Source organism: Nycticebus coucang, chromosome 3, assembly GCF_027406575.1.
Source record: "Nycticebus coucang isolate mNycCou1 chromosome 3, mNycCou1.pri, whole genome shotgun sequence".
Classification (NCBI taxonomy): Eukaryota; Metazoa; Chordata; class Mammalia; order Primates; family Lorisidae; genus Nycticebus; species Nycticebus coucang.
Genome location: NC_069782.1, coordinates 159593507 through 159735926, shown reverse-complemented (window position 1 = coordinate 159735926; position 142420 = coordinate 159593507). Strand labels below are relative to the sequence as shown.

The window sequence follows — 142420 nt, the reverse complement described above, 5'->3', positions numbered from 1 at the left end:
TCCCAAGTAGCTGGGACTACAGGCACTCACCACAATGCCCAGCTGTTTTGTGGTTGCAGCCTCATTTTTGTTTGGCGGGCCCAGGCTGGATTTGAACCCACCAGCTCAGGTGTATGTGGCTCGAGCCACAGACGCTAAGCCCATTCATTCATTTCTTTTTTTTTTTGCAGTTTTTGGCCGGGGCTGGGTTTGAACCCGCCACCTCCAGCATACAGGGCTGCTGCCCTACTCCTTTGAGCCACAGGCTCCGCCCTCATTCATTTGTTAATATACTCATTAACTTTGAAAAGTCCTGGCCAAAATGTAATATATACCCCTGGACAAAGGAACCACGTGGGAAACTTCTGATTGGGTCTTTCCTTTTGCCAGAAGCTCTAGTGCTTTTTACTCCTTCTGTATTCCTTTCTGTCTAATAAAATCCTATCTTACCACTGATCTGTGGTCTGTGAGTTCGTTCTTTGAATCCCTGAGACCAAGGACCTACTGAAGAAGAAATTCCAGTTAACAGTGGGGTGGCCCTCTAGACAGGAGAGGACAGTACAGGGGTGGCCCCCTAGACAGAAGTGAACAAAGTCAATGGCCCCCTGGACAGGACAGGGGTGGCCCCCTGCACAGGAGGGGACAGGAGGAGGTTGGTGGCTCCCAGGATAGTAGGGGACAGGAGTGGCCCCTGGACAGGAGATTGGTGGGCCCCCAGATGGGACGGGGCAGGAGCGGTAGGGTAGCCCCCCTCTACAGGGCAGTGCAGCAGGGCCCTCAGGTGACACAGGAGACGTCTCACAGCCTGAAACCACACAGGGGAGCAGGGCCAACCCAGGCGAGGCGCCATCTTCTCTAATCTTCATCTCCATGGAGTGGGCTGGCCCAGCAATGTGGTTCTGCCTCCCCTCCTTCCTTTATCCCCTCAGGACTTGGCTCTCTGTGCACCCCCAGCCCTCACCCACAGGGATGCAGCTGAAGGGAGGCGACAAAGGCCTAAGGCTCAGGGAGAGGCAGCAGGTGTCTGAGGCAGCCTCTCCCAGGTGGTGAGGAGGTGGGGGGGGGGGGTTCTGGTGGGGTTTGGTGGCTGGACAGGAGACTGGTCCCTGTCCCTCTGCAGGGCTGAAGCAGCAAAGCCTGGGGACAAGACGGCCCAAGAGCACCAGATGGGGTCAGAGGGCACCTGCAGCTCTGCAGACCCAGGCCAGCTCCTTCCCTAGGACAGACCACAGCTAAGTGCACAGGCCGCTCAGGATTCAGAGACTGAGATGAATTTGTCACAGACCTTGGCTACAGGTAATGAGAGGAGGGTGGGGTCTAGGAGAACAGGCCTGCTCAAGGAGACCACAAGGACACACCTGCAGGGTCCTCTCCATGGTGACTCAGCTCTTGGGGATTTGTAGACTTAACTTCCTGGAACTTGGAAATTTCTACTTCTGTAAAATCCTATAGTTCTGTGGGGTCTGGAATAGCATCTCCCACTTGATTCAAATTGGCCCATGAGAAAGGTACCTGTGGGTGGAACTTTTTGACTGGAAATAAAAAGGGAAAGACCAAGCCAGTCGGGGAACACAGCCGTTTCGAATTCTATGCCCTGAGCTCCCAGCTGGTGAATAAAGCCCTTCCTCTTATAAACGTGGTGTTTGGGTGCTCTTTCTCTCCGTTGGGCCTCGTCTTCCTGCAACAGTGCGACTTCTCCTCACGCCCTGGAGAGGGTCAAGGAGGGCCGGGCTGTGGGTGGGAAACGCAGGGAGTGGGTGAAGATGGGGGAAGCTCAGCCTGGGCCTTCTTGCCTAGCTCGTGGGGCCCCTCTTTCTCTGAGGTGTTCCTATTAGAGCCCAGCAGGCAGGGAGATGAGCAGGGGTGTGGTCTGAAGGCCTGAGCAGGGCCATCGGGCAAGGTGCTGTGGCTGCGTCCTTCGTGCTAGCTGGGATGGGGGGCCTTGCAGAGGGATGCAGGGAGCGTGTCCCCCATCTGCCCTCTGCTCATACTTAGGAAAAAGGATAGGTCATGTCTAAGGGTTGACTGCCCGCAGTGGCCATCCTAGCAGGCTGGAAATGGCTTAGACCACGGGCAAGAACATGTGTTCCCAGGGAGGGAAGCAGGAACTGCACCTTATCTTAAGTGGGGCGGCTAAATATACACATTCGGCCGGCTGCAGGAGGGGCTGAGAGTATTTATGAAGAGAACAGCTGTGCTTTCTCTCTCTCTGTCAGGGCTGGGAACTCAGTTTTAGGGTTTCTCTGGGGTCCCTTAGGCAGAGAGGGTTCTGTTCAGTTGGGGGGTGAGGATTTTATTTTTAGTCTACTTCTGAGCAAACGAGAGGTGGCTCCCTGCAGCCATGCCGACCCCCACCAGATCCCAGGCCTGGAGCAGCACTTGTCTATCCCACTGCACCTGAGTTGCAGGCAGCCTCCCTCCCATCTCATCTGCTAAGTTCTGGGAACTGAAATAAAATCTTAAGCCCCCCAGTTGACTGAATGGACCCTGTCTTGGCCAAGGGGAACCCAGTAATACCTAAGGCTGAGCTGCTAACCTGAGTAGCTGGGGTCAAACATGCCATCTGTCTCCCCCTCCCTTCTCTGACTCATCACCAGGCTGAGAACGTGCAAGACAAGCGTAAGCCACACCTGCAGGTCATCCATGTACTGGACAGGCACTAGGAGTCTGTGTGTGTCCAGTGGCTCGTCCCTGATTTGCAGACCTCTTATCTTAAAACTTTTCCACTCAGCACGGTGCTCATGCGTATAATCTTAGCATGGTGGGAGGCCCAGGCTGGAGGACCCCTTAAGAGCTCAGGAGTTCAAGACCAGTCTGAGCAAGAATGAGATCCCGTCTCTACTAAAAATAGAAAACATAGCTGGGTGTTGTGGCAGGTGCCTGCAGTTCCAGCTACTTGGGAGGCTGAGGCAGGAGCATTGCTTGAGCCCAGGAGTTTGGGGTTGCTGTGAGCAACCCCACAGTTGCTGTGATGATGCCATGGTGAAAGAAAATATTACCATGAGAATGTGACCACTTCTCACTCCCTACCTTAGGAATGTGACCTTTTGTAACTGTTCCAGGAGATAGCCCCAGGAGCTGCAGCAAATGTTTACTATTAAGCAAATATTTGACTGTTAGTCTTGTCTTAAGACAGTTGAATAGTGAACTAGAGTTCTTCTTATCTAGTTAGAGTCCCAGCTGTGTGTATTCTCTCTTACTTTATTAGAGCCCCTGGCATGTCTGCTATTCCCGCCTACTTTGTAGTTTTTGCCTTTATAAGCTTGTAAAAAACTGCTGTGCGGGGCTTGACTTCTCGGCTCCTAAAAGAGTTGTGAGTCAAGTCCCAGTATACTGGAATAAAAATCCTCTTGCGTCTTTGCATCAAGCGACGTCTCTTGCGGTTGATTGGGGTGGTCAGAGCTCCGGGCTGAGTGGGGGGTTCTGCCCCAAGTCTTTCAATGGCACTCTACCCAGGGTGACAGAGTGACTTTGTTTCAAAAGAACCAAAAAACAAAAAAAACGAAAACTTAAAACTTTCCCAGCCTTTAGACAAAGCTCCATTTATTTAACCAATTATAAATCAAAGAACCTTTAACCAACCGTAGGCTTGAGAGCCCCGCTCTGAGATTCCAAACTGGCGTGCGCCTCTATGGGTTTCTGGCTTTACCTGTAATTCCTGTCTCTGTGACATATGACAGCAAACTGTGACCCACCACCTTGAGCATATTGTCTCCTGAAGCCGTGTGCTCTGGTTATCACACACATTTGGCTCAGAGTAAACCTCTTCAGCTTATTTTGTAGAATCTGGGCTTTTTCTGTTAATGGCTGGCTCCTTCCCTATACTCAAAACTTGGCAGAGGGCAGGGGCACCGTTTTAGTCCCTCCAGACTCCTTGTGGCACATGGCTGCTCCACAGTAAGCTGGAGCCCTCCCTGCAAAGCCCATCCATCTGCCCTCTCCAGGGCTCCCCAAAGGCACTCCAAACACACAGTCCCTAGCTCCAGGGAGGGCGTGGCCCTGGGCCTTCCAGGGAGGGGCAGAGCAATTGTAGGGCTGCCTGGCTGCTGCTGAGACCAAGGCTGCATCCTGCCTTGGAGCTCCAGTGCCCTGTCCTCTCTGGCAGCAGCCCCTGGTGTGACAGAGCAGCCCCCTCTGGCATTGTCTGGGTCACCTGGGCCGTACCACTGTCCCCAGCCCCACAGGCCAACCACTGATTCTGTCTTTTCTGATGATGACATGAGCTGAGGTACAACCTTAGAGCTACAAAGTCCAATTTTCAAATCCTGGGCTTATGGGTGGCATCTGTGACTCAGTGCGTAGGGCGCCGGCCCCGTATACTGAGGGTGGCGGGTTTGAACCCAACCCTGGCCTGCTAAAACAGCAGTGGCAACTGCAACAAAAATAGCCAGGCACTGTGGCCGGCGCCTGAAGTCCCAGCTACTTGGGAGGCTGAGGCAAGAGAATTGCTTAAGCGCAAGAGTTGGAGGTTACTCTGAGCTGTAATGCCATAGCACTCTATCGAGGACGACAGAGTGAGACTCTGTCTCAAAAAAAAAAAAAAAAAGAAAAAAAATTTCTGGGCTTGTGTGGCACAGGGGCTTTTTGAGCCTCGGCCCCCTCCTCTGTGTAAGGTGAGACATCCAAGCCTCCCTCCCTGGTTATACTGAGGGCTGGAGGCAGCAGCACAGGCTGGAAGCTTCAGCCAGGGGTGTCACCCCCAGCGCTGAACAGTCTGCAGCCCTGAGCACACGGCCCATCATTTCACACACCTGTTGGCCATTTGTGTGTCTTCTTTTGATGTCTATTCAGATCTTTGCCCATTTAATCAGATTATTTGATTTTTTTCCTAGTGAGCTGTTGGGGCTCCCGTCTTTCACTTACCAATCCCTGGTCAGGTGGGCAGTGCAGGCCCGTCCTCCCTGCGCTCTCTACTTTATTGACTGTCTCCTCTGCCGCGCAGGAGCTTGGCAGCTTGAGGTGATTCCGTATGTCCAGTGATGCTTTGGCCACCTGTGCTCTGGGGTGTTACACAGACCAGTGTCCTGGAGCACTTGCCAATGTTTTCTTTTAGTTTCAGTTTCAGGTATTAGATTCAAATCTTTAATCCATTTTGATTTGGTTTTCGTATTTGGTCAGAGATAAGGGTCTAGTTTCATTCTTCTGTGGTCACCCTCATTTAAAGATGGGGACTGGGACACAGAGGTGGCGAGCGGCTCTCCAGGGCCACGCAGCTCATTGGCAGAACTGAGCCCAAGCCCCACAGGCCCTGCCCCTGGTCTCTGCAGATTCCCCAGGGCCTCCTTGGACAGTGGGGAGGCCTCGGCCCTCTTCCCTACCCCATGCCAGCCCCACCCACCGTACCACCACTTGCCAACAAAAGTGGAGTCCTGCTTAGACAGAGATGGGGGCCCCAGGACAGGCAAGCATTTGCTGGGCAGCTTGATCCCACGTCGCTGTCAAATGAAATGTATAGGTGGCCACTGGATAGGCTGGAGCTCCTTCCTGCACTGGGCCTGGCTGAGTCACCAAACCGGAGTCACTCAGGCTACCTGCAAGTCCCTGCCTGTGGAACTCCCCCTCCAGCTTGCAAATGTGTGTGTTCAGCCACCCAGAGTGGTGACTGCTCTCACCCACTCGCAGTCTGCAAGTGCACAGACCAGCGTGTAACAAACCTCGCGAAAGTGAAACTCAGCAGAACTCAGCACAAAGGATTTGCTGGCTGCAGCTGCAAGGCTGTCCCTGGGTGTGCGTGTTTCACAGGACCGTGCCTCCTGAGAGGTGGGGGTCAACCAGGCATCTCCCTGCAGGGTGCCCACTGCACCCTGGCCACACTCTCACAAGGCGTCTCCCCGCAGGGTGCCACTGCACCCCGGCCACACTCTCACAAGGCGTCTCCCTGCAGGGTGCCCACTGCACCCCAGCCACACCCTGACAAGGCGTCTCCCTGCAGGGTGCCCACTGCACCTCGGCCACACTCTGACAAGGCGTCTCCCTGCAGGGTGCCCACTGCACCCCAGCTACACTTGACAAGGCGTCTCCCTGCAGGGTGCCCACTGCACCCCAGCCACACTCTGACAAAGCGTCTCCCTGCAGGGTGCCCACTGCACCCAGCCACACTCTCACAAGGCGTCTCCCTGCAGGGTGCCCAGCGCACCCAGCCACACTCTCACAAGGCGTCTCCCTGCAGAGTGCCTACTGCACCCCAGCCACGCCCTAACAAGGCGTCTCCCTGCAGGGTGCCCACTGCACCCGGCCACACTCTGACAAGGCATCTCCCTGCAGGGTGCCCACTGCACCCCGGCCACACTCTCACAAGGCATCTCCCTGCAGGGTGCTCACTGCACCCAGCCACACTCTGACAAGGCATCTCCCTACAGGGTGCCCACTGCACCTGGACACACCATCACAAGGTGTCTCCCTGCAGGGTGCCCACTGCACCCCAGCCACACTCTGACAAGGCGTCTCCCTGCAGGGTGCCCACTGCACCCCAGCCACACTCTGACAAGGCGTCTCCCTGCAGGGTGCCCACTGCACCCCAGCCACACTCTGACAAGGCGTCTCCCTGCAGGGTGCCCACTGCACCCAGCTACACTCTGACAAGGTGTCTCCCTGCAGGGTGCTCACTGCACCTGGACACACCATCACAAGGTGTCTCCCTGCAGGGTGCCCCCTGCACCCGGCCACACACTGACAAACTGTGGTGTGGGACATCATGGAAAGTGTGCACAGACCTTGCTTTGTTCATCTGCTTTCCTTTGTGTATTTACTGTATAGCCCAAGATGACTCTTTTTTTTTTTTTTCAGTTTTTGGCTGGGGCTGGGTTTGAACCCGCCACCTCCAGCATATAGGGCCGGTGCCCTACCCCTTTGAGCCACAGGTGCCGCCCCCAAGATGACTCTTATTCTTCTAATGTGTGGCAGAGACAAAGCAAGCCTGGACACCTCACCTGAGCAGTATGCAACCAGGGCCATCTGCAGACACCAAGGGCCTCTGTTGTGTGGGAACTTGGCTCACATGTGACGTCGGGGCTGTAAGTCCCAATGCCCATGATGAGGCTGCCAGTGCCCCCAACTCAGCCCCTGGCTCCTTCTCACTTTGGCTTTTGGCATCATGAGTTTTGGGGGCCCAAGGTTTAACTTTTCCTTTCCACTCCTTATTGAAAATGTTATCAATTAAATAAATTGTGAATTTAACAAAGACAATTCTTTGTTTTCTAGGTAATTCATTTTGTCTTAATTTTCGTTAATTTTTTTTTTTTTTTTTTTGTGGTTTTTGGCCGAGGCTGGGTTTGAACCCGCCACCTCCGGCATATGGGACTGGCGCCCTACTCCTTGAGCCACAGGTGTCGCCCAATTTTCGTTAATTTTAAACAAATGTAAATATATTTATTTTGTTTTGGTCGCTGTAGTTTTCTTTTAAGCCCCTTTCTTTGGCAAGATCTTTTTTTGGGATTTTTGTTTGTTTTTTGAGAGAGTCTGACTTTGTTCCCGGGCTAGACAGCTGTAGCATCAGCCTAGCTCATAGCAACCTTAAACTCCTGGGCTCAAGTGATGCTCTTATCTCAGCCTCCCGAGCAGCTCAGACTACAGGTACCCATCACGCCAGGCTATTTTTTCTATTTTTAGTAGAGATAGGGCCTCAGTCTTGCTCAGGCTGGTCTTGAATTCCTGAGTTCAAGGGATCCTCCTGCCTCAGCCTCTCAGAGTGGTGAGATTACAGGCGTGAGCCACCACGATAGCTTTTTTTTTTTTTTAAAGTACCCAGTTTATTTTCTACCTTTCCTTAAGATACATTTAATGCTATGCATTTTCATAAATAGGATTTAGTATATTATTTTTAACAATAGTGGTACACACCTGTAATCCCAGCTACCTAGCAAGTTGAGGCTGGACAATCACTTGATGGGAGTTTGGAGACCAACCTAGGCCTCACAGTGAGACCCTGTCTCTAAAAAATAAATACATTTTATTTATTATTTTTGAGACAGGGTCTCACCTTATCATCCTCAATAGAGTACTGTGGTGTCATAGCTCACAAAACTTCAAACTCCAGGGCTCAAATGATTCTCTTGCCTCAGCCTCCCACATAGCTGGGACTACAGGCACCTGCCACCACACCCAGCTATTTTTAGAGATGGGGTCTCATTCAGGCTGGTCTCAAACTCCTGAGCTCAGGCAAACTACCCACCTCTGCCTTCAAGAGTGCTAGGATTACAGGCATGAGCCACACTACCCTGCCTCAAATTTTATTGTTTTAGAACTGTGTTAGATTTACAGAAAAATTATGGGCTCGGTGCCTGCTGTTCAGCGGTTAGGGCACCAGACACATACACTGGGGCTGGCGGGTTCGAACCCAGCCTGGGCCTGCCAGAAAACAATGACAACTATAACAAAAAAATAGCTGGGTGTTGTAGTAGGCACCTATAGTCCCAGCTACTTGGGAAGCTAAGCCAAGAATTGCTTAAGCCCAAGAATTGAAGGTTGCTGTGAGCTGTGACATCACAGCACTCTACCAAGGACGACATAGGGAGACTGTCTCAAAAACAAAAACCAAAAAATAATTATGAAAATACTACAGGTCTCTTACACCCTGCATCCAGTGCCCCGTTAGTAACCACCTTCCACTCCCATTATAATTAACCAATATTGATACATTATTAGGTAAAGCCCCTTTTTCCCAGATTTCCATGGTTTTTCCTTATTGTCTCTTTCAAGTTCCAATATGCCAACCTTCCAGGCTTCCATGTGACTTTTTGTTTTGGGAGACAAAGTGTTGCTCTGTCACCCGGGCTAGAGTGCTGCGGTGTCTAGCCTCAAATCCCTGGCCTCCCAGAGTGCTGGGACAACAGGTGCCTGCCACCATGCCTGGCCCCCACCGGACAGGGGGTCTCACCTGTCCTCAGCTCCTCCTGGCTGAGAGTTTCTGTTTGAGGGATTGTGAGGGCACCGGCAGGTGGCTTACAGGTACCCCTGTGGCTCTGTCAGGTGTTTTCCTCAGGATCAGGCTGGAATTATGAACAAAGGGCCCTTTAATCCCATCTCGTCCAGGGTCCGCGTGTCAGCATGACCCTCCCTAAGGGTGGTGGCCATGGGCCCCCACCGTGGTGTCTGTCAGTGACCCTCCCTCTCACACTGTCCACTGCCTGGCCCCACTGAGGAGCTGTGTCCCCTCCTCGAGGGAGAAGCACTTATGCAAATTATCTGGACTTTTTCTGCACTGGAAGTTCGTCTTCTTTCCCATTTATTTACTCACCTGATTATATGTAATATGATGGACTCATGAAAAGTAGATATTGGGTCATAATCCAATACTATTTTATTTGTTGTTCAAATTGAGAGCCTCTCACCTAGCACCTGAGGACACCTCAAGCATTAGGGATTTAATTTATATTTTTGATAAAAATAATATATGCACATGACAAAAAAATCCAAAAATATAGGTGATAAAGTGAAAACTGAAAACGTCTCACCTCACTACGAAGAGGCCACCACTTCCAGCCATTTCCATTTTAGCGCATCAGGCAGTGGCCACACAGCTTTGAAAAACAGACACTGATTTTATTTTCTGCAGGTTTAGACAGTATCAGCTGATACCCTAATGCAAAATGTCAAGTTTGGCTCATTTTCCCACCTACCTATCCTTATTTTTGATATTCAAATTAAAACATTTTCCTATTTAGTCCTTTCAAAACACAGTATCCCCAAATATCTATTTCTTGTACAAACCTGCTCTTGAGGGGAGGACAGTGCCCTGGTGTCCTGGCCCGCTTCATCCTTGCTCCTGCCACGCTGGGCGGTCAGTGCCCTCCTCCCCCGACCCCCGGTGCCGGGAGGCAAAGGCTCATCTCCATTCAATGTCCCCAGCACAGTGGTCTCAGCCCAGGGTGCCCCTGGGTACACAGAAGACTTTTCAGGGGTGGAAGCACGGCTCAGATAGACTCAAGAAGATCTGAGAACAGAGTCTTCTTCTCCTGCTTTCCACAGAACAGGCCTCTCACCTCACAGCACCCTGGGACCTGTGGCCCTGGACCCCAGACCTCCAGAAGTGCTCAAGTGTGGTCTTGCAGAGTACCATTTTGAACAAACGATGGTAGGTACTGGTGACAAATCCTTCCACAAGTCAGGGAAATTCTCCCTTCTCAGGTTTCAAATTTGTAGAAACAGTTACTTCACTGTCAGCTGGTTTAACACTGACATTTTGTGCTGAGATTCCTATGCGATTTTTGGCATATTACAGGGGCCCAGGGAATTAAGTGTCACAGCTACTAAACTCCATACACAGGGCTCCCTCCATTCTCAGCTGTTTATGGAAATGAGGTTTCTCAGGATTTATATCTATAAAAAGGAAAACTATGAATAGAATGATGTGATGCTGAGCCTCATCTCATTTTTTTTTTTTGAGACAGAGTCTGACTCTGTCGCCCTGGGTAGAGTGCCACGGCGTCCTTGCTCACAGCAACCTCAAACTCCTGGGTTCAAGCAATCCTCTTGCCTCAGCCTCCTGAGTAGCTGGGACTATAGGTACCTGCCAACACACCTGGCTATTTTTAGAGACAAGGCCTCACTCTTGCTCAGGCTGGTCTCGAACTCCTGAGCTCAGGTGAACCACCTGCCTCGGCCTCCCAGAGTGCTGGGATTACAGGTGTGAGCTGCCATGCCCGGCCTCAACTCCTTCTTAATAATTACTGACCAACATCTGAGATATTTGTTATTTTGCAGAATTATGAAATGTTAGTTATCAGAATGCTAGGTCTATGAAAAAGATCTTAGGGTCCCCAGAAATATTTTATTTAAATGTATATGCACAGGCATTTGACAGCAATAACACACTGATCAATAAGACTTCCTCAAATGAAAGCTATTATGATAAATTATATAAAGTAAAATTTGAAATGTGGGTTAAGAAGAAAAACAAAAGATGTAAAATTTCCTGTTAAAGGACAACTATTAATGTATATTTTAACTGAATGATGGCAACATCAAATTACTTTGGTGCTTAGCAGCCATTGCATACATTTAAAAGTGTTACCAAAAGTCTGATTAAATGTTAATAATTACAATATGTGAGAAATAACATCATTTGCAACCAGTTACATTTATGATAAAAAAAATTTATATGTCTACTTAAAATATGGAAGAAAGACAGCCGGACATGGTGGCTCACCCCTATAATCCTAGCACTCTGGGAGGTTGAGGCAGGTAGACTGCCTGAGCTCAGGAGTTTAAGACCAGCCTCAGAAAGAGCGAGATCCTGTCTCTACTACAATTAGCCAGGAATTGTGGCAGTGCCTGTACTCCCAGCTGCTCACAAGGCTGAGGTAGGATTGCTTGAGCCCAGGAGTTTGAGGTTGCTCTGAGCTAGGATGTCTTGACACTCTACCCAGGGTGACAGAGTGAGACTTTGTCCAGAAAAACAAAAAAAAGTATGGAAGAAGGATTTTTCAAAATTCTTCCAGGGAAAACAGTAGCAAAAAGGCTTGATGAGCACTGCTTTTAAAAACAGTAAGTTTTTTCAAGGTAGGAGAGAGAGGAGTGAGCCAATTGTTTCTTTCCCGGGTTCCCTGACTCTGACCCGAGGCTCTCCTGGGCAGGCTGACCTCACCTCTGCTATAAACTTCCCCTGGACACTAAGCCTATTTGAAGGTTGTAGAGTCCTCCCAGTGCAGGGAGGTTCCAGAAGGTCATGGGAGGTGCCAAGGGCTCTAAACGTGGAGGAGAAATGAGGACTCAAGTAGAAACATTCGCATTTAGACATTTCTGGGTAAGTGCCTGTGGAGCCCTCTGAGGGATTACAAAACCTACGTTTTAGTGAGCTTAGCAGGCTGCAGGATGCGACAGTACACAAAAATCAATAATGTGAGTGACAGCTGCCCAATAGAGACCCTCAGAGCTAGCACAGCTTGCGGCTTAAATGCTGCTGCTGCGGTCTGAGGAATGTCAACTGCTCAACATGGAGACCGAGGTCGATAAACTGGAGCAGATGTTCCAGAAAGCTGACTCTGGTCTGGATTACATTCAGTACAGGCTGGAGTATGAAATCAAGACTAATCATCCTGATTCAGGAGAGAAAAGTCCAGTTACACTGTTACAGGAAATGTCAGCGATAAAGTCTTGCTATCAAACTTTGTACGCATGCTTCAAAATAGTTGCTGTTGAGCAGAAAGAGACTAAGAGCCACATTTGTGCTACTGTGAGTAAGACTCTGAACTACAAAAGCAAACAGACCTGGAGCTGTCACCACTGACTGAAGAAGAGAAAACTGCAGCAGAGCAATTAAAATCTCACATGCCAGACTTGTGAAGAAATGGACTTCAAGGCGGCACCTGTGGCTCAAAGGAGTAGGGCGCTGGCCCCATATGCCAGAGGTGACGGGTTCAAATCCAGCCCCGGCCAGAAACTGAAAAAAAAAAAAAGTAAACAAGAATTAGGTATCAGTGAAAAGGATGAAAAAAAAATCAATTCTATTTCTATATTCTAGCAATGAACAAATATGTAACATTTAACAATAGTGTTTATAATAGGGTCAGGTGCAGTGGTTCACCCTATAATCCCGATACTTTGGAGGTCAACGTAGGAGGACTGGTGGAAGCCAGGAGCTCTAGACCAGCCTGGGAAACACAATGAGACCTCATCTCTCCATTTTTTTTTTTTGTAGAGACAGAATCTCACTGTACTGCCCTTGGGTAGAGTGCTGTGGCGTCACACGGCTCACAGCAACCTCTAACTCTTGGGCTTACGCGATTCTCTTGCCTCAGCCTCCCGAGCAGCTGGGACTACAGGCGCGCACCACAATGCCCGGCTATTTTTTTTTGTTGTTGCAGTTTGGCTGGGGCTGGGCTTGAACCTGCCACCCTCGGCATATGGGGCCGGCGCCCTACTCACTGAGCCACAGGCGCTGCCCCATTTTTTTTTTTAATTAACCAGATGTGGTGGTCCACCTGTAGTCTTAGCTACTTGGAAAGCTCAGAGGGGAGGATCATTCCAGAAAGGACTTGTTTTTTTTTTTTTTAATTTTATCAAGACAGAGTCTCACTTTATCACCCTCAGTAGAGTGATGTTGGCATCATAGCTCACAGCAACCTCAAGCTCTTGGGCTCAAGCGATTCTCTTGCCTCAGCCTCCCAAGTAGCTGGGACTACAGGTGCCCACCACAACACTTGGCTATTTTTTTTTTTTGAGACAAAGTCTTACTTTGTCATACCAGGTAGAGAGCTGTGATTTCATAGCTCACAGCAACCTCAAACTCCTGGGTTCAATCCTTTTGCTTCAGCATCCCAAGTAGCTGGACTACAGGTACCTACCGCAACACCCAGCTAGTTTTTCTATTTTTTAGAGACAGGATCTCGCTCTTGCTCAAACTCCTGAGCTCAGAGATGCACCCGCGTCCGCCTCCCAGAGTGCTTGAACTACAGGCATAAGCCACTGTGCCTGGCCTTCCATAAAGGACTTGTATCTAGAATAAACAAAGTACTCCTAGAACTAAATCATAAGACAACCCAATTAAAAAATAAACAACAGGGCAGCACCTGAGGCTGAAGGAGTAGGGTGCCGGCCCCATATGCTGGAGGTGGCAGGTTCATACTGGCCCCGGCCAAAAAAATAAAAATAAAAAAAATAAACAACAGGGCTTGGTGCCTATAGCTCAGGGGCTAGGGTGCCAACCACATACACCAGAGTTGGCAGGTTTGAACCCAGCCTGGGCCTGTCAAAAACAATGACAACTACATCCGAAAAATAGTTGGGCATTGTGACAAGTGCCTGTAGTCCCAGCTACTTGGGAGGCTGAAGCAAAAGAATCGCTTAAGCCCAAGAGTTTGAGGTTGCTGTGAGCTGTGACGCCACGGCACTCTACCAAGGGCGACATAGTGAGACTCTGTCTCCAAAAAAAAAAAAAGACAAAAGAAAAAAAAATTTTTTAAAACAGACAAAAGATTTGAACGAGTATTTCACCAACAAAGATACACAGGTGAGTATATGAAAAGATGTCAACAATAGGGAAATGTGGATTATCTTTTAATCACAAGATAAGAGCACGCACGTCTTTGGGACACTAAAAAGAAAAGGGCCGAGGGGACCAGTGAGGAGGGGCTGGGCCTCTGTGGCTGCTGGTGGGGTGCAAAGTAGCACCAGCACTTGGAAGACACACTGGCAGTCTCCAACAAAGCCAAACAGACTGCCACGGTGCCTCTCAGAGAAAGGAAAGGCCAGGTACAAAGACTTGAATCCCACAAAGGCATGAATGTATTCATGATCTAAGTATATATGACTTAATTTAAAAAAGTAGATAAAAAGTAAATAGAAAAAAATGCATCTGTGGGTATAAAATACTTCATAAGTCATGAAAACTATGTAAAAGAATCTAAATAAAAGTACTTCTCACAAAAATACAAAGACTTGCAGGTCAGCGCTCACAGCATCGTGTGAGAGGCAGAAGCTGGAAACAGCCCCCATGTCCATCAGCAGGTGAGCAGCGGAACTGTGGGAGGGCCACACAGTGGAACGCACTTCTCAGCAATACAAAATTTTTTTGGTCAGAGATGAGGTCATTCTCTGTCACGCAGGCTGGTCTTGAACTCAGGGCTCAAGAGATCCTCCTGTCATGGAGACCACAAAGGGGTTTCAACCTACATCTAGGGGTGTGTGGCACAGAGTGACCAACTTCTGGAACAAAGAGGAATGCCAAGGAAGAAAGGGAATTTTCACAGGAAGATGTCTAGTGAGGAGAAAGGGCAGCCTCAGACCCACCCTCTGACTCAGGGAGAATACCAGCAAGCTTTTTAGGGCAAGGCTGGTGCCTCGGGCAGGTAGTGTTGAAATTAAGTACATGCACTGGGGCAGGCAGCCGGGCCTGGTTAGAGGTCAGCAGGTCTGCCCAGGGCCTTCAGGACCTCGCTTGTCTTGCAGAAATTCTGAGGAGACATGTCGGAAAGGTCAAGTAGCTAGTGAATAGTTTCCAAGTTCTGGTGACCTTGCCCACCTGGCCTGAGAACCTCAGACACAGAGGGAGATTATAAAAAACACTCAGGGTCACTGGAACTCGTTCACAGAGACGTGACACTCTGGCCTCAGCCTCCCGAGTAGCTGCCATCATAGGCACAAGCCACCATGCCAGGCAAGTGTCCTCACATCTTAAGAAATATAGTTAAGCTTATATACTTTCTATCAAGATATTTAACACATTTTTATACATATCAGTATCTGTGACCTTCTCTTCCTGAATAAAAACATACTGCAATGCACAAGTTCGCCGTCTCTCATGCAGCATCTGATTAAAATCCTCTGAATTTTGCTTCGAGGTTATAATTTTTATTTTATTCCATTTTAAGAATTAGTAGTCGCCCTACGCTTCTCAGCCTCATTTGCTACACGTACTTTGAAGTAGCAAGTGCTAAGGGGGCATCATGAGGGCCTGCAGACAAGTGTGGGGGTCCCCTCATTGCCACTGCTCATGAGGAAGCCAGCACATGGAGACAGCTGGCCCACCGTGGAGAGCTTAACATTGCAGGTGCCACCAGGAGGTGGTAGGAAGCTCTCACAGCTGTCTCCCTGAGAATTTGGGGGCCAAGGTTCTTAAAGATAAATTTGGGGAGCAAAGGGCTGGGGAACTGATCCGTTGATTGCCTGGGATGAACCCACAGGGGTGACTCCTGAGCTGAGTCAGTTCCCAGATAAAGACCATCTGGGTTGGTTCCTGGGCACTGGGCACTAGTCTGGGCGGGTCAGCAGTTCCGGCAGAACACAGGATCTGGAAGATGTCTCAGACCAGCCTTGTTTACTGAAGGTGATATTATCCTTGGGAGCCATGAAGAAAGAATCTTCATGACCATCAGCCCTGCTGGGGGTCAGGGGTCCGGGCTCCCCCGACCCAGTTGATCTGGTTTGATTACTTGGCTGAGGTAGAAAGTTCAACTGAGGCATGGTGGTTAATGGAAAGTAAAAAAGAACGGAAATGAAATAAAACTGGAGCAGCACAGGCAGTGTGGGTAGAGAGCCCAGTAACCAGCATAAGTCTGTGTAACAGAGAGCTTTTCATTTAGGAAGAACAAAGAGAAAGTGAAGGAGAGAAGCTGAGTGTGGAGATGGTGGGGGGTGTAAACTCTCTCCCTTTGAAATGGGCTGCAGGTCTCTCATTGGCCGCTGGGCACCTCCAGGTGGTGCTGCCTTTCCCTGCTGGTCACCGATGGTCTCTTTCTATTGGCATTGGTTACCTAGGTTACCTCATACCCATGTTCTGATGGGCCCTGCAGGCCTGGTTTTCCTCCTGTTCCCTTGAAGCCCCTTCTCAAGCTCTGACTTCTGTGTGGTGAGGAACCACAGGAAAGCAAGGAGGGGACAGTGGCTGGCTATGCGTGTGTTCTAACTATGCCCAAACCTTTGCCAAGTGCAGGCCCCACCAGTTCCCTGTGGCCTCTATCAATTTTACCAAGTGTAGCTTCTCTGTCCTCCAGAAGCCTGAAGTCACTCCTTCCAGAATTCTCTTTTCTTGGAGGGTTTGGAGGTGAGGGGCTGTGGGGACCTTTCTCTTCTTTGCGTGAAAGGCAAAGAAACCACATGACCTGATACCATCTCTACCCCCTTTCTCAGCAGAACAGCAGATGCAGGAGACACAAGAGCCCCGCCCCCTTCCCTTCACTGTCCCTGGGGTGCAGGAGCCTCCTCTGCTCAGACCTTCCTCACCTTGCACTCTGACTCTCAGGCTGTACCTCTGTTCACATCTGCTCCAATCTGCTCCAACCAGCGTTTCTTAAGAAAGGGCAGGATCCACGGCAGTTTGGAACAGCCCATGTGTGATGTCCCCAGGCTCTCACCACAGAGGTTTCTTTACACCAGTGGTTCTCAACCTTCTTAATGCTGCGGCCCTTTAATACAGATCCTGTGTATTAAAGGTTGAGAACTGCTGCTTTACAGGGTATCAGCGCACAGGCCTGTCAGTCTGCTCTCAGTCCAAAATAGAAGTAACTTCCTGCTTCTTCTGGCTGCACCTGCTCTCCCCACTGTTTCCAAATAATGGACACTTAAATTAGGCACTTTGGGGGTTCCTACACCCCATTTCCTATCTCACAGCTATACCTGGTGGAAATCCCAGCCTCCAAGAAGAATGGCATCTCCAGAGACCCCGCCCTGAAAACCTCGTCCAAGCCAAGAACATCTGGCAGTTACAGGACCAAGGACAGAACCCTCCAAACAGTGGGCCCACCTAGGCTGCACTCCAAGGCTGTAGGTGGAAGCTGGCTCTTCCCCAGCCACCTGCTGTGCAAAGGCAGACCTGTCTCCATTGTCGCTGTAATAAAAACAATCTAAAATGTCTTTTTAAAAAATCCATATAAGAGATGTCAGTGGTGATGAGAATGGGTGAGTGAACCCTAAATTTAAGGGCTGAGATTTCTTCCTGAGGTGCACAGGCTGCTGGGTGCTGGGTAGACAGCACAGAACAGGCCCCAAACAGGAAATGGCCTGAAGACTGGGAAGTGACCTCAGGAGTCACAGTGCAAAAGTGTGAGGGGAGCAGGGTCAAGTCCAAAGTCCTCAGCCTCTGACAAGGACTTGCTAGTGTGTTGGGGTGGGACACCCACACTTCGGCCCAGGGTCTTCCCTATGCCATTCCCTGGGGCTTTCCTAAAAACAGAGGGGAGGTACATTCGACAACTGACTCAGGGGCCACACAAATCTGTGCCTGATTATCTCGAACAGTTTGAAAAAAATCTTTAAACAACATTGTGGAATGGTAGAACGTAGCCCCCAAGATCATCAGAACAACTCCTTATAAATTCCACTTTCCTCAGTGGCTTAAATGAGAACCTGGTTACCTAACTGGATGAATATACAAACCCAGGAATTGGACAGCCTGGTAGATTAAATTTCTGGAACTACTTAGGAAAAAGGAAAAACGAAGGCTTTAAGGATTATGAATTTGCAACAGAAACAACTGACCAGGCCAGGCGCCTGTAGCACCGTACTTACAACGCCAGCCACACCGAAGGTGGCGGGTTCAAACCCAGCCGGGGGCCAGTTAAACAACTGCAACAAAAAAATAGCCAGGTGTTGTGGTGGGCGCCTGTAGTCCCAGCTACTTGGGAGGCTGAGGCAAGAGAATCGCCTAAGCCCAAGAGTTTCAGGTTGCTGTGAGCTATGACACCATAGCATTCTACCGAGGGCGACATAGTTGAGACTCTGTCTCAAAAAAGAAAGAAAGAAACAGCTGACCAGCTGACGTGTTGCCGAATACAGGTTCAGCTGCCATCACCTGAGCATCCCCCAGGATCAAACATGGGCGGTGAGTGCTGGTGAAGACCAGACAGGTGCAGTCCTTTAATGATCACAGAGACAGCTGTTTCCACTGTAAGAAGCCTGGCCATTTCAAAGACTAGAAAACTGGAACAACAGAGGGCCCAACAAGAAGGCAGGCCTTCACCAGATGAACAGGGCAGGCGAGGCTTTCCCATTGCTCCTGACTAACGTCTTAGGAGAAATGGAAATTTTCCAAATGGAGAATGCATGCCCTCACAGGCTCTGGAGCTATTCCTTCTGTCCTTGTCCCACTGCATTACTGTCCCCTTCCTCTGGAGTGAGACTGTACAGAGTCAACGTCAGAACCCCAGGGAGACCCACTCCAGGGCCTTCGACCTTCCCGCTTACTCCCTTGGCTCCCACACATGTCTTAGGCTAAGATTTTCAAGGAACTTCACCAGGCATACATTTCCTTCTGCCAAAAGGGGCAAATGTATTCAAATTTGCAATGGAAGGAGCAAACAGAACAATGCAGGATGAGAATGAAGCTATTAAAATTATAAAAATACACGCCTGTAGTCCCAGCTACTCGGGAGGCTGAGGCAAGAGAATCGCTTAAGCCCAGGAGTTGGAGGTTGCTGTGAGCTGTGATGCCACGGCACTCTACCGAGGGCCATAAAGTAAGACTCTGTCTCTACAAAAAAAAAATAAAATAAAAATACAGATTCAATAATTTGTTTCTAAACCATGACAAATGACATTGATGGCTTACTATAAGCTTTGCTGGACCACTTATGGTGCCAACCTTCCACTGACCTGGATAAGATATATTCAGCCACCCCCATTAAAGTGTTAGGAAACCTGATTAAACCTTTACCCGATATCAGATAATATCCCCATCAGCAAATGAAGGAATCAGACTCATAATAAAAGATTATATAGAAAGGGTCTAATTATTCCTTGCACCAGCCCGTGTGATACCCCAATCCTTTCTGTAAGAAGCTGAATGGAAAAGGCTGGCATTATGTCCAAGATTTGAGAACTGCCAACAACATATCATGACTCCAAGACATCAGGTGACATCAAACCTCCATGCTCCTCTGGCTGCAGTATCCACAGAGAGTGAGATATTCTTGTGGCTGATTTTTTTGTAGAGACGGAGTCTCACTTTGTCACCCTCAGTAGAGTGCCATGGCGTCACGCTGCTCACAACAACCTCCAAGTCCTGGGCTTAGACGATTCACTTGCCTCAGCCTCCTGAGTAGCTGGGACTACAGGCACCTGCCACAACGCCTGGCTATTTTTTTTTTTGTTGTTATTGCAGTTTGCCCAGGGTCGGGTTTGAACCCACTACCCTTGGTATATGGGGCAAGCACCCTACTGACTGAGCCAGAGACGCCGCCCCTTGTGGCTGATTCGTGTAGTGCTTTCTTTAGTATCCCTATGGCCCAAAGAGTCAATACCTGTCTTCCTCAGTGGGATGACTGCCAGGATCCTGGGCTGTCAAGGCAAAGCAGATTCCACTGCAGAGCAGAAGTGCTGTGCTCCAGAGCCACTCTGATTTAGACTGCAGATTAGATGAGCAAGGAGGCGCATGCGTGGAGACAGGTATCTCCCATGAGTAGAAAACTCATTTTGGAAAATTTAGGAGAGAAGCCACTTGGCCATGAACAAGTCTCTAAAAAAAAAAAAAAAAAAAAAATCCAGTTTTACTTTTTTTCATGACACTCAATTAGCTCCCTAATAGTTTCCTTTGTTTGTTCTGACATGCAAATTCTTTCTGATAATTCTTACATGTATTATAGTTTATTTTGGGGGGAGGGGTGCTAAGTTGCCCAAATTGGCCTTGAACTCTTGGGCTCAAATGATTTTCTCACCTTTGCCCCGAGAAGTTGAGACTAAGGTGTGTGAGCCACTGCAAACAGCTGTTTCTGCTATTCAAATTACCAGAGCTGTGTGTCTCTGTTTTACTTCTGGAAAAACTAAAATCATGTTATTCCTGACTAAAGATGATTCAACAAATGATAGCTGCTATATCAGTCAACGCCTTGTTGTCACTCTGATGTCATCCCAACTAGGGGTTGGGGCGCTCCTCTGCCCTGTCTCTCTGGTGGTGGGAGAAGCCTTCTCGACAACAGGGATACCTGGACACTCAGATTTTGATCATCTATGCTTCTGAGATTTCTTTCTTTTTTTTTTTTTATTGTTGGGGATTCATTGAGGGTACAATAAGCCAGGTTACACTGATTGCAATTGTTAGGTAAAGTCCCTCTTGCAATCATGTCTTGCCCCCATAAAGTGTGACACACACCAAGGCCCCACCCCCCTCCCTCTGTCCCTCGAGATTTCTAACCAAAAGAGGGAAATGGGAAAGAACAAACGTGAGCTGAAGAACGCAGCCCCCTCTGAAACAGCAGCCCGATAGCGAGGCTGGAACACGGGCGGCTGTGTCGTGTCCCATCTGCGGGCAGGTGTCCGCACCTGGCGCCAGCGGACTCCTTCCAGCTGTGCAGGGCCTCGGCCTCTTCCTCTAGGCCGCGGGACCTCTCGGTCGCCAGGTGGACAGGACCCGGCCTTCAGCACCCACCGCCCACGGCACACGCGCCCCAAAACACGCGCGGCCGAAGCCCGCCCTCTCCCCGCCCCGGGCCCGCCCCGCGTCCGCGCCCGCGCCGCACGTGCCGCACGCGCCCCGCGTCCCCGCGCACGCGCAGGCCCCGCCCCGCGGCCAATGGGAGTCCCCGCCCCCCACCCCCCACCCCCCACCCCCCACCCCCTGCCTACTGCCTCCGCCCGGCCGGACCGCGCTCAGTCCCCGGCGCAGCGCCGCAGCGTCGCTCCTCTCGCTTGGTCTCCCGCCGCCGCTCCTGCCGCCCCCGCCGCCCCCCTCGCTTGCGACCGGCTGTCGCCGAGGCGCAGCCCGCAGCCTGGTGCGGACCCCGCCCGCCGCAGCTGCCCCCGGCGCCATGTCCCAGAGCGGAGCCCCCGGGCTGCAGGAGGAAAGCCTGCAGGGTGAGGCCGCGGAGGCCCGCGCGGGACGCTGGGGGGATGCGGCGAAGGAGGGAGGCTGTGAGAGGAGCTTGGAGGGGGGAGAAGCCCAGGTAGGGGGAGGTTGGAAGGGGGAAGGCGGGAGTGGGGTGGAGAAGAGGGCGGCCGAGGCAGGGCAGGTTCAGAGGGGTCCGGGGGCAGGCCGAGGGGACCCCGGACCAGGTCGGATTGGACCGCCAAGCCCACGGTCCAGCGCCGCGCGGCCTGGGCTTCCCGCGTCGTGAGCCGGGCCACCTCCCGGAGTCCGCGTTCTTCTCTCCCGGTTGTGGCTCAGACCCACGTTGGTCTTAGCAGAGCCTACAGGGTGCCGGAGAGGGATCTTAGGTGTTTTGAGTCATTAATATTTACAGTGGTTTCCTAAAGGCAGAAGGGAGGCTGGAGGGGCTGAAACCCAACAGGCTGTTTTTCCAGCGTGAGACAAACAGCTTTAAAAAAAATACAGTACAAGATGTTCATTTTCCACAACAGATCGTTCCAAAACAAGGCTTTAAATTGATCCGTGGCTTACAGAAATGCAGGTGAAAGGACAGGGTGGCCTCCAGCAGGGTCCTCACTGACTCCTTGGTGCCCCTGAGCAGACTCTCACCGGGATGCATCGCAGAAAGGTGAGCTCAGAGGGGCAGGGACTCGTTCCCGCGCCGCTGAGCAGGAGGCGGCCTGGAGACCCTGCCGTGGTCCCTTTGCATCGGTGAAGCTGGCACTCAAGCCTGCAGGGAGATCCCCGCTCCGGAGTTGGCGGAGGAACCTGGTGGCAGCTGACCTTCGTGTTCTCTGAAGCAAGAGTTCACTTAGCAGGCTGAGCTTGTAAACAAGCTTTGGAGAGGGCTGATTAAACCTTCGAGAGCAAATTTCTGATCTTCATTAAAGGTTTTTAAAAACTTTATAGCAGACAACTGTAGTGAGCTGATTTTATTACTCAAAAGATTTTACTAGGTAGGACTTAATTAAGCTAATACAGGGTATGATATATATTTTTTAAAAAGTACAACCCCATTTAAGAAAATTCTGTACTTCAGGTTTTTCTCTTGATATTTAAACACTGATTCCTTCTTTGAAATAGATTAAGGGAAGTTAATCTGACCTCTTTCGTCTCGGCTTGTTTTATAAACCCTGCTGCTTTACTTCTCATGTCAGGCTGCTTCTCTGGAAGAGTTGAGTGCTCCTGAGGGCTTCAGCCACCTTTTCATTCCTTAATTTATACACCAGGCTGCTGAGTCACTGGTAGTGCAAGATGGCCAGCTTGAGATTTAGGAGATTTTTGTTTTTCTGTTTTGTTTATTTTATAAAAAGATGGTCGCACATGGAGGGGACACCCATGCTAGGGACTCTTTGGGCTGTTCTCTGAGTACGTGCAGCAGGGCACTTGCCACTGTCAGCCCAGCACGTAGGAGGGGTCACTTGTCACGTGGGGCCCCACAGCTGTCCTGCCAATGCAAGTGCAGGCTTGGATTCGTGGCTGAGGCAGCACTTATCCTCTCTGCCTTGTTCTGATTTGATTGCCTCTTGTTTACTTCTGAATAGAACAGGGCCTGCGGAAGCCCTGGTAGCTAGACTCACAGATGGAGTGCCAGACCTCGCCTTTGCTTGTACCCTCTGGGACCAAATGCTTTCCCCAAGGAGTTCCCTTTTATCCCTGATGCATTCTGAAGGTGGAGTGTTCTTTTCTCCTTAGCTGTGTTGCTACTGAGGTGCAGGGGGAGATCCCACATTGTGATGACGTGTGGAAGTGTGCCTGACTTCCCTGAGGGACCCACTTCAGCCCTAGCATGGCAGGGCGGTAGAGTGCCTGCCCGTTCACGCCGAGATTAAGTCCCCTCTTCACTCGCTGCGCTGCTGTTCTCTGCCGCTGCTCAGGTGGTTTTCTGGTGGTAGACAGTCTACGCCATGGGCATGGTCATATGAGGAGTAAAACATCACTCTCAGTATTTCTTTTGGAGGAGACTTGTAGCATTATGCACGTTTACGATGTGAAGGGTCTGAGACATTCAGATTCTGGCCCGACACCTGCATTTTACAAACGGTCACAGTGAGGTTCTGAGGTTAAGTGGAAGATCAGGTCAGCAGCAACAGCTGAGGGGAAATCAGGAACTCTGCATGAAGTGCTACTGTGCTACCTGGAGCCCCAACGACTGGGGATGCATTAGACAGGCCAGGGTCCCGGGTGCTGTGCCACAGCCTGGCAAAAGAAGGCTCCAGGGAAGCAGAGTCCTGTGAGTCCTGTTAGGAGTCAGTGGCCTGTTACCTGCCCAGCTGATGTGGAGTCTCAGACTCCACCTGCTAGTCACTTTTCTTGCTCCTCTCCCAGGTGACCTGAGGAGCTTTTTAATGTAAAAACAGTAGTTTCTTAAAGCCTGGCGAGGAATTTCTTTGTGTGACCTTGGGGCGCAGGTTCCATGGGGGCTTTCTTCTGGGGTACTGCTCATCTCCGCATCCCACTCACCCCTCGCCCTTCTCAGGCTGTTGGTGGGGTGAGCCTCACCACTCCAAATCAGCCTTTTGGGAGCGGGTGGGGGCTGACTTCTGGAGAACATGAAAAAGCACCCCTGGTGATTCTCCCTTCCCAGCCCAGGTAGAGATCTGCACCCCAGACTGGGGTGTTTGGGGACACCCATGTTTACTGTCCATTGGGCTCTGCTGGCTGCAGTCAGCTAAACAGTTTGGGGAGGGCATGAGGCTGGGGAATCCCCTAGAGTCTGTTAATGGAGATGGGAGCTGCTGGTTCAATCTAGAGTAGCTTGGCGGTCAGATGAATTCTTTATTTTTATTTATTTGAGACAGAGTCTCAAGCTGTGCCATGGTGTCACAGCTCACAGGAACCTCAAACTCTTGGGTTTAAGCGATTGTCTTGCCTCAGCCTCCCAAGTAGCTGGGACTACAGGTGCCTGCCATAACATCTGGCTATTTTTTGATTGTAGTTGTCATTGTTGTTTGGCAGGCACAGGCTGGATTCGAACCTGCCAGCTCCAGTGTATGTGGCCAGTGCCCTAGCTTCTTGAACTACAGGTGCCAAGTCCAGACGATTTTTTTTTTTTTTTGGAGACAGAGTCTCATTTTGTCGCTCTCAATAGAGTGCTATCACGTCACAGCTCACAGCAACCTCCAGCTCTTGGGCTTAGCCAATTCTCTTGCCTCAGCCTCCCGAGTAGCTGGGACTACAGGCGCCTGCCACAACGCCCAGCTATTTTTTTGTTGCAGTTTGGCCAGGGCCGGTTTTGAACCTGCTACCCTCAGTATATGGGCTGGTGCCCTACTCATTGACCGCAGGCGCCACCCTACCCAGATGAATTTTTTATTTATTTTATTTATTTATTTTTTCGAGATAGTGCCTCAAGCTGTCGCCCTGGGTAGAGTGCTGTGGCATCACAGCTCATACCAACCTCCAACTCCTGGGCCAGGTGATTCTCCTGCCTCCACCTCCCAAGTAGCTGGGATTACAGGTGCCTGCCACAACGCCCGACTATTTTTTGGTTGCAGCCGTCATTGTTGTTTGGCGGGCCCAGGCTGGATTCAAACCCACCAGCTCAGGTGTATGTGGCTGGCGCCTTAGCTGCTTGAGCCACAGATGCTAAGCCCAGATGAATTTTTTAAAAAACAAAATGACCAGCACTCTGGGAGGCCAGGCAGGTAGATTGCCTGAGCTTACAGGTTGGAGACCAGCCTGAGCCAGAGTGAGACCCCCTGCCTCTAACAATAGCCAGGCGTTGTGGCGGGTGCATGTAGTCCCAGCTATTTGGGAGGCTAAGGCAAGAGAATTGCTTGAGCCCGAAGGTTAGAAGTTGCTGGGAACTATGAGGCCACAGCACTCTACTATGGGTGACAAAGTGAGACTCTGTCTCAAAAAAAAAAATATATATATATATATAAAGAGGACAAATGGAAACTAAAGTGGAGTAGAACTTGAAAGTGGCGGATTGCGTTTGATCTCTGAGGCAGTCTGTGGGCTTTCCAATGTCTCATCTCCTGTCTCTGGAGTGGGGTTAAGGCCTACTTGCTGTGTGCCTGGTTAGATGTAAATTGTAGGGAATGAGACATAAAAAATTAGGGATGGGGGCTTTTCCTTGGATCAGCAACATCACCAGCTTTCCAGGCGCTGTACTGAAGTCATTTCAAATAAACGTGTGATTATGAGGAAGTTATCTAAGGTTCTTAAGTGCCGTTAGCCACCATCTCTCTTGTGTGAGTAGGTGAACAGCCTGGTGGGGGCGGCATAAGTGATTCGCAGCACGGTCTGCATACTTTCCTACCCACCTGTCGCAGGTTAATAATAAAACTCTTGTCCCTTAGTAAATCATTCCTGGAGTACAGCTTGCGGACCCAAAGTTTTTAGCTGTAGACAATCCAGAATGGGAGTTTTTCTTTCTCAAGGATGCTAGGACTCTTTATGAAGTGTTTTCTTTTTTGGCTTGGGCTGGGTTTGAACCCACGACCTCTGGTATATGGGGCCAGTACCCTACTCACTGAACCACAGATGATGCCCGTTTTTTTTTTTTTGGCCAGGGCTGGGTTTGAACCCACCACCTTCGGCATATGGGACCGGCGCCCTACTCCTTGAGCCACAGGTGCCACTCTTTTTTTTTTTTTTTTTTTTTTTTTGACCCAGAGTCTCAAGCTGTCCCCCTGGGTAGAGTGCTGTGGCATCACAGCTCACAGCAACCTCCAGCTCCTTGGCTCATGTGATTCTCTTGCCTCCGCCTCCCAAGTAGCTGGGACTACAGGCACCCGCCACAACTCCTGGCTATTTTTTGGTTGCAGCCATCATGTTTGGCGGGCCTGGGCTGGATTTGAGCCCACTAGCTCAGGTGTATGTGGCTGGCACCTTAGCCGCTTGAGCCACAGGCGCCGAGCCATGTTTTATTTTTATTTATTTTTTTTGAGACAGAGTGTAGCCTCTGTTGCCCAGGCTAGAGTGAGTGCCATGACATCCTAGCTCACTGCAGCCTCAAACTCTTGGGCTGAGGTGATCCTCCTGCCTCAGCCTCCTGAGGAGCTGGGACAACAAGTGTTCCCTACAACACCCGGAGTTTTGTTTTTAGTAGAAACGGTGTTGCTCTTGCTGATCTCCTGAGCTCAAGGGATCCTCCTGTCCTGGCCTCCCAGAGTGCTGGGATTACAGGCATGAGCCACCGTGCCCGGTTTCATGAGGTGATTTTAAAAAGCACTGCTTTGGTTTGCTGTCTCCTCTAAAGTTCAGCTGTTGCCAATGGGATGGTGTCAGTAGGCAGCCCCTTGAGGAGGTGATTAGGTTGGTGGGGGGTGCTCCTCCCTTGGGAATGGTTAGGTACCCTTTTTTTTTTCTTGAGACAGAGTCTCATTATTGTCGTCCTCGATAGAGAGCTGTGGTGTCACAGCTCAGGGCAACTACCAGCTCTTGGGTTTAGGTGATTCTCTTGCCTCTGGAGTAGCTGAGACTACAGGCGCCCACCACAACGCCTGGCTATTTTTTGTTGCAGTTTGGCCAGGGCCGAGTTTGAACTGCCCTCGGTTTATGGGGCCAGCGCCCTACTCACTGAGCCACAGGCACCACCCAGTTTGGTGTCTTATAAAGGGGCTCCTGTGCCACATAGGGGCAGAGCAGGAAAGTCCTCACCAGGCCCCAAAGTGTTTTGATCCTGGACTCCTGGTTTCCAGACCTGGGAGAGGGAAAGTCCTGTTCTTCACAGCCTCCTGCCTGTGGAGCTCTGTTCTTGCCCACAGCTGAGCTAGGCCCTGTGAGACAGTGTAGGCTCTGCCTGGGCTTTGTTCCTGATTCCTGGTGGAGCACCCAGGCTCTGGAGATTTGGGGATGTCCAGAGATGAGTGAGTGTCCTGTCAGTCGTGGGAGCCCCTTTGGGGTACACTACCCAAAGGGGCCAGGACTGTTACTTGGCTGGAAACAGGGCAGCCCCCTCTTGAGGGGAGGGCTGGGTCCCTGAGCTGGGAGAGGTGCTGGGAGAGTGCTGTGCCCCAGGGTGCAGATTCCCTGCTCCTCCCCCAGGCCATCTGGCTGTTCATAAACGTAAGTAATGTTTTCCTCAGTTCTATGAATTCTAGCACTGTTGCACCTAAGGGGGGTTGTGGGAACCTGTAAATAGGCAGAAGCGTGGGTGACCTGGATCCCATGTTTTCAGCTTGTGTCTGAAGTCCCGTGGCTTTGTGTAGTCAGGATTGAGCTGTTGGACTTTAGTTGGTGTTTGTCCCACATTTGGGATCAGAAGTGTGCTGAAGAAGAGACAGCGCATCCTCATACCCTGAGTGTTGACACCCATAGGGAGGAGAGCAGCACCTGGGCTCAGCCAGGTCATGGGGCCAGGCCCAGAGTCTGAGCTGGGACTGCCAGGGCTCCAGTTGTCATGATGCTTCAGACTTAGAAGGCAGTGGAGCTTGGGGCGTATGCACAGACAGCATTCGCAAGGTTGCTGCTATGCGTGAGCCTCTGGGGCAGCATAGGCGGGTGCCCTGCATTCTTGGGTGAAGCTCACATGCCGTGACTTGACCCCAGCGGCTGCAGAAGTCATGCGCTCATGGCAGCTTTCTGGAAGGCCAATGGTGTCAGCTACAAATCTGCATTTCATTCCTGAGTCTTCATGCACCTTTTTCTGGTTAATAAGACACATCCTTAGTTCATTCTGGCTCTAGCATGTGAGCCTTTGGGTCTCCTGCCGTTTGCTTGCACCTGTCCCTACCGCAGTCATCCTCTGGGTATTGGCAGGATTCTCTCTCTTTTTTTTTTTGAAACAGAGTCTTACTTCGACACCCTGGGTAGAGTGCTGTAATGTCACAGCTCACAGTAACCTCAGACTCCTGGGCTCAAGTGATCCTCTTGTCTCAGCCTCCCAAATAGCTGAAACCACAGGTACCAGCCACAACGCCAGGCTGTTTTTAGAGACAGGGTCTCACTCTGGCTCAGGCTGGTCTCAAACTTCCTGAGATCAAGCAATCCTCCTACATCAGCCTTGAGTAGCTGGGGCTACAGATGACTACCAGAACGCCTGGCTAGTTGTATTTTTATTAGAGATAGAGTTCTTGCTCTTGCTCAGGCTGGTCTCCAACTCCTGAACTCAAACAATCCACCCGCCTCATCCTCCCAGAGTGCTGGGATTACAGGCGGAGCCACCCACTGTGCCCAGCCTATGGGGTTCTCTTTACAGAGATGTGTTGTGAGTGACAGACCCATGCCATGCAGGGAAGAACTGGCCCTGGTCCAGGTGGCCTGTGCCGCTTCCTGACTTTGTGGCTGGGGCACCTGTTTCTGAGCATCCACAAAAATTATATCCAAGTGGATTTTTTTTTTTAATTGAGACAGAGTCTCACTATGTCAACCTCAGTAGAGTACTGTGGCCTCACAGCAACCTCAAACTCTTGGGCTTAAGTGATTCTCTTGGCTTAGCCTCCCAAGTAGCTCGGACTACAGGCACCTGCTATGATGCCCTGCTATTTTTGATGTTGTTGTTGCAGTTGTCATTGTTTATCAGGCCCCGGCCAGGTTCGAACCCTCCGGCCCCGGTATGTGTGGCTGGCACCTTAACCACTGAACTACGGGTACCAAGCCAGGAATGAGAGATTTGAACAGCTAGTTGAAAAAGATGCCATCCGGGCTGCGCCTATGGCTCAAAGAAGTAGGGCCCCAACCCCATTTTCCGGAGGTGGCAGGTTCAGACCCAGCCCTGGCCAAAAACTGCAAAACAAACAAACAAAACAAAGATGCCATCTAATGGCCAGTAGACATAAAAAGCCTTCAGCCTGTTAGAAATAAGAAATGCAAAATAAGGCCCTCAGGACAAGTCACAGAGCACTGAGCTTCTTACTGCAAAGATTTGTCTAAAGGAATACTTGAGGGGCAGCTCACTCAGCAGTCAAATTCAGTCTGAAATTGCCTTTGTTCTGTTCAAAATACGTCAATCTGATTTCTGATACAAATACAGAACTGTAGTCACAAATGTGAATTAGTAGGGCCTCAGGTCAGGATGTCAGGTGGGTGCATGGAAATGGGTGATAAAGGGGAGTTGAAACCTTTTGAGAAAATGTTAAGTCCCCCTTTTCTTACAAAAGTCATTTTACAGGGGGTGGTGCCCATGGCTCAGTGGGTAGGGCGCCGGACCCATATACCGAGGGTGCTGAGTTTGAACCTGGCCCCGGGCAAACTGCAACAAAAACAAAAAAAATAGCTGGGCGTTGTGGCAGGCACCTGTAGTCCCAGCTCCTCGGGAGGCTGAGGCAAGACAATTGCCTAAGCTCAAGAGCTGGAGGTTGCTGTGAGTTGTGACACTATGGCACTCTACCAAGGGTGACAAAATAAGACTGTCTCTTAAAAAAAAAAGTCATTGTACAGGAATGAATAATTCTGGGGTGTAAAGGAATAGCGGGGATACATGGGCTTCCCTCCTGCACCCGGGGAGGTGATGGCAGACTAGTGCTGTCACACAGAGGTGGAAGTAGCGTGAGTGCACGGGCACTTCCTGGAAGTGGAAGGGCAGGTGCTGCTGGGTTAGGGTCAGGCCCCAGAGTGTGGGGAAGCTCAGGCGCTGCCCGTTCTGTCCCCTCAGGCTCCTGGGTGGAACTGCACTTCAGCAACAGTGGGAATGGGGGCAGTGTTCCAGCCTCAGTGTCTATTTATAATGGTGACATGGAGAAGATACTGCTGGACGCCCAGCATGAGTCTGGACGGAGCAGCTCCAAGAGCTCTCACTGTGACAGGTGGGTGTCCGCGTGGGCTGCAGCCCCAGTAACAGCAGGCGAGGTGTCCTGACTGAGCCCTGGGAACTGCCTTGTGCAGTTGAGCTCACAGCAGGAGCCTTGTTCTCTAAGGGAGGAGACGACCTGGGTTCTGGGAGCAAATGAGCAGTGCACCACCCCCATCCTGCCAGCTGCCCTGTGAAGCAGCCACGCCCTGGGTGCCTGGTGAGCAGCACTTAGGAGTGGGGCCCAGGCGTCAGGGCCTGAGAGGGTTGGTATCAAAGGCCAGGTGCTCTCCAGGCTGGGTAATAGACCAGGGAGACATTGGGTGACAAAGCCAGCCACTCGCCAACTGTCCTTGCCTCCTTCCTCAGATACTGGTTTCTGACCCTTCAGGAAGGAACAAGGGACAGTTTGGCACCCCTGTCATGCTGGGCGGGGCAGCCATGGGCACTGGCCAGAGTCCTGCACTCTCCCATAGACAGCTCCCTGCCTTCTCTGCCTTTGGGGCCTTTGCTGCTGGCACTAGAATGTTAACATGCTCTGTTTCCTCACTCTGTTCATGTTCTTGCCAAAGCCCACCTCGCTCACAGACTCCACAGGATACCAACAGAGCTTCAGAAACAGATACCCATAGCCTCGGAGAGAAGAACAGCTCTCAGGTAGGCTGGGAGGAGAGGCAGTTGTGAACACCTGTGACCTCTGCACTGTGAACAGGTTCAGTGGGATTGAGCCAAGTCCAGCTTCAAGGTGCCCACTGCCCTTCTTAACTCTGGCTGGAAACCCCCCAGCACTCAGACATCACTCTCAGCTGACCAGAGGTGCAGAGTGGGGTCACCTGCTGTCCAAGGACAGGGCCCTGTGTCTGCAGCTGAGGGAGGGGGTGACCATTGAGAAGGCTGTCCAATGCTCTCTTTGTCCCTCTTTTTGGCTGTCAGTTGGGCAGTGAGTGGTTTTAAGATCTGTAAGCTGTTTGGGAGTCACATGGTCACCCTTGATTTCCCTTCAGTGGTGGCCAGTGCTGTTGTCACCATTTCTGTTTTCAGGTCACGGTTCCTTAAGACAGTGTTTGCAGCTCTCAGGGGCCAGATGGGTCTGCACTGGGTGGGACTTAGAGGGTGAGGTCTGTCTGTGGAGCCAGTGTGGATGTCACCACCCTGGGACCACAGCGAGGGGAGTGGGCTCTGGGATCTGAGTGGCTGGCTGGGGTGGTTTCTGGTGCGAACGTGATAGTTGAATCTGCTTCTACCTTTTTTACAGTCTGAGGAAGATTATATTGAGAGAAGGAAGGAAGTCGAGAGTATCCTGAAGAAGAACTCAGACTGGATATGGGACTGGTCGAGTCGGCCAGAAAACATCCCCCCCAAGTGAGTGTTGTGGGGTGTGGGACCTTCTTGGTGGAGGCCGTGCTGGGCGGCACTGACGTGTCCCCTCCCACAGGGAGTTCCTTTTCAGACACCCGAAGCGTGCGGCCTCCCTGAGCATGCGGAACACGAGCGTCATGAAGAAGGGGGGCATCTTCTCAGCAGAGTTCCTCAAGGTCTTCCTCCCATCTCTCCTGCTCTCGCATCTGCTGGCCATCGGATTGGGGTAGGTGACGCCACTGGCTTCTGGCACGGTGTGTCCTTGGTGGCTCTCGTGAGGTACAGGTGATAAGTTACAGTTAGTGTGGTTTTGGGGTTTTTTTTTTTGAAACAGAGTCTCACTATTGGCCTCAGTAGAGGGCTGTTGTGTCACAGCTCACAGCAACCTCAGACTCTTGGGCTTAAGCATTTCTTTTGCCTCAGCCTCCCAAGTAGCTGGGCCTACAGGTGCCCGCCATACCCAGCTATTTTTTTTGTTGTTGCAGTTGTCATCGTTTAGCAGGCCCCGGCTGGGTTTGAACCCCCCAGCCTGGGTATAGGTGGCTGGCGCCCTAACCACTGTACTACAGGCGCCAAGCCAGGTTGTACATTTTCACAGACATACCCGTGAGGTCACCATCAGGTTGAGGAAGGGAGCAGTGGTGCCTAGAGGGCTCCCTGGGGCACCCTGTGGCTCAGCCTCCTGTCTGCAGGGCACCGCAGTGCACCCTCCCTCTTTGCTGCACGTGGAGGGGCTCATTAACCTGCTCCACTTCTGTAGGACAGTGTGGCTCTCTTAGCAGTTTTGGATCAAAGGAGGCCTCTGGTTTTCTGACTTCATACACTAAGTAAGTCTGTAGAAGACAGTGGGGACCAGGTACACGCACTAGGGTCTCTAGAGACCTTCCGCAGAAATGGTGCTGAGGAGCCAGCCAGGGAAGCTAAGGGGCAGCCAGAGCCTGTTCTCCCTGTGTGCAGGCCCAGCCTCTGTTCAGCAGAAGGTCTCACCAGGCCTGGTGAGCCTGCTCTAAGGCTGCAGTTTCTGCACAGGGAGAAAAGTTGCTGTGCGCTCTGGGGTTGGCCAGAAGACTCCCTCTGGGGCGGAAGGAAGTGGGGCACAGAAGCCTCTGCAGCAGTCACCCTGTCCCCAGAATCCAACAATGTGCTGTGTGAAGCTGGGTCTCTTTTCCGCACTGGGGCACATGGGACCTTGGGGCTCCCTGAACAGGTTATACCCAGGTCCCTAGTTTTGTGGGAGATGACAGCAGAGTCTCCCTCCCTGACCTCCATTCTGCACCCAGACTAGAGGTTGCACACAGTGTCACCTTGCTGAGAGTAGAACTCGGTCCACGGAGCTTCCTGGGCTGAGACCTGGCTCTGCCCTTACCTCCAGCTCACGCCTTCTCCTGCCTGTGGTTCCCTCCGGCTGTCATACTTGCTCTAACCTATAGCTCCGTCCCAATGTGTGTCATTCTTACCATGAAGCATGTTTAAGACTGATGTCTGGAGCCTTTCCCAGAACTGGCAAAGTCCCTGGGCGGGGTCTGGTGACGTGCATTTTATCAGAGTTTTGCTTTATTGCCCTCAGTAGAGTGTGATGGCATCACAGCTCACAGCAACCTCCAACTCCTGGGCTTAGGCGATTGTCTTGCCTCAGCCTTACGAGTAGGTGAGACTACAGGCTCCTGCTGCAATGCCTGGCTATTTATTTGGCCGGGGCTGTGTACGAACCCACCACCCTTGGTATATGGGGCCGGAGCCCTACTCACTGAGCCACAGGCACTGCCCCTGTGCATATTTTTTTTTTTTTTTTGGAGACAGAGCCTCAAGCTGTTGCCCTGGGTAGAGTGCCATGGCATCACAGGTCACAGCAACCTCCAACTCTTGGGCTTAAGCGGTTGTCTTGCCTCAGCCTCCTAAGTAGCTGGGACTACAGGCGCCCGCCACAATGCCCGGCTATTTTTTGATTGTAGTTGTTGTTTGGCAGGCCCAGGCTGGATTTGAACCCGCCAGCTCTGGTGTATGTGGCTGGCGCCTTAGCCCCTTGAGCTACAGGCGCCCAGCCTATTTTTTTTTTTTTTTGTAGAGACAGAGTCTCACTTTATGGCCCCAACAATCTAAAAAATAAAACCCCATCATACCTGGCCTGTGCCAGCACAAGGGCACTGCTGTTCTGGCCTGGCCTGCATGTGGGCGTCATTGACCTCCAGCAGTGCTCATCTGCTCTAGCAGGGTGTTGGGAAGGCGGTTGTTGTGGTGACGGCACGCAGGTTGGGTGGTGCTCTCACCTGTATTTAGTGCAGTGTGGTCTAAGGACAAAATTGGCTGCTGATAGATTAATATGAAATACACATTGATGAAACACTCGATAAAAGATTACAGATTGGTTATAAAATTTTTTATAGTATGTATCAAATAGCCAGTCCCCTTCGATCGCTGTAATGGCAATGAGTCCCCCGCTTGAGCTCTGCAGAGTCACTTGGAGTTGCAAGGTGACCTTAACTGCCAACTACCTTTTCTGCTAAGGATCTACATTGGAAGGCGTCTGACAACCTCCACCAGCACCTTCTGATGACGAAGACTCGGATCCCACCTCTGTCCACGTGCAGGGTTGATGCAGAGCTGACTGGAGCGCTGTCCTGACCGTGGGTGGCTGCGTAGCTTGTGTGTTCTGTAAATGCTGCATTTCTTTTAATAAAATGAAAGAATAGACACTAAAATCATGCTGTGACCTATAAGTATACCTACGGGATCAATTAATAAGCATGTCAGACTGATTAATATCTACTGTAACAACTGATTGTGAATTTTGTTTGGACATTAGACATATCTACATATAAATAATTTTAATATATTAGTCATGGTATATGTAGTATTTAAAAAATTACTTGTAACCTTAATTCAGTTAAAACACTTTGTATTTCAAAAGAATGGATAACATTGATATTAAAATTACTACTTTAAGGGGTTTGTCTAAAATAAATATTGTGGCCTTATATTTAAACAATAGTAGAAAATGCTGTGTCTGAGCAGAAGTGAGTCATCCCTGCAGACACGCACCGTGCCCCTTGTCCTTAGGCAGTTAGGCCGAAGCGCGGCGGCGAAGCAGGGCGCAGCCTCCGTGGGACGCCTCGTGCTCTGAACTGCTGCTGCTTTTGCAGCACCGGGCGTTGCCCCCACTGTGGGGGATGACCTTTTCTGTGGAGGCCCTTCCTCAACATTGACTTTCTGAGTTGCCAAATTTAACCCTGTCATCGTGCTCAGCTTTTGTGTGCTCTTAAAATCAGCTTTATTCTAAGTAAGTCTGTGTCTACTTTAAAAAACTGGAAAAGGGAAAAAAAATAAATCTTTGCCAAATCCTTCAGAGGTCACTGTATTTGCATATCCTTTAGAAGTGAATGTTGTCACAGCTGCTTGATTAAACCAGGCTATTCCTCATTATCACGTTATCTTCTCTATGGCGTGACTGTTGTGCTATTTTCTCACCTCTTCACAATTCGAAATACCATCTATTTTTTTTTTGTTTGTTTTTTTGAGACCACCTCAACCTGTCACCCTGGGTAGAGTGCTATGGCATCATAGCTCACAGCAACCTCCAACTCCTGGGCTCCGCCTCTGCAGGAGGATTGTCCTGCCTCCACCTCCCAGCTAGCTGGGACTATAGGCGCCCGTCACAACGCCCGGCTATTTTTTGGTTGTAGCTGTCGTCGTTTGGCCGGCCTGGGCTGGATTCGAACCCATCAGCTCAGGTGTATGTGCCTGGCACCTTAGCCGCCTGAGCCACAGGCGCCGCCCGCCATCTAATTTTTTTTTAATGACCTTCAGTTCACAGGTGAACAATCTAATATTTTAATTTTTTATTTTATTTTGAGACAGAGTCTCACTATGTCGCCCTTGGTAGAGTGCTGTGGCATCACAGCACAGCAACCTCCAACTCTTGGGCTTAAGTGATTCTCTTGCCTGAGCCTCCCAAGTAGCTGGGACTATAGGTGCCCGCGACAACACTGGCTATGTTTTGGTTGCAGTTTTCATTGTTTAGCAGGCCTGGGCCGGGGTTGAACCCACCAGCCTCGTGCATGTGGCCGGCACCCTACTCACTAAGCTAAGGGCGCCAAGCCTTTAATTTTTTTTTTTTTGAGATAGAATCTTGCTTTGTTACCCTGGCTAGAGTGTTACAGAATTATCTTAGCTCACAGCAACCTCAAAGTTCTGGGCTCAGGTGATCCTCCTGCGTCAGCCTCCTAAGTAGCTGGGACAATAGGTGCCTGCCCTCACACCCGGCTCGTCTTTCTGTGTTTAGTAGACATAGGGTCTTGTTTTTGCTCAGACTGGTCCCGAACTCCCGAGCTCAAATAATCCAACTACCTTGGCCTCCCAGAGTGCTAGGATTATAGGTATGAGCCACTGTGGTGGCCTAACATTTTAATTTTTTAGTAGGATCTTTCCCTGTTGCCCAAGCTAGAGTACAGTGGCATCATCATGGCTCAGTGCAGCCTCAAACTCCTAGGCTCAGGTGATACTCCATCATAGTCTCCTGAGTACCTGGGATGACAGGTGCCACCAGCACACCTGGCTAATCTCTTTATTCTTGTAGAGACAGGGTCTTTTTTTTTGTTTTTGTTTTTTGGCCCGGGCTAGGTTTGAACCCACCACCTCTGGCATATGGGACCGGCGCCCTACTCCTTGAGCTACAGGCGCCGCCCGAGACAGGGTCTTTTTATGTGGAATTCCCAGGTCTTGAACTCCTGGCCTCAAGTGATTCTCCCACGGTAGCCTTCCAAAGTGCTAGGACTACAGGCAACTATTCACTGTGCCTGGCCTTTAACATTTTAAATTTTAGAAATTTGTTTATATTTAAACTATTATCTTGGAAGTAGTAGTTTTATTAGCCTTTCATTTGGAGAAAGCTGATAGAAATGGCACCAGAATTTTTTTTTTTGAGACAGCATCTCAAGCTGTCACCCTGGGTAGAGTACTGTGACATCATAGCTCACAGTAACCCTCAAAGCATCAGTCTACCAAGTAGCTGGGACTATAGGCCCACCACAACACCTGGCTATTTTTGTGTTCCAGTTGTTATTGTTGCTTTAGCTGGCCCGGGCCAGATTTGAACCCGCCAGCCTCGGTGTAGGTGGCTGGCAGTCTACCTGCTGAGCTACGGGTGCCACCAGGCACCAGAATTCTTAAATTTATCCTCAGTGGTCTGAGGTCAATTTGAAAAACACTGGCCCAGGGAATTCCCTTCTGTTTTGGAGTCAGTGTGTGCCTCACACATTGACGGTTGTCAGCACCTACAGAGCTCAGAGGGCCCTTACCCCTCTGGGGCATGTGCTGGTCGCATGCACCCCTCTCTCTGGGGCATTAGCTGAGCTATCGGCCAGCCGGCCGTGCTAAACTTAGGAAGATGACAGTATAATAATTGACACTTTCTGAATAGCTTTTGCAAAACAGCCCTTCCTTCTACTGTTAATACAAATAACTGCCTACACTGTTATTTACCGAGTAACAGGTTTATAAAATGTTTAACCTAATCCAAATAATTTTGACTTAAAAAATTAACACGTGGCTGCTGGTAAGTGCAGTTTCCAGATGCAGTTTGTGCAAACCTTGGAGCAGGAGCTCGCAGATGTGCATGTGGCTGCACCTCCCAGAGAGGGTGGTCAGTGAATGGCCTCCTGTGCCTTCCTGTGGACTTGTAGGAACCCAGCCTAAGGATAACCCTAGAAATTTTGGAGGCACACATGCATGAGGATGTAACTATTGGTACATTATTTTTGAGACTGTCTCTGTCACACAGGTTAGGGTGCAGTGTGTCATCATAGCTTATTGTATCCTCCAACTCCTGGGCTCAACCAGTCCTCTTGCCTCAGCCTCCCCAGTAGCTGGGACTACAGGCACCTGCTACCACACCTGGCTAGTTTTTCTATTTTTAGTAGAGATGGAGTCTCGGTCTTTCTCAGGCTGGTCTCACACCTCAACTCAAGGGATCCTCCTGCCTCAGCCGCCCAGAGTGCTGGGATCACAGGTGTGAGCCACCGCACCTAGCCTGCTGTTGGTACATTAGTATAATATTGGAAACTAGAGTGCTCAAACATAGGTGGCATGAGCCAGCTGTGATGCTGCACGTAACCTGCGGTCCCGTGCTGTTGCTCTGCACGGTGAGGACAGTTCAGTGACCTGGCCGTAATTTCCAGGGTATAGTATGTTTTTTTAAAAAAGTGCAAAAAGGTTTATGTGTCCCTGACAGAAGGGAAATAACATTTGGTGGCTGGTGTTTGAACAAAACTGTAACAGTGTTCAAACAATCCCCTCAATTTTTTGGCAGTCTATTAAACTGGATTATTTGGCCAGTAGTGTAAGGAGGCGAAGAGGCCCCAGTTTCTGCCCCCCAACCCAGCACTGCCTTCTGTCTCTTGGAGCTCTGGAGCTAGCCTCCATGCTGGGATGAAGCCAGGCTGCCCCCTGAGGGGCCCCTGGAGCAGAGCAGCTAGTGCACCTGCCACAAGTCACAGAGGACCCTCAGGGCTGGGAGAACGACCCCCCCACTGCCTGGAGCTGGGGTGGAGCTGGGCTTGCTGAACTCCACCCAAGCTGCAGATTGGTGAATGAAAAAAAAAAAAAAGTGTCCCTTATGCAGAAAAGAGCTAAGGAAAATACACACATATGCTCATTAGTGCAAAGAGACCCGGGGTCAAATAAATATTGGAAATGAGATCGTCTGGGTGTGAACAGGGGGAGTGAGAAAATGGGAGTGGGGTGAGTGGAACTTTCAGTATAACTGACTCTCAGCCACAGTAATGCTTCACATGCTGCCAAAATCAATACTGAAAACCAACTATTCTGGGGAGAATCCAGAACAGAATACAAACAATAAAGAAACCTATTGCAAATAAAACCACGCCCAGAGGGTGGGGATGCAGAGCACTGGCCTGAGCAGCAGCGCTTGGCCGCACACCACAAGGTTAAAGCAAACGTGCTCTCTTGAGTAAGCTTCTTTTTCATGAGTTAGCAATTATGTGCTCTCTTGAGCAAGCTTCTTTTTCATGAGTTAGCAATTATTAAAGTATATACTAATATTAAGCAAATGAATTCATCAGGGTAACGAAAGCCTGGTTTCTCACTATTGGACAACAGGGTTACAGGGGGTGGGGGTGTGTGCGTGGAAGGCTGGTGCTGTGACTGGGAACAGGTGTGTGTCCCAGCTCTGCTCAGGGAAACGCCCCTCCAGCAGCAGTGCGTGCTGCCAACCCCAACACCGCTTTCTGATCTTGCTCTCTGAGAAGACGGGCTGGGGCAGACCTGTACTGATACCACCAGCTCCAAACCTCATTAAGAAAAAAACACTACAGGCAGCGTCTGTGGCTCAAAGGGGTAGGGCGCAGGTCCCATATGCCAGAGGTGGCAGGTTCAAACCCAGCCCTGGCCAAAAAAAGAAAAAAGAAAAAAACACTACTAAGAATGGTGATGTTACGTAGTGTTCAGACACTTAGATTTTGTCTTTCTTTTTGATTTTTTTTTTTTTTTTTGGCCGGGGCTGGGTTTGAACCCACCACCTCCAGTATATGGGACTGGCGCCCTACTCCTTGAGCCACAGGCGCCGCCAGACACTTAGATTTTGGTTCAAACTTCTGAAAGTGCTTGTGACTTTTATTTATTTATTGTTTATTTATTTATTTTTTTGAGACAGAGCCTCAAGCTGTCACCCTGGGTAGAGTGCTGTGGCATCACAGCTCACAGCAACCTCCAACTCCTGGGGTCAAGCGATTCTCCTGCCTCAGCCTCCCAAGTAGCTGGGACTACAGGCGCCCGGCTATTTTTTGGTTGCAGCCATCATTGTTGTTTGGAGGGCCCAGGCTGGATTCGAACCCGTCAGCTCAGGTGTATGTGGCTGGCGCCTAAGCCATGTGAGCCACAAGTGCTGAGCCTTTTGTTACTTTTAATGCATGGGGTTGAAAGATAATCTAATAGAGTGGTGCCTGTGGCTCAGTGGGTATGGTGCTGGCCCCATAAACCCAGGGTGGTAGGTTCAAACCCGACCCCATTCAAATTGCAACAAAAAAATAGCCAGGTGTTGTGGCGTGCACCTGTAGTCCCAGCTACTCGGGAGGCTGAGGCAAGAGAATTGGCTAAGCCCAGGAGTTGGAGGTTGCTGTGAGCTGTGTGACGCCACGGCACTCTACTGAGGGCGATAAGTGAGACGCTGTCTCTACAAAAAAAAAAAAAAAAGAAAGAATGATAATCTAACAGCTCTGAGGCAAACAAGGCCACACAGTCATCTTGGAAGGCATAATAAACCCAAAAATACTTTGATTATGAAGTCTGATGTCACATAGGACCTCTGCAAGTTGATGGGCTGGAGAACTGGGGCCACCTCTTGGCCCCAGCTATGTCCTGGCTGTGGCTGCAGTTGGTGCTGAGGCTGGGCCTGCCCTGGCTGCCCACAGGCACGGGTTCCAGGGCAGGTACCAGCTGCACCACTCAGCTGCCGTGTCCTAACTGGGGCTGCCAGTGCTGTGTGTCTGCACGCCTGGCCCTGCACGTGTGCTAGGGACTCAGGTCTGCAGGTGAGCTCCAGGCCAAGGAGCAAAGCCGAACATGGAGCAAACCCAGGCTTGGAGCCCAAGATGATGAGGTTTGCAGAACTGGAAGATGTCACTATCAGAAGTATTTCCAAACAACCAAGTGGAAGACGAAAGTGGAGCGTGTCACCTTCAGTCACCCCTAGATACAGATTGTTACCACTAATCACAGGTTTCACTCACCCATACTTCCAACAGCATGGAGTTGGAGATGAGCTTTCTTAGAATGGGACTGTGCCCCAAGGTTCCCCCACCTCCTCCCCGCTGTAGTTCTGACCTCGCCACTCCACTGTGCACTGTGAGCCATTTTGTACGATTTAGTACACATCACTTGACAGCTGCACTGGCCATTACATAACAGAAATTTATACTAAATCATGGTGCAGGTCCACTTCAGGGGCAGAGTTCAGTGCCCAGCACTCCCTGGACAATAGCCAGCCATCTGGCCACTCCTTGCTGCTGCTGTTTAAAATCCTCCTTCTAACTGGCTAGGCTCAGGGGCTCACACCTGTAATCCTGTCCCTCTGGGAGGCCGAGGTGGGCGGATCGCCTGAGCTTATGAGTTTGAGACCCCATCTCTAAAAATAGCCAGGTGTTGTGGCGGGTGACTGTCGTCCCAGCTACTTGGGAGGCTGAGGCAATATTGCTTGAGCCTAAGAGTCTGAGGTTGCTGTGAGCTGTGACACCACAGGACTCCACTGAGGGCGACAAAGTGAGACTCTATCAAAAAAATAAATAAATAAAATAAAATCCTCTTGGGGTGACTCAGGTGTGTGTTCATTCAGGAAATGCCGAAGCAGGAGATGGGATTGAAGGACAGGTGGGAGTTAAGATAACTTAGAAAACCACAAAGGGCCAGGTGCAGTGGCTCACACCTGCAACCCTAACACTTCAGGAGTCTGGAGGCTGAGGCAGGAGGATTGCTTGAGGTCAAGAGACCTAGACCAGCCTGGGAAATAGTGAGACACCCTTGGACCCATCTTGACAAAAAAACAGAAAAAAACATTAGCTGGGCCCAGGGGTAGCTGTAGTCCCAGCTACTCGGGAGCTGAGCAGGAGGGTCCTTGGAGCCCAGGAGTTCAGGTCGCACGGAGCTGTGATGATGCCCCTGCACTCCAGCCTGGGTGACAGTGAGACAGTTTCAAAAAAACAAAAGTCCCAAAAGGACATTCAAGTGTGTGTCCCTGTTCCATATGGCCTCTGTTGCACATTTCAGGTCCAGATAAAGGTTGAACTGCCACAGACACTGACAGCTAACCCTGGGACCACAGACCGGGATGACACCCCTCTACACATTCCCCAGAGCATTTGCCTAACTCCACTTCTGGGGTGCCTAAGCTTACCAAAGGTCATGGTCAGGCTCCATGGCCTTCATGAGCCTCCTACGTGCAGCCTGTGTGTGCCCTGTGTGTACAGCCTGGCTATAGAAGCACAGGGGCGGTGGGCAGGAAGCACCTGGAGGAGTCACACCCCACTGTTCCCTGCAGCCCGGCCCGCAGTGCTGCCCTTACCAAAGCCTGTCCATACCCCATTCACAGTTGGCCGGCACTGCCTGCTGAGAAGCCCCTGTGGGAGGATAGTGCCCAGGAGGGGGCAGTTGGGACTGGCTGGGCATGCAGGTCAAGTGGGGGCCAGCACAGGCAGAGGGCCTGTGGTCTCATGACTACACAACTCTGAGGATCTCAGCCTGGGCTACCTGGTGTACCAGCTTCCACCTGACTCCTGCAGTCTTCCGTCACAGAGCCAAGGGGCAGTCTTAGGGGCCATCTGTTTGCCCCCCCTCAACACCCTCTGACCCAGCCCTAGGGCAAAGCCTGGTCTCAGAGCAGGTCTCCAGTGCCCAGAACCATATCCTGCACACAACATACACTTCCTGCTCCACCCACAGCAGCTGGGAGGACTTGGCAGCCTCCACCATCTGGCCTCGCTGGCAAGGCCAACACTGCCCGTCTAGGCAGACATGTTTAAAAGGAAAAGTGTGAACCTGTTTCTGACACTCCCCCCTTCCCCCACCGCCTTTAAAACATGTCCTCCCAAGACAGCAACAGGGTGGCAGAGCCCTCAGGGCTGGGCAGGGCCAGACTGGGCAGGAACTGGGCACTCACAGGGGTGAAACCATCTGGGGACAGGAGACAGATGGGTGGCACGTGCCTCACCCCCGCTCACACGCCAGTGATTTGTGGACTCTTTAAATCAGACTTGGGAGTCCTGCCTTGTTTTTCTTGCAACAAACACACATTAACCCTGCACGTGAACACGCAGGCCAAGCCTGTCCATCCAGGCTGTGGGCCCTGAGAGCGCTAAAGTATCATGTAAAACTGTTAAAATTTCTGTAACTTTAAGCAGGGAAAGGGAAGTGTTTCAGAAGGAAAACATAAGCTGAAATACAAAACAGAGACCTTAAAAAACAGGATTCTCACTCACTGGGGCAGAAGGCGGCTTACGTGGACTGGGAGTCATGAAAGGCAGAAGGAGGTAGAAACTCCCATCACACCGTTTGCAAGGATTTCTCTGAAGTGAACCCTGCCTGTGCCGGCTCATGGACAGCAGCCCTGAGAGAGTCAGCACGGACCAGGAGAGCCCCAGACACCCTGAGGACGGGGGCTCCAGGCAGCTGAAGCCACCTTGAGCCTGCCCAGAAGCCCCCGGGAGCACCAGCTGCGGGAAGTATGTCCTCCAGGAAAGAGGGAAAAAAGGTGTCCAAATACATGGTGAAAATCCAGTTAAACATTTAAAATTTATTAAATTTTTTGGTCAAAAGAATAGAACAAATATATACAATCATTTGCTAGAACAGTTTCTTAAGGACCAGGGTTAACTGATGCTTCAACAACTTCGCTCCACACCTCAGAATTCACCACTTGCGTCACAACCAACAGTTTAAGAATTATTTTTAAATTAAAATGAAGGTACATTTTAGAGTCTAACAATGTGAACTGAAGTGGCATTCTGTTAATATTAATCCAGGGTAATGACGTTTTGTTCTTATATATCTTACTAGTAATCAAAACACACCTTCATCCCAACAATGGCCCCGGAGGCTTGCTCTCCCCGGGACCAGGCTCCTGGGAGACCCGCAGTGAGGCCGGCCCTTCCCACTGGGTCTGTCTTGGGGCATCTTCATCTCTGACATCAAAGATGCTATTTTTAAAATAAACCACCAAGGTACTGGTGGCATCACATAATAAAATTGTTTCATATTGCTGCTTTGCATTGCAGTATGAAATTTACATGCAATTTTAGTAATACTTAAAAAATGTATTTTCCCCTTTTTTAAAAGGCTTAGAAAGATGTCTTCAATTGTAGTGAATCTGAGGCCTACTTTAAATCAGGCATTAATTTTATAGCAGCAATTCTGTTCAACTTCCTTGCAATTTTCTTTCTCAGAGGTGGCCTCAATTATGGCTTTTCCCAGACCTTTCTGGGTGTCCCAGGTGGGTTACTCTACAGAAACAGAACAGTGTTTGGCAGTTCCGGGAAAGTTGCACTCAGAGTTTGAAGTACTGTGCAATATTATACCATTCTCCCAAGGGACAAAAGTTTCTCAAATTGTTCCAAAGAATAATCCTGCATAATTAAATGCAATTAAAGCAAATAAAAAGACGATACTTATGTTTGAATTTAAAAACATTTTTTATAGTGTTTTTATTAAGTGGTCACACCAGAGGTGTGGTGGTAGAGGGTTTGCACAGCTCCCTGGGCCTTGGCCATGCCTGTGAGTCCCCGGGGAGCCCAGGTGGACCCCCACTGCACCCCCTAGTGTGAAGGCCCGAGTACCAGGGCAGAGTAAGAGACAGATTTGACAACTTTTCTCGTGGATGTTAATCTTTTGGTCTAGTAACTGAAAAGGAAGGCTCAGAATTAAATAAATACATTTATTTTGAGCAATGGCCTTTATGGAGCGATGTCTGTCGACGGTGCATCCAGAGGGCTTTCCTGCGAGCAGCAGCACCCCTGCCACCAGGGCACAGCTTGCTGGCCTCCAGCCCAGGCTGCTTCTGTCCCGCGTCTGTGAGGGAAGGAGCAAGTGCATCATGTTCTCAATGGAGCGGACGGAAAAACGACCCGCGTAACTGTGTGAGATGAGACTTGGCCCCCAGATGGCTCCTTAGTTGACTTTGTCCTGGAATATATACAAGTTATTGGTGGCAGCCACAGCAATGATGCTCTCCACAGGGTGCCAGGCTGTGTGAAGGATCTTCTTGTTGAAGTCCAGACTGTCCACGCTGATCTCGTCTTTCTTCCGCTTGCCCCCCGTGCACACTTTCCTCGGTTTCAAGCTGGCACGGGGCTTGCTGTTCTCTCTGGAGGCTTCTAGCGTCACGTCCCTCCGCGTGTTTCTGTCAAACATTCTGAAGAAGTTGTTGTAGGACCCGGTCATGATGGCACTGTTCAAAACAAGGGAAGGAGCGACACTTGAGTGGCACAGAAGCAAGCGGCTGGCCCCGGCCCACCCCACACAGCACCCTGCATCCTTCCCCGCCCTTACGCAACTGCATTGTCAGAGATGAGGAATGAAAAATGCTGGTAGACTCCTTATTGCACTTTATTTATAAATCATGTCCATAAAGATAAATATATTACAGGATAAGGAAAAATGGATTCCACCCCCCCCCCCCCTTTTGAGACAGTTTCTGTCACCAAGGCTGCAGTGCTGTGGCCTCAGCCTAGCTGACAGCAACCTCACCCCAAACTTCTGGGCTCAAGCAACCCTCCTGCCTCCTCCTCCCAATTAGCTGGGACTACAGGCACCTGCCGCAACGTTGCCTAGGCTAGTCTTGAACTCTTGGCCTCAAGCAATCCTTCCACCTTGGCCTCCCACAGTGGGGAATCATACTTTTAATTACTCTAGTGTATTTTTTAAAAAAGCAAAAAAGTCACCCACTAGTCTCAGTCATGACTATCGATGCACTTTGGTATCGAGCCTAATGCCTGCACTTGTCATTGACTCGGGTTCTCCACGATTCATGTTCAGCAGTTATTAGCCGTATCTGTGCTTCTTCATTCATAGTTAATGAATTTTTAAAAATTTAATTTCAGGGCGGCGCCTGTGGCTCAGTCGGTAGGGCGCCGGCCCCATATGCCGAGGGTGGCGGGTTCAAACCCGGCCCCGGCCAAACTGCAACCAAAAAATAGCCGGGCGTTGTGGCAGGCGCCTGTAGTCCCAGCTGCTCGGGAGGCTGAGGCGGGAGAATCGCTTGAGCCCAGGAGTTGGAGGTTGCTGTGAGCTGTGTGAGGCCACGGCACTCTACCGAGGGCCATAGGGTGAGACTCTGTCTCTACAAAAAAAAAAAAAAAAAAAAAAAATTTAATTTCAAAGAGTTTCTTTTGCATGAAGTAACAAACACAAATAGTAAGCCTTATTTCACTACGTATGCCAGACACTGCCACACTGCCCAGGTTTTCATCTCTTCTGGATCGACACGAATGGCTTTTCTGAGACAGTCTCACTGTGTCACCCTGGTAGAGTGCCGTGGCGTCACAATTCACAGCAACCTCCAACTCCTGGGCTCAGGTGATCCTCTTGCCTCAGGACCTCGAGTAGCTGGGACTAGATCCTAACGGCTTTATGAACATCTCTGCCCTCACAACGTTCCACTGTAAACAAAAATGAGAGAAAAACAGCTGCTAGTAAATGTCAGGATCTGACCTGCAGCCTCAGAGTCCAGCTGTAGATGAGGAAGGTGCATTCAAACAACACCTCTGAGCTCTGTGCCCTGGAAACCCACAGCCACGCCCTCTTAACTTCCAGGGTTGGCGGCCTGCTGACAAGTTTAGGTGTGATTTTCTAGTTCCCACAACATACATGTCTTGTTTACGTGATTCTGGGCTGATCCTGGCTATCTAGAAATACTTTACTGTCTGATTAACCTCATCTAAAACTTCACCCCAGGGAAAGCAAAGATGAACTCAGAAACCAAAACTGCACGCAGGTATCCTCATTTATTTCAGGTCTCCTGTTTACACATGGGCCTGGGAGCCACAGGGGAGGGAGGTGGAGCTGCACCCAGGATGCCCAGAGAGAGATGACGGAGCAGAGGAGCACGGCCGTGGGTGGGTGTTCCCAATCCCGCACCGAGAGCTGCAACTGGGAGTCTTCTGAATAGGTTTCCACGTGTGAATACAATGTTCATGAAAGTGCAGTGTGGCGCCACCCAGCCCTCAGCACATGGCCCGTGTCTACATCAGACAGGCGGCAGCTCAGCACCCAGCGGAGAGACACAAGGGTCTCACTCCCCAAGACCCCACCCCTCAACAAAAGTTTCTGGGCAAGAACCATGGGAGTGTTTGCTAAGTGAATGCAAAAAGCAAATATTATGGGGATAGCTTTGAACATTATTAGGAATGTATAATTTAAACGTATCTCCCTTCAGACATACCAAAAAGAATAAAGACAAACAGTGGATATCCCATCTGCTCCATCATTGCTTCAGTGGTCAAACCCCATGTGCCCCCTGGAGGGATGACCTCCCGTCCAGTCCCTAGTGGGGAGACTGCTCACTACGGCAAGTGTCATTCTTGTAGCTGTTTGTTGAATAGTTACGGATTCTTTTTTTTTTTTTTTTTTTTTTTTTGTAGAGACAGAGTCTCACTGTACCGCCCTCGGGTAGAGTGCCGTGGTGTCACACGGCTCACAGCAACCTCTAACTCCTGGGCTTCCGCGATTCTCTTGCCTCAGCCTCCCTAGTAGCTGGGACTACAGGCGCCCGCCACAACGCCCGGCTATTTTTTTTTGTTGTTGCAGTTTGACCGGGGCTGGGTTTGAACCCGCCACCCTCGGCATGTGGGGCCGGCGCCCTACTCGCTGAGCCACAGGCGCCGCCCTAGTTACGGATTCTTAAGAACAGACTGTCCTGCATGGTTTAAATATAACAGGTCATAAGACAGCACATCGTGTGCAGCTCCTGAACTGCTTTTCCGAGCTTATTTTCTGAGTGAGGTCCACTGTGTGATGCATGGAGTGCTTCTTCATTGGTTCTCACTGCTTTTTGGTCTTGTTTAGCAGTAATGTTAGGCCTGTCACTCCCCCTAATAAAGAGCCCATGGCCTGTCTCCAGGTTTCTGCATGTGTTTTCTTATCTGTATGTGCAAGAGGCTCCCCAGCTGACTGGCTGTCACCGACCAGTTCCCGAGGACCGGCAGTGGGCAAGCCACTGGCTTCTACCTTTCCGTTAAAACTTTTAAAGACCATTACTTTCCTTAGTAGCGATGAGTTCTATGTTGTCCAGGCTGGAGTATAGTGGTTATTCACAGATGCAATCACAACTCACTGCAGCCAAAAACTCCTGGGCTTGAGTAACCCTCCTGCCTCAGTCCCCAGAAGAGCTGGACTCTGGGTACACCCGCCCGACTACCTCCCCTGACATGTCATGGCTGATGGTGTGTAAGGGCTCCCCGTGGCTTTCATTTGCTGATCACTTAAAGGAAGATGAGCATTTTCATTCATTTTTTTCCCCATTTCTGTTAATTCCCAGTCACGGTTTTTGTGCTTTTCTAAGTGAATTGTTTGCCCCCTTCTTTGACCTTTAATTCTTGATATATTGTAAATACTTAAACTGTCAATAATATGTTCTTGCTTTATGGGTTTCGGTTTCACTTTTATTTTGATATGAAACGTTTAAAGTTTTAATGTAGCTGAATTTAGATTTTCCTCACTGTGTGGGCTTTGAGGGCCTTGTTTAGGAAGCCTCTGCACCTCCAGGGCTCGCCGAGGGCACCTGTCTCCTAGTGTCTAAGGACACCCAGAGCTTGTTTACCATCTGCTGCTGACAAGGACTCCAGCTGCTGCCCCGCAACAGATGGCCAGGTTAGGCCAGGCGGTCACAGTGCGGCAGCTCCTGCTGCTGGGATCTGCTCACACTTTCACTGCTGTCCTGCTCATCTGGCTGCCTCAGCCTGAGACCCTTCTGCAGGATGACCCTGCCGCTCCTGAAGAACATCCTCCAGTGAGTCCCTCTGGAATAGATGCTTCTGGGCTTTCTGTTACAGTAAATTCAAATGATCATTGTTCCAATGCACAATTCTAGGCTGACAGTAGCTTTCCCTTAGCACACTTCACTTCTGGCTCCCACTGTTTGCACGTATCTGTTTAAATGTATCTCCCTTCAGACATACCAAAAAGAATAAAGCCTAACAGTGAATATCCCATCTGCCCCATCATTGCTGAAGTGGTCAAACCCCATGTGCCCCCTGGAGGGATGACCTCCTGTCCAGTCCCTAGTGGGGAGACTGCTCACTATGGCAACTGTCTGTCATTCTTGTAGCTGTTTGCACAGCATCTACTGGGGCCTCCTGTGGGGGACTTGTGCCACCATGAGGCCCCTCAAACCTGGGTCTGCAGCCAACATCCAGGGGATAATACAGGCTGGTGTGTCACTCTGTAAACCTGGAAGCTGTCCCTCAGATGCCTGGCACGCGGCCCGCATGGAGGCCCCTCATACAGTTGCAGTTGGTACAGACAGAAACTCCAATCCTCATGAGGGTGAGCTGTAGCTACACGTCTCTGGGTTTGAGGCCATCCCAACTCAGTCTTAGACAAATTTCCCTCTGGACATCAGCCAGGTGGGTATTTCCCTCTTAACCCCAGAGGGTCCTAATTTCAACTCCACACCTTGTGTGGGTCCGAGGCCTCCTCTGTACCACCACTGGGCTACTAAAGCAGGGGGACCAGCTGACGCCCCCCATCTTCGGGATGGCTGGCACAGGACTCAGGGCCTGGCTTGTGTGTTTCCGACATCATGTAACTTCCCTTGCTTGTGGGTGAGCTCCACCGTGCATGTGGAGAGATTGGTGGTCCCATATCCAGCATATCTACATGTTTCTGCCAAAGCGTTTTCCAGAATATCTAGTTAATCCCTTATTGCCAGTAGCAGAACTCCTCTGTTCCCTTAAACAAACAAACAAACAAACAAAAAAAAAAAAAATTTTTTTTTTTTGGAGACAGAGTTTCACTCTTTTTCCCTGGTAGAGTGCCATGGATCACAGCTCATAGCAACCTCAAAGTCCTGGGCTCAAAAGCTCCTCTTGCCTCAGCTTCCCAAGCAGCTGGAATTAATGTCTACTTTTTTGTAGAGATGGGGTCTTGCTCAGGCTGGGGCGCAGTTGTGCCATCAAAGCTCACCTAAGCCTTGCTGGGTTCAAGCCACTCCCCCACCACAGCCTTCTGCTAGATGGGATCACAGGCCCCACCACTGCGCCTGCTATTTGTTTTCTTTCAGAGGCAGGGTCTTGCTATGTTGCCCTGGCCGGTCTCAGACTCCTGGCCTCAAGCAATCCTCTTGCCTTGGCCTCCCAAAGTGCTGGGATTATAGGCACGAGCCACCAAGCCTGGCCAGAACAAAAATTCTTTTTTTTTTTTTGTTTTTGGAGACAGAACCTCAAGCTGTCACCCTGGGTAGAGTGCCGTGACATCACAACTCACAGCAACCTCCAACTCCTGGGCCCAAGCGATTCTCCTGCCTCCACTTCCCAAGTAGCTGGGACTACAGGCGCCCGCCACAACGCCTGGCTATTTCTTGGTTGTAGCCGGCACTGTTGTTTAGCGGGCCCGGGCTGGATTTGAACCCGCCAGCTCAGTTGTATGTGGCTGGCGCCTTAACCACTTGAGCCATAGGCACCAAGCCCAGAACAAAAATTCTATGTAAAAAAAAATTAAGATAATTTCCTTCCACCATCTGAAATGTAATTTTTTGGTATAACATAAAGATGTATGTCTCAACAGCACTAGCATTATTATCTCTAAAGAATGTGTACAAAGGCATTCGTCAGGGAACCACACATCAAGTCAGCACGTCACACCAGTGTCACAGCTTTCTGTGCAGACATGACAGTGGCTCTTCTGCTACTTTTCTACACCAGAAAAGGCAAACTGGAACGAGCTGTCCCAAGACCCAGATAATACCCACTGCCTTATCATTCATCTTGGGCATAATAAAAAATAACAAACCATCACCCATTCCCTAAGTATTTTAAAAACAGCCACCACGCACCCAGTGTTATGCTCACTGTCTGTGCAGATGGGTCATGAGATAGAAACCGACTCAGCCATCAAACAGATAAGCAAGAGGCCTGGAAACCGAGCAGCTCGACTCCTCCCTGGCAGGTCTTCTCTGGGCACGGCCGGAGGCCCTGAGGACAAGTGAGCAAAGCCAGCCAGGTCTGGGTGGCCGCACACTGCCCAGGCCCTACCTGTCCGCGCCGTTCCAGCAGCACTCGAACTTGTCGAAGATGCAGTCGTTCTCGTACAGGGAGCACAGCTTGCCCCGCAGGTACTCGTGGACCTGGAGCGTCTCCACTGGCCTGGTCTCCATGTTGAGGTCCCACACCTTTACCGACAGGTAGTCCCGGGTCATCATGTAGCGCCCGCTGTGGCTGAACTTCACATCGGAAATGGACGAGATGATCTCAGAGAAGAAGGACCTACTGCTCGGGTCTTCAGGCTCTTCAAAAACTAGGAACAAAATAAAATATGTTCAGCTTCTGTTTAAAAATCAGAGAACAAATCATTTTAAAGTTCAAGTAGGACATGGCCCCTTCACAGAAACTGCTCACTTTTCTCGATCTTTGCGCTTTTACCAAGCTTTCTGATCTTCTTTCACTTTACAGATAAGACATGTAGCACCAGCTCTTAACGAGGGAGGGCATGAGAAGCACCCAAATCTCACTCAGATCTTGGACCAAAACGCCTGGCCAAGGTCCTGGGGAGGTATCCCGTGTAAAGCACACGTGCAGCAGGACGCCTGGGCCTCTAGGCCAGAGGCTACACTCTGGAGGGGCCATAGCCCAGGGAACCACAGCACTGAACAGTCACGTGACAGATTCTTGGCACTTCCTGTGCAGACCTGCTTTCTCTGAAGAAACTGTCCCTATGGCAGAGGGAGGTGCCCCAGACCACACTGGTTCAGTGAGTCCTCTGGCACCATTGCAGCTCTAAGCTCATGAGCTCCAGGCCGGAGATGTGGGCACCCTTTAAACTGCTTCAGCTTCTTCCTCCAGAACCTCATCTTGGTGCGGGAGCTCTGCATTTGAAGGTACCAGGCATTTACTCAGTTCTTCTGGACATGAGGCCACTCATAGCCAGGCTGGTTCAGCTGGTCTTCCTGGCAGGGCAGATGCCCTGTCTTCCTTTGCTCTTCCGTGTGCACCAGCTGAGGAGGGTGACCTCCTCCACAGAGGTGGCCCGTTCTTTGGTCAAGAGTACAGAAGCAGCTGCTCCCCCTGTTAGGACCTCCAAACAAGCTCTCAAATAAATTACTCTGATGACAAAACTCCTGAAATCTAAAATTTCTAAAGGTCCACTGTTATAAAACACTTATTTTTCATTCCAGGAATTCTAATAAAAGTACAGAATTCTTAAAGCACACCTAGTCACAGTAAAGGAACTGGGCACCAGCAGCGGTGTACTGAGCACAGGCTCTGCTGGTGCCAGGGCACATCCGCAGGGGCTGCTAGTGACATCCTCCTGAGTGCTCAGGTCCACCTAAAAGCAGGGGAGGGTCAGCAACATCTCCAGGACGAGTGTCCTGTAAGCAGAACCTGTTCTTTACATCTACAAATACAAACAAAGCCCAAACTGTTCCCACCTAGAAGGAATTTCAAAGCTCAGTAGACTAAACTGCTGGGCTTCCCGCCCAGGGAGCTGCTTCCCGTCTAACAGAGCTCATTCTAGGAGCTGCAAGGTCACAGATGAAAGGTGTGCTGGGAGGCTGGGCCCAGATCCCAACATGCAAAGTCAGAGGCAGAGACCCATTCCAGGCTGGCTGCAGTGCTGGGAAGCGGTGGCGGGGGCCCTGGGCAGAAGCGCGGCGCCCCGTGCCAACTGAGCCAGCAGGTCCGTGAGTGCTACTCGCTGGCACTAGCCACGTTCACATGCAGCTAGCAAGGACAGGCTCCCTCCACTCGCACAGGTGTGGGCAGTGTCTCTGGAGATCGGACAGTGTCTGGAACACAACAGGACTTACGGGAGGCCTCTGCATGGCCCGGCACTTACACTTGGAGTGTCTGTCGCACAGGGCCGAGGAGCGCATGTCACACAGCCGTACGGTGCCCTTGCTGCTGCTGTAGACCAGCACGTTGCACTGCAGTGGGTGGAACTCAGCCGCCGTGATGACCTCCGTCAGCTCCTCCATGTTGGCTGGCTTGATGTCCACGATGTCTGCAGACGCAGGGTTAAGGCACAGTGCCAGGTTGTTAACTGGTCCACACTCAGCCAGGTGAGACACGACAGGAAATAAACCAGGCAGCAAGGTGTGAGGGGCTCCCGGAGGCTGCCCACACTGAGGGCTACAGACACGACACTACTGTCACTCTGTCACCACGGACACTCTGCAGGGAACTTTACTATGATGGCAGCGCTCAAGGTCTGACAATTAAGTTCTTTAAGCTCATCCTAGAAAAAGTGCCACACCTCTCACTGATGAAGATCATCATGGTCACCTCTGAGCTGCTCCCCTTGGGGCCTGTGCACAAATGGCAGCACCTGGTCTGACCTCCAAAGCAAGTAGGGGACTCATTCTGGAATGGCCACCAGAGCTGTCACTGTACTGCCGGTGACATCCTGAATGTCATCAAAAGCCAGGTCAGGTGAGTAAGAGGGTGTTCTAACACAGTTATTTGTTTACTGGCTAAAAACTCACAGACAGTGCTGTGTGAGCTGGTGCACTGTGGTGACGCAAGAGCCCTGAGTTGTTGGCCAAGATTTCCCTGTTTCCATATCAATGTTTACTTGGCCTGCTATGCTTTTCACAGTCAGCTGACAATTCTGATGCACAATTTGACAAATTTATGCAATGTTGTCTCAGTTCTGCTTGTTACTGGCTGCCCTGACCTCTCTTCATCAGTGATGTTCTCTCTCCTCTCGGGACGTTTAATCCATTTGTACACTGCCATTTTCTTCATGGCATTATTAAGCCCATAAACTTGGACTAACACATTTGTCACTGATTTCACTTCCACTCTTGCCAAGTTTAACAAGAAATTTAAATGTTGCTCTAATTCAAGCTCGGACACTCTCATAAAAGCAGACACACACAACCAATGACACCTAGCAAGACCCTGCCACACGCTGACAGGAACACAGCTGTGAGACAGTGATACTCTGAGGTTCTCAAACTTAACTGTCAGACCTCATATTTAGCGCTATAAATGAGAAAAGTGCCGCTTGTATCATATTCTCTACTCCTACGTGTAATCGCAAACACAAAACTAACACTGCCAAATTTTGAGAGTGTGCTTTTCTAATTACCTGCCATTAAGAGTTTATTCTGTGGAGCTAGAGCAAGGCCAACAAGGCAGGTTGCAACATACAAAAAACCAATCAACTATAAATAATAGGAAAGGGCAGAATTCAGATCTGGGCTAATGTGGAACAGCAGAGACCAGCTCCACCCCTGCAGCAGATACGACTGAGGAAACCAACAAACCACAGCCCCACCAGTAAGAAGCAGTGCTGTGTGGCTTGCAGACAGGCTGCTGGCTGGGAGTAGCATCCAGCAGGAGAGGAGGGTGGCCCAGAGACTCTATGCTGAGAGCCCAATGTGTTGAGTGGAGGCCACAGGAGTACCAGACACGAGCTCCCGGAGTGCAAGGATGTGGAGGAGCCTGTGCAAGTGAGGTGGCTCCAAGCTCCAAAGGCACAGCTGGGCAGGACTTGGACAGTGACCAGAACAGCAGGATGCATGAGGCATAGGCAGGGGATAGCAAGGGGAGGAGGAATCCAAGGCGGGGTTAAAAGGAGCCCTGCAAGAGGACGGAACCGTCCAGACCCTGCGCAGCCAGGGAAGACCGTGCAATTCTGAAGCAGTCACTTCAGGCTGGTGATGAGGCCAGGCTCATATCTGCCAGTATTTCCAATTCTCTTATCCATTAGCAAACTTAGGGGAAAAAAACCCAAAAAACTTACAATGTTGATTTTTAAAAATGTACCTACAACTGATTAAAATCAGCAGCTATGGACTTCAGATAATTTCCATCATTCAGAGAACTTTTCCCAATGGTCAGAAGAGGTTTGTATGCTGAGGGACAAACACCTTAAATCACAGAAGCCTCTATCATGAGCTGCTATGTAGTAAACTGTATTTAAAAGATGCTTTATGGTATTTACCCTGAAATACAGGAGTACAAATGCACATGAAATAATTATCTGGAAAACAATCCTAAGAGAAGCGCTGAAGGATACTAAAACTCCTATCTGTGATTTCCAAATGCCACAGATTAATTCTCAGGTCATCTGCAGAAAGATATGTTTCATGGTCACTATTTACGGAAATGGAATTTATGTGATATGTGTGAGCATTTGCAAAAATTCGCCGTGGACTTGCTTCTACCATAAGGTCCATGGGCTTCAATATTGGGACCTAAAAATGGAAGGAAATAGGAATTTAAAACAAGGATCAGAGCAGATTAAATCAGAACATTTATAGTAGATAACAAAAAGGGACAAATCTATAGCAGTTAAGTAATAATTTTACGTAGGTAATATCCCCAATAACTAGTCAACAGAGCTATGAAATTAGGCTACAAGTCTATTCCAAGTTTCCCCTCCTTGCTTTTTGTTGAAGAAAAAAAGATAAGCTGACACCCTAACAGGCTGGTGCTCAGGCCTACCCCCTGAGGCAATGGCCATGACACTGATGCAGTCTTCTTGGAAGGCTCAGTGGATAGCCCCTCTGTGTCCTCTCTCCTGCAGTTGGACATATGGACCTTCCCTCCCACTGACTACTGGTCTGCTGTGCACAGACTATGCACCTCGGATGGTGCAGGACCAGCAGGGAGCATGGCAGGCCTCTGGGCTCCAGCTCCTGACTTGCTGCTGGTGTCATAGGCATGTCCAGCTTGTCACTTACAGGGAGGTGCATTTTTAGGTATGTATATTATATTTCATTGAAGGTTACAAAAAAGAAAAAAGCTAAAGGTGCCCCCCACACCAATATCTGTGGTGAGTGCAGCTGGCCAGAGAAGCTCCCCAGGGAGCAGCACGTCGCGCTGAGATGCAGGGGTGGAGAGGAGAGGGTGCTGGCTGGAGGCACAAAGCCCTGCCTCTCTGATTCTATCTGGAAGAAAAGTTCTAAAATCAAAACAAAAAATAAAGTATTCTCTTCATTATTCATGTTATTAGAAACCAAAGCCTAAAGACCTAGGAAGAAATCTCTCAACTGAGCAATCTCTGGCCAAATTGTGTAACAATGAACTTGGGAAAGTGTGTACAGCAAACCTGTCCCTCATTTTTTTTTTTTTTTTTTTGCAGTTTTTGGCCGGGGCTGGGTTTGAACCCGCCACCTCTGGCATATGGGGCCGGCGCCCTACTCCTCTGAGCCACAGGCACCACCCAACCCTTCCCTCATTTTAACACAGTAGTGCAAACACACCCTTGGGTTCTCTAGACCAAGAACGTGAGTTCTTCCACGTGTAAGATTAAGCATACGCCTGCCACAACCCTCTAACACACGGCAGGTATAAATTTAGAAAGAGCCTTTCTTTTAATTGTAACCCTTTCCTATCACTAAAATAATTTAAGTAAAAAAAATTTGAAATTGCAAACTTTCTCTTACCCAGTTAAGTTCAGATAAATTAAAAGCCCATTTTGAACTTTTAGAGAGGAGGAACGCAAGGTACAGGACTACCTGGTCCGTGATCTCTTACCCACACACTGAAATTAATAAAAAAATACTGTGCTTCTCACATGCCTTCCCTTTGGCCGTTATACAGGTTTTATTTAGGCTAAGCCTGCAAATGTGGCCTTGAATAAAATCAAGATTGAGCCTAATGAAGAACTATAGTTTTTCCAAAAAAAGCATGTAAAAACTCAGGGGATGCTGGGAGGGTCTGGTCAGGAGAAACCTGGGTTCCGGAGAGAGGGGTGTGCACACACAGGGGCAGGAGGCACAGGCCACAGGGGGAGATGGCAGGACTGAGAAGCACCTGTGACACCTAAGGTGTCTTCCACACCAGCACAGCTTTTGTTTAGCAACATCAGTTACCTGATGGGAACCATAAAACTAGAGTCACTATCACTAAAGTGATTTCCATGGATTCACAGCTGCAAAGCAGCAGCACTGTGTACCAGGGTCATCAACACCCTGGGTCAGATCAGGGTGCTGTAACCAGGTCTGAGCGGGTGACCACTCTCCAGCCTCAGTGAGCTCACTGGGAACGTGGTGACAACACAAGCAGTCTGCAGTGGCTCCTCCTTGGGAGCACTCACCCCACTGCACCCTACACAGCAGCACTCAAGAAACGGCACTTGAACAGACCACGCACCCACTGGGCCCGGGGGCTGCCCAATCCCACCAGGGAGTGGCCCCTGTGCTGGCATCTCCGCAGGACCTCACTACTAACCTGTGCTGCAGACTGTGCTCAATGGTCAGGTCTCCACTCAGCAGACGCTGGTGTAAGTGTAAGACGCTGTTTTCCAGCACAGTAGCAGCACTCCCTGGGACCAGGGGGTCTTCTCTGAGGGACACCTCTACCCTGAGCACTGGGCTGTAGTGCTGGCCACGCAGCACTTTGGTGTCTCACCAGGACACCTGGTGTGTAGTGTGCTTCACCACATATCATGTAATTTAAAACACCACCAATGTTGTGTCCCACCAGGTCAATTATAAGACAATGAAATTTTAAGTTTTACCTTATTTCATAGATGCTAAAATGTAAAAAAATCTAGGTACCAGAATTGATGAAACAGTCTCCTTTCATAAACTACATCAGGGGTGCCAAAAAAGAGAGTGAAGAATTTTTAATTTTTTGTTTGTAGCAACAGAGTCTCTGTCACTCCAGGCTGGAGTGCAGCAATCACAGCTCACTAAAGCCTTTAACTCCTGGGCTCAAGAGATCCTCCCACCTCAGCCTCCTCAGTAGTTGGGACTGTAGGTGTGGCCACCATCCCTGCTAATTTTATTTTTTGTACAGATGGGGACTCACCATGTTGCCCAGACTGGTCTGGAAGTCCTAGCCTCAAGCAATCCTCCTGCCTCAGCTCCCCTAAGTGCTGGATTATAGGTGTGAGTCATGGAGCCTAGCCAGGAGTGAAAAACTTAACAATTGAAAAAAAGTACTAATGCTCATGGGCTGAACCACCTACCTTTCCTAAGCCGACACAGGAAGCTTCAGACCTGCCCTCTTGGAGCTCAGGGGTCCCCAGCCCACCGGCCAGTTTGTAGCCTGTGTCTGGTCACTGCAACCCACTCGCCTGATGCTCTGAACGCCCAGAGGGAAAAGGTGCTTTGTCGTAGAATCAGATTCTCCCTTAGTGTTGCTGCCACTGTATTTTCTAGGGATAATGTGTAACTTTGCCTTTGTAAAAGTATGATCAAGCCCCTGCTTTAAACCCATGTCTGTAAAAGTGATCACTATTACAAATAACCCTCATGAATCAAGGAGGCAGATCACGTTATTTCACTCAGCAGTACCCTCTAAATAGCAGATTTAAGAGCATTCCTCTTGACTAATTTCTTACAAGCATGGGACAGTTTAGAGAAAGTGCAGTGTACCCGTAGTGCGGTAATTCTAAATGGATCTCGAAGTCGTCCATCTTCATCCTTCAAGTTATAACCTTCTGCTCTCTTATCCCGTTCACTTATTTTCCATAATTTTATAGTCTTATCTGAAAATAAAAATCTTATTCTCCGTATTAAAAGAAAAACCATAACATGCATCACGATTATTTGTGTATATAACAGAAAACTGGCACGAAGATGGTTTAAGCTATGGGGTCTTTGGACGTAAATATTTCCAACAGATGAATGTTTTGCTTTGTACAGTAAATAAAGATATGAACACACACACAGAATAATGCGATATTGGGGTGCATGTGTGGCTTTTGTTACACACTGTGAATTTTTTTTTTTTTTGTAGAGACAGAGTCTCACTTTATTGCCTTTGGTAGAGTATCGTGCCATCACAGCTCACAGCAACCTCCAGCTGCTGGGCTTAGGCAATTCTCTTGCCTCAGCCTCCCCAGTAGCTGGGACCACAGGTGCCCGCCTCAACACCTGGCTATTTTTTGTTGCAGTTTGGCTGGGGCCGGGTTTGAACCCACCACCTTCAGTATATGGGGCCGGCACCCTACTCACTGAGCCACAGGTGCCACCCCACACTTTGAATTTTCAGTGTATCACTTGCTACCCTAGCTAATTTGCCCTCCCCCCAAAGTTTAAAGCAGAAATAACTTTCAGAATGGGTTCAAATAAAAAGGAATCCACACAAACAGAAAATTAAAAATAAAATACTAAGTATCAAACAGCCACTTAAAAAGCAATTCTTACCATTTGTAGAGAGCAGAAAATGAGCAGCATTCTGTTGTGGTAGCCACCTAATTTTATTAATTTTTTCCTCAATTTCTAAACTTTTTAAATAGTCAAACTCTGGTTCATGACTTTGAAAGGTACTGTAAACATTATATTCTCCCCTAGAATGAGGGCGGCTTTTATTCTGCAAGGAAACATGACAGCTGTTTTAGTGAACAAAGCACAGTGCAGAGGAAGTTTTAGCACCATCAATGTGAACATCAAATGACCACACACGATTCTTTTTAAACTTAAAAAAAAAAAAAAAAAAAAAAGAAACAACAAAACCCCTGGTTCACAAAAACCCCCATCTTAAACAGATGAAACTCAGAATTAATTTCCTGGGGAAGAAATGAACATTTCCCAAGCTCTGTATCCTACTTCTAGGCATCCTCAACTCTGGAGTGGGGTCTGCCAGCTGGAGCCGCTGCATGGGGCCCAGTCTCACAAGGACACAGCAGCTCTCGCCTGCCTGTGGTCTCTGGCTGTTCTCCCGCTGCCTGGCAGAGGCAAGCAGTTGTGAAAAGGGCCCTGTGGCCTGCAGAGGCCAGACCTTTGCAACCTGGCCCCGTGACACAGTGTCCAATTGACTGATGATGAGAAGAGCCCGGTGCAAACCAGGCACAGCACAGCTGTCAATAAGGGCTGGGAAGCAGCAGCAGGCCGTGGCTGTGCAGTGACCAGGGCAGAGCAGGGGCACACCGCCAGCCCTACATGCCGTACACAGGAGGTCGCTGCACCAACACCCAGAGCAGCAATTCTCCGAGTTATAGTGAAAGCAGAACATGCTTGGGAGATAGACACCATCTTCAAAACAATCAGCAACCCGGGAGGGTGGACAGAACAAGGTAAGACTGGAGGAAAGTCGAAGAACGGAATGGTGGATTTACACCGATATCTGAAATCTTTTGTGTGTCTGAAATGAAAATTCCTATGAAGGACTAGGCATTTCAAAACTAAAAACTGAGAACATGGCCAGCACAGTGAGTGGATTACAGGATTAATCCTGTAATCCCAAAACTCTGGGAGGTCGAGGTGGGTGGACAGCCTGAGCTCATGAGTTCCAGACCAGCCTGAGCCAGAGACCCCCCCTCTCTAAAAACAGCTGGGTGCTGTGGCGGGTGCCTGTGGTCCAAGCTACTTGGGAGGCTAAAGCAAGAGGATCTCTTGAGCCCAAGAGTTTGAGGCTGCTGTGAGCTGTGACGACCCAGCACTCTCTTGGGGGTGACAAAGTGAGACTCTGTCTCAAAACAAAAAAACAAAAAAAACAAAAAAACGAAGAACACTAGATTTTAAGTACCTAAAATTTCACCAATTTTTTTTTTTTTTTTTAAGAGACGGTGTTTTGCTGTCCCTCAGGCTGCAGTGCAATGGCACAATCATATCTTTTATTATTATTATTGTTATCTGCAATTTTTGGCCGGGGCTGGGCTTGAACCCATCACCTCTGGCATATGGGATCAGGGCCCTACTCCTTTGAGCCACAGGTGCCGCCCTATTTTTTTCTATTTTTAAGACAGAGTCTCACTATGTCACCCTTGGCAGACACCCTTGCTGTCACCCTCACAGCAACCTGAAACTCTTGGGCTTAAGCGATTCTCTTGCCTCAGCCTCCGAAGCAGCTGGGACTATAGGCACCCACCACACCACCAGGCTAAGCACAATCATATCTTACTACAGCCTCAAGCTCCTGGGCTCAAGGGATCCTCCCGCCTCAGCTACCATGCGTAGCTGGCATTGAGTTTTACTTGCTGTTCATTCCTTGAAAGTTAAGCGTTTGGTGGCAGAAGCCTGAAACCCTCTGCTCCAGAGTTCCCTGAGCGTGTAGTAAGGGGCTGACAGTGTTGAAACTGTGCCCTCCTGCCAACAACAGACCTAGCTGCAAGGGAGAAAAACAGAACTGAATTCTTTACCAAGTTAGTTCCATGCCTAAGATACTCATCAAGCAAGAAAAACCAGCAGAATGTAAACAAGTAAAATGCCCAGGTCAAAGGGCACATGCACTGCCCAGGCCGTCACCCGGGGGCCAAACAACACAGGCTGGCCTTCTGATGGTGACTGTTCTCAGCTCCTGCTCCTGACACCCCAAACTCAGCTGCCTCCCCACCTTCCCCAATACCCTGAAATCTCACAAAGCCCTGTCCAATGTGGGGTGAGGGATTCTGATGGAAGCACAAGTCTGAGCTTTGGGGCAGGGTAACAGAAAAGGGGAGGATAGGAAGCTTGGTTTCTGGACGTGCCAATTTCTGGTTTAACGAGATGAACTGTTCAGACGGACCTGATGGGGGCAGGGACCTACAGGACCACCCCCACATAAACTGTTTTCCTAGATTTATGTGCTGGCCCTCCTCTGTGGACAGAGGGCTCTGCCACTGAAAACAAGACAAGTTCAACAGCTCCCCAACCCCTGCTAACGGTGCTTCCTGCCTCCCATCTCTAGCACAGGCTTCCATGGACCGGACTCCTTAACTAAGTCCTGCACCCTCCCCAAATTAGCAGACCGCACTATCCTTCACGACGTTCAGCTGCTCACATCCTGACCCCTGTAAGACCTAACGCAGCTCCGTCTTCTCCATGGCACTGCAGCAGCGTCAGTGGTAGCTCCGACTACAGTTTAAATTTTACGTTAATGCCCTCATTCACACTGGAACACTCAAGTCCACAGTGACACATGCACATGGCAACAAGTAAATAAAAAATCCAGGCCGTGCCTGTGGCTCAGTGAGTAGGGCGCCGGCCCCACATACCGAGGGTGGCAGGTTCGAACCTGGCCCCGGCCAAACTGCAACAACAAAAAAAAATAGCTGGGTGTTGTGGCGGGCGCCTATAGTCCCAGCTTCTTGGGAGGCTGAGGTAAGAAAATTGCCTAAGCCCAAGAGCTGGAGGTTGCTGTGAGCTGTGACGCCACGCACTTTACTGAGGGTGACAAAGTCAGACTCTGTCTCTAAAAAAGACAGGGTGCCCTCAGCAGCTAGGGCACTGGCCACATACACTGGGGCTGGTGGGTTTGAACCCAGCCCGGGCCTGCCAAACAACACTGACAACTACAAGAACAACAACAAAAATAGCTGGGCGTTGTGGCAGCACCTGCAGTCCCAGCTACTTGGGAGGCTGAGGCAGGAGAATTGCTTAAGTCCAAGAGTTTGAGGTTGCTGTGAGCTGTGATGCCATGGCACTCTACCGAGGGCAATAGTGGAACTCTGTCTCCAAAAAAAAAAAAAAAACTCTTCCCCCACTTATTGGAAAGTCTCATTCTACCCAGGCTAGAGTGCTGTAGCATCAGCCTAGCTCACAGCAACCTCACACCCCTCCCGCCTCAGCCTCCCAGTGTTACGATTACAGGTGTGAGCCACTCTGCCCTGCCTGAAAATCCTTCTTACAGTAACCAAAATATAAAGAAAAAAGGGGGGAAAATTGCCTGAGGCTTATCAAGTCCCAGCTGACAGGGTTTAAACAACTTTAGGGACCTGTTCATTTCAGTAATAAATGATTATACTCTAAATAAACATTAAGAATTCTACAGTACCCAACACTGTATCATATTGTATGGATTACTGTATTGCATATTTTTTTTTTTGAGACAGAGTCTCACTTTGCCATCCTGGGTAGAGTGCCATGGAGTCAGCTCACAGCAACCTCAAACTCCTGGGTTCAAGTGATCCTCTCGCTTTAGGCCTCCCAAGTAGCTGGACTTCAGGCACCTAATACAACGTCCGGCTAATTCTTCTATTTTTAGTAGACACTGGGTCTTACTCTTGCTAAGCTGGTCTTGAACTCCTAAACTCAAGCAATGTACCTGCCTCAGCCTTCAAGAGTGATGGGATCACAGGTGTGAACCACCACGCCCAGCTAGTTCCCAACATACTTTATAACAAGATGTCTGCTGACCTTTTTTTTTTTTGTAGAGACAAGAGTCTCACTGTACCGCCCTCAGGTAGAGTGCCGTGGTGTCGCACAGCTCACAGCAACCTCTAACTCTTGGGCTTACGCAATTCTCTTGCCTCAGCCTCCCGAGCAGCTGGGACTACAGGCGCCCGCCACAACGCCCGGCTATTTTTCTGTTGCAGTTTGGCCGGGGCTGGGTCCGAACCCGCCACCCTCGGCATATGGGGCCCGTGCCCTACTCACTGAGCCACAGGCATCGCCTGTCTGCTGACTTTTACCATAGTCTAGTTTACATCTGAAGCTAGTAAAGTTCAGGCAAGGATTCCCCCCACCCCTCAAAAAGAAAAATTTCACTTTTATCCTAGGACCTGTTAGGGCAAGAATGGGTATCTTTCATAAGGGTATTACCACAATATGAAACTTTTTTTTTTTTGAGAGTCTCAAGCTGTTGTCCTGAGTAGAGTAGTGGTATCATAGCTCACAGCAACCTCCAACTCAGGCTCCAGAAATTCTCTTGCCTCAGTTTTTGTTCTTTTAGTAGAGACAGGGTCTCAAACTGATGAGTGCAAGCAATCCACCTGCCTCGGCCTCCCAGTGTGCTAGAATTATAGGCCTGAGCGGCCATGCCTGGCCTTTTTTTTTTCTTAGATAGTCTCACTTTAATCACCCTTTGTAGAGTACTGTGATGTCATAGCTCACAGCAATCTCAAACTCTTGGGCTCAAATGATCCTCTTGCCTCAGCCTCCCAAGCAGCTGGGACTACAGGTACCCACCACAGCACCTATTTTTTTTTTAAGGACAGGGTCTTGCTCTTGCTCAGGGTAGTCTGGAACTCCTGAGCTCAGGCAATCCACCTGCCTCAGCTTCCCAGAGTGTTAGGAGTATAGGCATGAGCTGCTGTGCCCAGCAATACCAAACTTTTTCCTTTCTTTCTTTTTTTTTTGCAATTTTTGGCCGCGGCTGGGTTTGAACCGGCCACCTCCGGTATATAGGACCAGCGCCCTACTCTTTGAGTCACAGGTGCTGCCATTTCTTTATGTTATGAGACAAAGTCTTACTTTGTCACCCTTGGGAGAGTGCTATGGTATCTTAGCTTAGAGCAACCTCAAACTCGGGGCCCAAGCAATTCTCTTGCCTCAGCCTCCCAAGTAGCTGGGACTACAGGCGTCCGCCTCTGCCACAATGCTCAGCTATTTTTTGAGTGACAAGGTCTTGCTCTGGCTCAGGCTGGTCTCAAACTTGTGAGCTCAGGCAATTTACCTGCCTCAGCCTCCCAGAGTGCTGGTATTACAGGTGTGAGCCAAGGCCCGACCAATACCAAACATTTTTAAGGAGCTAAAAGTGAAGTCTTAAATTTCAGATGGCTATAGCTCAGCTATTTGTTAAATAATCCTTTGGGTAAAAGTAACATTTAAACACCACTGCCTGTCTTCTGTTGAGAAAGGTAAGGTGTATGGTTCTTAGGTAGCAGGTCTTGCGTGATGCTCTATGTCTGGGATAAGAATGCAAAATTATAAACGTATCCAACTGTCTGTGAAGATTTAAGATGATCAATGTAATATACGTATTATTCACAAAAGAATTTCTTACCATCCCAAATCAGAGAAAAGAGGATTTAAAAAAATCTTTAGGGGTGGCACCTGTGGCTCAAAGGAGTAAGGCGCCAGCCCTATATGCCACAGGTAGAGGGTTCAAACCCAGCCCTTGGCCAAAAACTGCAAAAAAAAAAACCCAAAAAAGATTCATGCCTATAGGCACAGCACTTCCCAAAACCCTTTAATTACATGGCTTTAACCCAGACCGTGCTGCCATAGGCTTTCTGTTTGTTTTTGAGACAGAGCCTCAAGCTGTCATCCTGGGTAGAGTGCCGTGGTGTCACAGCTCACAGCAACTTCCAGCTCCTGGTCTTAAGCGATTCTCTTGTCTCAGCCTCCCAAGTAGCTGGGACTCCAGACACCCACCACAATGCCCGGCTATTTTTTTTTTTTTTTTTTTGAGACAGAGCCTCAAGCTGTCACCCTGGATAGAGTGCAGTGGCATCACAGCTCACTGCAACCTCCAACTCCTGGGCTCCAGTGATTCTCCTGCCTCCACCTTCCCAGGAGCTGCGACTACAGGCACCTGCCAGAACGCCTGGCTATTTTTTTGTTGCAGCTGTCATTGTTGTTTGTTGGGCCTGGGGTGGATTCGAACCTGCCAGCTCAGGTGTATGTGGCTGGTGTCTCAGCCACTTGAGCCACAGGCGCCGAACCCCGGCTATCTTTTGGTTGTAGCTGTCATTGTTGTTTGGTGGGCCCGGGCTGGATTCAAACCCCCCAGCTCTAGTGTATGTGGCTGGCACCTTAGCTGCTTAAGCCACAGGTGTGTTTTGATGACAAGCCCCATCAGCATCCTGCCAATCTTTCCCAGGGAACCTAGGACTCCCAGACTCTCTCGGGGCAAGGCCAGCACTTCCTGTCCACCAGACGTCTATAAGGATTGTTCAACATATTTTTTCAACAGTACTGTACACTGTTAGAATAAGAGTTGTCTTGGGCCATACATTAAATACAGAAATACTAACAAAAGCTGATTAGCAAAAAAAAAAAAAAAAAAGTCCATGCACACTTTTCATAATATTAGATACCACAGAGAATCAAAAAAACGGCCTCACAAGATCAGCATGTGCCCTGCAGGTGGCAGGTTGGACACCCCTAGTATATGCAGATGGGAACAAGGGCCCACTAGCCTCTAAACCAGAGTTTTAGACCAAAACATAGAGTCTAGAACTTGGAGATGAAATGCGAGATAGGTAGGGCACAGGACTAGATTTATAATCTGTTAGGGGGAAAAAAAAGATAACACGACAAAGCCCAGCACGGCTGTGCCTGGCGCTGCACCCTGCCCAACAGACCTTACCTTGCTTTATCACTCGTGAAGCGCTCTGAGGCCCAGCAGAAGCCTGCAGGGGTCTGGGCTGCGAGCACTGGCTCTACTTCCCATTCTTATGTATAGGTGAAAAAGAACTGATCCCTCCACAAGGAACGGCCTAAAGTCAGTGCTCAGAAGTGAGTTATATGGGGGCTCCTCCCCTAAGGGGGGGACACACTGCTCGCCTCTTCCTAGGGGCGGGGAACTCACCCCCGCATCCCCACTGGTCCTCACTGGAGCCTGTGGGCAGGGCAAGGATTCCCCTCTCTACTCTGCAGAGGAAGGCACTGGAGACTGCAGGGAGCTGGGACACAGACCTTCTCTCACACCCCCAGGACACTTCTTAAGACTTTACATAGTTAATGCAAAACAAATGACTCTAAAATGAAATCAGCCACTGAGAAAACAATTTTGCTTCCTTCCTTCAAAGTGATATGAAGAAAGATGAATCATTTCATTTGGTTTGTGGATTGAAAATTACTGACCTCTTGTTCCCGCTGAAAAATAACAACTCGGCCGCCCTTGTCTCCCGTAGCAAGAAGATCTCCAGAATAATTAAATTCAACAGTTGAAATGATGTCAGCTGTCAATAAAATAGAGAAGCAGTTTACCAGATTATGTTTTGGGAGGAGTCACAATATATATCATCAAAACAGAAAGGATGAAAGGAAATATAAACACATATAAAACTTTCTCCACAAATACAGATAAGTTTCGTGGCAAGCCTGTTACTGCAAGTGGCCACTGTTGGTTCTGGTGCAGACCCTCCCAGCACACATGGGCTCACCCCACCAGGCCAGGCCCGGTGCCCTGCTGCACCAGAGTTTATCTAGACTGGGCCATTCTCATAAGGATCAAATGTAGAAATTTGAAAAGATAAAATGAGAAAAAAAAGGCCCTAGAAGAACATTGCCTAATTTTATAACATATGTCTAATGTTAACTTTTAAATTAAATCTAATTCTTATATAATAGCAATAGAAATGTTGTATATTCTATGCAATAACTTCTGTTGGCTTCTGCACGAGACAAAATTTCAGAGCCAGCTGTGGCCGTGCGCCTGTTGTCCCAGCTACTCAGGAGGTTGAGGCAGGAGAATCCTTTGGGACTACTAGTTTGAATTCCGCCCGGGTGACATGGTGAGACCCTGTCTCTTGAAAAAACAAAGAAAGAAAAAAGGAAAAAAAATATATGGACAGTACAATTTCTACTTCACTGTCTGGATAAAGTTACTCCCATGATAAGGATGACATCATTACCAAGTAAAAAACTTGAGATTTCTGACGCCCTAACACAGAGACACCTGGCACCAGCTCCCTGGAGGTGAAGACCACAGGAAAGGAGGAATGACCAGAACAGGCACATGCCAGGCCCTTGGGTGCCCTGAGGCTGCCCCTCTGGTCTCCAGCAGATGCATCTGGATTACAGACAGTGCCTAATAAACCAGGAAAAGCATCCAGGTCTGTGACTTGAACAAAGTCCTTATATATCTAAGAAAAGGTTTCATGATGTGTTCTGGAGGAAGCTGGTTTCTCTGCGGCTCAGCAGTGGCATCTGACGGAAGTCAGGTGTGGCCTGGGTGCAGCCCGAGGGGCAGCTGGAGCTGTCCTAACACGGCTGGACGTTCACTTTGATCAGTAGTGCCAGCAAGCCTCCGGAATGGCTGAATCACTGTGCACTCGCCCCCACTGGGCACTAACCCCAAGGGCAGACAGGGTGACTGCTGCACACCCACGGTATCATTAGAGTCGGAAATTTGCTAAATGACTACTGTACACAGCTGACTACCAATGAGAAATGGACCCCAACTATGAAACTACTCGAAGAACACTCCCAAAGTGGCTATACAAGATTGCAATGCTTAGAGGTCTGCACAGAGGTTTTAACCACAGCTGTCAATAAACGACGTCTGCCAGCACCTCCAGGACACAGCACCTGAAATGTGCCCCTGGCCCTGGCCTTGCTTGCGACCTCCCACCTGAGTCCCATGGCCTGGGAGTTCTCTCATTTAAAAAATGTTCAGTTAGACTTGGAAAAAGGATTAGGCTGCTTCTCATCAGAGTGTCACTCTTATATTACTCAAAATAGCCTAACTGGCTTAAATGAAACTAAAATATTCTGTACTAGGCTCAGCACCCGTACCTCAGTGGTTAGGGCGCCGGCCACATACACCACGGCAGGCGGGTTTGGACCCAGCCTGGGCCAGCTAAACAATGAAAACGGCAACAAAAAAATAGCCGGGTGTTGTGGCGGGTGCCTGTAGTCAAGCTACTTGGGAGGTTAAGGCAAGAGAATCGCTTGAACTCAAGAGTTTGAGGTTGCTGTGAGCTTGACACTAAGGCACCCTACCGAGGGCAACATAGTGAAACTGTCTCAAAAAAAAAAAAAAAAAGAAAAAAAAAATCTGTACTGAATTTAAAATGCAACTTTTAGAAGAGAAACTCCCATAATTGCCAGTGCTAAGAAATAATTTTCATTAAGCTACATAAATACGCAAGAACCTAAAGTTAGAAATACTGTGAGCTTAGACAAGCTCTAAAACAAAAATAAAGGCACGAACTAAATGTCAATAAAACATAATCAATATTGACTGGATCTGATGGATAGCATTATAAAAATCCACACCGAAGGCAAAAGCACATATACGGTGCTGCAAGCTGGGTGCTCTGGAAGACCATGTCCTCCTGCCGGGCAGGAGGAGTCCCAGGACAGAGCACACCTGGAGTGTCCACGGTGGCATCAGGCCTCTCTCACCACAGGTTCCACTGTGACGGCCAAGCCCCTCGCTGAGCCACTTTGCCGACACAGACAGTCCCTGCTGCACAGTCATGTTACCATTGTGACCGTGATGGTCTCTGGCAGCCCTGTGAGTCCGTCTCAGACACCTCAGGGAATGTGGGGGACTCACCCCCTTTCCTCCCCACACTCCAGGCATCAGAGGACATGAGCAGGCCAGCTATGCGAGGAAGCTTCGAGGACGGGCACGGACTGCACAGGATGCAGAAGTCTTTATAGGGCTGTGGGTCCTCTCTGTCCTGTCCACAGGTGGCAGCACACGGCCACTGCCATTTTTCATCCCCAGCCCTGGCTCCAGGAGAGCGGCACACTCACCACCCCCAGCATTCCCAGGGGAGGGGTCCTCAAAAGCATGACCAACCACAGGGAAGCCCTCCTGCTGGAAAGCCCCGCTGCTGGCAGAGAAGGCACTGGAACAAAGAAGGGACTTGAAGAAAGATATACATCCACAGAATGTCAGAGAAATGGGAATTAATGTCCTCATTAAGTCATTTTACATCACCAACACGGGAATGTAATGGTTAGGAGTTGGATGCTGTTCTAACCAGGCATAATCCCTGTACTAACCGAGTTCAGCCTCCTAGCAGCCCCAGGAAGCAGGGCTGCTGGCATCCCCGCAGGATGGAGAGGGGACGGATGCTGCGCTGTGCCCCATGTGCCCAAGCAGCAAGCCCCAGGGGCCGCGCAGGGCAGGACGCAGGCTCCGCAGGTCCATCCATCACAGGTCCATCCAACGGGTGTGCTAGGAGAAAGGAAAGGAGGAAGCTCAATGTGAAGTTCAGACGCAGCAACAAGGACAAACAACAGGCAGGCCTCTTGTAAAGGGAACAGAGAAGACAGCAGGGGGTGCCAGCCACAGGCCCCCCCCAGGGAAGGAGCTGAGAAAAGACAGAGAGAGAAGGAAGAGGCTCCAGAGTCCACAGGCTGAAAGTGCCCAACGAGTGCCCAGCAAAATTTATGGGCAGACTCAGGCCGAGGAAATCTAACTGCAAGGGGTTACAAAGGAGATTCCAAAAATGTCCAGAAAAAATGAACAGGTCACATACATCAAGGGACTCAGGTGGCATCACAAAAGCTGCAGGAAAAATAGTAAATAGGATATCACCCCCTCTCAAACTTCTGATAAAAATTAGCCTAGAATTCTCTACCTAGCCAAATTTTCAATCAAGTTTGAGAGAAGAGTAAAAATGTTTTCAAACAGGCAAAGAGCCAAAACAAACCAAAAGACTCTTTCCCAGGAAACCACTAGAATATACTATTTGGCAAAGCAAAGAAAAAAACCCCCCGCAAGAATAGAAGATCAGGAATGACTTTCCAAAACTGGTGCCGACAGACCAGGCAGGGCATAGACTGCAGGCCTGAGTGTGGCAGTTGGGCTGCCAGCAGCTGGGTGCCCGTCCGGAGTGTCTGCATTTGAGGGTGTGCTGAAGGTCTGCTTTTAAGAGATGAAGTGCTAGAGACACAGAGAACTGAGCATATGAGACAACTAGGCAATCAGTGCTAGGAAAAATGAAAACTTGCATGAAAAAGAAAATGTTAGTTTGCAGTGAGCAGTATTCATGGAGTCAATAAAATAGCGATGTTAACAACCACCTATAACAGAAGCCTCTTGGCTCCTTTCTAGGAGGAAGCCGGGGTCTGGCTGGGGTGATGTGAGAAAGGGCTCAGTCATCAGTTACTGACAGGAATGCAGCACTCCTGCTCAAAATCAGGAGGTCAAACTCTTAGCAGTGCAAGCACAGGATTTTGGAACAGGCTGCACAGGAGGCACCGTGATCAGGAGGGGCAGGCAAGGGGAGGCAGGCGATGAGGACAGAGACACTGGATTTTAAGGGACATTATTGTGACAAAAGGAAGGAATAGAGATGTGGCCAAGGAAGGGGGAAGGACTCAAAGAGGAAACAAAGTCAATGGGACTTTAAAAGAAGGATGAGTTAGGCTGTATCCACGTGTTGGCAGGGGAGAGAGACGGCTTAGCAAACAGCAAGTGTCCACCTTTGGGAAAGGGCGAGGTGTGGCCGTCTGGGGAACAGGGAACACGAAGGAAGTCTCGGGACAAAGAAGAGTGATCCCCCCGCCACCAGAGAAGCACAGGCTCACCCAGTTTCCATGCCCCCTTGAGGTTCCTGGGCCGCAGCTCATCTTCATCAAAGCCTCTGCCTCCTGGAGCTTTATGTTTTAGGGAGTCAAGTGAAAGTACAAACACCACCCCACTCAGTGTCAGGACTGTGGAGCTGGGGGCTGGAATGGGGGAGTGTGGATGGCTGGTGTCCCAGGTGGGGGCTAGCCAGGAGAACAACAGCAGGGCCGAGCACGGAGGGCGCTGGAGGCAGAAACCCAAGGGGTTGGAGGCAGCATGGCTGGTGACGGCAAGGCCGCCTAGGGCTGACCAGCCTTAAGGAGACCCGAGAGCCTAGGACCTTGGACAAGTCATTTAGCTCTAGTGGCTAGTTCTACGGGAGAGTACACAGGTGTTTGTGGTATTATTCTTGTCTTTTTCAAACTATAAAGTCTTTCAAAACAAAATTCCAGTGTGAATATTTCCTTTTCATCTCTCCATCTTTACTGCCACCAGCGAGCACCGCAGTGACCATGGGATTACTTTAATAGCCTCCTGGTGTCCCCCATGTCCTCTTCTGCCCCTCGGAGTCCAATCTCCATGATGCACACAGGAATCTATTCACAGGCATAAAGGGAACATCACTACCCTGCTTAAAACCCTACCAACACTCAACAATTCCAATCGATCTCTGACCAAAAAAGATACAAGACTTAAAACTTATCACCTAAAATTACTACTTTGTCATTGTCAAAACAGAATCAACCCATGAGATGCGAGGCAGTTGCCAGCTCCTTCCCCCTCAGTCAGCTCCAGAATAAATTACTTAAACACATGTCTTGGCACATGACCACAGTAAGCTGATCAACAAATTCAGCTGCAGTGACCACACAGCTGCCTGCAGGACTCGCTGTGGGTCTCAAATTCTGCAAGCCCCCATGAGCTCTCTGCCTCACTACTTGGAACTGAGTTAGAAAACAAGTCTCAAGAGAAGCACTCAGGGTGATGACAGGGTGTCACCAGACCCACCCTTGGCCAGCGAGCACAGGAGGACTGCAGGGAGAAAGACCCCTGACCACTCCAAAGAGCTGCAGCAGCTCTTTCATGCTCTGCTCCTGGGAGTGGAGGTCGGTTCGGTGACTCCCAGAACTACTTGGCAATGTCCACTAAAGGCAAACACACGCACTCTGACCCAGAAACCCCACACAGGTGCTCAGTGCCCCCCACCATACCCTGTGCAAAGGTGTCTTCAGAAGCAACACCTCAAATGCCCCACAGCAGAAAGACAGCCCCCAAGCTGTGGTGTGCTCACATGGCCAGGCACCACACAGCTATGAAAACCAGCAAATTGCCACCACACACAACAGCAGGGGCCAGTCACAGGGCAGACAAGAAAGACCACATGCAGTCCCACCGCACGGGGCTTCAAAGTCAGGGACATCGGCCCCCATGCAGATGCTCAGCAGCAGCGCAGCCTGGGTGGTCGAAGTGCTGGCACCTGCCCCTCTGGGATTTCGTTGTTGCAAACCTGACGGTGCCCTGTGTGCACCTCACACTTTAGCCCAAACCCTGCCTTCCCCACACCTGCTGGCCAGTCACCACAGAACTCTCCCACATCCCTACTACGGGCTCTGGGCTCCCCCAGTCTAGCCTTGCCACGGCCCACTCCATCCTCAGAATGCTCCCCTTACCTTCTGTGGCCCAGACAGCACCTCCCGTCCCCACACTACATGCACCAGCTGCTCCAGGAAACCTCTAGACACGTTCTGCTCTCACGTCATACACATTCATCACACAGATGACCGTGTGACCGATGTGGAGCATTCCCACACAGCAAGCAAAGGACCCCAGCTGGTGTCCCTTGATTCAATCCTGACACTCTGTCCATAGGAGTAGGCCCCAAAACTGCCCTCCTGCCCCCCAGTCACAGGTCTGGGCCACCAGCTTCAAATTGGGGCTCCTATACCCCCTCCTCGGGTTTACTTTCTGGAATAGCTCACAGAAGTCAGGGAACACTTTACTGGTTCTCTATACAGGCCATTACAAAGGATACAGACGGGGTAGGTCTGAGGAAGGGGCTCGGGCCCTGCCTTTCCCTGGGGAGCCTTCTCCAGGCACCTCTGCGTGTACCGCTGTCCCAAGGCTCTCTGAACCCAGTCCTCTCGGGGTTCCACAGACCACCAAGCGGAAATACCATCAGCCTTCAGCGTGCGGCCTCAGACCGCTCTGGAATGAGGGTCCTGTGATCTCCAGTCAGAAAGGTGGGGAAGCCAGGGAGATCCAGTTTCCCAAGGCCCAGCACACCTAACACTGTAACAAAGAACCAGGACAGGGCCACAGGCAAAACCCACGGGAACGCCACAGCACAACCCTGGGCGACACCGTCTCTCTGCTCTACTTGATGCTCCAGGCCACTGCTCCTGCTATCTTGAGGTGGACTGTGGCACAGCCTGGCCACTCGCCTTGTTTCCTGGTAATGATTCTGCTTTTCCACTGAAGAACAGAACAGCTGCAGTGTCCCTGTCAGAGACACCCTGCCCTGTGTGGGCACACTTGGAGCACTGGACTCTGCCTCCACCCCCCCCTCCCCCCAAACACACTGCAATGAGTGCTCTTTCCCCCACTCAGCAGATTCACCCACCCACACGCCAGTAACCAGGTCATTTACCACCAGTGACCACCATTACCTCTCTCCCGACCCACTGGTGAGGGCAGCTGAGTGTGAGGCCACCCCTCCAGGCTATCCCAGGGGCACAGTCTACAGGAGTCACACAGTGACACACAGCATCAGAGAAAGTCCAATGATGGAGCCCTTCTGAAATCACAGCTCCCTCACACAGACAGTGACCTCAGGCGAAGTCACTGCACGTCAGGAGTAAGGACACAGCGTTTAGTGAGGCTGTCACGTAAGTCACAGAACTTCACAAGCTCTGGTCAGCACACTCATGTGACAGCCAGAGTGGGAAACCCTCCACCAGCAGGCACAGGTGCACAAACAGTCCATCTGTTTTTATTTATTTATTTTTGAGACAGAGTCTCAAGCTGTCGCCCTTGGTAGAGTGCTGTGATGTCACAGCTCATGGCAACCTCAAACTCTTGGGCTTAATCGATTCTCTTGCCTTAGCCTCTCAAGTAGCTGGGACTACAAGCACCCACCACAACGCCCGGCTATTTTTTTGGTTGTAGTTGTCATTGTTGTTTAGCAGGCCTGGGCTGGATTTGAATCCGCCAGCTCTGGTGTATGTGGCTGGCGCTCTAGCCGCTGAGCTATAGGTGCTGAGCTTGTTTTTATGTTTTAAGGTACAGTTCTGCTCTACGACCCAGGCTAGACGGACACACCAAGCTGCTTTTTCTTTTTCTGTAGACACAGTGTCTTACTATGCTGCTCAGGCTGGCCGTCAACTCCTGGCCTCCTGAAGTGCTGAGATTACAGGCTCACATGAGTCACCACGCTTGTTAATCATGCCTTTTTAAAGAAGATCATCCAAAGGCAAAAGTCCTATCTGTAGGCTAAATGTAAGATATAGGTTAAGGCCTACACTAGAGACAGTATAAAAGGGACCAAAATTGAGTTTATGCAAATTATGACTAGATGAACACATGTGACAAAGCAGAAAAACCTCCATATTCTCTAGTCATTTAAGCACTAAAACAGTTTGTGGAAAGTTATTCTAAAATGGAGAAGCCGAGCGCAGTGGCACACACCTGTGGTCCCACCTACCTGGGAAGCTGAGGCAGGAGGGTTACTTGAGGCCCAGAGTTCAATGTTGCTGTGAACTATGATTGCACCACTGTAGTTCAGCCTGGGTGGAAGACTGAGACCCTGTGGCAAAAACTTAAACTATAAGACTAAACTGGCCAGGTGTGGTGGCTCACATCTGTGATTTCACAACTTTGGAAGGAGGGTGGATTGCCTGAGCTCAGGAATTGGAGACCAGCCTGAGCAAGAGTGAGACTCTGTCTCTAAAAAATAGCTGGGTGTGGTGGTGGTGGGCGCCTGTAGTCCCAGCTACTTGGGAGGCTGAGGCAAGTGAGGCAAGAGGATGGCTTAAGCCCATGAGTTTGAGGTTGCTGTGAGCTACGATGCCACGGCACTCTACCAAATCTGTGTCAAACAAACAACAACAAAAGCAAAAACAACAACAAAAGCAAAAAGAAAGAAAAAGAAAGACTACTAAGAAAGACTAACTAAATTAGTTAGTCTGAATGGTCAATGTAATACACCATTCATAGAACCAAAGGACAAAAACCACTTTGTCAGTTTGATAACTGCAGATATAGCGTTTGTAAAATCTAACACTATTCCATAATGAAAACGTTTAATAAACTAAGAATGAAAAGCAACAACCCAACTTGATAAGGGGTACTTAACAAAACCACAGCTAATATCACACTTACTAGTGAAAGTCTGAAGGTTTCCCCAAAGACCAGGATGTTTTACCTGGGAATGTCTGGTTAACATTCTGCTGAACATTCTAGCCAGGGCAATTAGACAAAAAAAGAAACGATGAGCTCAGCACTGGTAGCTCAGTGGTTAGGGCGCTGGCCATATACACCAGGGCTGGTGGGTTCAAACTACTCGGGAGGCTGGGGCAAGAGAATCGCCTAAGCCCAGGAGTTGGAGGTTGCTGTGAGCTGTGTGACGCCATGGCACTTTACCGAGGACGATGAACTGAGACTCTGTCTCTAAAAAAAAAAAAAGTTACAGTAATCAAGATAGCCTGGTACTGGCATAAAGACAGACATATGGACAGACGGATGGGGCAAAAGTCAGAGTCAAGAAAGACCCTCACCAAAAACTATTCACTGGGAAAACAACGGCATTTCATCAAGTGCCAGGACAATACCCACATGCAAAAGAAAGCAGCCGAGCCCTTATTCACATGTAAAAGTCATATATAAATACAATTATGATTATATATAATTATATATAAAGGGGATCAAAGACCCTAATGTAAGTGCAGAAAGCTATGAAACCCTTAGAATAATACTGGGCTACCTTGGTGTGTGTCATACTTTATGGGGGCAAGACATGATTGCAAGAGGGACTTTACCTAACAATTGCAATCAGTGTAACCCGGCTTATTGTACCCTCAATGAATCCCCAACAATAAAAAAAAAAAAAAAAAAAAAGAATAATACTGGGGTAAATCTTCATCACCTTAGGCAACAGTTTCTAAGATGACACCAAAAGCACTACCTTTTTTTTTTTTTTTTAACTAGGAGATGGCTCCTAAAAGCACAAGCTTTTGAGAAAAAAAATAAAAAAGGATATCATCAAAATTAAACATTGTTGCGTATTTAAGGACACCGTTAAGAAAATGAAATGACAACTCACAGGATGGGAGAAAATGTTTGCAAATTATGTACCTGATAAGAGACTTATACCTAAAATACGCATAAAAAACTTACAACTCAACAATAAAAAGACAAGCCAATTAAAAACGGGCAGATGACGTGAATAGGTATTTTCCCAAAGAAGATACACAAATGTTCAATAAGCACTGGAAATGATGCTCCACATAATCAATCACCAGAAATGCAGACCAGAACTACAAGATACCACACCACAATTATCAGGATGGCTGACTTTTTTTTTTGCAGTTTTTTGGCCGGGGCTGGGTTTGAACCTGCCACCTCCAGTGTATGGGGCCGGCGCCCTACTCCTTTGAGCCACAGGTGCTGCCCCGGCTAACATTTTTTTTAAGTTCAAGAAAATTGACAGTATAAGAGTTAAATCTTCTGACACCATTTTCTAATGTCTTTCTTTCCCCTGTAAAATACAATAGTACCAGTCTAAAAAAAATATATGTGCAACCTAGGCTAGTGTTAGTTTTCCAAAAACATTAGCAAGTCCCCACAGAATCATCAGGTGCATTTAAGTAAAAATCTGGTGATCTAGACACTATCTCTCCCAACTCTAATCCCCTTCCCCCAACCATCCTGGGCTTCCTAGAGGACACACTTCCTTGAACTGGTCAATTTAATGAAATATGGGGGCTGGGCTGCGTCTTGTTTCAAAAGATCTTCAAATGGCTTAAATAAAAAAGGTAGACAGGCTTGGTGCCCATAGCTCAATGGTTAGAGCACCAGCCATATATACCAGAGGCGGCGGGTGTGAACCCAGCCCTGGCTGGCTAAACAACGACAGCTGCAACAACAACAAAAAAAGCCGGGTGTTGTGGCAGGCGCCTGTAGTCCCAGCTACTTGGGAGGCTGAGGCAAGAGAATCGCTTAAGCCCAAGAGTTGGAGGTTGCTGTGAGCTGTGCCGCCACAGCGCTCTACCAAGGGCCGCATAGTGAGACTCTGTTTAAAAAAAAAAAAAAAAGGTAGACAGTACCAAGTGTCAGTGAGGAAGTGGAGAGATGATCACTCACACACTGATGGTGGGTTGTCAAATGTTCTGGCCACTTTGGAAAGCAGTTTGGGAGTTCCTCATAAATGTTAAATGTGTGGTATCCATATAAACAAGTAATTCTGTGCCTTGTTATAATTTTATATACCCCAAAGAACTGAAAACACATCTACACAGAAACTCGGATGAGAACGTTCACTGTAGCATTACTCCTAACACCCCAAAAGTGGAAGAAACCCATTGACTGATTAATGGATAAACAAACTGTGGGGTGTTATTTGCACAATGGAGTATTATTCATCCAAAAAAGGAATGAGATACCATCCACGGTGCAACGTGATGAACCTGAAAACATCAGCCGTGGTGAGAGAAGCCAGATGTCAAAGGCCACACATCATGTGACCCCATTTACAAGAAGTGCCGAGAACAGGCAAATCCACAGAAACAAAGCAGGTGAGTGGCTGCCGGGGAGCCACTGCTGTGGGGATCTTGTGGGTAACAAACACATTCCACACTTAGTGTGATGGAGCACAGCCCCGTGAACACACTAAACCCCCAATGGCATGTTTAGAAGGATGAGCCTTATGCTATGTGAATGTCTCAGTAAAGTGTTATCAGTAAGTACACCACAGAAAGAACAGATCAGGTGATCAAAGAAGCCTCACAACTTATAACCTTTCTCGAGTGTATTCTAAAAGTAGACCAAATTACTTAAACATTTTTAATAATGAAAATCTATAAATTTGTTTTCTATTTAAACCTAAAGGGACTTTGTTTTCTTTCTGCCTACTTAAAAAAAAAAAAAAAGACAGTGATGTGGTATGTATTTATCACTACATGAGATCTGGAGGTACATACACACCGTGGAATGGTTTACTCTAGCTATTAACAAATGTATTACCTCACACAACTAATTTCTGTGGTAAGAGCATTTGACAGCCACTCTGTATTTGTCAAGAACATGTCATCATCAAGGCCGGGCGCGGTGGCCCACACCTGTAATCCCAGCACTCTGGGAAGCCAATGCAGGTGATCACCTGAGCTCACAAGTCAGAGCAAGACTCTGTCTCTAAAAATAGCCAGGTGTTGTGGTGGGAGCTTCTAGTCCCAGTTACTTGGGAGGCTGAGGCAAGAAAATTGCTTAAGCCCAAGAGTTTAAGGTTGCTGGGAGCTGTGATGCCACAGCACTCTCCCGAGGGTGACAAAGAAAGATTCTGTCTCAAAAAAAAGAACAGGTCATCATCACCACGGTCTGCAGGCTCCTTCACTTTCACTTCCAGCTTTCCTAGGTAGGAGGCCACGGTGGCAGCAGAGGACAGTGACTCTTTCTTTGTGTTTTGCTAGGAAAACCAATGTTTACATCATTTCATAATCAGAAGTCTTCTCTCACCAATTTCAATGGATTTCAAAATTTAGGAAACAACAATTAACCTCTGCCATTAAAGTCTATCACAGACTGAATCACTGTCTCCAAGGAAAATCTGATCTACTCAGAATACCCCATGCCACTTCCCCACTCTATGCTGAAAAAGGGAAACGTCTTAATCCAGAAGGCGGCTGGCTGAACATATTAACCTTCCTCTAAAATACATTAAGCGACCTATATTACAACCAGGCAATTTTATGCTTAATTTCATGCTCAGTAACTGTTTAAGCAGGTAACTTGTGTGAGCCATGGTGAAGAGACACAGCCATCAACACGCTCACCTGGCTGTGTGGGAAACCAGAAATACCCGCTTTCCAATGAGCAACACCGTGCCTAAAACCAACTTCAGCCCACCTCTGCACACGCAGCCTCAGAAGAGACCAAGCCCCAGTCTTGCTGTGCACTGCTGTTCAGGCCTCACTCCACTTCTAGAGCTGGCATCACACTCTCTCTCCTGCTGGCTCCTCCCAGCCCTCCACCCTGACCATGCCCAGCCATTTGCAGCTGAGCTCCAGGGTCCCATGTCCAGGTCCCTTCCACAGCCCTCATCAAAATGCAGTGGACGACTTGCTGCTGGTCAGAAGAGCTGTGTCTTTCAGCCCCTTCCCTGCGGCAGATCTAGACAAGTCCCAGAAGAGATGTCCTTTGGGTACTTCAGACTTGGTCAAACCAGCAAGACGACAGCTTCCCCCTCATCAATATAAATAAAGTTGTCATTAAACATCGTACATTACAATAGCAAAACAAAGTTGCTCCTGTTTCCCTCCCAGTAACTTGTCCTCGAAACTTCATCTTTATTAGCATTTATTAGGAACACACACAGCTCTGGGATTCCTCCTTATACTAAATAAACACGGTTAAGTATATTTAAAGTCAAATGCAAGAGCCTCAGATATTTTTAAGTTACAGAAATTCTAAAACGGGTAAGATTACCAAGTTATAAATTTATAGGCATCAAACTTCAAGCAAACAATTACCAATCCTCAGTTTGTGATTACGTACTTTAGGAAAAAAAATTATAACAAGCTACCTTTTTTTTGAGACAGAGTCCCAAGCTGTCACCCTCAGTAGAGTGCTATGGCATTTCAGCTCACAGCAACCTCAAACTTTGGGGCTTAAGTGGTTCTCTTGCCTCAGCCTCCCAAGTAGCTGGGACTACAAGGGCCCGCCACAACGCCCAGCTATTTTTTGGTTGTAGTTGTCATTGTTGTTTGGCAGGCTCGGGCTGGATTCGAACTCGCCATCTCTGGTGTATGTGGCTGGTGCTTTAGCTGCTTGAGCTACAGGCACCGAGCCAACAAGCTACTTTTGACAGGGTAAATTTACTCAACGCTGTCAAATAATTTCCAAACAGCTTCTGAGAAATATACACATAAACCAAAATGTAGGTTAGACAGGCATCTCCTACATCAAAGAATCCACTTCTAATTCTGCCACAAAAGAAATGAAATTCTGACACCTGCCACAAGACAGATGGACCTTGAAGACACCATGGGCAGTGAATTAAGTCAGACACAGATGGACACAGATGGACAATCCATTCGTGAGATCCCTGGAAAAGGCGAGTTCATAGAGACAGAAAACAGAATGGTGTTTGCCAGAAGGGGAGGAGAGAAGGTGAATTCACTGTTTAATTGGTATCAAGTTCTGGGCAGACAGTGGTGATGATCACCCAACATTGTGAATGCACTCAACACCAGTGAATTGTGCACTTATGAATGTTAAGAATATTATGCATATCTTATTACAATTTAAAAGAATATTCCTTGGCTGGTCCCCACAGTCTCTTTGGGAGGCTAAGGTGAGAGGATCACTTGAAGCCAGGAGTTTGAGACCAACCTTGGCAAAAAAAATTTTTGAGACAGAGTCTTGCTCTGTCACCATGGCCTCAGCCTAACACACAGCAGCCTCAAACTCCTGGGCTCAAGCAGTCCTCTTGCTGTGGCCTCCCAAGTAGCTGCTACTACAAGTGTAAGCCAGCACACCCACCTAATTTTTTTCTATTTTGAGTAAGGACAGGGGCTCACTTTACTGTGGCTGTGTCTTCCAGAGTGCTAGGTCTACAAGCGTGAGCCACCACTGCACCTGACCTTATAAAATTTAAAAAGTTAAGTCAGACAGAGTAACTTATACCCGTGGATCTCAGCTACTTGACAGGCTGATAAAGGAAGATCACTTGTGCCCATAAGTTTGACGCTACAGCAAACTATGATTGTGCCACTGCACTCAAGCCAGAGCAAGACCCTACTGCTAAAAAATAAATTAAAAAAGATAAAGAAAATTCTGGGCGGTGCCTGTGGCTCAAAGGAGTAGGGCACCAGCCCCATATATTGGAGGTGGCAGGTTCAAACCTGGCCCCAGCCAAAAACTGCAAAAAAGAAAAAGATAAAGAAAATTCATTCTGAAAAATATTCCTAGAACTAAAAAAGAAAAGTCCAAAGCTACACTAGCCTGATGTTACATTTCTCTTTTGTAGGTTAAAACAAACAAACAAACAAACAAACAAAAAACCAGCGTAAAGTACTGAGGAGACACAGTGCAGGCGCCAAGTCCTCCAGGGAGGGCTGCGCTCTCCTCATCACAGAGGTCATCAGGGGAAATGACCAGTGTCCATCAACTTTTTTGAGTAACTCCAGCAGTAAATATCAATAGATTTCTAAAGTGACAATTTACACGATTATTCCTATTTTAGCCCTACTCAGATAATTTCATGATTCAAATCACTTTACTGAATTTTGTGTTCTTTAAGAACAGTAAGGTAAATTGAGAATGCTTAAAGTAAAAATTTTCTTACCGTTTCAAATCAAATCATTATTATACATCTGAACTCAGTGAGGGCTCTTTTCCTAGGGCATAGTTTCACTCTGTCACCCAGACTAGTGGCACTGTGGCACCAGCCCAGCTCACAGCATTATCCAGAGCTCTAGGGCAAGAAAATTAACACCAATTCTGGTTAACACGGCCTCCAAGGGTCTGACGTCTCAGATACCTTCAGCAGTTGACTGATACATCTTTTTTGGCATCACAAACAAAGACAAGAAATGTGACTGTTACATTCAACTAAATCATGAGGGTCTAACAGCAAGAGACTCAGAGGAAGAGCTGCAGTGCCGAAGACACCCCCTGTCTCTGCTTGGTCAGAGGTAGACAACGTACCTGGACAGCCAAACCAGAGACGGGCTACTTCACAGACATCCCTCAGTATCAGACAATGGAACTGGAGAGTTAACTAAGGGTCGGGTGCAGTGGCTCACACCTGTCATACCAGCACTCTGGGAGGCTGAGGTGGGTGGCTTGGCTGAGCTCAGGAGTTCAAGACCAGCCTAAGCCAGAGTGAGATTCTGTCTCTATTGAAAATAGAAAAACTAGCTGGGCATGGTGGCAGGCGCCTATACGCCCAGCTACTTGAAGGGCTGAAGCAAAGGAATCACTTGAGCCCAGGAATTTGAGGTGGCTGTGAGAGACACCACCACAGGACTCTACCCAGGGCACAGATTGCCTCAAAAACAAACAAACAAACAAACAAACAAAAAACAGGCGTTGTGGTGGGCCCTACTAGGGAGGCTGAGGAAAGAGAATAGCTTGAGGTTGCTGTGAGCTATGATGCTACAGCACTCTACAGAGGGCAACAAAGTGAAACTCATGTCTCAAAAAAAAAAACAAAACAACGGAGAACCTCGATTGTAATTGTAGTTTTTACTTCTTAAAAAAAAAACCACATCAAACGAGACATACAGCTGCTAAGTGTGTATTATGATAATAATATACTATCCTCATTATTTCTTCTGAAAGCAACCTATACAGCTTACTAAAATGTTGAGAGCCAAGTGATGTAAGCTTCTGTCCACAGGATGCTGCAAACAGCAGCAACAGAGCTAAGCAGCAGCCCTTGTTAACAGAGCCGGGGCATTTATGAACACACTGACACACACGAGAGGTCAGCACCCCCCACCCCACACACTGTTTCAGTAATCATTTTTAGCTGGGTTTTTGTTTTGGTTTGTCTTAAACCCAGTTGTGGTTCTAAAGCTTTTTTTTTTTTAAGAGTCAGAGTCTCACTTTATCGCCCTCAGTAGAGTGCTGTAGTGTCACAGCTCACAGCAACCTCCGGCTCTTGGGCTTAGGCGACTGCCTCAGCCTCCTGAGTAGCTGGGACTACAGGCGCCCACCACAATGCCCAGCTGTTTTTTGTTGCAGTTTGGCCAGAGCTGGGTTTGAACCCGCCACCCTTGCTATATAGGGCCAGCGTCCTATCCACTGAGCCACAGGCGCCACTTGGTTACAGAGCTTTTGTGATGAATACACTTTCATGGATTTCTATTCTGTCATCCTAGACTACTAGGGCAGAATAATTAAAACTGAAAAAAGTTTCAGGCATTTTTCAAATATGACAAAACAGTAGCCTGAAAAGTTTAAATTTAAGAAAACCGGAGCATTGGGTGGCGCCTTGGCTCAGTGAGTAGGGCGCCAGCCCCATATACCGAGGGTGGCAGGTTCAAACCCAGCTCCGGCTGAACTGCAACCAAAAATAGCCGGGCGTTGTGGCGGGCGCCTGTAGTCCCAGCTGCTCAGGAGGCTGAGGCAGGAGAATCGCGGAAGCCCAAGAGCTAGAGGTTGCTGTGAGTCCTGTGACATCATAGCACTCTACAGAAGGCAGTAAAGTGAGACTTAAAAAAAAAAAGAAAACCAGAGCACAACACCAAGTGGAATGATACACACACACACACCCAGTCAGCATTAGCAAAACTCTTCCCAACTCATGCTGAAGCCGGTCTTCCTTTCTTAATGGGTCCTTTTCTCCTTGTTACAAAGATAGGGTACCCTGATGTGCGCCCCAAACACAGGTGTGCAGAGTAAAAATACACCCTAACACCAGCCCAGGTGGCACTCCCCCGGCAGGCCTCCCTGATAGCACGCGGCGCCTGCTCATCAGATGGGCATCACTCTCCTGCAAGCTGCTGCTTTTCAGCCAGTGTGTCACAGATGACTTTCCAAGGGGTACAGAAGGCCTCTAGTCCATGATGTGTGCGTTGTGACACATTCAGTAGCTTTTCCATGCTTTGTTGCTGCAATGCATACCTTTGTGGGATGCTGACATATTCCTGTAGGATTCCCAGAAATGGAACCTTGGAGTCCTGACCCTTGCTTAAAGTTTGATAGGTAAATGCTAAATTTCCCTTCAAAACATGGATGTAGAGACACTCTTTCCAGAAATATAATACAAAAGTGGAACCTCATCACTGCTTTAATCAGAATGCTTTTGCTCATTAGCACTGCTTCTTTGATGATGTACATTAACTAACTCACACACCCCCCCTTTTAAAAGACTGATAAACTCAGTAGATGTAGTTAAAATGTGGACCTATCGACCCCACAGTTCAATTTAGTAATAAAAGACATTTAAAAATTAAAATAAATAAATAAATAAATAAATAAATAAAATGTGGACCTATCATCTGGAATTTTTTCACCCAACTGTTTCTATTAAACCACTTCCTATGGTGCCGGGTGCGGTGTGGTTCACGCCTGTATCCATCCTAGCACTCCGGGAGGCCGAGGTGGGTGGATTGCTTAAGGTCTGGAGTTGGAGACCAGCCTGACCACCCATCTCTAAAAACAGCTGGGTGTTGTAGTGGGCACCTGTAGTCCCAGCTATTTGCGAGGCTGAGGCAAGAGGATAGCTTGAGCCCAAGAGTTTAAGGCTGCTGTGAGCTGTGACGCCACAGCACTCTACCCAGGGTGAGAAAGTGAGACTGTCTCAAAAAAGAAAACCCAAAAAGCAAAAACACTTCCTATGTGCCAGTACAGGGTACTGTGCATGCTACAAAGAAATAGCCCATGTCTTCATACAACTGAGTTTCTATTTTAGTTGTCATTTTAATACTCCTGGACACAGCTCACGTGCATCCCATGCTTGAGGGCAGTCTAAAATCCTTACCAAGACATCTGCAAATTCTCTAGGACGTCTGTATGCTCGGTTCCCTTCACCTCTGCATTCTGAGCGTCTGACGCTGTGGCTGGGTACCTGCCCACCTTTCGGTCAAGGGCGGCAGCCCTGGGATTCCAGTGAGCAGCCTGTGTAGGCCACCTCGGTTGTGTGCACACTCACTGCCTTGCTGCACTAGGGAGCATCCGACCCACTGCTGAGAACACGGGGTGCGGCCACCTCAGATCAGTGCTCAGGTGCTGCCCCACGTGTAGCTCCTCTTCCATACCCTCCCTGACCGCAACAGGGGCTTCAGCCCTTTCTCTTAATTTTTAACAGCAGCAACAGCAACAAAAACACACTAGTAAAAGATACTCTGTAGTAGGTAACTGAGCTTTGGACAGGAAGATGAGGGATGGAAGCAGAAGAATTAAAATTTAAGGCTAATACTAAACAAAAACAAACAAAAAAACCTCAAAGAGATTAATAATCATACTGCAAAAAGCTTGCACAAACTGATCTTATTTTTTTTTTTAAGACAGAGTCTCATTCTGTTGCTCAGTTTGGAGAGCAGTGGCGTGATAACAGCTCAACTCTGGGCTCAACTGATCTTCCCTCATCAGCCTCCCGAGTAGCTGAGACTACAGACATGTGCCACCATGCTCTGCTAATTATTTTAGTTTTTGTAGAGATGGGGTCTGACTATGTTGCCCAGCCTGGTCTTGAACTCCTGGGCTTCAAGTGATCCTCCTGTCTGGGCCTCCCAAAGTACAGAATTCCAGGCCTGAGCCACCATCTCAACTGTCTGCCAAGGAAATGCAAATCGCAACATGAGATTTATCATTCAAACAGCTCAAGTGAAGAGACTGCAGTTCTCAGTAAGAGAAGGGGAGAGAAGACTCCTGGAAAGCTGTAAGTTACCACTCCCTCTTGGCAGAACGGTGGCATCCACGGCCCGCGTGCTGAGGGCGTGTGCCCACTCCCAGTGTCCATCCCCCAGGAGCGCCTGCACATGGGCAGAAGGAGGGACGAGACTCCTGCAGTGTTGTTAGTGACAGTAAACAAATGAGGGGACATGATGCAGCCACGGAAAAGATGAGACAGAGCCACATAAGGCAGCCTGAGTACAGCATTTAAACACGGGCTCTGCACTCAGAGCACATGCATGGAAATTGTGGTGACAGTCCTCACTAGCACCAAGACCACCACCAAGTGACTCAAGTGCCCCCGAGAGTCAATGTTCTCACCTGTAAAATAAACGCAGAACAATAATCTCTGGGGGCCGTGGCAAGGGTCAAATGAACCCAGGCACGTACACAGCAGAAAGCCGGATTTGCTATAAGATCTCACATTACACACTACTAGCGAATAAAGTTGCAAAATGATTAAAGTAAAATTCCACATTTGTCAAATAAGAAAGTACTATTGCTTATACACACACTAAATTTTAAAATATAAACAAGTAAACATAGAAAAGAGACACAGTTAAGAGCAGTGACTTCTAAAAAGGAAGACTGCGGGATAACAATGGGGTGAAAAGGGGCTTTTGCTACACACTCCCCACATATATGTATCCTTTGATTTTCTTTAAACAATAAACACTCTATTTTTGTATCCTGACACAAAAACAACAAAATCTAGTAAAGATGAGAGGGGCAGTTAATCTTGCCCTGTCCTTGACATCCCTACCCCTAACATCTGGCCTCACAGCAGTTCTTAAGTCTCCAGACCCCAGAGAGCCCCCAAGAACCTCTCGGAGGGTCCACGAGGTCAAAACTACATTCACAGTAATACTAACACGTTATCTGTCATTGTCACTGTGCTGTCATTCCCACGGGTGAGCGGAGCAGACCAGGTGAACTGCAGGCTCCTCAGCACAAGTCCCGGCCCAGTGCCTAAGGCACCAGTGGTCACTGTATTCTTCATGCCCTGCACATGCAGGAAAAAGAAGAAAAAAAAAGCCAGTTTTACTTAAGAATGTCTTTGATGAACAGTTATCATTTTATTCAATTCCAACCCTTCCGTGTCTTAGTTATTTTTTGTGGCAAAATAGGCAGCACATGAAAAGTATCCCTGCTGCCCCCCAAGGAGGATGCTGTCTCAGAGCAAAGCATAGGCACCATGTGTGTAGACTTCTCCCCATCAGCAAGGAGGCAGTCGACTCTGCCAGACAGCAGTTCACTCTGATCCCAACACAGTGTCAGAGCCCAGGCTGGTCCCATGAGACTGCCCCACTTCGCAGGTCAAATGCAAGGCCCCAGGTCTTACCTCTGCTCTTCACCAGCAGCTATACATTAGGACTCCCACAACCCCTTCCTCAGCTCAATCTGCCCTAGGGGCTCCCCAAGCCCACCTTTAGGTGTTCTTATAAAGAAGACTACAAAGGACACAGGGAGGAAGGTGCAGGGAAGGGGTGCAGAGCTCCCGCCACTCTCCCGGCTGCCACCCCACTGCCACCCTCTTGAGATGGCTACAGGCCCAGCTACCCAGTTCTTCAAAGCCACCATTGTACAGGTGTAACTGATTACATCAGTGCTTCAGGTGAACAATTTAACCTTCAGCACTGGGGCTGGGGGTGGGGCTGAAAATCCGGGCCCTCTAATTCAGCACAAATCTTCCAGATGACCAGCTACAATCCTGAAGCTAGAGTTAACAGCCGCCAGTCAACTCATTAGCATACAAAGACAACAACGAAGGCCCCCCAAATTTCAGGAGTTGTGTGCCAGGACATGGGGGCAAAGACCAAATACACATTTCACAAAGTAAATGAAAAGTAAAATCCCAAGGCCCCCACTGACTGAACAAACCCCATGTGGGCCGGGGGACCCCAGACAAACCTCAGAACTGACTTCCTGGCCATCATGAAGGGGTGCTGGGCCTGCCTCCCTGTCCTCTCCCCTTTAGATGCAGGCACAGACGCTTGATGACAAGGTGCTCTAGCCAACAGAGGCCTAGGGCAAAGATTACATCAGGACTCAGAAACCTAAGATCTTGTTAAACTTTTTACAGAGGCCTAGGGCAAAGATTACATCAGGACTCACAACCCTAAGATCTTGTTAAACTTTTATTTTTTTAGAGACAGTCTCACTTTATTGCCCTTGGTAGAGTGCTGTAGCATCACAGCTCACAGCAACCTCCAACTCCTGGGCTTACGTGATTCTCTTACCTCAGCCTCCCGAGTAGCTGGGGACCACAGGCACCCGCCACAACGCCCAGCTATAAACTTTTTAAAAAAATCAGTCCATTAGACCATGGCTTCCTCTCCAACCTGACTCTGGTCTGGACCCACATGATAGAAGAAGACCCCTTAATTCAAGCGTTCTTCCCGCCAACTTTGAGCCTTTAGACCAGGGTTCCTCAAACTACGGCCCACGGGCCACATGAGGCGGTGTGATTGTATTTGTTCCCGTTTTTTTTTTGTTGTTCAAAATAAGATATGTGCAGTGTGCATAGGAATTTGTTTATAGTTTTTTTTTTTAAACTATAGTCTGGCCCTCCAACGGTCTGAGGGACAGTGAACTGGCCCCCTGTTTAAAAAGTTTGAGGACCTCTGCTTTAGACAACTTTCTTTTTTTTTTTTTTAGAGACAGAGTTTTACTTTGCTGCCCTCGGTAGAGTGCCATGGCATCACAGCTCACAGCAACCTCCAGCTACTGGGCTTAGGCGATTCTCTTGCCTCAGCCTCCTGCCACAATGCCCGGCTATTTTTTGTTGCAGTTTGGCCGGGGCTAGGTTTGAAACTGCCACCCTCGGTATACGGGGCCCGCACCCTACTCACTGAGCCACAGGCGCCGCCCCAAAACTTTATTTCTTTAGCTGATTACAAAGCAAAGAATCTCTAAACACAGCTGCTATGTAAGCCCCACTGTGAGACATCCTTTTTAGGGTGAACTGATGTAAACCTTCCACATACTGATTTCTGATGACACCTACATTTCCTGTCTCCCTAAAATGTATAAACCAAACTGTAACCTGACGACCTCAGGGCCACCTACTTAAGACTTGTTGGTTTTGTGGATCCCTGGGCCGTGTACCGATATTTCCAAGTGATCAAGGTGTGAAGCTACCAAACTGTGCTATGAGCAAAGGGTCCACTCAAAGGATAATACAGAACTACTGGTTCTAGCTGGGGTGGTGGGTACCTACTGGAGCCCAGTCACTCTGGGGCTAAGGTGGGAGGATCACCTGAGCTAGCAGTTAGTTCCAGGTTGCAATAAGCTATTATCATGCCACTACTCTCCAGCTGGGTGACAGCATGTGACACCCCATCTCTCTCTTTTTTTTTTGTGACAGAGTCTCACTGTTTCGTCCTCAGTAGAGTGCTGTGGCATCACAGCTCACAGCAACCTCAAACTCTTTGGCTTAAGTGATTCTCTTGCCTCAGCCTCCCAAATAGCTGGGACTATAGGCGCCTGCCACAATGCCTGGCTATTTTTTGTTGCAGTTGTCATTGTTGTTTAAAAGGCCTGGGCCGGGTTCATACCCACCAGCCCCAGTGTATGTGGACAGCGCCCCAACCACTGAGCTATAGGCGCAGAGCCTGACAACTCATCTCTTAAAAAACAAAAACAAAGAGAGCCCACTATGGACTCTCATGTAACAAGGTATAAAAAGCCATTGATTCCAAATTACAGCTAAACTTACACTGGATTTAGAGGCAGGTCTGAGAATCCAGCTCTATTCTATTAAGCCATATTTCCACAGGGCTTGCAAAGTGTAAAATAGAAGCACTTTTTTCACTAAGCCTTGTTTTTCATTAGAAATATTAGTTAACATGTAGATTATTGCTATTATTTTTAAGTGAAATAATAACTATTTTAGGTTGTACTGTTTTAATATCAAGTACAGTAGATACCGATAGATACAGCTCACACAGACAAAAGTTCTCTGTATTCTCGATAATTATCAAGGAAAGTGAGGCTGATGCAGGAGGATTGCTCAAGCCCAGGAGTTTGCGTTTGAGGTTGCAGTGAGCTACGATGGCACCACTGCATCTGAGCCAGGGCAAGTGAGTGAGACGCTATTTCCGAAAACAACGAAGAGTATAAGTGTTTCAGAACTGAGCAGGGGTCAGCAAACTACAACCTGGTGGCAAAACGTGGCCAGCTGCCCGCTGTCTGTTCCTGAAAGTACTTGGCTGTGCAGCCATCACCCTTCATTTCTGCAGTCCACAGCTGGCGTCCTGCTACAAGGACGAGGTGAGTTCAGAAGTTGTAACAGAGGCAGACTAGATGCAAATCCTAAAATATTGACTACTTGGCCCTTCACAAGAAAGTCTGCCAGCCCCAGATTCAGAGTGAGCCTCCACTCCAGCCTTTCTGACTATAGTGATTACCTAATTGGCATTTCTGTCTTCATTCTTAACCCGTCACTACCCACTTTCTGAAGGCCAGAGTGACCTTCCTAAAAACATTTAGGAGAATGTGACTTTTCTGCGTAGGACCTTAAAGGCTCAGTGTTCAAGGCTTTTATTCAGCACCTTCTGAACCTTGCCAGCCTCCCTCTTGCTTTCAAGGGCTCCCAGTTTCACCTGAAGCGCTGACTGCCCAGAGGCATCATGCTCTCTCCAACTCCACTCCAAGGCCTCTCCACCAGGGGCACTCTTCTCCCTTCAGTTCTCTACCCGAGTCTGTACAGGAGCATCTGTGGTACAATGAGTCCTGCTCTATGTTTCTGTCTAAATAGTCCTGCGGGCAGGAACTGGGTCTCTATCTGCAGCCACACTAGCCAGCAAGGGCTGTGCTTTCCTGAGGGAGGCACTGGAGGGAGCCAGCCCCTGTAACCTGCTCCACTTTCATGACCTGCTCCCTGCAGGGGCACCGAGCCAGCTATTCTCTCTTAGGCAAGAGTCTCAGGACATTTAACACCTGAACAGTTTACCAGTTACTGTGTTTCTGTCTGTGGAGCTTTCCACACATATGCAGCCTTTACAGCAACCCTGTAATGGTCATAGGTAAGAGGACCCCTGCTTAACAGGTGAGGAAAGCAGAGGTAAGAAACTGCCAAGTTAACGCAAAGCTAACAAGGGGAAAAATGTACCCCCTTGTTATTCGCACCCAACTCCACCAACTAATATGACCCAGTGCCTGAGGGAGGAGGCAGAGTCTGAGAACACTGGGTGCCACAGCTGCCAGAGTCACGATTCAGAGAGAGGTGTGTGAAGGGCCACAGGGTGCGGGGAGAAGACAGGAAGCACAGAGAATATGCCAGGCCATAAGGAAAGAGGAGCAGAGAGCAATAATCGCTAAAGAATAATAGAAAAACCAGGAGGCCAAGGCGGGGATCTGGGCCAGGTGGACATGAGGGGGGTCAGGAAAACACACGCGGCTATTTGTTTTGTTTACATACAGCTAAAACCAATCTAAACACCTCCCAACATACGGGAACTAAGAACAGCACTTCACAGGTTATAGAAGCACTGTACGTCGTTTGATCTTAACAAAATCTTCTGATCCCATTTCTAGGTAAGCAGGCTGAACTCCAAAAGGGGGCCTTCCATGCAGATAAAAGACAAACAAACCAAATCCAGAACTTCCCACCAAATTACAAACCATTTAAAATCAGGGAATCAATAAAACAAGGAGTGTGATTTAATTCTACCACAAATCTTGTAAATTTACATCTGATTATATAATTATGGCTAGGCGGGCTTCTCGATCATGTGCCCTAATTTCAAAGACATTAAGATGTAGGTATGGTGAGTGTGCTGACTCAGGAAAGGCAGGCTCTTCCCATGAAGTGCTCATAAATCAAACCACAGAAATGTTCCCACAGGCTCGGTGCCTGTAGCACAATGATTACGGCGCTGGCCACATGTACCAAGGCAGGGGGGTTTGAGCCAGCCCAGGGCCTGCTAAACGACGACAACTGCAACCAAAAAATAGCTGGGCACTGTGGCGGGCGCCTGTAGTCCTAGCTACTTGGGAGGCTAAGGCAAGAGAATCGCTTAAGCCCAAGAGTTTGAGGTTGCTGTGAGCTGTGACACTATGGCACTCTACTCAGGGCGCCATAGTAAGACTCTGTCTCCAAAAAAACAAAAAAAAGTTCCTACAGCGTTCGTTGGCTTACTAATAGCCTTCCCCAGAGCACACTTCCTAAAGGCCCTTTTCAATGGCATAGATACAATGGAAATTCTACAACAAAATACAGAAATCAGTCTGGGAATAATGCAAATAACCAAACACCATGTCTCATCAAGAGTAAAGATCAGCGATTAGCCTGAGTGCCCACTGCCTACACACAGAAGAGACCAGTCAGAGCACTGGGAAGGTCTGCACTCCCCAGGACTGCCGAGGTGTCAACAGCTGTCCTCAATGTTATGTGTTTAATGTGTGGCCAAGACAACTCTTACTCTTCCAAAGTAGTGTGGCAGAAGGGAAAGAAGGCTGGGCACCCCTCCATGTACTTCAATGATTTCAAGTACATTTCCCCTAATTTTAGTATCTTTAAATTAGATGTATCTTGTACTCAATGAAACACAATAGCTTCCTGATACTGATGCCCTTACTTTCTCTAAATTTCCAACTTAAAACGTTTCTTTCATAAAAACCTATGTAACCCCCCTTAGAAAGGTTTATCCTACGGGAGTATCAAACACTCATGCTATTAATATCATTCCTCAGATTCATACTTGGCTGAAGCAGACAAACCTTTAGTTTTGTTTAGTGTTACTTGTTTAGAAAAAGGTCAATGTCTAATTCAAAGCAACAGATTAGATCATGGATTAAGAAACTGGTTAAAGCAAGATCATCACAGAAAAAGTCAAAGTACTTAAAACTACAATGTCTGAGATGAGAGGAGCCAGCCGCTATCCTAGATGCAAAGCTCTATGAAACGCGGCCCAGCAGCAGCTCCTCCCTCCTTCAGCCTCTCTGGTAATTTCTCTGTAACACAACACAGGAACCGAGACCCACAGCTTCCCAGCAAGTGAGCAGGCAGCTCATGTTCAAAGAAAACCCACAGGCAAAGGGGCTGCAATATTTATTTGACATGCAGGCGTTTCAGATTCTCACTGTGTCTCTGATATTCTTCAAATATTTTGAGAATTTCTTGGAAAATGATGCTATTTTTGAACCCTTGTTACTAATCTTATTCCATTTTCATACCTACTTCCATTGAAGGTGTTTCATTTGCTTTCAAAGACATTTTCATGTATTTCTTGGTGGTGAGATCTTTAGGACAGCTGTCCCAAGCCTAGGCAGCCACGTCCCACGGTTTGGCCTTTATCAAGTATACTGGCTACAAATGGTCCTGAAGCAGGATGGCACATGGAGGCTCTGAAGCCAGTCACTGTGACTTCAAACCCTGGCTCTGCTGCATACTGGCTGCACAACCTAGTTAACTGCTCTCTTTGCCTTGGTTTTCGCAGCTGAGATTGAGAAGAACAGTATTTTCTACCTCCTCAGCTAGTGTGAAGATTAAATTAATTGATAGGCAGCATACTTGGGGCAATCTCTGACATGTACATAAGCCCCCAACAACCGCTACCTATGGTGACCTTCTTGTTGGGTCCTCTACAAGGCGCTGGGGGGCAGAGAGGATGACACCCACCTTCAAGCTTGAGGAACTCAGAGACAAACGAGCCAAGGAGGTTAACGCCCATATGACATCTGCAGAAGACATCACCTGCTAGAAGCATGCTCCAGGAGGGGACAGCAGCACAGTAAAGGGGCCCATACGACACACGTGAAAAATGTGCACAAAAGTGCAACAATTTGCATAAATGTGCTCACCACTTGAAAACCATCTGGGATGTATAAGCTAACACACGGCTTTTCTTCTTCCTTCTGGAAGCTCCCCTGGTTTCACTGTTGTGACTCTTGCTCATCTAGTCCACCTTTCAGCAGGGATGGCAGAGGTCAAGTCATTACTGACCACTGCTTATGCACCTGGTCACCAGTAGGACAGTTTTTAATTTCCTTGTGAGCTTGGCTCTATGCCCATTTGCAGGGAGATAGGAAATCTGATGGAATCACGACTATTCATATGATGGCTGACCTGATCCACAGCAAAACTCAATTCTTAAAAAAGGCAGCATCAAATTTTATACAGTTCAATACTCCCTCCCAGATCTAAGATTCAGGCCCCCCAAACTAATCATTTAAAAATCAAAACAAAGCCTTTTCCACGCTATTCATGACTTTTAAAGCCAGGCATGTCTACCCTTCCCCCTATACCACTCTGTGTACACCTGGTGCTATCCCCAAAGAAGTCAGGAGAGGGTCTCAGGCTCAACCTCTCAGGCTCTTTCTATTACACTGCAGGGAAAGCAGGAGACAGGCCACGGTGGAGGGTCTCAGTGGACTATGCAGAGCTGACAAAAATCTTCAACAAAGCTCCTCACAGCCACAAATTTAAACAAATAAAATTTACTGTACCTTAAGTTCTATAGTCCAAGTATCAGTATGCAATGATAACAACCTTAAATTACCCGCCTCCAATTAATTATCTCTTATCAGCATTTCCCCATCCAGGCTGAGTGTGGGCACGACCAGCTTCTTGGTTCCTATTGCTTAACTTTCCTTAGCTACTAACAATTACCTTTCCGTCCTTATCAGCAACTCTGTGATAACATAACACAAGCTAACAATATCACAACCATCTGACCAAAAGGTGAAGAGTTGTGGTTTAGTGTGTTAATCCTTATGGGTTCCTATGGCCAAAGTGTACATGGATTAATATAAAAAGCCTTGAATACACACAATAACCACAAAACACATGGGGAGAATTACTGCAAAGCAATGTTACAAAAAGAATGACTATCTGAAATACGAAACTTTTAGATGCATTCAATTTTTTACTTAAAATAGGGGTTTAGAATTGCAAAAAGTGCCAATTGGTTTAACTCAGAGAACAACTATTTCTGTTAAGACTTTTTAAGGGGAAGTATGCTATTTTCATAAGTGTAATGTTATACTGTAGTTTGATTTAAATTTTAATTCCTTCATCTATCAATAAAACTTCCAAAAATAAAAGAGTAAAGAAACCAGAAACAGGCATTAAGTCCTCCTACCTCCCTATCTTTAAATAAACAAGTTTTTGCTTTACTAGCCATAGAAATCACACCTGAGTAAGGCTCAATTGTCACTCACTTGGCACATGCAAGTAAGACAAAAAAGATATATATTTTATATTTTAAATTGCTACAAAAGAAACAGGAAAAACATGTATCCATTGTATATAATACTAACATGAAACCAACAGATAACCAACTATATCCCCACATGAGAGAAAAACAATTAAATTCAAGTAGTGGGGAGAGCGGCATAGGAGGATTGGTAGGCTCTTACCTAAAGGGCATCATATAAGGAAGGGTTTACAGCACACCCCTGGGAGAAAGAGCTCAACTACAACTTGAGCTTTATCTTACAAATGCAAACAGTGTAACCTCATCATGCACATCGTCATATTAATCTGAAATTTAAAAAAAGCTTCAGTTAAGAAACAAAATCAATAAATTATTTAGATTATTTAGATTATGTAAAAATCACCAGTTTCAAATCTCAAAGCACACAGCTTTACAAATTTCTCAATGCAGTCTCATGTGTTCAATAACCTGGGCACTGTTTGTCCCTTAGGCCAAGGATCTCCAGATGTCCTCGAGTCATGCGTCAACACAGACACTGCCAGGGAGAGAGGCCCTGGATGAAGGAGCAAAAAGGTCATGGGGAAGGGGGGTTAGGTACAGGACAGCTGACCAGACATATGACCAGAGGCTGTTGGTAATCTGAGGCAGGGAAGGTGTATTTGGTGCAAAGAAAGTTTTTAAGAGGTTAAAGATTTACAATGTTTAGTAAGATGTACTAACAATGTAAAAAAGTTAGTATGACTCTAAATATGAAATAGTCAAGTCTTTATGAGTAACTTTTACACTAAATTATGCATCAGGAAAGGAACAAAACTTTTAAATTTTAAGATGACAGATAGCTTCCCTGGGATCTGGGCCAGCAGACCCTCCCCTGTTCTTGCCATCACCCTAAAACTTTGTGCCTTGTGCCAACTTAAGGCTATAATCAAGCAAAAGACCAACCAACTTAGATACCATCAGGTTCAAGATAAAATCTGGTACAGGGGCTTTAAAACATACCAGAGGAAAAGGAGAAAGACTTCATAGCAAAACTGAAAAATTCCAAAACCTTAAAAAGCAACCTGAAGAATCAAGTAGTTCAACTCTCTTTCTGATGAAGGCACTGAGGAAAACGGCCTGTACCAGACAGCAGGTGACTAACGACACAGCTTAGAGTGCCAAGCGCCCTCCCATCCTCTGCTGCTATTGTGCTCTTTTTCCTGGGCACCCAGAGCCCGACAGTTTCCGGAGTCCCCAATGTCTGCGGCTGCTTCCTCGGTTCCGCCCCACGCAAGAGGCAGCAGCCCGGGCACCGGAGAGCCCGGGCACCGGAGAGCCCGAGTCCCGCAGCCCGCCGGTGACCTTGGTGGCTTACGTAAGCCCTCGCCCACGGGACGGGCTCGCCGGCGCCGCGACCCCCACGAGCCCCCTCCAGCCTCCCTTCCTCGCCCTCTTCCCATCCCTTTGGCCTCCCCTCCCGCACTTCTGTCGGGTTTCGCTCCTGCCCTCCGGCCTGCTTCCTCCCTTTCCGCCGGCCTCCCCTCCCGTCCTCCTCCTTTCTCGCCGACCTCCCCTCCCGTCCTCCTCCTTTCTCGCCGGCCTCCCCTCCCGTCCTCCTCCTTTCTCGCCAGCCTCCCTTCCCGTCCTCCTCCTTTCTCGCCGGCCTCCCCTCCCGTCCTCCTCCTTTCTCGCCGGCCTTCCCTCCCGCAGGCGGGCGGGGTTTCGGGGCGGGGGCCGGAACGTCTCGGCGCTGCCCGCGAGGTGTTCGCAAGGCGGCCGGGCGGAGTGGCGCCGCGCCTTACCTTCGGCCACGTCCTCGTCGATGGCTCCCTTGACCTGCGAGAAGCACCACTGGAAGTCGTTGCTGCTAGCGAAGCAGCCGCCGCCTCCGGCTCCTGCAAACAACAGGACGGTCAGCCCGGCCACAGCCCCCGGCCGCCACCCGCCCTCGCGACCCGCGTGGGCCCCTTACCTGCCATGGCAGCCGGCGGCGGGACGTGCAGGACCGGCGCGCCGACCACAGCTGAACAGGGAGGCGGCTTCCGCGCTGCAGCCGCCCAGCGCTCGGTCCCGGCCGCCGCCGCCGGGTAGGGATTTTTTTTCCCTTTTCAAAATGGCGCCCAATGCCCGTCGCCCCGCTGGATGACGTCATCCCCCTCCGCCTCCTCATATGGGCCGCGGGGGCTGCCGAGGGCGCACTGAATGCGCCTGCGCGAACTGTACCCTGAACCTCGGCCCAGTCCCTCTCGGTCCGGAAAGGAGACGCTTCAGGGCGCGGCCGACGGAACATCGAGCAGAACATCGGCACGGGCGTCTACCTCAGCCCTCGGCGGGCCTCAGCCGCCAGGTAGGCGCCCGGCACTCTCCTGAAAACCAGCACCGCCCGCCTGAGGCTCCTTTCTGGAAGCACCGGGCGCGCCTCCACGGCCCGCGGGCCACTCGCCCGCAGGGCGCGGCTGGACCAGCCCCACCCCTGCCCACGCCTCGGCCAATGGGGGCGCGGGCCCTCCCGGAACAGCCAATGGAGGGCTCGCTCGGCGGCAGTGGGCGGGGCATCCGGTCTCGCAGCGCCTGCAGCGCTCTGCACCTGACCTCCTGTCCGGGTCTGCTGGAGCCGGAGGCTCGGCAGATCTCTGTGCACGTTTGATAGCGGACCCAGCGCGCTCACCGTGGCTCACCAAGTGGCTACTTTAAGGGTTCTTGAGGCTCCCAGTACAGTTTTCGGGAAACATGGCCGATCGTTTTTCATTTATCATAGCATCACAGGTACTCCGGGGTTTACCGAATGGCCAGGTCCGGATAAGTCCTTGCTAAGTCAAAAATATAATAGGTCGAAAGTGCATTTAGTGCCCCTTAAACGCTTTGCAGAGTCGAAAAATCGCAAGTTCAGCCATCGTAAATCAGGGGCTGTCTGTATTCATTTATGGATTTGATGTCCATTATTTGTAACTTTTCTCAAGGATAGTGTGAAGTTGGCAATGATCACATTGTACCTCTCAAAGACAGTCCCTGCAGGAATACTTGTCGACCCCACAAGTATTTACTGGTCAGCCCTTACTGTGGGCTGCAGGCTGTTCACAGTCCTGGGGACTTGGCAGGGACAAATCCCTGCCTTGGTAGAGCTTACATTTCAGTGAAGAAGACAATAAGACAAAACCGGTAATAAGTCAGATGAAACTGAAGAGAAAAAGCAGAGAAGGAGGGAAAGGAATGTGTACCGGGAGAGTTGCAATTTTAAGGCTGCAGGAGCAGACTAGGGGCCCAGTCACACAGAAACCTGGGGGAAGGTTGTGCCAGGGAGTGGGTACAGAAGTGCAAACACAAGAGGTTGGACCACAGCTGGCCTGTTTAAGACACATGCAGAAGTGTGGTAGGGAGCTGAAAGAGTGGAGGGAAGGTTGGTGTGAGGGAGATGGGTTGTGGTGCCTGAGCAGAGGGTCAAGACTGACTTGGGCTTCATTGGGGTTGCTGTGGCCAGTTAGCTAAGAATAGCCTGTGGGGACCCGAGGAGCGAGGCAGGGAGAACAGTGGGGTGACCAGCAGGGTTGTTCAGGCAAGACAGACATGTTGTGTTAATAGGGTATGGTGAGAACCAGTCGAAAGCAGTACCCCCAGGATGTGGGGATGGAATTGGTGCAGTGTAGAAGGGACTGTACTCAGATGGTCTGAGAACCTGGAAGGATGGACTTTCCTGGCCCTGAGATGGGAAGGGCTGCAGACCACCCAGAGTTTGACTATAAATGCATAGAACTGTCAGCGCAGCCATTTGCCCGGAGGACACAGGGAAGCCGGGGCCAGAAGTTTAAAATCCAGAGGACTTAGAGGCCATTTCAAGTCAGGAAACTGGGTAAGATCATCTCAGGAGGGAGGATAGATGGGGGTAGGACCAAGGACAGAACCCTCAAGGTGTGAGGAGGCCAAGGGGAGGCAGCTGGTCACCCAGGCTCCCAGACAACTGTGAGTCGGGTGTGGAGCCTGGTGAAGATGGAAGGGTCAGCTCTCAGATGCTGTGGGAAGAGTGCTGAGGGCCAGCCACTGGTGGTAGCTACTGGGAGGCTATTACTGACTGAGAACAATTACTATGGAGCGGATGGGCACACAGTTTGGAGAGGGATTCAGGGAGAGTAGCAGGAAAGCGTTAACCGAAAAGAAGCTTAATGGTAAAATAAAAGGTTTATTCTGAGCTAAGTGGGAGTGACAATGACTCAGAACCATGCCCAGGAAGTCTTGAGCCAGTGGTCTCCCCATGGTTGGTTGGGTTACAGTTTGGTTTTATACATTTCAGGTAGACAGGAATTACATGTAAAGTCATCAGTCATACATGGAAAATATACATTGGAATAGCCTAAAAAGGCAGGACATGTAGAAGTAGGGGAATTATAGGTACCAGATGGGTTTAAAGATTCTTTGATTTGTAATTGGTTAAAAGGCTGGTAATGTTTTAAGTTAAGGAAGTCTGCTAATCAGAGACAAGCTACCAGACACATACCCAGATTCAAATGATCTGTTAAGTAAATGGGTGATCTGCAGGTGTGGTTCAAGCCCTGTGTTGCTTAATCTTAGGCCTGTTAATGAATTACAACGTGTTGCCGAACCTATGAGTCCATCTACCTGTCACCCAAACCAAGCAACAGAGAAGTGGATGAGAGAACAACAGTTCCACTTCAATTTACAGAAAAGCCAGCAATTCCAGAGAACAGCAAGGTTGTCTCCCCAAAGAGCTGTTCTGCTTTCTTGTTTCTCTTTGTTATTTTTATACTGTTACAGCAAACGCAGCACCAGCGATGTTATTATTCAGCATAGTATATGTCAAACAGATCTCCCCATAGATTGTTTTCAAGGTGGCTATATCTTCAAAGTATTTTTGTTTAGACTTAATTTATAGCCAGTGAACACTTCACTGGGTGTGTAGAGTGCCCTGGGTCCTTGGTGCCATGGAGGCAAGTCTCCAAACTTTTTTTTTTTTTGAGACAGAGTCTCACTGTGTCGCCCTCCATACAGTGCCATGACTTCACAGCTCACAGCAACCTCAAACTCTTGGGCTTAAGCGATTCTCTTGCCTCAGCCTCCTGAGAAGCTGGGACTACAGATGCTCGTCACAACGCCCGGCTATTTTTTTGTAGCAGTTGTCATTGTTTAGCTGGCCCAAGCCGGGTTCAAACCTGCCAGCCTCAGTGTATGTGGCTGGCACAATAACCACTGTGCTACAGGCACCAAGCCCCAGTCTCCAAACTTATCTATGACTCAGGCCTTGGAAGTGAATGAAGAATCTCCAGATATTGACCCATTCCACCTTGCCAGGGCCTGTCCAGTAGTGCTCTCTTCGTAAAGGTTATTTAGGATAAGAGTGGCTGCAATCAAAAGGACATCTCCAAGAAGGGAATGGACATGATGAGGCGTGCCTGACCTCCCTTCATGTGGCCAGCAACTCAGCTTTAAGGTATTTTGGGGTACTCTTGGCCAAGAGGAGGTCCATTCAGTTATCTAGGAGGGTTTAAGATTTTATTTTCATTCACACTGGGAATCAAAAACGTATCTTTTCAATATGGCATGGTGATTAGGTTTAGTTTAGAATGTATTTTTTGGTTAACCTGCTACCACTGAATTAAATATTTTACCTTCCATTGAATTATTTTTTTTTTTTTGTAGAGATAGAGTCTCACTTTATCACCCTTGGTAGAGTGCTGTGGTGTCACAGCTCACAACCACCTCCAACTCCTGGGCTTAGGTGATTCTTTTGCCTCAGCCTCCCAAGCAGCTGGGACTACAGGCGCCCGCCACAACGCCCGGCTATTTTTTGTTGCAGTTTGGCCGGGGCCAGGTTTGAACCTGCCACCCTTGGTGTATGGGGCCGGCACCCTACTCACTGAGCCACAGGTGCCACCCTAGATTTTTTTTTTACTAAACTTCTACAATGCAAAATTAAAATTCAAAAACAAGATATAGCTCACAAAGGTAGCACATTCCTAAAAATAAAGAGCTCCCTTCTTTGTGTCCCACCGCGCACCGTCTGATCAGCCAGAGGTTTCCAGCTATTTTAGGATGCTAACAACTTTAAAGTTCTCAGTGAGTTACTCCCTTTGGATTCCTGGGTATTGCAAGGCAATTTTCTTTTTTAAAATGACTTTTTAGGTCTCATAGTTGCATTGTGAAATGCCTGGTGTCTTAGTATCCAGCTCCTGCAGTCACATGAGGGAGCACTGTTCCCGTAACACAGAGGAAGGGGCTTCTGAGACAGATCACAGGGATGCATCTGAGAAAGGTCCTGCTCCGCGGAAGGTATCAGAGCAGCATGAGCTGCCTGATACCGTGATTCCACCACAATGCCTCTCACATGTGGACTTGGCTAGGGAACAGTACCCGGTTGTTTAATTGAAGCTAACCTAAGTGTTGCAGTGAAGGTGTTCTGTAGATGTTAACTGGCTTTGAGCGAGGAGATTATGCTGTATAATGTGGGTGGGCCTCATCCAGGCAGTGAAAGGCCCTCAGAGCAAATACGGAGGATTCCCTGAGGAGTTCTGCTTCCAGGCTGCGACATCACCTTTTGTCTGATTTATAGTCTGCCAGCCTGCCCCACCCCACCAATTCTGGACTTGGCAGCCTCCACAACTGTATGAGTGACTTCCTCAAAATAAAGTTCTTATATATACACACGTCTTAGGGGCTCTGCCTCTCTGGAGAAGATTGATGTTCTAAGACAGGCTAACCTATTCCACAGTGATGGGAAAAAACTGCTGTGGGGCAGGGATTGACTAAAGAGCAGAAGAGGACTTTCTGGGTGGATGGAAATGTTCGGTTTCCATTTTATTGGAACAGCAGTTACAGGGTGTGTACAGTTGTCAAAGCTCACTGCACCAGACGCTAACACTGCACATGAATTTGTCAGGGTCGTTGTTGCTCAAACCCCAGCCTGGTTGAGAGGTGACAGGGAAGCAACACTGGGGAAATGACGCTTCTCTACCCCAGCTTACGACAGTCTGAGCAGGCCTGGACACAGGTGCACAGAGTTATCTCAGGCAGGGTGCCCCGCTGAGAAGTCAGCCTGTCCACCTCCCACGTGAGTTATATGTCAATAAAATGGATGTTTTAAAAATCTAATTTATTGGCTCGGTGCCTGTAGCTCAGTGGCTAGGGTGCCAAACAACAATGACAACTACAACCAAAAAAATAGCCAGGCATTGTGGTGGGCGCCTGTAGTTCCAGTTACTTGGGAGGCTGAAGCAAGAGAATCACTTAAGCCCAAGAGTTTGAGATTGCTGTGAGCTATGATGCCAGGACACTCTACTCAGGGTGAAAGCTTGAGACTGTCTAAAAAAAAAAAAAAAAATCTAATTTACCATATGTCTAATTTTTTCCCAAGCCTATAAAGGAGTTTATAACTTGAAAGTTTGAAAAAAAGGGCTAGGCATGGTGGCTCACACCTGTAAACCTAGGACTTTGGGAGGTTGAGGCAGGAGCATCACTTGAGGCTAGGAGTTCAAGGGCAGGAGTTCAAGGCAATAGCGAGAGACACCCATCCCAACAAAACATAGAAAAAAATTAGCTGGGCATAGCAGCCCACACCTGAGTCCCAGCTACTCAGGAGGCTGAGGCAGGAGGATCATTTGAGCCCAGAAGTTTGAGGTTGCTGTGAGTAATGATGATGTCACTCACTCCAGCCTGAAATGTTTAAAAAAAAAAATCACAGAAGGGCAGACCCTATTAATTATTCTTCTCTCAAATACTCTTTTTTTTTTTTTTTTTTGAGACAGAGCCTCAAGCTGTCCCCCTGCATAGAGTGCTGTAGTGTCACAGCTCATAGCAACCTCCAACTCCTGGGCTTAAGTGATTCTCTTGCCTCCACCTCCCAAGTAACTGGGACTATAGATGCCTGCCACAAAGCCAGGCTATTTTTTTGGTGGCAGCCGTTGTTGTTTGGCGGCCCAGGCTGGATCCGAACCCGCCAGCTTAGGTGTATGTGGCTGGCACCTTAGGTGCTTGAGCCACAGGTGTCGAGTTCCCTCAAATACTTTTAAAAAAAATTTTCTTTGATGTATTTGGAGTTCAACTTTTAAATATCATTTAAAATACCAAATATGTATTATTTCAAGTTCATATTTAGTAGCAAGTTCCGAGTTATCATTGATGTACCTTACTGGTGGGGCCTGTAATCTTCCCATGTAAAATATGCCAAATTTAGAGACTTGCTCAAGTAATATCTTGGTCTGCCCTTCCTGCTGGGCCCTGTGTGCATGGGGTGCTTGCTTGCAGCCAGCCACCCGGGAAGGCAGCTGAGTGACAGACTGTCCCTGGCTTTTTCCATGCCGCTGCCTCCTACTGCTGGAGTGTGGCAAGACAGGAAACCTCATTCCATGGTTTCTCTTTACTCTGGCCCAGAAGGCTGAGATTCTGGTATTTTTCTCAAATGCTTGAAGGAAGAGAAGAAAGGAATGGAAATAAGGAAGGAAGGTAGGAGAGAGGGAGGGGGGAAAGGCTGCAATTCGATCTGTTCTGCTGCATTTAGAACAGTGGTTCTCAACCTTCCTAATGCCACAATGTATTTTTATTGTTAAAAAGGCGTCGCGCGGCACCTGTGGCTCAAAGGCGTAGGGCGCTGGCCCCATATACCGGAGGTGGCAGGTTCAAACCGGGCCCCGGCCAAAAACTGCAAAAAAAAGAGTCACGACCCACAGGCTGAGAACCTCTGATTGAGAAGGAAAACCCCATAGCACAACTGGCCCTGCTCCTGAGCCTTCATCCCTGTCAGCTTCACTCCCTTCCTAAAAATGTCTTTGCATGATAAATTGAATGAGGGGGAGAGAACACCAGGGTTACAGGAGCGGGAGATATGTATGCGAGTGTATATTGGCAGGATGTCCGTGCCCCCATTCCCAGAACTTGTGGCTGGGTTGGGCTGCACGGCAAAGGGGACTTTCCAGACGGACTTGAACACGGGTTATCCTGGGGTATCCCCCTGGACTCCAGGTTGTGTAAAAGCAGAGAACTTTCTCCAGCTGGAGTCAGAGCAGGCAGGAGAAGGGGAAGTCAGAGAGACAAGCGCAAAGCGTGAGAGGCTTTAGACCCACAGTGCTGGAGGGGGCCACGTGGCCACTGGAGGAAATGTGGGCAGCTGCTGGGAGAGCCAGGAAGGAGACGGACTTAATCCAGACACCCACCTGAGAGAGGCCGGAGGGAGGTTCACTGCAACAGCCCTGCTGACACTCAATTTGAGTCCCCACGATGCTCAGCCGAGGACAAATGAGGGAACCGCCCAGACTTGGACTTACAGAGCTGTGAGGTGATAAATAGGAGGTGCTATAAACCCTCAAATGGCGCTTTGTTGTGGCTGCAGGAGAAACGCGACGTGTGTGCAGAAATCGATGCCCTGTTGCCCTCTCACGCCTCGTGTCCCTGCTTCCAGGTGAGGCATTTTGTTCAATCACGGACTTTCACTGGGCACCTGTGCTGTAGTGTGAGCCATCGCTGCGAACCACACCTGTCTTTATTCTGCAGAGGTGTGGGGCATCTTGTGCGTGCCTGGTAGGTGTAGGTGTGGAGAGGCCTCAGCCCCAGTTCTCAGCAGCACGAGGAAGTTCCACACAGCCCTGAACAGCACTGAGCAGTTTTCATTCACATCATTTAATGCTCACAAAACTCTCTGAGCTAAGTATTGTACCATTTTTCAGATAATGAAACTGAGGCTTTCAGAAGTTAAGTACATTCTCACACCTTCACAATCACCAAGATCAGAGCCCAATTTAAGTTCTAACCTCAAGGCTGGAGCCCTCAACCTGAGTCTAGATATTACAAAATGTGAAACAGTGGGGGATGTTATGCCCAGGGAGACCCTCAGCACGGCTCTGCCTGCCTGGAATTAACATCACCTTCCTCTATCAAGATGAGGGAACAGAGGAGGCCAGGGCAGGCATCTTCCATCAGCTGCTGAGCTGCACCACCCGTGCTGCGGGAAGCCCTCAGTCCTTCGCCACTGAGTCTGGTGTCCAGGAGCTTCCAGGCTCCGCACCAGGCCGCCCAAAGGCCCTTCCCTACCTCTGGGCCCTCCTTCCACCCCTGCCCCTCTAGGAAGAAGACCCAGCTGGGATTTGGGTGCTCCCTTCCTCTCTTAAGAAAAATAACCCAAGAACACCCAGAATGGTCCCTGAGGCCTCCTGTTAGCAGGGGCAAATCAGGCTGCAGGTGGGTCCCACGTGGCCAGAGGGGGCTGCACTTGTGGGCAGGAACCTGGACCTCCGCCTCCCCTGGGGGTGTCTCCCATGGGGTGCTTTCTCCCAGCATACAACCAAGGGACAGTCTCAAAATCGTGACTGTTCAGTTTAAGATAAAAAGACAGACAAATCTGGGCCTTCCCTCCCTCCCCGTGTCTCCAGGATGGACATCTGAGAGCTGAGCCACGGGGGCTGGGGACTCTGTAGCACGTGTGCTCGGCAGAATAATGGCCCCCCAAGTCCTGAGGTGGCGACACCCTAGCCCAAGAACCCTCCAGAGCGACCTTACAGAGCAAACGGACTTTGCACATGGCTTGAAGTGCAGGCTCTTGATGTGAGGAGAGGGTCCTGGGTGAGCAAGTGGCCAGAGGCCACCCCAGAGGAGGCAGGGAGGGAGGGGATGGGCAGCTGAAAGCCCTGGAGCTCCCATTCCTCAAAGACTGTTTAGCTTTCTGATCTCCAGAACTGTGCAAGGATGAACCTGTGTTAAATGACTCTGGACCCTCAGAGAAATCTGAAAATACTGTGGCTAAGGGGCCTCAGCAGCCACCTTTGCAAAGGCCTTGGGTCCCCTGCAGGGGTACAGGGCTGCCTGGGACAGGCCTGGCCTCAGGGGAAGGGGGCAACCCAGGGTTTCTTGGCCAGGAGGGGTGTGGGGAAGGTCCACAGTGACCTGCTTCCCTGAGTGGACAGTAGCTCTGAGTGTGTGAGTGTGTGTGTCTGTCTACCTCTGTGTGTATTTGTGGGTGTCTGTGTGTCTCTGTGTGTGTCTGACTATGTGGGTGTGTCTGTGTGTGTCTATCTGTGTGACAGTGGCTGTGTGTGTCTCTGTGTGCATATGAGTGTGCAGAGCCCCGAACAGGTCTTGTCATTATGGAGGAGCCTCCACCACAGGATGAAGGGGTGTTGACCAAAGTCCAGGAGGATCGACGTGGGTTTCAGGGACGTTGGTGCGGATGCTGCTGATGGGGAGACGGCACCCTCCAGACTGACAGCCTGTGGGGTTGTAAAATAACACAGTGAATTGTGTTAACTGCAGAGTTGTAGAATAACACAGTGAATTGGTGCCTGACGTTTGCGGAATGACAAGCACAAACCCACCTCATGTGTGGCGTGCGCACCTGTCGCGTTCAGCCAGGAGGTCTCACATGCAGCGCGCGCCACCTGCTGTGTTAAGTGGGGAGGCCTCTTCAGAAGCTACACTGAGGGGACTGTCCTGGTTCACAGGTGCGCTGTGAGGTGCGAGGACCCCACTGAAGGCGAAGGAGAGAATCAGAGAGATGGCACGCCAGCCCGGTGCCTGCTCGTGTTAGCCTCGCAGGACACCATTCACTGCTGGAGATTCACCTGTTTGGCTTCAAGCAGAGGAGAAAGAGTGATCACTTCTGAGCAGGTGATGCTTTTCACAAGAAAAGGGAGTTGTTTGGGATTTTTCCGGGCACACAGAGGCACATGGAACGTGAAGAATTGTGAATGATGTCTTGAATATTATGAACCTCGTTTAAAGTTGCATTTATTTTTAAAAACCAATACTATACCCTAATTGCTTTTTAAAGTTAATAGACTTTATTTTCTGGAGCAGCTTTAGGTTTATAGAAAATTGAGTATGTAGCGTGGAGAGTTCCCATGAGGCCGTCCCTTACACACACAGACAGGGATCCTGGTAGGGTTAACATTTTGTGTTAATGTGGACACATACTACAATCGATGAACCCATATTGAGATACTATTGTTAACTGAAGTCCAAAGTTTACGTTAGGTTTCGCTCTTGGTGTGGTACAATCTGTGGGTTTTGACAAATGCGTCATGTCTGAATCCACCATCACAGTATCGTACGGCTCCATCTCTGTCTAAAGCAGATCTTAGTTCTCAACCATCCCGATGCCGTGGCCATTTCATACAGTTCCTGTGGATCTGGACCTACAGGTTGAGAACCACTGGTCTAAAGTTTCCTGTGCTCTGCCTCTTCCATCCTCACTCCTTCCCCCGACACTTGTCAACCACTGATCTTTGTTTTTTTCAGAGACAGGGTCTCATTCTGTTGCACAGGCCCGATCACAACTCACAACCTCGAACTCCTGGGCTCAAGTGATCCTCTTACTTTAGCCTCCCCAGTAGCTGGGACTACAGGTGCACCACCATACCCGGCTAATTTTGAAAGTTTTTGTAGAGATTTGTAGGGGTTTTGCTATGTTGCCCAGGCTGGTCTGAACTCCTGGCCTCAAGTAATCCTCCCACCTTAGCCTCCCAAATCGCTAAGCTTACGGCTGTTAGGCACTGTGCCTGGCCCGTTAATCATTTTATAGTTGAATCATACAAACAGGCAGTCTTTTAAGACAGACATCCTTTTACTAAGCAGTGTGCACTGAAGGTTCCTCCAAGTGTGCTCACGGCTGGAGAGTGCATTTAGTTTTATAGCTGAATAATATTTATTGTATGAATGTGTATCCATTCACTTTTTGGAGGATAGCTTTGTTACTTTGATTTTTGGCAAAATGAAAATCAGCTGCATGTCAAACACAGCATATTAAAAGAACATGTGCATGTTTCAAGAAAGGAAAAGCTGTGTTAAAATCGTAATACTCATATATGGCCAATAACAAAAGAAGAGTAGCTCGAGTGCTACAACTGTAGAATTGTAGCTGGAGTGCTACAATTTTAACACAGTCTTTCCCTCTCTTCAAAGGCGTGTCATTTTTGGCACCCTCTGTGTTTACATGCTGGGCTATGATTAAAGCCACTTCCTACTACTATGGGTGTGTATACACAGAGACATACTCACATATGAAGACAACGCAAATTGAGTGGATACACTTTTGTAAATAGCTTCCCTAATAACTAATTACAAGCAATGTGTGCTGGGAAACCAATTCTCAATAAATAAAAAACCCTGATGTTTGGTGTTTGCCAATTCCCACAGTGTAAACACTCATACCCTAGCCAAGTCTGAGCCATCAGTGTGATGTCACTCAACACAGAATTGGGAAAAGCTGGGCACCCTCCACAGTCAACTCTCACAGCAGCTGCACACCAGCCCGGACACCCTGGGTGGAGGCACCTGGACAGCAGGGCATCGGGAGGGGAGACCCTGAGCAAGGGCCTCTGTCCCATCTCCATGGGAAGGAGCAGCAAGGCTGGGTAGGCTGTCCAGGGTTGGCCCATTGGGTAATTCCTGCGGGCTTCAGTGTGTAGGAGCTGCTCCCAGAGAGAGCATGGTAGGTAGACCCTGGGTCTGAGTGAGGCAGCCGCAGGGACTCTGAGGTGGCTGGCTTGCATATGAAAGGCGCACTTGCAGGTGAATCCTTTGGTGTCTCTACGAGTTGGCCTAGAGAGGGAGCTGGTGGTCTCTCCAGGTTCAGCAAGGCCCTAGCATATCACAGCACCAATTACAGCAGCTAGAAATTGTGTTTATTACACTGACCCCAAACCTACAGGAAGTTGGAGAGTGCAGGTGGTCCTGGTGGAGAGGGCTGCTCCAGCCCCTGGGCGGCCCAGGGCATTTTTGCACAGTCAAGCCAATGGTATGGGGGTGGGGTGGGGGCTTCTCTATTCTGTGTTTTGGAGGAAAGGAGGGGCTGTGGGCCTCCAAGAGACCAGAGCCACACCCTGTGAGGCTGAGCTGGGGCTCTGCAGTCTGGCCTGCGCTTGGGAAGTCTCTCCTTTCTAAATTCCTTACGCATCTGAATTTGTGCATTTCTCTGCATTTTTGGATCAGTGTTAGCTATTTGAGTTCTTTTTTTTTTTTTGTAGAGACAGAGTCTCACTTTACCACCCTCGGTAGAGTGCCATGATGTCACAGGACTCACAGCAACCCGATTCTCCTGCCTTAGCCTCCCGAGCAGCCGGGACTACAGGCGCCCGCCACAACGCCCGGCTATTTTTTGGTTGCCGTTCAGCCGGGACTGGGTTTGAACCCGCTACCCTCGGTATATGGGGCCGGCGCCTTACCAACTGAGCCACAGGTGCCGCCCATGAGTTTCTTATTTTTAAATTTGAGTTTTAAAAGCAAGAAAAATGCTTGCTCATTTTAAGTGCTTTTTTTAAAGAAAAGAATTCACGGATGGGGATAACTTCACTTCAAAAATAAAAATACTAGCTTCACAATATGTTTTTTTATTATTATAAAAATTAAGGTGGATCTGAAGCAGTTTAGAGCCCAAGTGGCAGCAAAGGGTGCAGAACCGAAGGCAGAGACACAGTGCAGAATATCTTGTAACTTTCCTTCAGAGGGGCCTATCTGAATTCAAATTATGCACAATAAGTGTCATGTCTTCCCCCATTTATCTTAGTAACCTGGGAATTCTGTATATCAAAGGCTCCCTAACAGTGTGGGTCTTCTCATCTCCTGGGAGAAGTGTCAGCCTGATTGATCAATGACTTTCAGGTGCAGCAAAGGCTCGGCTCCCTCCAGGCAGAAAGGCTCCTCTGACCATCAACCAACCACCTGGTCTGCCTTTGTCATCTTCTCTCCCGTCTTGCCTTCTGCTTCAACCCGCCTTGTTTGGGGAAACCCTCACGATTGCCTGGGCTTTGCTCTCCCAGCCTGTTGACTTCAGAGATGTTCCCCTGTTAGAGAAGTGCCCTCCCGGAAAAGTGGAGGGAGCTGTAGTTACTGAGTCTTGAGTCTCGTGGCAATTGTTCAAACAGAGGGAATTGTAAAATCAGCTCACAAAAGGAAATGTAAGGATGTGCCCTTCCCAACATGATCCAGGAGCAGCCGGAAGTGCTGGCTGCGGAGAGTTGCAGGCCCTCTGAGCTCTGAAGACCGGTCCAAGCCTGTGTCTGCGAGCCTGGGCACCGAAAGACCATGGTGTTGGTGCCTTGGAATCTCTGGGAATGGGAGTGCAACTGCAATGCCTCTGGCCCAGGTGAGCCTCTTCAGGAGTGGGGGTGAACAGAGCATCCTCCTGACTCCCAGTCACCAAGTTCTCAACATGGCTTCAGCGGGAGGCTGCGAGTGTATTTCCACCATGAGTGCATTTCCACCCCAAGTGCATTCCCACCCCAAGTGTGTTCCCACCTTGAATTCACTTCCTCCCTGGTAAATAAGGATAACACTCTTGCTCAGCCTCCCAAAGAGAGTTATAAGGTCAAAGGAGAGGAAATGGATGCTCCCTGGAAACAGGAGCCTGATGCGCTGTGCTCTTGTTGGTCTTCAGAGGTGGGGGACACTACTGTGGCTCCCAGCCCTTGCTGTCAAGGTACCAGCATCCACAACCACGGCTGGTCCAGCACGGCACCTTCAGATTGGGTTGGACGGGTGTGTGGGGCGCGTCTGTGCCACAGCGTGCTCTGGAGATGGAAAGCCAGCTGAGCCTGCTCCCCTGCACGGTGCTGACGTGGCCCTGTGTCCCTGCCCTCCGGGACCCTGGAGCAGGGCCGCAGGGGTGGCTCAGTGCACACCTGAGGTGAGACAAGCCCGATAGGAGACGCTTTGTTTCTGCAACTGAGCATGAGCAGAGGCCCCTTAGGCTGTGTCCTGACCCTATTCTCTCCCTGACACGGGCTCTGGGCCTTGTGTGCTGGAGTGTTTGATGCATCTCACACTCTGGCAGCTGACCTGTGTCCAGCTATGGTAGCCAGGCAGAAACAGGACACTGCCCTTGTGGGGGGGGCCTCCATGGACAGTGGCTGTCTCTGGGCCTTGGCCAGAGGGGGCAGAGCTGGGCCTCATGTCCCTGACTCACGGGGGAGGCTCTACTTGGAGAGCCCTGGCTGGTCCTGTTTGTGGATGTGATAATTTTACATGTTCTGGGGGACACATATGCCCTGTGATGTACTTGTTATGTTTTTTTACAGACAGGGTCTTGCTCTGTCACCCAGGCTGGAGTGGTGCCGTGGCACATCTGGGCTCATTACAGCCTCAAACTCCTGAGCTCAGGCCATCCTTGGCCTTGGCCTTCCAAGTAGCTGATACTACAGGCCTGCACCATCCTGCCCGGCCTTGTGATTTGTTTGTAATTTAAAAAGTCAAGAGAGGAGAAGGCAGAAGTGTCCTCTGCCCCTTTGAAGTGCTGTGGGTGGCTGTGTCCTCCCCCTTAGCAGGGCCCACAGGGGTGCTTCTGCCTGGGGACCTCTCTGTAGGAGGCCCTTCCCCGCAGGGACTACCAGCCCCATTCCTGGGTGTATGTGACAGAAACACACCCCCCTTCCCTTCAGAGACTGGCCTGGCTGCAGTCCTTCCTCTGGAGGAGGCAGGAGAGCCTCTGAGCTTAATAAGGATGCAGGCATTGGAGGACAGGCACAGGAAAACCCAGGGGGGCAAAAGGAAATGTGCAGTTAAATTGACTAATGTGAACTCAGTCGCTCACCATGTACAGAGGCACACCATACCAGTGTACACAGAACCACATGTGTACATACACTGCATGTGCACACACACCTGCACACACATCTACACATACCACACCACACGCATGCACACACTGCACACATGCACACACACACCCCGCATATGTGTGCACATACCACACCACACACATGTCCACACACTGCACACATGTATACACACACACCCCGCATATGCGTGCACATACCACACCACACACATGTCCACACACTGCACACATGTCCACACACTGCACACATGCACACACACTGCACACATGTCCACACACTGCACACATGCACACACACTGCACACATGTCCACGCACTGCACACATGCACACACAGCCCGCATACATGTGCACACACACACCCTGCATATGCGTGCACATACCACACCGCACATGTGTCCACACACTGCACACATGTCCACACACCACACACGTCCACACACTGCACACATGCACACACACTGCACACATGCACACACACACACCCCGCATATGCGCGCACATACCACACCACACACATGTCCACACACTGCACACATGCACACACACTGCACACATGTCCACACCACACACACGTCCACACACTGCACACATGCACACACACTGCACACATGTATACACACCCCCCGCATATGTGTGCACATACCACGCCACAGACAAGTCCACACACTGCATACATGCACACATACACCCCGCATACATGTGCACACACACACCACCCGTCTTGCTCCTGACTCAGCATCTATCCTCTCCTCACTTGAGTGTGTTGCGAGCTACAGGCTTTTGTTCTTTATTGACTTGGGGAAATTCTGCTCTATTAAAATTTACTAAGTTGGCTTGGTGCCTGTAGCTCAGGCGGCTAGGGTACCAGCATACAACACAGCTGGCAGGTTCGAATCCAGCCTGGGTCAAAAAATTGGTGGGCGTTGTGGCAGGCGTCTGTAGTCCCAGCTACTTAGGAGGCTGAGGCAAGAGAATTTCTTGGGCCTAGGAGTTTGAGGTTGCTGTGAGCTGTGACGCCACGGTACTCTACCCAGGGTGATGGCTTGAGACTCTGTCTCAAAAAAAAAGAAAAAAGTTTACTGAGTTACTGGAAAAAGTTCTCATCTTTTATTTATTTTTATTTTTTATTTTTTGGTTCTCTTCTTCCAAAATGAATTAAGAAGTTATTTTTTAGAGTTAATAGTGGAGACATCTTTCACACTACTCCACACTACTGCTGTGTAGACACCTCTTTCCTTACCTTCCTCCTCATTCCAGCCAGACCTGCCTGGTGTGTGCAGCCCTTCTCAGCCCCTCCTGTGCCCCCTCTGCAGTGCCCAGGAGCCCCCACCCACCCCTTGCTTGGTGGTCCCTGTACTGTCAGAGCCCCCACACTCCAGCCTCGGCCACTCTGGCCTTCCCTCCACCTGGGAAGGTGCTGCCCGGCCTCGGTGGAACAGGTGTATTTAATTAACCTTTAAAGCAAAGCTTTTCTGGATTAAAATATTGGATCCTATATTCTAGGCCTGTAATACCTGAGAGGGCTTGTTTGTTTGTGGGGCACCATAAGGGACAGCTGGGGCCATGTGTCGGGCCAGGACACAGGGAGTCTCCTGTCCACCAGGGGGCTCAGGAGACAGAGGGAGGTGGAGCCAGGGAAGGGTCCCAGAGACACTCTGGTGGGGGTGCGGCTGGCCTAGTAGGATTTGGACTCTTATTATCCCCTCTTGCAGATGAGGAAACTGAGGCCCAGCAAGAGGAAATACCTTCTGCAAGGCCACATGGCTGATATGGGGCCCACCCAAGCCTTGAGCATGAAGCCCCCGGTCAGAGCAGGTGAAAGTGTGTCTCCATGTCCCCCCACCCTGACCCTGGCCCTCCAGGTAGGAGAGGGTGGGCCAGCTTGGAAAGAAGGTGTGGGAGGGGTGGGACTGGCAGCAGGGCCTGGCAGCTCCTCCTCCTGCCCCTCCAGCCATGAGGGGCAAAAGGGCTGCCTTGAAAAGGGATAGGCCACAAAGAGAGGCTGGTGTGGGTTTCAGGGGGAGGGGACCTCAGCCCTGTGCTCGGAACCCCTCAGCCCCCTGAGCTCTAGGCATGAGCCTGGGCCCAGACCCCAGCTTGACTTGGCCTTCCGGGGGTCTTCCCTGTGGAGCCGGCCCCACCTGAGCCCTGCCTCCTCATTTGTTGGCCCTCACAGACAGTGGGGTCAGGGAGATCCCGGGGGCAAGGCCACTTGGCTATTCCAGAGCCCCTGGAAAGGGTTGTACTGAGGGCCTGTCTTCCCCAGGGTGAAGGGCTGGACACTGTAGGTGACCATGGCCGTGGGCAGGGGGGTCTCTGCTGCTTTTCTGCTGTTTCATGGCTTTGGGGTCAGCCCTGACACTGTGCCACGTGGGTCACTGTCCCAGATACACGAAATGCGTGGGGTGTATGGTGGGGCCTTGGGTGCGACTGTGTCCAAACCCTGTCCTGGCCCAGGGAGAAGCCCCTTCAAGCCCTGAGTGGGCAGCGTTCTTGGCGACAGTGTTTTAATGCCTGGGTGTGTCCACTCCCCTTCACTTGGAGCACTGAGGCTGGGCCTGCAGGAGCTGTGGTGATGCCTGTGATGGGCCCCCTGCAGCTGCCTGGGGGGAATAAAGCCCTGTACCTGTCACTGGGCCTTCCCTTACCCAAACATGAAACATGCAGTGACAATGGTAGCCCCTTCCAGGCAGTAGCAGTGGAAGGGACCGGGGACAGCAGCCTGTGACTCCTTCCTTAAGACCTTGTTGGAGGGACAGGGCAGGGACAGTGCAGGCAGGGCCAGCACACCCTTATGTGCAGGTCACAAAGACAACCCTAAATAATTCAGAAAACACCCACTCACCCTGCCTACTCCGTGGTGTGGGGCTGGGGCGCCGTCAACCCAGCTGGGAGAGACACATCTGCCCTGGCTGAGCCAGGGTGTCCTTGGCTGGGGCTCAGGATGTCCAAACCTCAGGGGTCCAGGGAGCAGAGCTGGCTGCTTCCTTGGGCTACACTGCAGGATGGTGCAGACATTGGTGAAGATGACGGAGGTGCAGACTCCGTGGCTCCACATGGGAGCTCAGCCGCAGACGCTTGTGCTGGAGGACAACGAGCGACACAGGGTGGCGCCTTTGCACCTCACTGAAGCCTGGTGACTGGGCTTTGGAGGTAACTTAGATTTTATTGGACTTTCGCTAATTTGCCAGCAAATAAACAGGAGAACGTGTAACAGGAGGCAGGCATTGCTGGGGTTTATCGGGACTTCCAGGCGCTCTGTCCAGCCACTACTCTTCCCTCCTCCTTTGCGTTTTCCATCTTCTTGTTCTCTTAACTTTCACTGTTTTAAAGCACTTGAGCAAAAAAGGCACTTGCCTGTCATCCTTAGAAAGAAAGAAGGAAAACAAAGGAGGTGCCCATTTCTCAGCAGTTGGTGCTGAGCCCTTCTCCCGGCTTGGTCCCTGGGGAACGAGGTTCTGGTCTCTGAGAGATGCTGTTCAGATACCCCATTGACTGTTGCATTTTGCACGTGAATCTGGCTTCCTCTTGAGTTCGAGGAAGAGGGTATCAGGGAGCTGTTTCTATAGGGGTTTGAGATAACAGGTGTCCATGGGTTTCTGGAGCAGGGCTGGGCACCTCTACCTTTGGGAACCAGAATGCTGCTCTGACAGCCTCCCAGGGGCCTGTGGGGACCAGAAATACCTGCTGACCACTTCCTGGGAGAAGCTGCTTCGGGCGCCGTTTCACTCAGACCCCCAGCACACTGGGAACAAAGCCTTTCCAAGCACAGAGGAGAGAGAGGCCAGATGAGAGGAACCAGGACAAAGCTTCCTCCTTCTGGGGCAGGGACAGCCAAGCACCTCTGCTTCCCACGGGGATTAGGTCACCCTGCACCAGTGAGGCCTGGCCTGGGCACATTATCCTTGTCCTCAGTCTTGGCCTGTCCTTCCGGCCCCTTGGATTTCTCCCTGTGCTCCTGGCTCTGGGAAGCTTGGCTTATAGACCCCCTCTGTTTGTGGGGTCATCTGCTGAGGGTGTCTAAGCCAGGATCATCCTCCAGCTTTAACAGGAGCTGTGTGAGGGGCTCCCTCCAGGTGCTGGCTTGGAGCTTGCCCGCAGGCCTCCGTTTGGTGGTGTCAGGGCCCAGGTGTGGACTGTCCCTGGAACATCTGGGAGCAGAGCCCACTCCTTCCAAAGCCAGCTCCCAGGGTTGCCACATCCTCTGCCTGGCACCCCTGCCTGCCATGCCTGGCCCCAGCAGGGATGGCAGCTGGACTGGGCTCTCTGGTCACAGCTGCTGGGATCTGTCCTCAGGTGGGAGCTGGCAAGCGTGGGTGCAAGACCCTCTCGTCTTGCCTGTTCCTGGGGCCGTGGGAGGACAAACGAGGCCTCCTGCCTCTCAACAGGGGCCTGGGCAGGGACCCTCTCCTTGTGAGGTTCAGCTCTGGAGTGGCCACTCTGATGAACTGGGGTGGGCAGGGAAGAGCTCTGGACATCAGAGGGCACTTGGGGGAAGGGACAGCCAGAAGCTGGTGCTGCTGTGTGGTGAGCCCTGGGCCCTGTGGAGGCCACCCCACCCGACACATGGGCGTTTGGGGCAGTGTCTGGTGGCCTGAGCAGCAGAGTGCAGGAGCAGGCATGGCTGTTAACCTACAGAGACCTGGGCACTCCAGTGGCCATGGGGGGATAGTCTGCAGCAGGGACAGCTGGGGGTGCAAGGGGAGCCCATGCATTTGGAAACTCTTGGCATTTTAAGGTGGGGCTGGGAGGTGCTCAAAGGACTTCCAGAAAAGACATTATTTGCAAAACAGTAAGGAAGGGACCATACTTTTATCCTGGACGTAGCACATGGCTGTGTGTTCTTGAGGGCCAGGGTAGGCCTCTACCTCTCTGAAGATGCTTTAAACCAGGTGTCCTCAAACTGCGGCCTGCGGGCCACATGAAATGGTGTGAATTGTATTTGTTCCCGTTTTGTTTTTTACTTCAAAATAAGATGTGTGCAGTGTGCATAGGAATTTGTTCATAGTTTTTTTTTTTTTTTTAAACTGTAGTCCAGCCCTCCAACGGTCTGAGGGAAAGTGAATTGGCCCCCTGTTTAAAAAGTTTGAGGACGCCTACTTTAAATCCTCACATAAGCCTTGGGCTGGAGTCTGGTCTGGGATCCCCCTGACTGCCCGCTGATTGCCACTGTCCCAGCCTTCAGGGACACAAAGACCGGACTGGACTTGCCTAGGATTTGCTGTTGACACTGGGTGTTGGGAAAGAGGGACCTCAGACTCAGAAGGGACCTTCTGGGCAGCACCGTGCCCAGAAGAATTAATGTCCTGCTCCTAATTCTAGAATTCAGCAGACCTCACCCCGCTCCCTACTGTCCCCTTGGCTCTCTGCTATGATGAGATCCCACTGGTCTGAGACCGCAGAGATTTCCGATTCTTCTGGTTATGAATTGAGTCTCACTTGAGACTCTCAGGCCCTTGGAAGAGTTTCTGGGGCCTCTGTGCCTGAGTTTCTCCTGAATGTGCCCCCAAAATTGCCCTGAAGGCCTGCTTGCTGGCCTGCCCCATCCCTGGCAATGAATCCTCAGGGCTCCCCAACTTCTCTCCAGGGCTTGGTATATGGTAGCTGGGAAGAAAGCCTTTGCAGGACCCGAGGGCAGAGCCTGCATGGCCCTGGGCCCAGCAACTGGGCTGTGAGTCACCAGCGGCATCTGATTCACTCCTGGTTGAATGTGGCCTATGAGGAGTTTTGAAATCTGCCGCTGGAAAGTGTGTGTCCCGTGCTGTGAACATGGGGGGCCCGAGGGGCCCGGACCCTCCTCAAAGTTCCTACAACAAGGGTTGTTGTCAGGTGCATTAAGCAACAACTCACAATGTTTTACTACTTTCCATTTCTAATGTTCTAAATACATAGATTTCAATAGGTTTCTGGAAATTTCTATCACTAGACCTGAAGATTCATTTCCCTTTCATTTGGAGCTCATTTTGTGTACAATATTTTAACACTTGCCACTTCACACTAATATATCAGAGTCCAACAGAGAGTAATAGTTTACTTGGAAAGAGGCCACTCTGTATCCATAAGTAATATAAACAACAAATGACAAGAACTTTGGGTGTGTGTTCAGACCCGCCAAGGACTTGACTGCTGGCCTAGCAGGGACTTGTTTATCATCCTTAGCTGGCTATAAAGGACACGTGATTCCGTGATGTGGAGGCTTGGCTGTTCTCAGGCCCTGAGGCCACACTGGGGACTTGCCGGTGGCAATCTCAGAGTGGCCGCCTTTGCCCCTCATGGGCCTTGAGGGGAGGAGTGCGACTCCAGTGTGAGAGGCTGTCTTTGCCTTATTCTTCCTGGCTCCATCTCGGCTGATAGGAGGAAATGTGTGGGGAAGGAAATTTGTGTCTTTGGCTAAGTCCCTACCTGCCTGAGAAGGGAAGTCTGTAGATGGGATTACTCTTCCAGTCCAGGCATGATGGACACACACGGTGTGTTCAGATAAAGATGCTGCATCTCCCGGGAGTGCTGATCTTATTCCATGACGAGAATTACTTAAACATGTATTTCACATTGAAATGAATGAGTTTATTATAGATGCTGAAATGTTGCATTGGAATAGTGAATGAAACTTCTTTGATATTTTCTTCATGTGGACGCAAGTGCCTGGTGTAGTGAGGTCACCACCTCTGAAATTGGGAAATCCCTGGCACCCTGGGCAGGTGTCATCCTGCCTGGCTGGGCCACTGGGCTCTGCATTTTCTCCCTGGGGGACCTGGGAGCCTCAGTTTCCAGGCTGCCTCCAGCTGGCTACGGGTTCCACTTCTGGGCAATGCTGGTGCCTGCCTGGCTCCTTCCCTCCCACCAGGATAGAGCGGTCTCAGACCTCTTGATCTGAGTCAACTTTGTAGTTATTCAAGATGCGACAGGCTGTGTGTGCTGAGGCTTTTGTCTGGGAATCAATTTGGATTTTCTTCTTTCTTAGGGCTCATTTTTACCTTTCAGAGATGACCACCATGCCACCATGGGAAAGAAAGGGCAAATCATGGAGGGTGAGCAAACCTGGGGTCAGTGGCTTGTGAAGGAGAAGGCAGTGCCTTGAAAGGGCTCCTCCTCAAATGAGTCCGTGTGTGTGTAAACATTCTGGAGAACAGACGATGCGACATTGTCCAAAGCCAGACCCTGCCAAATGCGTTTGGTGCCTGCCTCCACCTACTCCCCTCAACCTCCCAGGGCTCTGCCAGCAATGGCCTCTCATGTTTATCACCATAAATTAAAGATGGGCAACATTAAAACCTTCATCATCTCTGAATTTTAAAATACTAGTTGAATTAGCAGTAGTTTGATTTTTTCTCTTCAACAGACTAAAAGCCAGTGTTGATTCATTTGGTCTGCTCAACATAAATGGGAGATAAGGTCTTAAACATGGCTTATTAATGCTTTTAGTAGGATGCAAAGAAGAAAATTTTAACTGAGATAAAATTCTAGCATAATAAGAAAAGCAGTTATGAAGGTTTTAGGAGGTGAAAAGTCAATTCTAAGCCTTAAATTGATAATGCTGGAGGTTTAATTAGTAAATGTGGATTTACGTTGTCTGAGATTCTCACCAGCAGGGGACAACAATGCCCTTCTCCAGAGCCAGGCTTGGGGGGCCTCCCTCCATCTCCCAGGGAGACCACTGTGGCCGCTTCAGCTGAGTGTCTGGAGGAAGGAGCAATGCTCTCAAGTTCCTCCTGTGGCTGCTGAGATGGCTCCGTTCGTCAGGGGTGGTAGAGGAGACTGGACCAACTGACCCTCCAGAGGGCTCTCGGTTTCCAGACTGGGGACGTGACCCTGGGGTCAGGATCAGAGTTTCTCCCCTAGGAGACCTCATAGACAGGCCTCCTGCCAGGCTGGGCTGTTTGGGCCTTTGCTGTCCCACACGGTGGCCCCCAGCCACACACAGCTCCTGAGCATGTGAGCTGTGGCTAGTGTGGCTGGTGAACTACATTTTAAATTTTATTTAATTATAATTCATTTGAATTTAATTGTAGTAGCCACATGTGACTATTGGTTACTATGGAGAAGTGTAGCTTTAGCAGGAGGCTTGGAGCTCACCCCTCTACAGAAGAGCAAGAAGCCTGCATTCCCTCTCCTGTTGTGCATGCTGGGAGAATTCCAGGATTAGGGATGTCCAGAGCTGTGCATGCTGGGAGAATTCTGGGATTGGGGAGGCCCAGCACTGTGCATGCTGGGAGAATCTCAGGACTGGGGAGGCCCAGAGTTGTGCATGCTGGGAGAATCCTGGGATTGGGGAGGTCCAGATCTGTGCGTGCTGGGAGAATCCAAGACTGGGGAGTGGGCTGGGGTCATCTATGTTTACTATAGGTGTGAAACCCCCTTAGTATGGCCAAATAGAGACTTTCTAGATCAGAACCACCAACCACTCTGCAAACACTTTTACAAAGTCTATTTTACTGTGAGCTCAAGATATATTGCATCAAAACTATGGGATAGTTTAATATAATCAAGTTAAACTTTCAGTTTATTATTGTTAGAATATGAAATAGTATTTCATCTTTCTTGCGGCCAGATTGCAGTGAGCAGAGGCCTTAAGAGGAGCCAGGTGTGGGTGCATCTTCCCTGGATGCTGCCTGCTCCCTCGCTGCTTCCCCACATTCTCCCAACTTTTGAGGGCTCTTCTTCTAGTCAGCTGGGAGTCACCAACTAGCCTCAGGGTGCTGGCTATTGTAGCATGTGAATTAGGCTGAACCCAGGTGCTCAGAGGGGCTCAAAGGGGTTTGGCACGGATGATAGTGACCCACGTCTCTGGGCGGTGGGGACTAGTGCTACTCACAGCCTGCTGAGGCCACACAGTTGCCTGTCTGACCAGTCCTGATGGCGAACCTCTTGAACTTTTTTTCAGTAGTTTTTTTTATTGTGGTAAAATATACATAACATAAAATTACTGTTTTAACCATTTTCTTTTTCTTTTTTTCTTTTCTTTCTTTTCTTTTTAGAGACAGAGTCTTACTTTGCTGCTCTTGGTAGAGTGCTGTGGCATCACAGCTCACAGCAACCTCCAGCTCTTGGGCTTAGGTGATTCTCTTGCCTCCGCCTCCTGAGTAGCTGGGAACCTGCCACAATGCCCAAATATTTTTTTTGTTGTTGTTGCAGTTTGGCTGGGGCTGGGTTTGAACCCACCACCCTTGGTATATGGGGCTGGCACCCTACTCACTGAGCCACAGGCACTGCCCTGTTTTAACCATTTTCAATCGTGCAATTCAGTGGCATTAAACATATTTATAATCTTGTGTTACCACCACCCATCTCCACAACTTTTTATTTATTTATTTATTTATTTATTTATTTATTTATTTATTTATTGAGACAGAGTCTCAAGCTGTTGCCCTGGGTAGGGTGCTGGGGCATCAGAGTTCACAGCAACCTCCGACTCCTGGGCTTAAGTGATTCTCTTGCCTCAGCCTCCCAAGGGACTACAGGCACCCGCCACAACACTTGGCTATTTTTAGGTTTTGTTGCAGATGTCATTGTTGTTTTAGCAGGCCCTGGCCGGGGTTGAACCCACCAGCCTGGGTGTATGTGGCTGGCGCCCTATCCACTGAGCTACAGGCACCACCGTCTCCAGAACTTTTTATCTTGGAAAACTGAAACTCTGTCTCCATTAAACATAACTCCGCATTCCCCAGCCCCTTGCAACCAACATTCTACTTTCTGTCTCTCTGAATCTTTTCTCAGAAACTCAAACAAACAGAATCTACCTCAAGTCTATGTCTTTATGTGACTGCCTTTTGCACTTAGCACGATGTCTTCCAGGGTTATTCCTGATGTAGGATGTGCCAGAACTTCTTTTTTTTTTAGGCTGAATAATATCTGTTTTATGTACGGACCACATTTTGTTTATCCATTCACCTGTCAGTGGGTATGAGGGTTGAAATAGCTGCTATGAACATGGCTACCCAAACATCTGTCTGAGACCCTGCCTTAGCTCTCTCAGGTGTATACCCAGAAGTATATTTGCTGGGTAGTGTGGTGATTCTGTTTTTAGTTTTTTGAGGCAGTACCTTACTATTTTCCATAGCAGCTTCACCATTTTCCATTCCCACCGGCAGTGCATGAGGGTTCCAATTTCTCAACATCCTCATGAACACTTGTTATTCTCTGGGTTTTCCTAAGAGTCATCCTTGCAGGTGTGAGGTGGTAGCTCACTGATTTGCATTTCCCTGATGATCAGTAATATTGAGCATCTTTTTATATGCTTATTGACCATTTGTATATCTTGTTTGGAGAAATGTCTATTTATGTCCTTTGCCCATTTTTGAATTGGTTTGTTTATTTTTTGTTGTTGGCCCACTTCAAACTACCTGAAAACCTACAGTGCTGCCTTTGCACCTGCAAAAAATCAGGGCCAGTATTTATAAGTTAGGTCAGTAATATTTGAGGAAACAGGGGTGGGGGCTGGGAGGCACTGGGCTCATTTGGGACATGCTAACGACTTGTTTGGAAGCTCAACTGCAGGCTGACAAGGTGTCCCCCAGTGCAGTTCCAATAAAAAATCATGAGAAGGGCCTCCTGTCTGCTGTCAGCAAGAATAACTCCTTGTACTGTCCCAAAATCCAAGATAAGAATACCGTTGATGGAAAGGGAGTCATTAGTGTTCTTTTACTGCAGGGAAGATCAAATCCCAACCTAATTATTTGTAAAAGTGAAGTTTTTTTCCCCCTGAAAATTGCAAGCTTTTAATAATTGGTGTGAGAGGCATATTCCGTGCACACAAATCGGATGATTTAGTAACGTCTGCCTATAAGCAGTGCCAGCAGCGAATGCAGACCCACCAGACTGGGAGTGCCTCGGGCTCGGGGTGTAATGAAAATGGGAAACACCTAAGTGAGTGATCCTAGGTCTTTATTTAATCAGGGGAGAGCCTGGGAGCTCATAACAGCTCCAGGAATAGGATTTAATGAGGAGAGAAAAGGCAGGACTTAATTCAAAGGTCAGCAAAATCATGGGAGTTTTTTGGAATTTTTAATGAGCGCTAGTGCCAGATCTGCTCTGCTCAGAAGCACTTTCAACTACAGAAATGGGTAGTTAATTTGTTAAGAAATAATAATAATGATAACTCCAGCATTTATTTAGTTCCTGGCAGTAGGTAAAGCCCTCCTGCACACGCTGTTTGGTCCTTGCCGACACCCCTGGGGTGGCAGTCACATGCCAGCCCAACTCTGAGAGGCCTGCCCAGGACTTGGGAGCCCAGGGTTGGTGATGAAGCTTCAGTGCCTGTCCCTCACTCCCCTGTGTGGCCACCGCCAGCTCCCTGGGCCTGGCCAAGCCTACCAGTGTTATGTGCAGGTGAAGTCAAACTTAGCAAAGCTGCACTTTTGCCACCCATGGTGTGGGTGTCAGAATCGTGGACTTTTCTCTAATTACTCATACCCTGGGGAGCAGAGGGGCTGCTGGGATTTACCTGGCAGCGTTTTCCCACCCCTTTCAGGCTTCAGCAGGATCCGGCAATGGGAAAGGAGCTCAGAAATGGCCTGAACTGGCTTTAGGCCTTTCTGGACAGTGGAGTCTGGGGACGGCAGAGGACTCAGATGACTCTCTGGCAGTCAGGCCCCACCCTGAGCTCCTGCTGCTTTTCCAGCCCAAGTACCAGCGTTTGGGTCACTACATTTAGGGACTGTCTTCTAACACGAGCTTTTGGTAAGAAGACCCACACTCGCTGCTTCTGGGCAGACACCACCCCGGGACAGAGCTCAGGTACATGGAGGCTACCCCTGCAAACAGGAGCCTGCTCTGGCGGCCACGTTGGGGGCTCTGACACTGGCAAGCTGTGTGTTTCAGAAGGCTTTGCACCCCCAGCTTGGACAGTGGATCCTCACATCTGTGGTGGGTGGTGGAGGTTGGACTGGACCTCAGAGACGCCTGCCCAGCATTTGATACCTTGATGTGGTGGCCCAGGCAAGGGTGGCCTCTGCTGTAACCCCAAAGCCCAGTGGTACATTGCCCAAGGAAAAGCTTAACCAATTTCTCATTTTTAGGTTTCGATTTACCTAAACATAGCTTTTTCTTCCCACATTTGGAGAATATTAAACTTTTATTCATGAGCTTGATCTGCAATTTGGAATTTCTATGACACCCTTGGCACAGCCGCTGAGACCCTCGGCAGACACCCAGCGACTGAATCAACTGAATGAAGATCTCAACAGTGTGGTGAAACACTGAATCGGGGATGGCCCTGCCAAAAACCTGGGGTCTGCTCCAAACAGGACAAACTCAGAAATGTCATTTTAATTTAAAATCGAAGAGTCCAATTGCTTTTGCAGCAGGACACCCATCCCAGGTATTAACCCCGCATTCAAGTGTAGCCCACATGTCAGTGGCACCAAGTGAGTAAGCTGTCAAATCTGAGTGTTTGCGCTGGGGTGATAGTGGACTCAGATGACCTGAGGGGGCTCCTTGGGGCTCCACAGCTGCCTGGGGTCCAGGTTGACGCCGTGAAGTCCTCCTGGCAGGAGAGTGGGCCCTGAGCTCTCTCCACCTACGGAGCACAGGCAGGAGGCCCACCTGGGGTGTAGCACAGGGCCAAGACTCTGACAGCTGAGGACACCGCAGGATGCAGCTGCTATTGGCTCCTCCACAGAGTGGGGTGGAGAAGCTGTGACGACGATTTGCAGAGAATGTTAGTGGGAAAAAAAGCATGCTTGGGAAAGCTTCTGGTAACAACTCCAACACTTGAAGTTTATCCCAGCACACAGAGCAGGCATGGAGCATCTGTATAATTAGCAATAGGGGACAGGGGGAGGCATGTTCCCCACACAGGCCAGCAAAGGCAGGAGCCCTGGGAGACCCTCAGGAGACAAACGGGGCTTCAGAAGGCTCCTGGCGGGACCCACACCCTGCTATGCTCCTGAGGCCCTCTCTGTCTTCTCTGGGCCGGCGTTGGTGGGGAGGTGGAGACCAGAGTTCTGGAGACCCCACAGAGCTCCACCGCAGCAGAATGAATCTGGCTCTGGTTTTCAGGGACTTCCCATGTTAGAGGGACCCTGTTCTGCTTCCTTCTGCTGCAGGGAGGCACCTGTGGGTGTGGTTGAGGTGAGGGAGCCTGACTGCTGCAGCCAGACCCTGGTGTCCAGAGGAGGATGGAGCCTGGATGGGTCTGTTTCTGGTTAGTGATGACAGCTGTTTCCGTGGGGATCCTGGTGCCAGTGAATTTCTAACTTCTTGGCCACCAGTGTCCTTGTGATCTCCTGCCCTGAAGGGCTCCACGGCAGCGCCTTGATGAGGAAGAGTCACGTAGGTGTCGGCCTGAATTTGTTTTGGAGCAGAGGGGAGGAGGCCAGATTGCAATGGTCCATCATGTGGGCACTCAGAATGAAGCAGTGAGGCACTTGGAGATGAGAATGACTTGAACTAATATCTTCACTTCTTTCAGGGCACATCCCCTTTGCTGCAAACAGGCGTGAAAGTGCCACTGTCACACAGAGGAGCTGGTCCCCAGAGAGCAGTAGCTGTGATGCAGGCAGAGCCTCCCTGCTGGGAGGGACTGGCAGGGGTCAGATGGAGGTGTGTTGAGGCAGAGTCTTCCCCAAGGGCCAGGGGAGGATGGGGGGCATGATGGGAGGTTACAGGCAGATGAGCAGGCCAAGGACGATTCACTGGGTTTGTGCCCCACACCTGGCGGACCTGGAATCCCAGTGCTGCCAGGAATGCTGACAAGCTCCCTGCATGCCTCGATCCCGCAGGCAGGCCTCAACTGCCACAGAAGCTCACGCTTCTTTGATAAACTGAGAGTGTCTAGGGGTGAGGACAGCACCTGAAGTCAAAGAGGGCAGAGATGACACCAGCTGGGTGGCAAATCCCCCTTCTTGCCCCCGGAGAAGGAAGTTAAGACCCCCATACCTTGAAGGGGGCTCAAGTTCATCTCTCTGGGACCCTCCCAAGTGGGCAAACCTCCTGATTCTCCCCCGAAATTTCCCTGGGCCAGCTGTGGGGGATTCTCCACGGGGCTGCGACTAGAGACAGCCTAGCCTTGGGCCTCGCTGTGTGTTCAAGGACTTTGTACAGTGAGTGGCCAAGAGCCTGGCGACAGTGTCCCCCTTCAGGCAAGGTGGACAGTGCTGCTGGCAGCCCTGAGACTGTGGGTTCCCAGTGTGGGCTCCCCCTGCTGGTACATGAACCCATTTTGTGGGCAGTGTCCACCTGGGCCTCTCTGCAGGGTGAAAATGATGCTCGTCTTGGGATTTTGTGATATAGGCTAGTCTCACTGGAGTTAGATGATATCTCAAAGTAGTTTTGATTTGCATTTCTCTGATGATTAGAGATGATGAGCATTTTTTCATATGTCTGTAGGCCTTGCGCCTGTCTTCTTCAGAGAAGTTTCTCTTCAAATCCCTTGCCCAGCCTGCGATGGGATCCCTTGCTCTATTCTTGCCAATGCGTTTGAGTTCTCTGTGGATTCTGGTTGGTGGGATTACACCAGTGGTGCATCTTACAAGGGTATATGTGAAACTTGGTAAATGTGGAATGTGAGTGTCTTGGCACAGTAACTGAGAGAATGCCAGGAAGGCTATGTTAACTAGTGTGATGAAAGTGTGTCAAATGGTCTGTGAAGCTAGTGAATGATGCCCCATGATCATATCAATGTACACAGCTATGATTTAATAAAAAAAAAAAAAAGAAAAAAAGAAAATGATGCTCGTGCCCGCTGCTGTGCTGTGAGGGACACACGGCCCTCGGTTTCCACCCTGGGAATCTGGTCTGCCCAGGCAAGCTACCAGGTCAGGCTACCAGGTCAGCCCGCAAACAGGTGAGCTCTGAGGCCGGCAGCCCTGATGCAGGGGAGGGAGAAGGTGCCTGTGGGGCAGGTTCCTTTCCCTTCTGTACCCTGCATGCTGCCTTGGGACAGCCACCTGTTGCGTCCCTGGCTCCCCCACTCTGCCCTTCTGTTGCTTGTTTCGTCTCCTGATTCAGCACCTTCGCCAGTCAAGAGTGAGTAGAAGTGCCACAGTGAGATCTCATTTACTACCTAACTAGCTTACATGTGCTCATATTGAAAACAACTGCCACCCCAGCAGGGGGCAATGTTCCTATCAACAAATAATTTAGAGAAATCTCCCAGGACAATTAATATGCCATGATCTTATAGTCATGACAGATTTTATATGAAGAAGGTATTTGCAACTGACACAAACATGGTGAACTTTGACAGACAGGCAAGAAGGGAAGACACAAAAATCAGAAGGGAAACGAAGCGCATGAATAGACTCTTGACAAAGTAACGGGTTAAAATAGAGAAACGTGAATGAAAAAGGATGAACCTCATGCCAGCCAAGGTAATGGAAGTCAAAACTATACTAAACCCGGTAGTTAGCCTGTGAAATTACAAATAGTCAATAAATGTTTACGGAGCAAGATACTTTAGGGATCATGAGGGTAAAAGTGTATAATTTTTCTTGGGATCTTTGTTTTTATCAGAATCTTTTAACTTTGCAATCATGCTGTTTCTGAGAAGCATTAATATTCCAAATATTTAGTTACAAAGATATTAGTGGAAGTTTATTTTGAATTATGAAAAGAAGGAAACATTTTAGACCTCTAAAATGTTTACCCCCTGAAGGTGGGTAAATTGTGATGTATCCATATAGCCAGGGCCAAAGAGAAATGAACAAACATGGGGTGAGGGGTCTTACTGCATGATGAAAATGTTCTGATGTTAACGTATGGTGATAGTTGTCTCACTCAGTAATGTTACTAAGATCTTTGAATTGTACATCTGAAATGAATGAATTTTATATTTTATTTTTTTGAGACAGAATCTCACTTTGTCACCCTTGGTAGAGTACCATGGCGTCACAGCTCATAGCAACCTCAAACTCTGGGGCTTAAGCTATTCTCTTGCCTCAGCCTCCTGAGTAGCTGGGACTACAGCACCTGCCACAATCCCCAGCTATTTTTAGAGATGGGGTCTTATTCTTGTTCAGGCTGGTCTCAAACTTGGAGCTCAAGGGATCCACCTGCCTGGGCCTCCCAGAGTGCTGGGATTACAGGCGTGAGCTACCTCTCCTGGCCCCAAATCTTATATTTTAAAAATACTTTGATACATTTATTAAAAAAAAAAATCTTTATACGCCTACATACATTTATACACAATTTAATCATAAATGTGTAATTCTGATTATATTTGCAAACAGTTTTAAATTAATCTTAGTGGATACAAAATTTAAAAATATATATGGAATATGGGCGGTGCCTGTGGCTCAGTGAGTAGGGCACCGGCCCTGTATACCGAGGGTGGCGGGTTCGCCCCAGCCAAACTGCAACAAAAAATAGCCGGGCATTGTGGTGGATGCCTGTGGTCCCAGCTACTTGGGAGGCTGAGGCAAGAGAATCACCTAAGCCCAACAACTGGAGGTTGCTGTGAGCTGTGATGCCATGGCACTCTACCGAGGGCAGCAAAGTGAGATCTATCTAATCTTTGGGGAGATAGCTTCCTAGATCTTTTGCCCATTTTTAAATTGGTTTGCTTGATTTCTACTGTTGAGTTTTAAATGCTGTGGTGCATATTACAGGGGTATTTGCGAAACTTGGTAAATGTAGAACGTAAATGTTTTGGCACAGTAACTGAGATAACGCCGGAAAGGCTATGTTAACCACTGTGATAAAAATGTGTCAAATGGTTTATGAAGTGAGTGTATGATGCCCCATAATCATATCATTGTATACAGTTATGATTTAATAAAAAAAAATAAATAAATGCTCTTTGTATATTTTGGATGCAATCTATATTAGTCAGTGATGTCTAGGGAGACAGAGCCAGGGGAGATGATGGTGTAAACTCTGGTCCTGCAAGGACCAGTGACCTAGCTTGTGCAGGAGTTAAAAAGGGAGGATTCGTCCCTCTACCTTTCTGGTCTGTTCAGGCCCCTCAGTGGGTTGGGTGAGGCCCACCCACACTGGGGAGGGCAATCAGCCTCCCGAGCCCAGGAGCTTAAGTGAGAATCTCATGGGGAGCCACCTTCTGCGTTTCGCCTGGGCTCTCTGGGGCACCATCAAGTGGACGTGTAACATTAACCATCCAAAATCCTTCCTCAGATATGTGTTTTGCAAATATCCCCTCCCCAGTCTGTGATGTGTTTTTTCATTGTGTTAACCATGTCTTTCACAGAGCAAAACAGTTTAATTTGAAATAAAGTCCACTTTCTTTCATGAATTGCGCTCCTGGTGTTGAATCTAGACACTCATCACTAAAGCCAGGGTCATGTAGATTTTCTTTTATGTCTTTCTCTAGGTGTTTTATAGTTTTGCATATCACATTTCTGTCTATGAACCATTTTGAGTACGTTTTATTTTACTGGGATATAATCATATATTATGAAATTCATTTTTTTAAAGTGTACAATTCAGTTTAGTATATTCACAAGTCATTCCAAAACATTTTTTATCATCTCAGAAAGAAACCCTGGGCCTATTGGAAGTAATTCATTTTGAACCCCTTTCTTTTAAATCGAAGTGTACGATCAGTGTATAGTTTCCACTTTTAGCATATGGACGTCCAATTGCTCCAGCACCATTTGCTGAGACAACTGTCCTTTCTCCTTTGAATTGTATTTGCACCTTGGTTAAAAATCAATGGACTGTGTTTGAGTCAGTCTTTTTCAGGCTGTCTATTCTGTCCCGATGACCGGCATGCCTATTATTTTGCCAATATCATGCTGTCTTGATTACTGGAGCTTTATAATAACTCCTGAAATTGGACAGAGCAAATCCTCCAAATTCATCCTTCTTCAGAATTGGCTATTTTGCCTTTCCATATGCACCTTAGAATTAGTTTGTCAATGTTTACACGATGGCTTGCTGTAATTTTGGTTGGAATTACAGTGAATCTATAGAGTGAGCTGGGATGACTTGACGTCTTAACAATGTTAACATTTCCAATCTATTACCACAAACTTCTCTTCCTTCATTTAGACTTTTGACTTTCCTCGCTAGCGTTTTGTAGTTTTTTCTGCATACAGGGCCTCTGATTTTTCTTACCTAAGTATGTACCTAAGTATTTCAGTTTTTGAAGCTATTGTAATGGTATTGTTTTAAAATTTTAAATTCCTATTCATTGTTGGTGTAGGAAGGTTGACTGTCTTCTTGGTTTCTTTTTGTCCGACTCTTCTCCTGTTGGATAAAGTGCTCTCCAGATGTCAACCACAGCGGGTGACCGATGGTACTGCCCAGTCCAACTCTGTCTTCACTGGTTCTGTGTCTGCTGAACCATCAGTTACTGAGGGGGTGAGAGTGGGTTTGCTTATTTCTCCATTCAGTTGTCCCAGTGTTTGCCTCATGAACGGCGACACTGTGAGGTCAGGATTATTGTGTCTTCTGGAGGAGAGACCCCCGGGATACCCCTCCGCAGCCTTGATAATATTTCCTAGCTCAAGAATCTGAAATTAGCGTGATAGTGCTTCCTTCTCTACAGCTTCACTTCTGTGGTCTCAGATACCCGTAGTCAACCATGTTCTGAAAATGTTAAATGGAAAATTCCAGAAGTAAACAATTCCTAAGTTTTAAATTGCAAACCGTTCTGCATGCAGTTATGAAATCCCATGCTGTCCACTCCATTGCACGTGGGTTGTGGGTTGTCAGGCACGTTGAGCCCTCTCTGCTCTCAGAGCAGAGTCCGCAGGCCTGGTGCCACCTCTGGCTTCACACACCCATGAGGGCCCTGAAAGGCAAGTCCAGCTGTCTCTGAATCACTGCCCCAGGGCTTATGCTTCTCTGCAGTTCTACGTCTTACCTGTTCTAGCCTCCTTGTTCTATCCACTCTGACAGCCTGTGTCTTGTAGTTTGTGTATTTAGGCCACTCACATTCAGAGCAACTATTGATGCTATTGAATTCATCTTTACCAGGCTTGTAAGTGTTTTCATTGCAATTATTGTTTGTTTTTTCCTCCCACGTTTTCTCTGGTTTTAAGAGAGCACTTCTCATGATTCTGGTTCACTTCCTTTCTTAGTATATCCATGCGATTGTCTCAGGGTTTATAATACAGTCGACCCTTTATATCTGTGGGTTCTGCATCTGTGCAGTCAACCAACTATGAATTTAAAATATTCAGAAAAAATAAAAAAATGGATCGGCTGTGCATGCACTGGACATGTACCGGCATTTTTCTTGCCATTATTCCCTCAACAATACCGTATAACAACAGTTTACGTAGGACCGACATTGTATTAGGTATTATAAGTAACCTAGGGGTGATTTAAAGTATTTGGGAAGGTGAATGTAGGTGGTATGTAAATACTACAGCACATCATATGAGGGACTTGAGCATGGATGGAATTTGGTATCCCGGGGGGTCTTGGAACCAGTTCCCCATAGATGCTGAGGGACCCCTGCAGACTTTTCTGATTGATGCAAGTTCACCTTTGAGTAAAACTAGCACCACTTACATAAAGTGCTGATTCCCTGAAATAAAGTATTTCTAATTCCTTCCTCCTATTCCTGCAACACCCTGTACTTCCATTTATTTCACTTATCATGTGCTATGATCACCAATACGTTGTAGCTATTATTATTTTGAGCAGTTATGTTTTATATCACTTAAGAATAAGAAAAGGAAAAGATTTTATTTTATCTTCATTCACTTCTCCTCTGATATTTCTCCTTCTTCTCTCTCTCCCTCAATTTATTTTAAAGATTTCATTACTTTTATTTTAGGGATTGGCTCATATGATTGAGGAGGCTGGCAAGGTCAGAATCGATGGGGCAGGCAGGCAGGTTGAGACCCAAGGCAGAGACGCTGTTGCAGTTTCTCTAGCCAAAGGCAGCTGGAAGAATTCCCTCCTCCTCGAGGGACTTGAGCTGTTTTCTATGAAGGCCTTCAGCTGTTTGGATGAGACACACCCACTCTATGGAGGGCTCTCTGCTTTACTCAAAGTCTACATATTTCAATGTTAGTATCACCTAAAACATACCTTCGAAGAAATATCTAGAGGAATTTTTGAACGAATATCTGGGTACTGTGTCCCAGCCACGTTGACACACAAAATTAATCATCACGGGGGCCTTGGTGGTGGTGCCCAAAAGTGACAGGCTTCCACTTGTGTCACAGGAGAGCAGGTTCTTCCATCTAACACCTAATGGAGGCTGAGTCCACACAGCTCCTGAGAACGGAAGAAGAAGCCCTGGGACTCATCTCCATGTAGAAGAGAACCGTCCCGGGGGGTGTGCACAGAGCAAGACCTGAGGAGACAGAGGGAGGCTCCCTGATCCTGGTGAGATGAGTTAATGTTATTAACAGCATCAGTATGTCCCTAAATCAGAGATAGTTTTCATTTTATTTTTTGAAATAAAAAGGAATGTTTCATTTCACATGGAAAATAGTTGAGCTTTTTTTAAGAACAGTGAGCTAGGAATCACACTTTATCAGTTATTTCAAATTCCAGCACAGCTAATGGAATCACGCCTGTGTGGTCTTGGCCCGGAACATGTGAGAAGAGCTGCCTGGAGTTGATCCAGGTCGTTAGGGAATTTCCGGCAGTTCCGCGGAACGGGTGGCATGTTCAATATACGGTGCTGGCATAATTGGCTAAAAGGAAAGAAATCTGGAACTTGTGTCATACCATGTATAAAAATAAATTCCATGTAGAATGGAGATTTAAGTGCGAAGTTGTAACTATACTAAAAGATAACTGAAGATACCATTCTATTTCCTCAGGATGGGTGAGACCGTCTCTTGTAGACAAAGTATCTGAAAGCCATGAAGGATGTTATGACTCTGTCCTAAGAGTTGCAAATTTGTTCCTTTCTTATTATTTGCATCTGGTATACTTTGTGGCATTTAAACAAAAAGTTTAAGGAAAAACCATTAAAGAGTCCCTACACACTGATGAAAAGACACAAATAGTAAACAGAGGCTGTGAAAAGTCATTCTACATTAAAGGAGACACAGTGGCTGGTAAAGAGATAAAAAGACACTCATCTTCCTAGCAGCCAGTGCCTGGGGCACAGATGCTGCACATCAAGCCCATCAGGTGACAGGTTTTTAGGGACCAGGCCCTGAGCAGATATAATGGCTGGAATCCCCAGACCTAAGCCATTCACCAACCCCACTGACTATATCCCTGCAGGAGCGGCATGGGTGCGTCTGGCCATCATACCACAGCGGCACAAGGCAGCTGGTCTCGAGGTCTCGGGCTTTGACTACTTTAGCAGACAGTCTGGTGACCATGAGGAATGTTTCTGTCTGTGGGGTGTTCACTGGGAAGGTTCTGGGCCCAGGAAGGGTTCACAGATCCCCTTTCCAAGACAGTCGCACTGGGGAAAGAGATAGAAATGTTCCTGAAGCTCTGCTCGGTAACTTGCCCGAGACCTTCAGCAAGGGTCACTTCCTCCCCTCCGCTCGCCACACATTGGATTCTCTGAAGTCAGTTCAGTCCCTCAGGGAGGACACGTGGGCTCCCCTGTGACTGCCCGAGAGCATCACGATGGGTTTGCAGCCTCACAGCGGCTATGAAGGCAGCTGTCTCCACCCTCTGCTTATTCCATCATGTTGATGTGGACACGGGCAGCCTTTGTCTGGGTGTGACTGAGCCCTGAGGTCATTTGTCCTTCCTTTCACCTACACACAGGTGGCGGGGTGGTGGCCCATCCTGCTTTCCCCAGTGTGTTAGGGACAGTGGCACAGGTGGGGCTAAGTGCCTTGGGGATGAGGCGGGGACAGCAGCCTCCACACCCACTCCCCGCAGCCTCGGCACTGCCAGCTGTGAGGTCCTCTCTCAGATCTTGGGCTCTCCCCAGCTCTGAACCATTCCACCCCCATGTGGACCCCTGCCAGCAGACGTGTCCGGGGATCAGGCTCTGGTGCGGGGCGGGGCTCTGGCTGACACATGTGCGCTGACTTCTCAGGAGAGGCCTTGGTGCTGCCCTCGCTCCCTGCTGGGTCCATAGCCCCGTCTGGAGCTGCCCTGAGGACGGTCCCTGGGGTGGCTTTGCCTCCATCTCTTGCCTCCAAACAAACTGGAGAGAGGTATGTGGTAGGCAGAATAGCAGCCCCCAAAGACACCCCTGTTCCCTGGGACCTGGGACTGTATCAAGTCACATGGCAGAGGGGAGTTCAGGCTGCTCCTCTGCTGACCTTACCATGGGGACGCTGGACTGGCTTATCCAGGTGGGCCCTGAGATGGGGAGGTGCCAGGAGGCCTAGAACCAGAGGGACACAGAGTGGGAAGGACTTGGCTGGAGGGGGCAGAGGTGCCAAGGACTGCAGTAGCCGCTAGAAGCTGGATGGAGATGGGGGGTGGGGGTGGGGGCAAGGGAGTCTCCCCTGGAGACTTCAGAAGGAACCAGCCTCGTGCTGACTCCAGACCTGTGAAGATGCACTCACTGCTCCTGTCCACCATGAGAAAATGGGTTTCAGAAGTCATGGAAAACTCACACGGGCCCCGCTGGATGAGCCTCCAGGGCCTTGCCGGGTAGCCAAGGACCGGGAGCAGGATGGATCACCCTTCAGCAAGTGGGCTGGCCCTGGGACCACCCTCTTCCTGCCCAGTCTGCACCGTCTTTGCAGGCAGACTTCTCCCTTCCTGTGGCTGCCTGGGCATCGACCAAGCTCATGCCCACCGGCCTCTGCCTTTGGCCCTGCTTGGAGGCTCCATTTGTGGAGGAGCCTTGCTTGGGGGCTGCTATTCTGCCTACCACATGGAGCCCAACTCCCCTCCTAACCCAGCTTTGCTTCTGGGTTCTGTTGTGGAGTTGCCTGCTCTGGGGCCTCCCCATTTCTGCTCTGTCCCCACACTGGGCTGAGATAGCCCTTCAGACTCCTCTGAAACCAAAGCCCTTTTGGGGCCAGTGAGGCCCTGCCCAGCCTCTCAACCTCCCCACCCCCCCTTGCCTTGTGGCCTCCTGCTGTTCCTGCAGCCACACAGCCTCAGGGCCCCAGGACCTTTGCACCTGCTCCCCCACCAGCCCATTCTCCTCAGGATGGAGACTTCGCTCAAGTCCCCTTCTTAGGGACCATCCCCACACCTGTGCTGTGACTTTTTCCCTCCTTATCCACCCCTTTCAGTAATTAATTTTTCTACAAAGCACCTGTCACTTCTAGAGCCCTCTGTGTTTTCTTATTTATCTCCTTTATTTCGTTCTCTCCTCTCAAGTGTAAACCTCATGGGGACAGGATACTAGCATCTGCTGTCTGATCCTTCCCTGGGCCCAGAACAAGGTCTGGCTGGCTGTCTCTTTGTGAACTCTGGGGTCCAGGGACCTGAGGGTGTCCTGGACATCTGAACCTGGTCTGGCCGCTGCCCCCTCGGCTGTCTTGGCCCTTCCTGCTGCTGTGGTACCGCTAAGCTTCTGATGGGAACCAGTGCATGGAGTTCTCTCCTGACCTCCCATGTGGGTGGGAAGGGAACCTCACCCCAGGGGGGACTCCTCCCAACTCTGCTAAAGCCGCACGAGCAGCTCTTTGTCATCTTCCTGAGGACACTTTGTGGGGTTGTGGCCTGGGGCCTCCCCTAGCCTCTGGGGCTCAGCGAGGTCCCACAGACTTTACAGATGCCCATGGGTCCATCCTGGATGAAGTGCAGCCGGGAGGTCCCTGCTCCTGGTACCTCTCACAGACCACAGCACTATCTCTACGCCCTGAAACATGCCCCGCCCCCAGGCCAATGTGTGCCTACCACAGACCACAGGACTATCTTGACCCTGGAAACACGCACCTCCCTCAAGTCACTGTGCCTCCCATAGACCACAGGACTATCTTGACCCCCTGAAACATGCACCTCCCCAGGGCCACTGTGCTGCCGGGTAGCTGGTCCCCAGGCCACCCTGTGGCTTCTGCAAAGGGGAGGACCCACGAGTGCAGACCGAGAGCACGTCTGACACGGCCTCTGAGGGGAAGTGCGCGTTTGAAAGACAGCATCTTATCAGTGCCTCGGGGTAACTCTTGAGCAAGGATGAAACCCGCAGGTATTTTTTCGATGGATTCAGGGAAAAACCAATTAAAATTATGATTCTACTACCTGCTTTTATCTTTCGTATTTAGTCTCATCAGACACACAGGCAGGGAGGCTGGGTCTGCAGCTGAACAATTCCTGTAGCTGGGGGAGCCCCCCAGGTCCTGTGCTCTGCAGATGAGCTGTGGGAAGAAGGTGCTGAAGGCCGCCCCCACCCCATCTCCCCGGGGTCACACGGTCGCAGCTCTGGGCAGAGGCAGGGATGCCCATTCCAGGTGGGTTGTGGGCAGCATCTGAGCTTCCAGCTCTTTGATGATGCATCCCCCACCCCTTGGAGCTACCTAAATGCGGCACAAAGGGAGGTTCCAGCCCCCATGGCTTGCCTAAGAGTCTCCCGGGGGCTGCTGTGACAGATGATCATGAATTGGGGCTTAAAAACAGCAGAGATTTATTCTTCACAGTTCTGGAGGCCAGAAGCCCAAGACACAAGGGGCCTCTGGGCCATGGCTCTGGGAAAGGCACCTCCTTGGCTTCTGCAGCTGCTGGCGTGGCTGGCAGTTCTAGGCCACACCACTCCAATGTCTGTCTCTGCTGTCACACAGCCATCTTCCCATCTCTCTATTCTTTAAAATTTGTTTTAAAATTTAAGATACTTTCTTGGAGGTCGGATCTCGTCTGTCGTCTAGGCTGGAGTGTGGTGCTGTCTTCACAGCTCACTGCAGCCTTGAACTTCTGGGCTCAAGCAATTGTCCTGCCTTGGCCTCCTGAGTAGTTGGGACGATAGGTGCCACCACTCCCAGCGGGTTTTACTTTTTTCTAGAAATGAGGTCTTGCTGTGTTGCCCAGGCTGGTCTCAAGCTCCTGGCCTCAAGTGATCCTCCCCCTTGGTCTCCCACAGTACTGGGATTACAGGTGGGAGCCACTGCACCTGCTGTCCCATCTCTCTGTGCTCTCTGCCCTTCTTATAGGGACACCTGTGGCTGGGCTTGGGGTCCACCCACTTCATTATGACCTCAGCAACTCGATAACACCTCAAAGGCCGTGTTCCCTGGTAAGGGCACCCTCAGAGGTGCTGGGATGAAGACTTGAACGCACTTCCCTGGGGCCTCAGTTCAGCTCACAACAGCTCATGTCCAGTTGGCTGGGGACAAAGAGGGAGCCCTGGACTGCATGTCACTGAACAAGCCCATGGATTTGGGAGCGTGGCCTGTCCTGAAGCAGAGCTGTGTTTCTAAGGGCCACTGGGAGGCTGCAAGGGGTGTAGCCTGAGAGAACATGAGGGTAGCGCTTCTGCTCCTGACTTCCTGTGGCTGGAGCAGCTGGGGTTGGACACACCTAGGGCCCTTGTAGGGTCACCGTTGTGCAAAGGCAGCTGTGGTGCAGGCTCAGTCCCAGGGGAGGCAGGGGTGCCTGTAGACGCCACCATCGGGGCTGCCTGCCAGTGTGGGTGCCCTGGGTCACGGCTCTGGGTTCTCCCGGCTGAAGTGCCCACATGCCTCGATTCTGCCCACCCCCAGCACAATGGGGCACTGCTATTGGCTCCCAAAGTTGCTGCTTCCAGAAGCTGAGACTGTTGGAGGTGGGCTCTGGCAGTGGGAAGGATGCTTTGGCTCCTGCCCAGTGATGGCCCTAGAGAGAGGAGGAGGGGAGGATGCTCCCCAGGAACTGAGCTGGGCCAAGGACAGGCTGCTGTAGGGCCTGGGCTCCCTGAGGCTGGCACCGAGCTTCCAGATGCCTCAGGATGATGCGCCGGCCCCCACCCACTGCTCCCACACCTGGGGGGCAGTTTCATGCTTCAGAGGGCTCACATTTTCCCACTCAGTTGGCACTTGTTCAGTGCTGCTGGGAAGGGTGTGGCAGGTGTGATTAAGACTCAAATCACAGACCTATGGTGGGGGGGTGGGTGGGAGTGTGTTGAGGACACATACTCAGACAGGGCAGCCTTACATGGGCTGGGGCTATTCCAAACGGAAGAGATTTGAAGCAAGTGGGACTGGGTGTGTGATAAACGCTTCACTGTGGGCTGAGGAGGCAGAGTGGGCCCTGGCTAGCTGCCAGCAAGCAAACTGGGACAGCCTGACTGGCACCTCCAGGGCTCTAGCTTCTGCTGACACCCCAAATGGTCCCCTGATGAGGACTCGGCCTGGCGGATAATTTGTGTGGGTGCAGCCATCCTCAGCAACTCACAGGCCTCCTTGGGAATGCTGAAGGCTGTCCCCTGCCTCTTCACTGGGATGTCTTAGCTCAGGAGGCCCCTGGCTGCACCTTCTGAGAACCTCTCAGACCCCAAATGGCTTCTGGGACACTCTGTTTTCCTGGAAGAAGCCCCAGCCAGAGTTTGTGAGCGGCTTGTGGTGAGGGCTGCCGCAGGACCCCAGAGGTGAGAGCAAGGGCCCTGAGGTCTCTGCCTGGGTCTCACCCATGCATGGCTCTGTGTTATACTCTTGGGCACCCTGAGTCTGGACCTGGCTTCACACTGAGGGGATCCACTCATCTGAGGGCCAGGACGGGTACTCCCTGCTCTGGGTCAAGTCACAGCCTCCCTCACTCTTGAGCCCAAGGCTCTGTCCAGGCTGGGACCCTCCTAGGGGTCATGAGTTCTAAAAGCATTGATTTATCAATCCTGAAAAATGATATTTCTGCATACAGGTGGCCCCAGCAGCCAGGAGACCCTCCCACCTTCCTGACATAACCAGTTTATTTTCATGTGCAATTTAAATATATTGTGATTAAAGTATAGATACAGCTTTGTACTCCACTGTTCCCCATATTTAAAAGATATTTTTGTACCATCTTTAATGGCAGCTTAATGTCCACCCCAGATGGGAGGGCACTTGAGGCCTTTGCTGGGTCATCTTGCGTCAGCACTTTCTGGCTTTAATATCAGTTCTTTTTTTTTTTAATTAAGTCAAATACACATAGAACACGAATACATTCATGCATATGTGGGGTACAATGTGCTGATTTTTTTTTTATTCAATCTGACGTTAGATCAAACCAATCAACATAGCTCTCACCTCATTTACTTGATTATTGTGGCAAAACATCTATGTTCTATTCTTGGCAGATTTGACTTGTCCCCTTGTCATATACTCCATAGGTGTGGTCCTGCCTTTACCCTCCCTCTGTCAACTTTAGATTCATATTCCCTAAAGTGCAAGAACTGGGTCGACTGGTCTCGCACACGGGTCTTCAATCTTGTCTGAATATAAAAGCCATCTCTACATCACAGCTGTGTCTGGAGAGGTGGATGGGGCCAGGGACTCAGGAGAAATGGTGGGTAGGTGATCACTTGGGGACTTTGTGTCATGACAGTCCAGGAGACCCAAAGGTCAAAGATGTCTGTCCCCCAGGACTGGGATGGGGGTGAGATAGGATATAATCTTCATCAATGAATAAGAGAATTCATTTCTTTGTTCCATTTCCTCATATCACGATCCTCGGCTGTTGCCTTGGTGGAGGCCACAGAGGGAGAGGAGTAGAGGTCCTGTGTGAAGTCAGAATGGTCACCTCTGTGCCCCCACCTGGGAAGAGGGTGCTGATATCTCCACCTGCCTCAGCCTCATGGGATCCTGGGCGGGTGGGGGTGGGTGGCACCTGCGGGTCTTGTACAGACAGGGCCCCTGGCCTCACCAACTCCCAGGCCCTGCGCCCCCACCAGCTCCTTCTCTGGCAGCAGAACAGCAGCACCTTCGCCTGGTGGGCAGCAGAGGGCAGTGTCCTGACGTGAATGGCAGGAGAGCTCCTAGGAAGACCTGGAAGCAGCTTCAATTTGTCAAGCGCTGGGGATCAAAGCTGGTGCCCAGGGAAGCGCCTTAGGTCCTGAGGAGCCGCCCCTCCTGGAAGGATCCAGCCACTCTCCTGGGCAAAGGCAAGGCAGAGAGGGCTTCTGTTCTAGAACATTCTGTGGGGGTGGGGGATGGGAGCCACGTCCTGCAGGCCACTGTGGGAAGGCTGAGGTGACGCTGGAGAACCAGGAAGGGTGTCGTCCTGAGCCAGACTGGGCTCATCAGCACCTGACAAGGGGCAGGGTCACATCTGCCTGGTATTGGGGCCCTGTTGGGGGTGGTGGCATACCATTGGGGTGCCTTCAAAACGTGTAAATAGAACACATTGTTGGAAATAGCTTTTGGCTGCAAAAATCATGTAATTGTTAAAAAAAAAAAAGGGAACTCAGAAAAACATCTAGGCAGCAGTAAAGTCCACCTATGGTTTCACCATGGAGGTGACTATTGCTATATACTCCCAGATTTTTTGAAAAGACCTTACAGAAAGGCTAGTTGATTACGCTACTTGGATGTGATTTCTCCCATTGAACAATGCATCCTGCACATTTTTACACCAAAAAACATAGCTTTGCCTCATCACCTTTAACGACAGCGCTTCACGGCAGAGTTGCCTGGCTGGTGTGACTGGCCTCTCCGTGCCTCCAGAGCCCATGTGTTGGCTCTGCTCACACATAGGGACTGGTCAGTGGGTTTTAACTTGTGCCCTGAGGATACATTTGCAGGAGTGGGACTGTGGGGTGGGATGGATGCCGAGTAGGGAGGAAACTTGCTTGCATTTCTCATCTCCAGCACGTGGTGTGGGTCTGTTTTGCCTTTGAAGATACCTATCTGAGCCTTGGAGCCTGTAGGTCAGTGGTTAGGGAGCCAGCCACATATCCCCAGGGCTGGCAGGTTCAAACCGAGCCTGGGGCCTGCCAAACAACAATGACAACAACAACAACAACAACAAATACCCGGGTGTTGTGGCTGGTGCCTGTAGTCCCACCTACTTGGGAGGCTGAGGCAAGAGAATTGCTTAAGCCCAAGAGTTAGAGGTTGTGAGCTGTCACGCCATCGCACTCTACCGAGGGCAATGTAGTGAGACTCTGTCTCAAAAAAAAAAAAATGCCTATCTGGGGCACAGGCCCACCCTTGAGGTTCGCGGTGGGAACAGGCATGTCCTGAGCTTCTGTGAGCCTGGTGCTGGCCCCTGGAGCCTGCGATGCCCGTGGACATCTGATCATCTCAGTCATCCTACAGAGCAAGGGGGACCACAGGCCTGGGGCTGAGTGGGGAGCCCTCTTGAATGGGTTTCAGTGGCCCCCAATGAATGATTCTGAAATCCCCTGACAAATGATATACGTGTTTAAGATTGTGATGGTAAAAAAAAAAAAAAAGATTGTGATGGTTCTGGGGCAGACCCCTCTCCCTGCCCCTGGGCTGTTACGAAATCCATGGGTCAACTTTTGTGGTTGGACGTTTAGGCTGTTTTTAAAAAACTGGTAAGCAACACTGCAGTGGCTGTCTTTGTGAACATTTATTCTACTTTTTAAACCTGATTTTTACTTTTACCAAGGCGGTGCAAGTGAGCAGTTTGAGCAGTTGCAGGGTGTGCTAAGATACCAGCGTCTTCCTCAGCCCAGCCCTCCTCCCCGAGGGAAGCCCTCTGGATTCTCGCTGAGCCATTTGTAGGCCTTTCTCTACCTACCTAGGTCCCCCTCCTCCCTCCCCTATGCCCCTCCCCCTCCCTCACTCCCCTCCTTCTCTGGTCTTTAGTTCTTTGTTTGGGGGGAACCAATCCAGCAGCTTTCTGAGAAAAGATGTGCAGCAGGCGGCTCCACACCATCCTTGTTTGTGTGAAATTCTCATCCCACCAACATGTCCAAACAATTAGAAATCTAGGCTGGAACTTGCTTGTTGAACATTTGTTGAAAATTCTAGGTTGACAATAGAGGTGTAGCTTTATTGTCTTTTACCTTCCATGGTTGTTATTGAGAATTTTGGTGCCATTCTGACTCTTAATTCCTTGCTTTTCTTTGTGTTTGCATTTTATTATTTCTGGAAGCTTTTAGTCACTTCTTGTGATTGTTGGAATGAGAAGGTGGCCCCAGGGAATGGAAGGGGCTGGGCTCTGAGTCTGCCAGGACTGGACGCACACCTGCACTGCCCCTCACTAGGGGGACAACATCACTGCTACTGGTCAGCAGATAAGGGGTGCTCTGTAAATGTCAGCTCTTTGCTCTGTCAAATCACATGTGGGTGCCTTTTTGTGGCCAAGTGTTTTGCTATAAAGGCACTTCAATAGGATGAAATCAATGTTCTTTTTTCTTGTAACAAAGGCCTCATGGGCAGGTGTTTGGCCAGGGCAGGCCTCTCCCTGAGGTCCACCTGCTGTAACTGTGCTATGAGGTTAGACAGCACTAACGCTTTCAAGAAAAATAGCTGCTCTTTCTCAGAATGCAAGTGTTTAAGGTCACGTGTTTATTTTTCTCTGTGGTCTGGCCTTTCTGAGTCATCTCAGACCCACAAGCCATACGCACGACCATGCGGGGACTGTTCTCCCTCCAGCCTGTGGGTCTGAAACCCTGCCTAGGGCTGGCTGGCAGGTGGCCTTGGTGTTGCCCTCGGCAGCCCCTGGGCTCTCAGCAGCTGTGCCAGCTTCTCCAGGAATGGGGGATGGGGGTGGTGGACAGTGGCAGCTGCCTCCCATAGCCTGCCTGGCCCCTTTGCCAGGCAGCTCCTGTCTGGCCACCTGGACAGGCTGCTCAGGGCAGGCTGTCAGCAGATCCAGCCCCAAGGGTCTCATGAACACCTGTTCTAGGGAGGTGCACTAGCGTCCTGGCCCAGCAGACGCTCGGGGTGTGCAGTGAGGCTGCGGTACGGAGGTGACCCTGTCCCTTTCATTCCACTCTGGGGTGTGCAGTGAGGCTGCGGTACGGAAGTGACCCTGTTTCCTTTCATTCCACTCTGGGGTGTGCAGTGAGGCTGCGGTACGGAAGTGACCCTGTCCCTTTCATTCCACTCTGGGGTGTGCAGTGAGGCTGCGGTACGGAAGTGACCCTGTCCCTTTCATTCCACTCTGGGGTGTGCAGTGAGGCTGCGGTACGGAAGTGACCCTGTTTCCTTTCGTTCCACTCTGGGGTGTGCAGTGAGGCTGCGGTATGGAAGTGACCCTGTTTCCTTTCGTTCCACTCTGGGGTGTGCAGTGAGGCTGCGGTATGGAAGTGACCCTGTTTCCTTTCGTTCCACTCTGGGGTGTGCAGTGAGGCTGCGGTATGGAAGTGACCCTGTTCCCTTTCATTCCACTGTGGGGTGTGCAGTGAGGCTGCAGTATGGAAGTGACCCTGTTTCCTTTCGTTCCACTCTGGGGTGTGCAGTGAGGCTGCAGTATGGAAGTGACCCTGTTTCCTTTCATTCCACTCTGGGGTGTGCAGTGAGGCTGCAGTACGGAAGTGACCCTGTTTCCTTTCGTTCCACTCTGGGGTGTGCAGTGAGGCTGCGGTATGGAAGTGACCCTGTCCCTTTCATTCCACTCTGGAGTGTGCAGTGAGGCTGCAGTACGGAAGTGACCCTGTTTCCTTTCATTCCACTCTGGGGTGTGCAGTGAGGCTGCGGTATGGAAGTGACCCTGTCCCTTTCATTCCACTCTGGGGTGTGCAGTGAGGCTGCAGTATGGAAGTGACCCTGTTCCCTTTCATTCCACTCTGGGGTGTGCAGTGAGGCTGCAGTACGGAAGTGACCCTGTTTCCTTTCATTCCACTCTGGGGTGTGCAGTGAGGCTGCAGTACGGAAGTGACCCTGTTTCCTTTCATTCCACTTCCTTCACTTTCCTTTCACGTTGAGTGGTGGGCTCAGCGTGTGTCCAAGTGATGGTATTAAGATGTGAACTTGGCCAAGCTTCATTTCCTTTCCAGAAAATGTCCTTCCTGCAGCTTCTGCTGGGGGCAGCGGCTATGCTCGGGGCTGGTGGCTACAGACATGGGTCTGGGACTCCTGATGAGGTGGCCAGTCTCAGGCCAGGGCCCTCTGATCTCTGGCTCGGTGTGGAAGGGCTGGCTGGACGTTCAGACTCTAGGTTTTCTGGCTTTGATGTAAGAGAGGCCTGGGCATGTTGGGAGGGCCCTGAGGTGTATAGGACAGGCTGGTAGTGGGGGAAGTTTCTGGAATAGGGCCTTTGAGGGCCCAAGGGTAGCTCTCCAGAGGAGTGGGGGTGTCTTGGCCCTGAGTGGATGCCCTTCAGGCCACCCAGAGCTGGGAACACCCAGCCCTGGAACCACAGGGCCACCAAGCTTGGCCTTGGCTTTCTACTGGCAATGTCCAGAGTGAACGTCTCCCCTGCCTGTCAACTAAGTTGGGCAAAACAGTGGGAGCAGTCGCCAGCCCCTGGTGACTTCCCCACGGCCAGGCTGGTGCACTCCTCAGGAATCCCCAGTGAGTGCTGAGCAGGGCTGTCTCGGGCGCTGTCCATGCAGCACCCCTAGGTAACATCAGAGGCTGCTGTGGGCCCCAGAGCAACACCGGCAGAGGGAGTAGGGCCCAGGGTCATGGCCTCACACCATCAAGGAGGACGACCCTGGGCAATGCCTGCGGCCTTTCTCCTGGCCCTTGGGAACACCTGTGGGGTGGCGGGTCCGCTCTGCACCAGCGGGTTGTGAAAGCTGCTGCTTCCCTCCCCG

The 142420-nt window shown here is 49.5% G+C and overlaps 2 protein-coding genes, 1 long non-coding RNA gene and 1 pseudogene across 5 annotated transcripts; 2 read left to right on the top strand and 2 right to left on the bottom strand.

Moving 5' to 3' along the window:
• Window positions 1-10496: 10496 nt before the first annotated feature.
• Window positions 10497-12270, top strand: LOC128581478 (spindle and kinetochore-associated protein 2-like; annotated as a pseudogene).
• An 8717-nt stretch (window positions 12271-20987) lies between these two features.
• On the top strand, window positions 20988-34598 carry BNIP3 (BCL2 interacting protein 3). Its single transcript, XM_053584348.1, has 6 exons — window positions 20988-21201; window positions 29760-29910; window positions 30467-30551; window positions 31150-31256; window positions 31330-31479; window positions 33759-34598. Exons 1-6 carry the CDS (start codon window positions 21156-21158, stop codon window positions 33802-33804), a joined length of 585 nt encoding a protein of 194 aa, XP_053440323.1. The 5' UTR covers window positions 20988-21155; the 3' UTR covers window positions 33805-34598.
• Window positions 34599-43669: 9071 nt separating this feature from the next.
• PPP2R2D (protein phosphatase 2 regulatory subunit Bdelta) lies at window positions 43670-95620 on the bottom strand. 3 transcript variants are annotated; one of them, XM_053584345.1, is made up of 9 exons: window positions 95489-95620; window positions 95319-95411; window positions 65374-65471; window positions 58072-58237; window positions 57298-57410; window positions 53988-54165; window positions 51801-51965; window positions 50000-50261; window positions 43670-44199 (listed from the first exon to the last, which is right to left on the bottom strand). In XM_053584345.1, exons 1-9 carry the CDS (start codon window positions 95493-95495, stop codon window positions 43920-43922), a joined length of 1362 nt encoding a protein of 453 aa, XP_053440320.1. In that variant the 5' UTR covers window positions 95496-95620; the 3' UTR covers window positions 43670-43919. The 3 variants fall into 3 exon arrangements, with proteins under 3 accessions (XP_053440320.1, XP_053440321.1, XP_053440322.1); XM_053584346.1 differs by lacking the exons at window positions 57298-57410; window positions 58072-58237; XM_053584347.1 differs by lacking the exons at window positions 57298-57410; window positions 58072-58237; window positions 95319-95411; window positions 95489-95620 and adding exons at window positions 85249-85379; window positions 86288-87005.
• On the bottom strand, window positions 65866-73848 carry LOC128581473 (uncharacterized). The gene is made up of 3 exons (XR_008378845.1): window positions 69633-73848; window positions 68251-68425; window positions 65866-66040 (listed from the first exon to the last, which is right to left on the bottom strand). It is a non-coding gene; the product is annotated as an uncharacterized LOC128581473 (long non-coding RNA).
• Window positions 95621-142420: the final 46800 nt, after the last annotated feature.

Coding starts and splice junctions, on each gene's coding strand:
- PPP2R2D (XM_053584345.1), bottom strand. Junction 57,411..58,071: donor TTTTCTGCTCTCTACAAATG/GTAAGAATTGCT, acceptor TTTTATTTTCAG/ATAAGACTATAAAATTATGG. Junction 50,262..51,800: donor GTGCGACAGACACTCCAAGT/GTAAGTGCCGGG, acceptor TTTTGTTCCTAG/TTTTTGAAGAGCCTGAAGAC.
- BNIP3 (XM_053584348.1), top strand. CDS start 21,156: ATGTCCCAGAGCGGAGCCCCCGGGCTGCAGGAGGAAAGCCTGCAGG. Junction 30,552..31,149: donor GAGAGAAGAACAGCTCTCAG/GTAGGCTGGGAG, acceptor CCTTTTTTACAG/TCTGAGGAAGATTATATTGA. Junction 31,480..33,758: donor CTGCTGGCCATCGGATTGGG/GTAGGTGACGCC, acceptor TTTTCTGCTAAG/GATCTACATTGGAAGGCGTC.